Source organism: Cavia porcellus, unplaced genomic scaffold (genome assembly GCF_034190915.1).
Source record: "Cavia porcellus strain 051 isolate PalLab524CR breed Dunkin Hartley unplaced genomic scaffold, mCavPor4.1 scaffold_13, whole genome shotgun sequence".
NCBI lineage: Eukaryota > Metazoa > Chordata > Mammalia > Rodentia > Caviidae > Cavia > Cavia porcellus.
Window position 1 is genome coordinate 42107675 of NW_026947496.1, and position 142569 is coordinate 42250243.

The following is a 142569-nucleotide window of genomic DNA, read 5'->3' on the forward strand; positions in this document are numbered from 1 at the left end:
TGAGACCCTGTCTCAAAAACAAAACAAAACAAAACAGATAATTGTAAGTTAGGGTGGATTCTAGCAATCTCTGCTGATAGAATCTCATGATGGTGGTACAGAAAGAATTCAGAGTAAAAGGCTTTTCCTAAGTGGACTTTGGATTATATCACCTGGGAACTGCTTGTTATTTCCACTCAAACTGCCTTGGTGGAAGAAGTGAAAGATTTAAAAGACTAAAAAAAGTTGAAATATAGTTTAGAAATTGAATGAAACCCCTTGGTGTGAACTAACATGGCAGACAGAGGCCTGTGTTTGATTTATCTTCAGGTCTCAATTCCTCTCTTTTTTGTTTTTAGAGTCTTACAACAATTAATGGCCTAAAATAATTTCAAGGTGAGATGGCATTGAAAGTTCTATTGAGTAGAACTAAATGCACCCCGAGTTATAGAATTAGCTTGTATATTGATTTCTCTGGATGCAAAAATGGAGAGTTATGCTACCCAGTGCTTCTGGGCTTAAAATGGCATCAGGAAAAATCAAGCTAAAATGTGGTAAGGTTCTCAGTAAGTATTGTACAGTGAGCTAGTTCTAACATAAGTAGGAAGTACAAAAACCTGAGATTTAGTTCCCTTTTTTAACTTTTGAAGTTGGAAGGGACTACTTCTTGCTTTTTATGAAAAAAAACCCACTCATTTTGCTCATTTTAAATTGTCATAATTTTCTTTAATGATAGGTCTATCATAGGTAGAAATTCCCTGAAAACTTAGAAAGAATAGCTTCACATTTCACCATATAATTTTGATAATTATAGCAGACAGAAGCTCATTTATTTGGCACCACTAGGCAGAACTGAAACTTATCTTTTTGATAATGTTGTTGATAACTACTGTCATGGTTGTAATATTTAATGTTTTGATAGAACTCTCTTTAGAGTCCATGAAACATCTTTTTCATCCTTCATAAACATTGCACACTAGATACAACTTGAAGGATTTAGTCATCAGGATAATGATAGCATAATTCTTGTACAGAGGTGTAGTTCAGTGATGTCATCAATGAGCTACTATGTTGGTCATTTTGTCCTTGTGGCTAAATGATAACATAGTTTTGGAATCTTGTGTCTGCCTTGTGCCATTGCTTGTTGTTGTTGTTTGTTGTGTCCCAGGTATCGCCCCACTTGCTAGGAGACCAGACATCAAGGTGAATGTATCTACAACTAGATAAAATAGGCTCTGAATTATGGAGGTCAGGAGCTCTTTGGCAAATAAAAATAGAGGAGATATTAGGAATTACAAAACCAAATGCTGACTTTTTAATTTCCATTGTGATGATTTTAGGAGATAGGATCTTTAGGAAGTAGGTCATGAGTGTAGAGCCCTCCTGAATGAGAGTAATGGTTTGTGAAAGAGATTTTGAAAACTTTCTTCCTTTCCTCACTCTCCATCTTACAAGGATGACAGCAGGAAGACAGCTGTGTACAAACCAGGAGAAGAGCCTTGTTAGACACTGAACCTGCCAGCACCCTCCTCTTGGACTTCCAGCTTCTGGATGTGTGAGAAATAAGTGTCCTATGGTATTCTGTTATAGCAGCCTAAACTAAGTAGGCAAACATCTGTGAATGTCTTTCCAGCATTACTGCTGCTCTGTTCTACAGTCTCTGATTTTTAATTTGAGGTTTGTGTGTTTCTGCTTAAGCTCCAAGGATGGAACACTTGAACTCAGCTAATCCAGTACACAGTTTAGTAAGCGTGTGATGGGTCCCAAGATGAGTAGCAGAACCAAGCAGATCACCTCTAGCACTCGGCACCTCTAGCTCATGATGATCTCTAGTTCATGATAAAGACACATGTTCTTTCCCTGGACATGGAAGATGACACAAATAACTGGGATCTATTAGTAATCATCTTTCTATCCTTAGAAAGTCAGTTTTAGGCTAACAGAGCAGGGTAAAGTGTGGAGTAAGCAGTACCTTGATGATATCATCTAACCAATAGATCGATCCTTCTCTAAAGCTCCCCTACCTTTTTTGTTTTGTTTTGTTTGTTTTTCTGAAAAGAGAAAATTTACTGATGATCTCCCATAGTCATCATGGTTAATAGCTCAGAATGCCCTACTCTGGCTTTTAAAAGCTCATAATCACTTACATATTTGGTCTCCTTTTATTCTACATAATGAAATGTTTTTTTCACAATGAGGAGTAGAAATTCATAAGCATTATAGTCTGTTTCATGTTTGCTTGTTTTATTTTGAACAATGGGAAATGCTCACTAAATTATAATCAGCTCTGTAAATGGTCAGGTGTCTTCTTCAGGATATTTAGAAAGCATTTGTTGTACAAAAAAAAACCCTTTCAACTAATAAAACATTAAAAACACAAAATAAGCCATTTGAAAGTGTGTGTCAAATATTCTCATAGAAAATTTTAGTAATTCATGGTTGATACGAGTTTTTATGGAAAATTAAAAAATAAACTACAGAAAGAATATATAAGATAGCAATTTTCTGAGGATATAATCTATATATACTATAATATAGTATCAACTGCATTTTCTTATATAAGCAACAAACATAAAATTCAGTTTTAAGATGATTTAAAAAGCAGTGATTTCTACAAATATATATGTTTAAGACTTCTATAGAGAAACTTATTAAGCTGCACTAAAGATGTTAGTGAAATATTAAATAAATAGAAATAGAGATTATAAAAAGCCAGGTAATATAGAGATTGGGTCTTATCAAACTGAACTACAGATTTAATATAATTTCATCTTAAGCTTTAACATGATATTTTTCTGGAATTGGACAAAGTGAATCTCAAAAAAATTTTTTTGGGGAGGGGACAGGGTCTTGCTGTGTAGTCCAGGGTAGTCTTAAACTCACTATGTAGCCCAGGCTGGCCTCATACTGACAGTGATCCTCCTGCCTCAGTCTCTTGTACGTGGGGACACAGGCATATGTCACCACACTCGGGCAAATCTCAAATTTGAAGTAGAAGAGAAGTGTGCCAAGAATGATGTAGCTCCTTCCTTTCCCAAAAGAGAAGAATCAGGTATGGGAATATGCTTTAAAGAACAAGACTTATTTTAGAGCTGTAATCAATTAAGACTGTGGAATTGCCATACAAGTCAATAAATATACCAATAACAGAATAGAGGATGCAGGAGTAGACCTAAATATATTTATAAAAAAGTTGATATATGAAAATGCTGACCTATGGAAAAGTAGAAAAAGATAAGATACTGTCTTGGGCAATTGGATTTCCATATGAAAAAACATGGGTTCCCACTTCACATTAATTCAACCAAAGAATCAATTCCAGATAGGTCAATAATGTTTTTTAAAGGGAAAAACATTATAAATCATATAAAATAGAGTATTTTTTATATTTTTAGGCTAAGAAAATATTTCTTCACGTGTGATACCCTGAGTTTGGTTTGATTCCCCATCATTATCAAGAGAGGGAGAGAGAGAGAGAGAGAGAGAGAGAGAGAGAGAGAGACAGACAGACAGATAGACAGACAGAGAGAATTTCATAAACCAAGAAGGAAAGGATTGATCAAGTTGATTCAGAGTTACAAAATTGTTTACCAAAAAATACTGTAAAATACTAGCAATGAACTTCAAGAAAGTTTTTGTAATACATATACATGAAGAACTCTTAGAAACCATAAAAATTTACAAGCATTCCAATAGAAAAAAAAAACCACAAAAACTTGAGCAGTCATTTCACAAAAGAAGAAATATGAATGACAATCAAATGGATATGTGATCAGCCTTATCAATACCCAGGGAAATAAATGCAACTTGAAACATAGTGATATACATTTTCATATTGACCCAATTGACAAAAACCAAAGAGTTAGTTGGTTTGGGATTTAGAAGTTCAAATTCTCATACAGTGCTAGAGGGAGATGTATTAGTGTAGTTGGGCTGCGATAACAAAGTAGTTTAAACTAGGAAATAAATAATTTGAAATTTATTGCCCCAGAATTCCAGAAGCTAGAAATCAGGGTGGTTGTAAGTGGCTACCTTCTCCCCCGTCCTCACATGACCTTCCTTCTGTTTTTGTACATTATAAGGACAATAGTCTTATTAAATGAGGGCCCACTCTAGTGACTTTATTTTAACTGTCTTCTTTAAAGACCATCTTTCCAAATATAATCATTCTGAAACTGGATTAGTGTTATGCAGAAAAATAAAGAGAACCACAGAGGAGATACAGGTGTGCGGTTATTTTTGGAGGACTGGCAATGTTTGGAAGAAAATCAGGTATGGAGAGAAGAGAATGTGCAAAGTTTCTGAGGTGGGAGAAAACTGGCATGCTCAAGAAATAATATGGAGGCTGGAGAACAAGGAGTAAGGAAGAGGGTGTCAAGAGGTATCTATGTCCTGGGTCTCAACTAAGGTGTGAAGGACCATGAATGAAATCGATAGTAAGAGAATGTTTGGAAGGAGTTGAATGGGACTGTTAGGACCATACTGTATAGAAAGTAACAGTGAATGGGGAAATTCTTGAGTAAATCCATCATAGAGAAAAAGTGGCCTGGGATAGGATATGGCAATTGAGGAGTAAGACCTGGGCAGATCCTGAATTTGCTGGAGATGATGGATCGGACATGGTGGGTAAGTCATTGAAAAGAATCAAGAATGCTTCCAAGTTTTCCCCTTAAGAACAATTGACAGAAGAACAAGTTTTGGTCAGCAAATCAAGTTCTGGTTTGGACATCTTACATGTGGAATGCCTCATTAGACCTGTGTACAGCTATAGTAGATAATGAGATGTACAAATGTAGAACTTGAGGGAACACAGGATAATGTTTATGGCAGCTATAGTGAGCCTTGCCATGGAGTATCCTATCAGTGACTGTGGAAAAACTAAACCAAACGAGGAGCTAGGGATTTAGCTCAGTGGCTTAAGCGCCTGCCTGGCAAGTGCAAAGTCATGAGTTCAATCCCCGGAACAACAACAACAACAACAAAAACCAAATGAGGAAAAAGTATGAAATCTTTACAAGTATAAGTAGTGTTTTCTATAACATCCAAAATGTGCTTCAGGAGCTGCTTATAAATGACTAAACCCCTGTATTTGATCAGCAATCCATACCATTGGGGGATAGAAAATGAATGCAATGAAAACTTGGAGAAGCTGCTCTTATGTGACTGATTAAGCTGAGTTTCTGCATTGCAGTCTTCTGCACTCTTGTCGGTCACACAAAGCGTAGATCGGAATGAGAACACCGTGTATTTTCTTTTGCTTCTCCGGTGTCCTTCAGCAGAGTAGATTTTGCCTTTTTGCATCTAATGCCAGTCTCTTGCTATGTGACTTGAGAGCTTATAAACATAGCGATTGAATTGGGAGCAGATAATGACCATCTTGCTTGAGACTGTGGAATGAGAGTCCCTGCCCTGGGAAAGTAATCTTGCCCTTTTGTCCTGCCATTCTGGGCATCATAAGCAGCAGTGAGCACAAAAGCAAAGGCCACATTGGTCACTGGGCCCTGGCCTGTCTGTGTGTAGCACTAGTCTCTGTCAGACACATATAACTTGGCCCTTGGGCTGCTTCTCTGTGAGTTGGTTTAATCTAATTTTGAAATGAACACCAAATACAAATGTTCTAAGAACTCAAATAAAAGCAATCACTTATCGTAGTTGAATTCCTCCTTCACTTTCCAAAAGGCAGAGGGCCAAAGGAAAGGGCATGGAGAGAGCCAGCTATCTTCCCAGATGGTCCTTGAGGACTCTTTATAATGAGGGATTCAGGTTCCCTGGAGGCATGCTTTGCAATGTCCTCCTGTATTTTTGCATTCAAATTAACTAATGAGATAAACCTCCTGGTTCAGTTTCCTGTCTTGGGTTATAATTGCTGTTGCAGCCTTGCTAATCATTTCCTGCAGTTTTCCCTTCTTTAACTATGATAAATATTAATGCCTTTAATTTTCCATTCCTCCTTTGGGCTTGGGCTGCTGCTAAGAGTGAAGTTTATTCATTCTTTTGTCTGCCTTTGTTAACCATAAACAATGTTCATTTTCTGTAATGGAGATTTCCAGGTCTGATCTTTATGTAAACCTTCATTTTTCTCTGTGTTGATTGTTCTAAAAAGAGAAGCATACAATCAGAGTTGAATCCTAGAATTTGAAGTTCCACATGGTCTCTTTTTCATTGTTTTTCTCTTGAGAGCCCTTATCTTGAGCTTCACAGGGGTGTATCGGTTCCCTGAGATTATAGGCAACACTTTCTTTGGGTGGGAGTATATGCCTTTGTTTCCCCAGATAAAGTCTCATAACTTTCTTCAGGTTTTCAAAACATTGTGCTAAAATAAACTTTAAGACATTAAGGAATATTGTTGTCTTTGTCACCAAGACACACTCCACAGCTGCAATTTGAAAAGGTTTGTTTATTTATCTTTTGAGACAGGGTCTTGCTATGCGGTTCAGGCTGGCCTTGAGCTCACTTTGTAGTTCAGGCCTGGTCTTGAACTTGCAATGATCCTCATGCCTCAGCCTCCCAAATGCTGGGATTACGGGCCTGAGCCACCATACCCGGCAAAGAGAGTTTTATTTGGGCTCAAGTTTATAGTCCATGGTTGGCTGGCACCGAGGCAGGACTGGCATGGCAGAAGAAAAACTACTCACTTTATGATGGCCAGGAAGCAGATAGCAAAGGGAGTAATTAGAGAAGGAGATGCACCCTTTTAGGTCCTGTCCCAGGACCAGGTCCCACCTCCTAACAGCACATTTAGTTATAGCACATCCATAATTCAATTCCCTTTCAAAAGCATGAGCACATGAGGCTTTAGAAGGACACAGATCTAAACTATGACAAGTGCTCTTTTGCCATTCTGAGGATTAGTTGCTCATACTTTTGGGTCACATGCTTCACTATATATTGTATCATCAAACCCATTTTATCATCTAGAGACTTCATGCAGGGAAGTTTACCTTCTTCTCTCTATGAACCACCAAGCAACTGAGGTGAAAAATATTTTCCACTTTCTTGCCTTTTCACCATTCTACACCTAGAAAAACTAATTTCTCAAAATGGAAGATGGTTTTCCAAAGCCACGTGGCTGTATAGGTACAGAGGTAGGACTGCAATCTGAGTGCTTTGATTCTTTTTTTTTAAACTTTTATTTTAGAGGAAAAAGCCCCCCAAAATTTCAAAACCAGACAATAGGGAGTAACAATGGTTAACACATTGTGTGTTGTTATTTTTAAATAAGTTACTCTGAGTACAATATATAAGCATTTAATTGTCCCAACAATATTAGCACAAACCTTTCTTTTCAATGAACTAAGAGAAATTAGTAGTATAAATATATATATATATATATATATATATATATACTCTTTTGCTTTTCCCTTTATTTGTATCTTCTTTCCCCTGTCCAAGTTTCTCTTTCCTTTTGAATAGTTTCTTACCATTTCAGAATATCTATTGTATACTTGAGATCTTATTTATTCTTTCAACTTCTCATACTAGGGAAACAATACAGTGTTTACACATGTGAGTTTGATTTGTTTTACTTATGAGTATGATCTCAAATTGCATCCATTTACCTGTAAAAGTCTCCAGTTTATCCTTCTTTATTGCTGAGTGGTACTCCATTGTATGAAAAGACCACATCTTTTTTATCCAGTCCTCAGTTGATAGGCACTTGGGTTGTTTCCAAGATTTAGCTGTTACAAATTGTGTTGCTATAAACATGGATGCACATATATTGCTGAGTTATGACATATTTAATTCTTCTGGGAAGATACCCAGAGGGAATAACTGGGTCAAATAGGACCTCTAATTCTAGTTTTTTGAGGAATCTCCACACTGATTTCCACACTGGTTGCACCTGTCTACACTCCCACCAATAGTGGAGAAGGGTTCATTTTTCCCCACAGCTCCTCCAGCATTTGTTGTTGGTTGATTTCTTGCTAATACTCATTATTTCCAGGGTGAGATAAAATTTTTTTTGTTATATTTTTGAGACAAGTTCTCACTATGCAGTTCAGGTTGGCCTTGAGATCACTTTGTAGCCCAGACTGGTCTCAAACTTGCAATAATCCTTCTGCCTCAGCCTCTCAAGTTCTGGGATTACTCAGCATTGTTTTAATTTGCACCTCATGATCAGTGATGCTGAACATTTTATCATATATTTATTTGCTATTTGTATTTCTTCATCTGAGAAATGTGTATTCACTTCAGATGTTCATTTTTGCTTGAGTCTTGCAGTTTGGGAGGTCTGATTTGAGTTCTTTTTTTTTTTTTTTTTTTTTAACTTTTTATCGGTACCGGGGATCGAACTCACGACTGCCTGCTTGCAAGGCAGGTGCTTAATGCTGCTGAGCTAAATCCCCAGCCCTTGATTCGAGTTCTTTATATGATCTTGATGATAACCCTTTGTCTGAGGAGTAGCTGAGATTTTTCCTGCATTGTGAGTTGTCTTTTCTTTTATTTTTTATTTTTTATTATTTTGAAGGTAGTAAAATACAGCAGAACAAGAGAGAACAAAGCCAATTTAGACAGTGTAGTGAAATTGGTACAGAACTTCACAGCAGGTTACCAGGATAACAGTAATAAGTACCACCATATATCTCATTATTTTTACAATACTTGTTCTTTCAATCAGGAATCGCAAAATAAAATGAAATACAGAACATTATAGAACTTATCAAAAACAGAATATTAAATAGAGCAATACCATTAATCAGAATAAAGAAAAACAGTGGTAAAAATATTTTCCTTCAAAGGGATGGTAGAATGAAATCCCCCTTATTTGCTATATCGCATATGGTCAACCTCCCAAGAGATGCTCAGATCTCTGACTCCCATTTGCTAACAGGGGTGGGGTGGAGTAGGGTGGAGTAGGATGTTTGATTCTCAGCCCCTGCACCAGTAGACTCACTACTGCTTAACAGGGAGGCGACCTGGTTGCTTGGTTTCCCAGTGCCCTAAATTCCAACATGGCACAGATCTCAGGAGACACTGATGGTTCTCCCCCTGGGGCAGCTGCAGCCTGCCACTCCACAGCTGCTTACCAGGGAGGTGAGCTCGTGGCTTGGTCGGGTTGTCTTTTCTTTCTGTTGGTGGTTTTTCTTGCTGTGCAAAATAAGGTTAGATTTTTTTTTTTCATACTGGGGCTTGAACTCACAACCTTGTGCTCGCCAGGCAGGCATTTAGGCCACTGAGCTAAATCTTCCACCCAAGGTTAGATTTTTAATAAGATGAGATCCCAGTTGTTGATTCTTTGTGATAGTTCCTATGTGATTGGGGTTTTATTCATAAAGTCTTTGCCTACACCCATGCCTTCCAGAAGATTTAATATTTTTGTTTTTATATTTAGATTGTTAATCCATTTTGAAATTAGTTTAGTGCACGGTGAAAGATATGGGTCCAATTTTAATCTTTGGCATGTGCAAAATCAGTTTGTTCAGCACCATTTATTAAAGAGGCTTCCATTGCATGTGTTTGGCACCTTTGCCAAAGATAAGGTGGCTGATTGTGTTTGTAGTTGTTGCTGCATCTTCTAGTCTGTTCCACTGATCTTTGGGTCTGTTTTTTTTTTTTTTTCCTAATCTGTTTAAACTAATCTGTTTTTATCACAGTAGCTTTATAATATAATTTCAAGTCAGGGATTGTGATGCCCCCTGTCTTGTCTTTGTTGCTGAGTATTGCCTTTGCTATTCTAGGTCTCTTCTGGTTCCAAATTAATTTTAGGATTGTTTTCTCTAATTTTATGAGATGTGCTCTTGGAATTTTGATTGGGACTGCACTGAATCTGTATAACACTTGGAAGTATGGCCATTTTCACTATATTTGTTCTTCCTACCCAAGTGCAAGGGATGTCTTTCCATTTTTTGATATCCTCTTTAATATCTTTTTTCAGAGTATTGTAGTTTTCAATGTAGAGGTCTTTTACATCATTTGTTAAATTGATTCCTAGGTATTTCGTTTTTTTGAATGCTATTGTGAAAGGTGTTGTTTTCCTAGTTTCTCTTTCAGTGAGTTTATTATTTGTGTACAGGAAGGCTATCGATTTTTGAGTGTTGACTTTATATCCAACTATGCTACTGAATTTGCTTATTAAATCTAGCAATCTTTTAGTGGAGTTCTTGAGGTCTTCTATGTAGAGTATCATGCCTTCTTCAAATAATGATAATTTAACTTCTCTCTTTCTTATTGTTATTCCTTTTATTTCTTTCTCTTGTCTAATTTCTCTGACTAAAGTTTCCAGAACTACATTGAATAAGAGTGTAGACAGTGGATATCTCTGTCTTGTTCCTGATTTTAGAGTGGAAGTTTTTGGTTTTTGTCCATTTAGTATGATGTTGGCTGTTGGTTTGTCATAGGTGGCTTTTATCAGATTGAAGTAAAAAGCATTTATTTCAATTTTCTGTAGGTTTTTATCATGACTGCGTGCTGGACTTTGTCAAAAGTTTTCTTCTGAATCTATTGAGATGATCATATGGGTTTTTGTCTTTGGCTGTGTTGATGTGGTGTATTACATTTACTGATTTACATATGTTGAACCATCCCTGCACTCTTGGGGTGAATCTTGCTTGATCATGGTATATAATCTTCTTGATCATTTGCTGCATTCTGTTTACCAGTATCTTACTGAGGATTTTTGCAACTATGTTCATTAGGGAAATTGGCGTGTAGTTCTCTTTCTTTGTTGAGTCTTTCTCTGGTTTCAGTATCAAGGTAACTTTTGCTTCCAGAAATGAATTTGGAGTATCCCTTCCCTTTCCATTTCGTTAAAGAGTTTGAAAATTAATGGTATTAGGTCTTCTTTAAACTTCTTGTGGAATTCAGCAGCAAATACATCAGGGCCTGAGATTTTCTTTGTTAGTAAGTTTTTATTACATCTTCAATTTTATTAATTGATATTGGTTTATTTAGGATTTTTATTCTCTGATTCAGCTTTGGTAATTCATATGTATCTAGGAACCTGTCCATTTCTTCCCCAGTTTCCATCTTATTTGAATACAAATTCTCAAAATTGGTATAGATGATCTTCTGGATTTCTGCAGAGTCTATTGTGATTTAATTCTTTTCATTCCTAATTGTGTGGATTTGAGACTTTTCTTTCCTTTTTTTTATTTGATAAGTTTGGCTAAGGGCTTGTTGATTTGATTTAATCTTTCAAAGAACCAACTCTTTGATTCATTGGTTCTTTATACTGTTTTCTTAGTCTCCAGTACACTAATTTTTGCTCTGATGTTTATAATTTCCTCCCTTGTACAAGCTCTGGGATTGGCCTGCTTTAATCTTTAGTTCTTGATTCTGTATTCTTGTCACTTTTCAACTTTGACCAACAGCAAAAACACGTATATATTACATAACATCTGACACCTCAAATTCCTTTTCCGGGATACACAAATATATTCTAATTAAGGCAATTTTAACTATTTAAGTAAAATTTCCTAATAGTAATTGAAAATAAACATTCTAAACCATTTAAAGGATCTGTATATCATGCACTTTAGAAATGAATTCTTGTCCCTCCCAGTTAACAGAAAGTAGTTTATTCTTCCATATCAGCAATGCATTGTGAGTTAGTCCTTTGTGCCTCTGCTCCTCAATTTTGCCCAGGATTTTAGAGTCCTTGAAGACAAAAGACCTTGTCCTCAATACTCCTCTCATTCAGGTTCTAGCTCAGAGGTCTTTGAATCAGGTAGATGTTTGTGAAAGAATAAGTCCTATTTATAAATTCCACTATACTTTTAAAACAAATTCTAGGCACTATCCTTGCAAACTAGGGTTCATAAGCTCCAAAAAAGTTTCAGGCCACGTAGGTAATATAAATTAGTGAAGCAAGACAGTATAGGACCACAGGGGTTGTGGAAGCTGTGGAAAGTGGGAAAATTCATACTTCATCACATTTAAAAATTCAAGAAATTCTAGAAGTGGACTTCCAGCTATGACGGCATGAAAACAGCAAGTCATAGCTCTTCAAAACTATTATAAAACTGGATGGAAATGATCAAAAACAACCATTCAAGGGACCTGAAAAATCAATCTGCATGTCGTTACATGCAGACAACTTGGGAAGCATTTTGATATGAAAAGTAGCCAGAATGTTCCTGAAAAAACAGTAGGAATCTGAAGCCTTCTTGTCTAGTCTGCTTTCTTTCCACCTTCTTTCCCTGTTTTGACCACAGTTATACTGACAAGGGGCTGGCCAGAAACTAATAAGTTTTTCTGCCAAAGCAGGTAAATCAGTTTTGGTCAGAAGGCAAAACCCCACAGTGTTGACAGTAAACTAAAGAACTCAGAAATAAATGGGGAGCCACAATCTACAAATCTGAATATGTGATCTTTTGGGTGAGCAGAGGGCCAGCTATAAACCTTGTGGAAACTCTTGGAATTGGAGAGCCATACAAAGGCTGCAACAGGCTCTCCACACTTCCCATATGTAGGTAATGTTCTAGAAGTCCTGTTTAAAGAAAAATCACAACCACTCTATTTGGAAATTTTTTTCTTTTCCCCTCTCTCCTCTTCCCTTCTTTTCCCCAGTGCTGGGGATATAACCCAGGGTCTCACACAGGCTAAGGAAGTGCTCTACCACTGTGCCATGCCCCCATGCCTTATCATCTTTTTTTTATACTGTCATGCTTTCCTATTTGTTTTTAAAATTGTATTTTAATAGTAGTGGTTGAGTCTGTTAAAGAATTTAAGTTCTAAATTTTCAAACTAGTTCTGAAGTTTAGCTCTTCTCCTAAGTTCACAGAGATAGAGATGTATGTGACCCTATTAACTGAGTAATAAGCTATTTCCCTGAAATGCAATCAAATACCATTAGCATCTTTAAATCATGGCCTGATTCTACCTACCTATCACTATGGAAATTACTTTGATGTGGTCAGTGCTATAAGCAAGATTGGATATGCACAGTCTTAGTGTGAATGTGGAGGAGGGTGGGTGGGATGAAATTCTCTGCTGAGTTTTATCTGACTAATGGCTAGAGCAGATATCTACCTTGTAAATTCCCTTGTAAGACTGAGATTTTACTATCTTCTTAAACTTTAATGCTATACAAACACTTATATAATATACCTGTAGGGCCAGCTACATAATTTTAAGGGCTCAGTGCAAAACAAAGTGCAGGATCTCTTTTTAAAAAAAGATTAAGAAACTTAAAAGCACAGCAGAGCATTAAACCAATCATGAGGCTCTTCTGACCACATATGCATAGGTCACAACCCATAAAACTAAATCTTGGAATCTGCAAGTATCTCTCTTGAGACAAGATTGCAGAGGATCTAAGTGAATTGTCACCCTTTCCTAGATGACTCCTTTGTCCTCACTTGCAAATTTATCGTTTATCTCTCCTTATCATTAATTCTCTTATTTTTTATACTTTAAAGCTTTATTGTATTCTAGTTACATAAACCACGATGATAAAAACAGGCTATCATAATCACTTTCCATATGCACATATCTTCTCTCAAGCAGCTAATACCCTATCTAATGAGGCTGTCCTGGTGACCCTTAGAGTTCACACGGTAGCTTAATGATATAATAAGTGTATAATCACACCTAGCACTCATAGTACTGATAGTTACTAGGCACTGTGTTAGGAACATTATACAGTAAGATTCCTTTATTTTAAAAAGAATAAAACCAAACAAAATAAAACAGAATAGAGCCAATCAAAACAAAACACTGAAAGTGATACAGGCCTTCAAAACAAGGTATTAAGAAATTAACATGATGTCTCTAGTTATCTTCAAAATAGCTGCCCATACCATCAGACATAATAAAATCAAACAAAATAGAACAGAAATAAACCAGTCAGACAAAACAATGAAAGCAATACAGGGCTTCAAAACAAGGTAATAGGAAATCAACAATGGCTATCATAATATATCTTGTTATCTTTGAAATAGCTGCCCATGCCATTAGATATAATAAAATCAAATAAGACAAAACAGATTCAAACCAAACCAAGCAAAACGATGAAAAAATCACAGGATTTTAAAACAAGATAATAGGAAATTAATAATGGCTACCATCTTTAGAAGGAAATCCCCCATAGTTGCTATACTGCATATTGTTATCATCCATATAGATGCTCAGACCACTGCCTTAGGCCTGCAAATTCAATCAAATACTAAACATTACAAGCATTAAGTTGTTTTTTTCTACCTTGGTAGCTATCATTCCAGCCTGTGTTTCTCTGGATCAGCTGGTTACTTACCGGGGTTGGGGAGGGTTGGATTTGCTCTTCTTATCTCCCAGCCCAGGCTCACAGGAGGGGGTTGGCTTCTTGTTTCTCCCATTAAGCCTTTTCTCAGGTAGCGTTCTCAGGAGACTTTCTCCATGCTCTCAGGAGGATCTGGCTTGTGGCTCTAAGATACTCCTGTTAGTTTGCCTAGAGCTGGGGAGATGTGGGTGAGGTTTGATTAAGTGAAAATAATAAACACCTTTCCTGCTATGGACTCTCCTGCCTGGTGTCACCTCTTCAAGGTTAAGCAACCTTGGGACTCCACTGGTTATAGTAGGACAGTGGTGAAATGATCTCCAGGGAAACAATATAACAATATGGATGCCTTTGATTAGAGACCCGTTTTTTTTTTATCTCTTAACAATCCTTGAGCTCTGAAGGCTATGTGGAAGAAATTCCACATTTACTCTTCATATAACCTCCGGTCCCTCTTCAGGCAGACCTACTGCCACCATCAGCTCAGCTTGTTTCTTTTTTCCTCCTTTTTATCCTGATTCCTTTGCTTGCTTAATTTTTTTTCAGTTTCTTTTCTTTTCTTTCTTTTTTTTTTTTTTTTGTCTTTTTCCTTTTTATCGGTACCAGGAATCGAACTCATGACTGCCTGCTTGCAAGGCAGGTGCTTATGCCGCTGAGCTAAATCCCCAGCCCCTTGCTTGCTTATTTTTGCTCAATATGAGCAATGAACATTTGCACCTGGGGCCTCTTGGATATTAGAGTTTCATTCCACCAGACTCAGGTTCCCAGGGGTTGCACCAAAAGATAAGGGTAAAGAATCTATCCTTAACTGTTTTCAGTGAACCATCAAGATGTATCCTGACCCTATGGGGTAACCCTCTTCCTTTAGAGGAATTAGGTAATATAGGGACTGTGGAGTATCAAGGGTATGTGGGATGAGGACACTGGTAAATGACTGCTTCAAGAGGAAATCTTCCATTGTTGTCTCGGGGCTCAGAGAAGACCTCCCATTCTGAGAGTCCAAGAGGGTTTCTGAGACACTGAAAACCCAAGAACTGTAGGGATACCTGTGTTAGGTAGAATAATAATCCTCTCCATCCCCCAAAATGTCTATGTCCTATTTCTGAAACCTATAAATATTGAATTTAAGTGGCAAAGAGAACTTTGCCTTCCTGATTAAGAATCATGAGATGGGGAGGCATTCCTGGATTATCCAGGTGGGTCTAATGTAATGCAGTGTGGTCACAAAGGTCTTATTAAGAGGTGGGCAGGAAAGTTAAAATCAAGTAATGTGAGGGAGCAAAAACTGGAGCAATACAATTGCTGATTGGAGTTAAGGGTCAAAGAATGTAGGCAGTTTCTAGAAGCTGCAAGAGACAAGGAATCATGATTTTCCCTAGAATTTTTAGAAGGGATGCAGCCCTGCTCACATCCTGATTTTAGCACTGTGAAACCCATTTTGGACTAGATCTGTAGGCTAATAAACTTGATTTGTTAAGCTATTAAATTTGTGGTAATTCTTCATAACAGCATAATTTGCAATGGATGGGCTATTTGACCCTTAGGAATGTCATTCCTTCCTCCTTCTAAGGTACTTTGCTTTAGCACACATTATACCTAATGGCTTTCAAACTTTTAAAATAAATGTAAAGGGACTGGATACTTTTATTTAATGAAGTCTTATGTAGAAGCCCAATGTAAGATAGATGAAATGGAGCTTCTTTGGTGAGGTTGGGGACCCTGGCATAACAGAGAAGTCACAGCTGGCCCTAGCAGAATCACAGTTAGAGCCTTAAACTACTGTTATGATTTTTCTTTCGGGGGTGGGGGAAGCAAGCACTGTGTGTATTTGATCAGTTTGATCAGTATTTGACATGTTGTGTCATGAAAACTCATTGTAACTGAACATTTAAATGTACACTACTGTATAAATGAGGTCATATTATTTGTTTTGGGCTGTGCAACTCATAAGAATCGAACTTTTTTTTTCCTTTTTTTGGTACAAAGGATCAAACCCAGGGGCACTCCACCACTGAGCTATGTCTCCAGTCCTTTCTTAAAGTTTAATACAGGGTCTCTCTAAATTGCCCAGGGTGGCTTTAAATTTGCTATTCTCCTGCCTCATCCTCCCAAATAACCAAGATAACAGGGGCATATGCCATTATGCCTTGCTTCTATTTCTTCCAAGATTTTTATTTCAGATTCTTTCTTTTTCTGGGAAGTTATGCAAGGAGGTACATAGTGTCTTTCCCGCTCTGTAAGTAGCCTTTACCAGTCTAGTTTTAGTAGCACCTAGCCCCAGTTTTTCATTGTTATTGAAAATGACTTTTGCAGCCTCCTAGAGTCTTTGGGGAAAGCTCCCTTCCTATCACTTTTCCTCTGGCTCTTGAAGTCTAGCTCTGCAAATTTCAAACTCAGGGGTATCTAGGCAGCTCTGAGTTGTAGATGTCTGCAATTGAGGACATCCCTAGGCATCAGGATCAAATAAATCAAGGGTATAGCAAGAAGAGAAAGATGCCTAACTTCTCATGTTAGCCTTAACACCATCTGGGAGGAGGCCAAGGGCAAGATAAGCACAGCCTGACTGTGAAATAAAAGCATCATTTAGAAATAAATAAATGCAGTTGGCTCAGATTGCTACTCCCATGTTAAAGCAACATTAGGACTAGATGAAATAAACATAAAAGTAGGGGAAGATTCCTCAATGTGAATTTGTGCTTTAGAGGAAATTTTTTTCTGGTCACTTCATGAAAAAATATGTAAAACAAAATAAAAGTATATTTATATAAATATATTTTTATTTTTATAGATATATCTTCCCTTGATGCTGATATGATAGAAATCCAGTGGTGAATATGTTAAGAATGCAAATTGCTACATTCCTTTAAATCCAGAGTTTCTTCTTTAGCAGGTCGTGTATGAGACATTTCAGGTGATTATAATATGCATAGCTCTGAAGTAGGATAGAGGGAATAAAGATAGGTCAAAGAAAAAAGAGAAAGAGAGAGAAAAGGAAAATCATAATTTAAAAATGATACTTCAAAAAACCTGAAATTTTAGGACACAAAAGTTACTCAAGGTTACAATGCTTTTCTTCATTTCCAGAAAATTCACCCCAAATAAAATATGTAAGGGTCATAAAGACATAATAAATCATGCAAATGGTTTACATTCTAACCTAGCCCAGCAGACAGGTAAATTGACAGACAGTAGAAATGTACATCATAGATGCCCCATTTTAAAGGCACCCTCAAGACCATTTAAGTGTTCCCACTTCCAGGCCAACACGCTCCTCTCTGCAGTATGTACCATTTAAATTATGCAGAATAAACCTCATTATACCTCTCACTGATGAGTCTTGAAAATTCTTTTCTGTGATGAAAGTCAGCACTATTACAGCTAATTCCATGGGTAGTGTGAGTCAAGGTTTCCCATCTCCTCTTTGGGGAGCTTCCTCAGACCCTGTCCCATGACAGCGCTAGAGGGAAATTTTGGCAAGTACTGAACACAGTACCTGACCTACCAAAATGAAGACAGTACCTAGTCCAGGGAGTTAAATTCACTCTTGGAAACTCCTTTAACTGGGATACAGGGAACAAACATAGTTGTTTTTGTTTCCTGTAGTGACTTCCTTCTATGCAATTTTATTGAGTGAATACACTGTAGTTCTTTAGTTAAAACAAATGTTGGTTGTTATAGTGTTAAAGAGTATTATCCCTAAACATATATTAATGCAATTATATGTCTTTTTTCTGAAATTAATGAGTTTTTAGCTTTTTATGCCCATTTAAAATTACTTGAGATATCTCAGGACTACATATCTGTCTGATAGTTTAACTGGTTAGTTCCTTCTAAAAATGGCTCACCAGATAAATGTTACCAGGTTTTATGGTGTTTATGTATTCTTCTGAAGTTGAATTCCAGATTTTTTCTTTCTGTATTGAACAAACAAACAAAATACAGTGACAATATTTATTTGAAAAAGAAAAAAGTGAAGAGTGAGGGAGAAACTGGCTCTGTGGAACAAGCATGCACTGAGTAAAAGAGAGAAAAGCAAGATGAAAGTACATGCTGCAGGACAGGTGGGCCATTGTGAGAAAAGGCATGAGAGCAAGCTCTACTTGGTGTCTGTGTCCTTTTATGCTGTCTACCTCTTGAGGAAAGCTGTGAAAACTTCTACATAGGGGTCCTGAGAGGTGATGCTAGGATCCCATACCTCAGGCTGATGTCAGGTCTAGGCCATCCTATTGAAAACCTGCTCTAGTTCTCACAAGAGGCTCAGTTGACAGGTCATGCCTGCTTCCCCAGCCAGCTTTGCACACTCTAATCTCCTATCTCATTTTCCCCTGAGAGACACATATTCCCACAATTCTTTATGGCACATTGAGGGAGCGGAGGTCTCTGTCTTCTATAGCTTCCTCAAGATGAATTAGTGTAGACCCTACCTATTGGAGATTAGGTGCTTTACAACAACCTTGGGGTGCTGTGACTCATTATCTGGGTTAATGAAAAAAAAACCTATCATAAAACAGTCAGAAAAGTTAATGACAATTGAGCTGCCTGCTTGACAGAAAAAAACACTTCAAAGTTAGCCCACATATGAGGAACAGGTCAGATATCCATGCTTCATGTTGTCACCCTGGAGCCTTGTTTTTTGAAGAGAAATCTCAAGTCTTCCAGACACAGAAGCTTTCTCCTTTTGGGTGATCTTGTTCTTTAGGCAGTTCAGGTGGTACTGACTTTATTCTACAAAGATGAATCCAATTACCTGTTCCTGCCACCTTCACTGCAGTAGGTAGGGGCCTTTCCATTTTGACTCTAATTGGTAGGTGGGTATCCTCTCCAAGTTTTATTAGCACTTTATGATAAAAGCCTTGGGTGTTTTCTTTTTAAATGGACAAGTTTTTTCTCTTCCATCTGGGGAAGAGCCACTGTACAGATTAAAATAATTCCTCTTATTCTCCAAAATCAGAGACTTAGATTGTAAGTTTAGCTAGCAAAAGAAAAAGAAAAAGAAAAAGAAAAAATGGCATCAGTTAGCATAAGCTCATATATAGTTGCTTGGTTCCATGTAGACTCTAAGCCCACTTATCAGTGCCACCCACAGGCAGGAGAGAGGAACCCTTAATCCTACCATCTCACCCTTAACCCCAGCATCATATCACAACACAAACTGAGAAAAAAAGAGAATTACAAAATCGGGTAAGTGGAGATCAGGTTAATTAAAACAAAAACAAAAAACAACAAATATATGGATGGCAAGGCATATCACATGAAAAGAAAAGAAAAAGGAAAAAAATGTCTATTGTGATTGGAAGAAAAATAGAAGCCATCTCATTCCCTTCTCCCATCCCTCATGGCCAGAAAAGAAGCAAAAAGTCCTCTGCATACCATGAGAAGAATCTCTGAATTTCCAGCCTAGGGGAGAGAGTGAGGCAAAGGAGAAAAGAAAAGCCTTAAGCCTTTGTGACATTTTAGGGAAAAACAAGAAGTGTGCCCATCAGGTCTTACCTGGTCACCTCCTGCCTGGCTACACCAAATAATGTTACTGGCTAGCTCCTTCTAAAAATTGCTCACCAAAAAAATGTTGCTGGATTTTTGGTGCTCACATCTCCTTCTGGAGTTGAATTCCAGGTTCTTTTTGTCTCAAACAAAGACTTGAACAAAGTGAATAAAAAAGTGATGACAAAGCTTATTTGAGAAAATAAAAGTGAAGAGTGAGGGAGAAATTGGCTCTACAGAGTGAGCTCAATCTGAGTAAAAGGGGAAAAACCAAGATAAAAGTACACTCTGGAGGACACAGAGCAGGATACATGAGGAAAGCCATGACAGTGAGCTCTTCTTGGCATCTGTGTCCTTTTAGCTACACCCCAAAGAAACCTGCAAGAACTTCTGCATACAGGTTCTAAGAGGTGATGCTAAGAGGGAATCACACACCTCAGGCTGATATCAAGTCTATGCCATCCTGTTGAAAACTTGCTTGAGTTCTCACAAGAAGTCCATGAGCAGAGCTTTGGGAATGGTTCTGGGCATGTATTCTGGGGTTTTGTAATTGACAGGTCATGCCTACTTCCCCAGTCATCTTTGCCATATCCTAATCTCTTATCTCAGCATGCCGGACAGAACAAGGGAAAAAAAGAAGAAAATGTACCCTTCTAGGCCACACCCAGAGACCTACCTCCTCCAACCAGGCTTCATCTCCTAACAGCAAGTCAGCTATAGGTCTCCACAATCCAATCACCCTTCAAAATCCCACCAATAAGTGCATAAACTTTGGAAGAAATTTTACATCCAAACCGTAGCACTGTGCTTCTTCCTTGCTTTTTTGATTCTTCATTTTTTTCTCTGCATTATCAAGAATTTTTTCTCTTCATTCTTGTTCCTTTTTTTACAATCCTCTTACTGACTGTGAAGAGCTCCCCATGCAAAGAATGAAGCCACTAAACCAAAATAAAAAGCCTTCTCCTGCTTTGAAAGACTTACTTCCTTCCTTCTTTTCTTTCTTCATTCCTTCCTTTCTTCCCTCCTTCCTCCCTTGCTCCCTCCCACAAATAATTTTTTTAAAATTTTATTTAAAGAAAAATTAAACAAAACAGAAAATAGGTAGAAATAATACATAAATTCAGAGAAAAAAAATAAACAGTAAGAAATCACCAGTTGAAGTTTACATATTGTTCTCTTACAAATAGTTGTTCAAGATACAAAAATGGAACATGTAAAGTGGGAATTCAAACAGTGAGACTGCAAACAGTTCTGTTCAACTGTCCAACAAAAACATAACAAAAACTAGTAACATAGTTGTCAATCCTCTACTCTTAAACATACATGCAATTATCCATATCTTCATTTATGTTTAGATTAAACAAACTAAAGCAGGTTAAAATCATTGTGAACAAAGAATAATAGTATTGCTGGATTTCACATCATGACACTCCATGATCAACACTGGGTACTGTAGTGTCTTTTTTAAAAATTTAATTTAAAGAAAGACTAAACAAAACAGAAAACGGGTAGAAGTAATACATAATTTCAAAGAAAAAAATAAACAGTAAGAAATCACTAGTTGATGATTACAGATTGTCTTTTTACAAATAGTTATTTAAGATATTAAAGTGGAGCATATAAAGTGGGAATTCAGACAGTGAGATTGCAACCAGTTCTGTTCAACTATCCAAAAAAAAAAAAACTTAGAAAAATTGTTATCAATCCTATACACTTAAATATACATGCTGTTATCCATATCTTCAATTATGTTGAGATTGAATAAACCCAAGCAGGCTAATATCACTCTGAACAAAGAATAATACTATTGCTGGGTTTCACATTATGACACTCGAGGATCAGGACTGGGTACTTCAGTGTCTCTTTTCCTTCAAAGTGTTCATTTCATCATGTGTCATAAGATCAGTTCTCATAAACTGTTTATAGATTCTACACATGCATAAGTCTTAACATGTATTTCTATCCTTTCTATATTAGAGGCAAAAACAAAACATATTCCTATAAACACATGAAACAAAACAAACATATAAGACTATTGGACAAAGTTCTACCATGGTTCCTGTGTTGTCTCTTGTTATCTCCAATAGAATTGGCTATATCATCAGACATAGTATAATTGAATATATTAGTTCATAACAGTATTAATCAAAACATAACTTTATATATAGTATAGAACTTCAAAAACCGGCAGTTATCAAACCAGAATGTGTATCATAGAGTCTTGTCATCTTCAGTGTAGTTGCCTAAACTCTCAGACTTGATACTATCGATCATATCAGTTTTGAATAAAATCTTCTCTGCCTCATTTCTGTTATGCTCTTTTTTTTTTGCCATCAGTTGTCTGCTTATCTTCTTCATTCTATTTTCTGCTCCATTCATTGAGGCCTTTCTGCCACTGTTCCTGGAATCCTAGTACTTTTCTCTCTCTCTAGAATGCCCTGCAGTGTTCTCTGTAGAGTTGGATTGGTGTTTGTGAATTTCCCAAGTTCTTCTTTGTCTTGAAAGCATCTTGTTTCTCCATGAATTTCTAGAGATAGTTTATCAGGGTATATCAATCTGGGATGGAGGTTATTTTCTTTTAGGGCTTGGAATATTTCACTCCAGATTCTTCCTGACTTGATGGTTTGTGTCAAGAAGTCTGCCAGTATTCTGATGGGCCTTCCTCTATAGGTTATCTGTTTCTTGTCTCTAACAGCTTTTAATATTCTGTTCTCATATTGAATTTCTGGGATCTTGATTATTACATGCCTGGGTATAGCTCTGTTTTGGTTGTAGGTGGCTGGAGTTCTGTATGCCTCATACATCAGAATATTATTTCCTTTTCCTATGTTTGGGAAATTTTCCTTAATTATTTCTGTGAATAACCTTTGTAGTTCCTTTGTTTGTACCCCAGCTTCTTCATTCACATTCTTTATTCTCAAGTTATAGACCCTCTTGTCGTCTTCTAGCCTTTGTATTGTTACTGCTTGTTTCCTTGTTATTTTTAAAAAGTTTTCCCTTTCATAATCCCACATTGCAAAACTGTTCCCCAGTTTGGATAATCTATCCTTAGTGTCTTTCAAGATGATTTACCATCTTTTTAAAAAAATTTTTATTTATTTATTTGTTTATTTTTGTCTTTTTCCTTTTTATTGGTACCGGGGATCAAACTCATGACTGCCTGCTTGCAAGGCAGGCGCTTATGCCGCTGAGCTAACCCTCCAGCCCCTGATTTGCCATCTTTCCATAGGGTTTTTAATTTCCTGGTGATCTCTTTGAATCTGCTTCATTTATTCTATATACTTTTTATATTCTTCACCAAGTGGTTCTCTCTTTTGTTTGAGTTCCTCCCTTCTTCCATCTGTGTCTGCTTGAGGGGTGCTTAGTATCTCTTTTATTAATCTTCTTATGTCTTGCTTTATTGGCTAAATATTTCACTTTTGAACTCGTCTATGAGGTCCTGAATATACCTCTTTATGTCCACTGGTGCCTTGTCTGATATTGCATGTTTGCTGTTCTCATTCTCCTTTGTATTTACCTGTCCTGGGTCAATGTTCTTAGGGTTGGGACCTGGGGACTTTTTGTTGTTGCTTCCTCTTCCCATATTTTTTGCTTCTTCCAGGAGGCCCCAGTTTCTTTCTTTGTTGGATACAATTCTTCTGAAGCATGCTGGCTAGATGACCCTTCCCACTGCCGTGTGCTAGTGAGTTGCAGACAGGGACAGCATATGCTGGCCCTTCCCCTCTGGATCAGTTAAGCTGCTGTGGCCTGCACTGCACCACCTTGCAGCCACCTCCCCTCCAGATCAGTCAAACTTCTGAGGCTTCACTGGGTTAGTGTGGTTAGTGTGTACCACCACTGTAGGGACTTGATTTCGAATAACCTATTGGGTCTCAGCCAGGTCTTGTGAGCCCAGCCTAGCTCACTCCACCAATCTCGTTCAGGAAGGGAACAATTGATTGAAGTCACTGCTGCCCCTTGTACTTGCCAGTTCTTCCCAGTTCCAGAATGTTGTCTGCTGGAGCCCCCTATTTATGGAATGGCTCCACTCTTGTCACTCACCACAGGTTGATGTAGGAACCCTACCAACTAGTCTCTGTTCGGCTCGCTGACCCCCAAACCCAATGTCCAATGAGTCTAAATGGCGGGATCTCAGTTGGCTGGGCAAGTCACGGCGGGACCTTGGCAAGTTGTGGCAGGACCTCGGATGGTTGGCAAGTCACCTTAATTTCTTCTTGGGATGAGAGAATTCATCTCCTTCTGTTTGAGGCTCCCCACTCTGTATTATGTTGAATTCTAAGTTGACTATCTCAGGGAGCCTCTGTAGCCAGTTGTTATCTATCCGCTATTTTTGTTCCCCCCTCTCACAAATAATTGTTGAGCACTTTTTTTTTATGCCAGACATGTCCTTGTACACAGGTGAAAAAGACAGATAGGCACAAAGGGTATAAAAGTGAAAATTCTTGCTTTGAGAAGAGAGCTCCAATGTATTAGAAAATAGACCAGGCAGACAGAAGAAGGGAAAAGGAAAGGATAAAAGAACAAAAAGAAAACAAAAAAAGGAGGAAATCCAGAGTTGTATGTTCTATGAAGAGAATTCAAATGGAACGATAGGATAGAGTGGCTAGATGACTGGATTTGGTGATTAGGGGAGGCCTGTGTCCAATTAAGAATTTGGGATCTGAAATAAAAAATATTCATTCTACTGTCAGAAGAGAGAAGCATTCAGGCAAGAGGGAGTATGTATTAGGGGAATATAAATTCAAAATAAGACCAGTCTCTGGTCGAGGTCACAGGGATGCTAAGACCACTTCCTGGACCTTTGCTGATCATGCTGTCCTGGGTGGTACTTTATGCCTCCACCACAGTGGTACCATGTCTGAAGAATGCATGCTTCCTAGGACCAGCGTTGTGCAGGCAACAAGGAAGTTTCACACAAGGCAGACAAGATTTGCTCCTCTCCCACTTGTTCCTGAATATAACAGAAAAGTGCCTCTTGGCCTGATTCCTGAGGAATTCTTCCAGTTCCTTTATCCTAATAGGACCCTACATGCTTGGAACTGGGCTTATCTTATATTTTCTATCCAAAGAAATATATGTGATTACCCCAGAGACCTCTACCATATCCGTAGCAGGGCTACTTATCTATGGAATTAAAAAAACATAGTGCTTCTTTTGGAGAATTTATTGAAAAATTCAATGAGGAAAAAATTGCCCAGCTAGAAGAGGCAAAGCAAGCTTCCATGAGACAAATCCAGCATGCCACTGAGTTGAAGTGCCAGTAGGCACTTGTGTAGAGGTGCTACTACCTTTTTGATGTCCAGAGGCATAATATTGCTATGGCCTTGGAGGTTAGTTACTAGGAATGGCTGCATAGAGTTTATAAGGAAGTAAAGAATCATCTGGACTCATATCTCTGTGCAGAGTATGATGCATTGAAAGGAACAAGAACACATGATAGGCTGCGTGGAGAAGCAAGTGAGAGCATCTCTGCACAACAGGAAAAGGAGACAGTTGCCAAGCATACTGCAGATCTAAAGCTGCTTGCAAAGAAGGCTCAAGCACAGCCCATTATACAAATGTATCTATCCCAGTTGAGACAGCCAGAAACAGTTGACTAAGTGGAAACCAGTCTATGTGACGAAAACTTCTCATATTGTTGTCTACTGAAATTAAGGTTTACTTTTCCTAATAACAAAAAGCTTGGGATTTTATTTAGTGAAAACTGAATCTATTGGCCAGTCAGATTTTTGAGTTATTCTGTGATCACTTTTAAATAAACACTTTGTTTTTATTAAAATTTATTACATGACTAAAGTTTATCAAGTTATAGGTTAAATTTAGAATTAGTTCTATGTTCTTGCAATAAAGGACAATTGAAACAAAAAATAAATAAAACCTAACAAAATATAATGACAACGTAACTTTGTGCCCAAGTCTAATGTTTTTAAAAAGCTTATTTCTATTCAAATTCCATTAAAATGGACTATTTAAAGTTTGAGTTAGTGGTAGAAAAATACAGCTTAGTGGCAGAGACCATTAAGAAATATTAAACTGCTTAAAGGAATAGTCACTTCTGATTGAATTTCCTTCCTAAACAATTGGTTTGCTGCCCTTGATACACAGGAATCCTACCTTTTCCTATTCTCAGAGTGGGAAAGAAGAAGGAAAAACCCTAGATCAAATTCCAACCAAGAAAAGAAACCACATTTAAGATATCCACCACACCTCCTACAAAAATAACCTCTATTACTCACCAATTCCAGTAATGAGAGAAAAGATTGTGAACAGAGCATGATGTCATTATATTCTGGATTGATTGGAGCTAAAAAGCAGAGAAGAGGTAATGTTATAGATAGCAAACTCAAAGAAGTCCACCCTTCCTCCTTGATTAGCTTTTCAATTAAATGCTAAAAATATGCCAGGTATAAATTATTTAACCAATTCACTTGCTATGGGTTGAATTCCATGTCCACATTCCATACTTGAGTACATATGTTGAATTTCCAATATGACTGTATTTGGAAGTGAGATCTTTATGGTGGTGATTAAGTTAATGTAATAATCCTAAGAGTAGAGCCCTGGTGTCCTTACAGTTAAAAGAAGACACATCAGAGATATAAGGACACAAGGAGAAGTGGCCATCTGCAAGCCAGGAACATAGTTTTCACATAATTCAACCATGCTGGCAATTTAAATATCTGTTCAAGCCACCCAGTCTACAGTATTTTGTTAGTCCTGGTTGACCAAGACATTGCCTTACCTCTAGCAGGTAAGGGTAGAGAGGGTACAGCAAATTAAGTGAAAGTGATTGGCTTCTCCACTATCGCCACCACCATGTTGAAAAGTAGATAATAAATGGATCATGGTGACCCATGGATTTAGGATGGAATTAAAAAAAAAAAGAAACTTCTGTTTCAAGGGACTAGGAGTCTAGCTCAATGTTAGGAACTTGCCTAGCATGTCGAAGGACCTGATTTCAACCCCAGACCATCAAAAAAACTTTTCCATTTTTCATGATTGGGAATTGGTGTCTTTTTAAACCAAAGGTCTAGAAATATCTGAAGTTTAAAAAAAGTTAAATCAGGTCAGGGATTTAGCTCAGAGGCTCAAGCACTTGCTTGGTAAGTGTGAGGTCTAGTTCAACCGCTGGTACCAAAAAAAATTATATCAAGGCATTTGTAATGTTAAATGAATATATGAAAATGATACCACTGACCCCATAATATGTAACATGTACTTTAATATTTTTCTTTCTTGTATTGATGTAGCTAACCTGAGACTGGACCTATGTCAAATGAGTTGATATCAGCTATACTCCTACCAAAAAAACCCAGCACAGCACAATCAGACCTGAGGATGACTATATGACTAATATAGGCAAGCTGTGGCTGCTCTAGGAGGAGAACCACCCAGCGTCTCCCGAGATCTGTGCCATGTTGGAACTTAGGGCACTGGGAAACCAAGCAACCAGCTCAACTCCCTGGTAAGCAGCCTTGAGAATGGCGCAGGGGCTGAGAATCAAATGTCCCATCCCGCCTCCTGTTAGTAGAGGGGAGCCAGAGGTCTGAGAATCCTTTGGTAAGTTAACTATATGCAAATAGGGGGGATTTCCTTCTACCATCTCTTTGAAGGGAAATATTGTTATCATTGTTTTGCTTTGTTCCAATTAATGGTATAGCTCCATTCAATATTGTTTTGATAAGTTCTATAATGTTCTGTATTTCATTTGATTTTGCTATACCTGATTGAAAGAACAACTATTGTGAAGATAATGAGATATACTATGGTACCTATTACTGTTAGCCCGATAACCTGCTGTGATATCCCGATATCCTGCACTGTCTCAATTGGCTTTGTTCTGTTGTATTTTACTACCTTCAAAATAATAAAATTTTAAAAGACCCCCAAGGTTAGAGGTCCCATTTGATCTAGTTATTCCCCTTTTGGGTATTTTCCCAGAAGAATTGAAAACATCATGCCACAGTGATATATGTGCACCCATGTTTATAGTAGCACAATTTATAATAGCTAAATTTTGGAAACAACCTTTCAACTGTGGAAAAGATAAAAAAAGATGTGGTATTTTTATATAATGGAGTATTACTCAACTATAAAGATGAGCTTGAGGCTTTTATACGTAGTTGGATGTATACTCATAAGTGAATACTTGAGAACATACTCATAAGTGGAATAAATCAAGCTTGCATGTGTAAGTATCATATTGTCTCCCTAGTGTAAAAAAAACTGAAAAAGTAATAAGATCCAATATATGCAATAGATATTGTGAAAATGAAAGAGAAAGTGCTGGAAAAGAAAGAACAACTGGGATAGGGGAAAGGAAAAAGGAAGAAGGGAAAAGATTGTATGAATATGTATATACAAGATAGAAACTATACTACTAATCTCTGTAAATTCATCAAAAAGAGCAGTTTGTGCTTTTATTGTTTGTTTTTTTCATGCCTAAACCTTGTAATCTGAACAACTACTTCTAATATGTAATATATTAACTACTGTTAATTCTCTATTGTTTTTGAGAATTCTGTGTTATTTCTATCCTTTTTGTTTTGTTTTTAAAATTAAAACAAAAAAGCAAAAATGATTTTGTCAAAGTAACCAGAGGCAAACTTCACAACCTAGATTTCTATCTAGAAATAAATAACTATCACCCTCTGCTGGAGAATTTTATAACACTTTCCTTAAGTGTTTCGAGGAGGATAGAACTGACACAAGTCACACTAATTTAACAGATGTCTGGGCTGCTGTTTCCTTTGCACTGTTAAGACAGAATGGCCAGACCAGCATCCCTACTGTCCACTGGCCATGAGCGTGGGTTGTGTACCTGTCTGGTTGGCCCTGAGCCTGGGTCAAGTTCTTTCCTGGAAAAGACCTCTGTGGGCTCCTCACTATAACCAAAATTGTGCATAATAAAGTAGAGAGATGCTTAGGATATGGTTAGGGGAAAAGAAAAAGCAAGAGCCATCTTAATCAATTGTATGATAACGGCTGGGCAAAACAATTAAAAATGTTTTTGTATGTGTGCTAAGGATTGAACTCAATTGGTCCTAGGCATGCCCTGTTCCACTAAGCTACACCCCAGCCCCAAAACAACTTTGAAAACAGCTTTTTAATCTTCATTTTTTCACCAAAAAAAGTATTCCAAGACATTCACATTTTTCCCCCTGAAAGTAGGATGGAACATAATTTTTCTTCTCTTACTTTTTAATTCTCCAAATATCCTGTAATTATTAAATAATAAAAAACAACTTCGGATCTGCTTCTATTGCTTTTGCTATTAACCGTTAAAATCATTTCATGAGTAAATTCTGAGAAAAGTGCAGAAACATTTATCAAATAACATCTAAACTTTTAGGGTACTATATAAGAAATAAATTGGTTTATTTCTCCACCTTATTATCTTTTGGTTACACCGAGGGGCTCATAGAGCCCTTTTCCAGAGAAAGACAGGTGTTTTCTTTAGCTTTTGCCCCTCAGTGAGTGCCTTGAGCACAGGGCTACCTGGACCAAGTATACCCTGTCCCAGTGTACTCCATGTCCATGACTGGTAAAGGCGAGGGATGCTGGCCTGATCACTTCTGCCCAATATCAAAGAGCTCTGATTGGTCATTTTGGTCCCGCAGCTGGACTTCCCCTTATCTCCCATAGATGTTCACTCAGCCTGCTTCCTGTATGCATCCTGTACCCTTCTAGCAGTCTGCCTCCCAGAGAATGTGTTCTGTTGCTCTGACCATGACTTTGAATTATCTGAAGGTAGTGGTAAGTGACAGAATTGGAAAAAAGTATGAAATATAAATGATAAGAATGCAGGGAGAGACCCCCGATCCACCGGGGTCCGGCATAGTCCCCGGGGTCTGGCATTCTTTCCAGGATCTGGTAATCTCTCCCCGGGGTCTGGCAGTCTCTCCCCAGGGTTGGGGATCTCTCTGTAGGACACGTGGAGTGGGGGCATACATGTAGCTTAGGTTTGGGGTAGAGCCTAAGGGGCATTAGTGATGTACAGGTAGCCCATTGGTATTCATTTTGCACCACAGGTAAATTCCTAGGCGTGGGGAAAATAGAGCTCCTTGGTTCCGCCTCCAAGGCTTTACCAGCTACAGTGTCCGGCCTAGGGCAAGATTCTTTCAGTATGTGCACATGTCACAAGACACGTGAAAAGTAAGTTTCCTCTCACCCTGACCCAGATGCAAGTGCAGTATGCATCTTGTGTCAGTCCAGGGCTAGGCTACACATAGATAAACATAGACTGTGATAGTTAACTTCATGTGTCAACTTGACTGGACCACAAGATGCCCAAATAACTGGTTAAACATTACTTCTGGGTGTCTGTAAGAGATTAGCATTTAATCACTGCACTGAATACAATGAATTTCCCTTTGTAATGTGGTTGGATATGGTCTAATCCCTGGAGGGTCCAAACAGAGCAAAAAGATGGAAGAATGGCATCCTTCTTCCTCTCCTCTTCCTCTTCCTCCTTCTTCTTGTTCTTCTTTTTTTTTTTGTTTATTGTTGTTCTTGTTCTTCTCTTTCTCCTTCTTCCTCCTCCTCCTCTTCTTGTTGTTGTTGTTGTTCTTCTTCTTCTTCTTCTTTCTCCCTTCTTTTCTCTCCTCTTTCCTTACTCTTACCCTCCCCTTCGCTGTTTGAGTTGTAATATCCATCTTCTCTTGCCTGAAGTGCTCCTGGTTCTTAGAATTTCAGACCTGAACTGTAATCTACACCATCATCTCTAGTCCTCAGGCTTTAAAACTGTACCACTGATGTTCCTTCAGTTTGTAGATGGTCTTCAGTTTGTAGGTGGTAGATCATGGAACTTTCAGCTTCCAAAATCCCATGAGCCAGTACCTTAAGATAAATATCCTTACATACACATTTGTCTCAGTGTCTATGGAAGATTTGTTCCAAGACCCCTTGTGGATATCTAAATGTATGGGTGCTCAACTCCTTTATATAAATGGTGGTGTATTTGCATCTAACCTGTGTGTGATCTCTTGTATACTTTAAATTGTTTCTAAATTGCATATAATAACCAATATATTATAAATGTCATATAAACATTTGTTACACTATCTTATTTATGGATTGAAGGAAACTTCTGGACCAGAGATATAGCTCAGTGGCACAGTGCCTGCCTGGCAAGTACAAGGTCCTGAATTTGATTCCCAGTACAAAAATATTCTATTTGTATTCAGTACAGACAGTTTCTTTTCCTGACTACCTTTGCTCAAGGACTCAATAGCTGGTCACATAACCCATAAATAGTCCTATGACTGACTGTATAAATATCGTATTTGTTTTGTTACTCTAGAGAACTTTGAATTATACAGATACACATCACTTTTTAAAAAATTATTACTTTGAAATCATTGAGGATTAACAAGAGAGCTGGAGAGATACTAGAGAGTTCCTCTTTCTCCTTCACCTGATCTCTCCTAATGTCAGCATCTTGTATCTCCATTTATGGAAACTAAGCAAATAGCAGTGGTACAGTACGATGAACTAAAATGCTGCAGGTTTAATGCAGATCTCACCAGTTTTCTTCTGGTGGCCTTTTTTAGGTCAGTGCAGGATTGCATTTTATGTTAAGCACATACCTTTCCTTGACTTTGTGACATTCCTTCCAGTAGATGTGCTGAAATCATCATACTTGTGTTGGAATCAAAGCATTTCTGGGTCTTTTTAAATGCAAATATAAATATCACACTGATTCACAGCATTTATAAAATTTGTTTTTGATTCCTGTCCTTTACATACAGGATAGGGTTGTTTGTAAGAGTGCATATTTGTGACATTAATCTCTCTCCTCCAGAGCTGTGCCTTCACACCAGGAACAATTACTGTTTCCTTTTGTTGGCAGAAGTGACCTTTGACACAACCTAAATAGGTATGTGCTGTTCTAGTTCCCTTACTCCAGATTTTCAGAACACTTGCCACAGGATCAGTTATGGCGGAGATCAAATACATGTTTTAGTTTATTTATTTCTACCTCCTTGAAGCCTCAATCTGCCTGCTATTGGAGCTGGAGTTATACTAATTTCTTGCTCTATTTCCATCTTACAATTCCCTTTGTCATCATTCATGGAATTAGCTCCTTCTGTGAGCTAATTACTTGGGTTCTAGCCTGGGTTCTATCTAGAAAACAGAACCTGTAAGCCAAGTTTGCATGCAGGTAGTTTATTCTACAATGGGACCCCACAGCACTGGAGCAGGAGGTGATTTAGGAAGAAAGGTAACCTACGGGTACAATATTGAGTTGGTCATTGGAGACAGCCGGGACTCCAGCACATGGGACTGCCTTGGAGCTTCATAAAATGATAAGGCAAGCTCTTATCCACCCATCCCATTCTTTGATGAAGCGTGCCTCAGGGGGCTGTTAGCCCCTTGCACTTCTGTGATGAGCTTGTTGGGTGGGGTTTCATGGACATTGCTCTCCAGAGTCAGCACTGGTAGGGGCTTGATGCTGTGATGTTACACCTGTGTAGAGTTAGGGGGGTGAGTCAAACACAGCCTGACAAGAGAGGTGAGATGGCAGAGGGAAGTTATGTAGGTTATGTGGTTTCTAGCTTTTGTGCCTCTTTCTTGGTTTATGCTGTAAGTAGGTGGAGCAGTTGGTGGTACAATAGCAAAGGACACAGTGGTGGCAGCCTTTTAAGCTGTCTCCACTGCCAGTGAACAGGGTTGCCCTCTGTGCCTATTGCACAATTATCTTCTTGCTTTTTCCTTCATACCATCCTGGATTCCCTTTGTCTCCAGGCTGAGTTGGATACTGTGTTTTCTGTCATGCTTTCCCTTTTGGGATTTACTCTAGGGAGACATCTTCTACTAGATGTCCTGAAAAAGACACCTGGGAGGTCATTGTCTTTAGACTATGCATGCCTGGAAATGTTATTTTATTTTCACATTTAATGAGCTGGTTAGAAATCACATCCTTTGCAGTTGAAAGGCATTACTCCATGATGTTCTTAATTCTAGTGTTGCTGTGAAACCCAGTCAAAATTGTGATTCCCCAGATTTTGAAACAAACTAGGTTTATTTTTGTTCCTCTCCCCACTGTCTCTCTTCCTCCATCTGTCCCTCCCTCCACCCTCCACTCTCTCCAGAAGATTGGAGTATCTTCTCTTTTCCTTAATATTTTGAAATTTTACAATGATGTGAGTTGGTGTGGGTCAGTTATTACCCATGAATATTCATGAAATTTTTAAATCTGGAAATTATCTTTCAGTTCTGGGAAATTGCTTGAAATATTTCATTAAAGGCTTCTTCCTCTCTCTTTTTTCCCCTATTCTTTCTTTTGGGAATTCCTGTTACTTAGTTGTGGGTTCTTTTGCTCTCTTTCTTTAAGATGTATTTTGTTGTTGGTGTGTGTGTTCTATTTTCTAGGAAATTTTCCTCAATTTTAAAGCAGTTTCTTTAGAGAGTTCATGCTATAAATACTCTATCTTGTTCTTTTATATTTGTTTCATATACATATGAAAATTTTATAATACATAATATATTAAACACAAATGTTTCTCAACATAGGATGTGGTTACATGCCAATAAATCCATCATCGTAAGTTAAAAATCTCATGACTGAAATGTAGCTCAGTGGTACAGTTGTTGCCAACTCAGTTCAAGGACTTAGATTTTTTTTTTTTTAGTTTTACTTTTTGGCTCCAAGAATTGAACTCATGACCTCATGCTTGCCAGGCAGGGACTGTGCTGCTGAGCTATAACCCAGGCCCAAAGACTTAGGTTTGATCCCTGCCCTGAAAAAAACTTTTTAAAACACAACTTACTGTTATGGTTTTGATTAAAAAAGATCCTACAAAAGGTTCATGTGTTCAGAATGGGACTTCTGGAAAGTGATTAGATCAGAGGGACCTTACCCTCATCAACACCATTGATATATACATGTACGTATGATATATACATGTACGTATGATATATACATGTACATGTATATATATAATACTGTATGTATTTTTAACCTATTTTGTTTCATAGTTCCAATTGCTTATCTTATAGCTCTGAGTATTACAGTGACAGTTATTTTTAAAATGTCTTCTTTGTGTAGTTTCTAATTCTTACAAATTAGATTGTTTTGATACCTACCTTCTGTATCATATTTCCCCAAATGTCTGACCATCTGTGCTTGATTGCTTATCGTTAAGGCCATGCTTTAAATCCTTGGATTGAACTTACTGACTTTGCAGGGCACCATGGTGATCTGGTTGAGCTATTTGTAGGGAATCCAGATGACAGTTCTTTTTGTTTTTCTTCAGGTACTGTTGAGAGTCTTCAAGACAATACTTTCCTACAACTGGGGATGGTGGTGCATACCTGTAATGCTAGCACTTGGGAGTTTGAGACTAAAGGATCTCAGAGTTTGACCCTAGCCTGAGCTACCTAATGAGTTTAAGGCCAGCCTTAACTACATAAACCAGGTCTCAAACAAAACAAAGCAAAGTAAAGCAAAACAAAACACAAGAAAATACTCTCCCAAACTGCCTACCATAATTGTAATTTTTAAATTGTGATTTTAGTAGTTTTGGGAAAACAAAAGGAGATGGGTATTTCTAACTCACCACTTAACTAGACGCCCCCCCCCCTTTTTAAAAAAAGGTTGACTCTACTCAACTCTGGAGATTCCTGTTCCTCTCCATGTTAATCTCCTAATCCCTCCCACCCTCTAAGAAATACTAGAGGTTGAACTGAGTGCCTTGCACATGTTGGGCAAGTACTGCACCACTGACCTATGTCCCTGGAACTTTTAATTTTGAGATAAGCCTTATTAAGTTTCCCAGCATGGCTTTGAACTTGCAATCCTCTTGCCTCAGTGTCCTGAGTAGCTGGGATTACAGGTATGATCCACCTACTTGGCTTCTGCGTATCCAGTGTTGACAAAAGTGATTCTTAGGGGTTTTGGTTAAAATGGTAAATGGTGTGAAAAATAACAAGCATGGATAAGTAACCAAGCTAAATAACTTAGTGTTTAAGCCCATAAAGTAATCTTTTTTTCTTCTCTTTCTTGCTCTGACACTAGTATTATACCTTGATCCTCCCCACCCTAAGCCTTTCACTCTTCCATATTTTGCCTGGCTTATTATCTTCCCTGTCAGCAGGTTCTGCCAACTACATAGTCTTCCTCAATACAAAGTAAATCCCCTTTCTCCCATTTCTCACTCTAGTTCCCTGCAAAATATCCTCTGAAAACTCAACTAATCCTTCAACCCAACTAAAGATACTCTAATAAAATCAGACTCCACCATCTACCTTTTCTTTTCATCTACCACTATTCTCCCCTTAAATCTCCTCCTTAGTGTCTAACACTCTTCATCCAGCTGCCTCCCATTCTCCCCACCTCATTTCACCTACCTCACTGCAGGACAATCACAAATAATAAAGTGTCATAGTATGCATTGTGAATAGACAAAGCATGGAAGAGTATGTAACTGCAAGGACTATCATAGAGAAGTGTCGTAAGATTGCATCTGTGGATGCTATTATAATTGGAAGTAATTATTTAAAAAACATAGGGCAGAGTTGAAATCACTGTAAGCACATAACAGGAATAAACACTAGCACTGGACATACAAAGCTGAAAATTATTCATGAGGAGATTACATCTTACTAAAATCTCCATATAAGCAACAAACACATCATTTCTCTAGTTCCCAACCTTTAGTAATCCCTCCTCAAAAGGAGGGGGAAAAAGAGTAGCCTATATACAATTGAGAGAGAGAGAGACAGACAGACAGAGAGAGACAGAGACAGAGACAGACAGAGAGAGAATTTACCAAAAAAAGTATACATCAGGAAAAGAAAAATTTGTATAAATATTTTAATACTAAATTTATTGAAGTTGTATTAATCATGAGATTAATACAAGTTACCCTTGGCCTCTACAATTACAAGAGGTGCTCAAAATGGTGGCCATTAACTTCCAGATATTTATTAGTTGGTGAACTGTTGAAGTCTGTATACATTTTTTTGGTGGACTTTGTATATGAAAAAATAAACAGATACACATACAAGAATAGAAAGCAAGAAAAGAAAATAGAAGAGCTCCATACTCCTGAACTCTCCCAAAGCAGAGCAAGGAATCACAAAGGAAGAAGAAAAATACGGTAGCAAAAACCTATGGGAAGTTCATAGAAAGGATGAAGAAAATAGATAACCTCAAAGAGGAAATGAACCAAAAATTCACAGCAATTTTACTCAATATGCCTATGGTAAATTTGGGGGAAATAGTTTTAAAAAATAACCTGGATGAGCTAATCAAAGAAGTTTGAAGTTTGAACAAGGGTATAGAATCCTCACAAATATGTCAGACAGACAAATATAGACAAAGATTATAGAATTCATACATTGCAGAAATGACCAATATGATGGCAGAGTGTCTAATATTTAGGACAAAATAGTGAGTTATATCCTATTACACAGAACTCAAAGAAGCCAAAAAAGAAAATAAGAGAATAAGAGCTTATCCAGCAGCTACTAGGTGACAAGAGAACCAACCTAAGGCAAATCAGAATTAGAGAAAACTAGAAAATAACACAGATGGATTCACTAACATGCTCACAGAAATCATGGAAAAGAATTTTCTAGAGCTGGGGATTTAGCTCAGCATCCTAAGCGCCTACCTGGCAAGCATGAGGTTGTGAGTTTGATCCCTGGTACCAAAAAAAAAAAAAAAAAAAGAATTTCCCAAATATAAGAAAAAGTTTAAAATACAACTAACTGATGCTTATAGAACACTAAACAATTATGATGAAAAAAGAAGCTCACCAAGGGATCTACTTATTAAATTATCATATATCATCAAAGCCCCCCAGAAATTGAAAATCAAGCCAGAAAAAATCAAGAAGTCTCATATAAAGACAAACTAAACTAATTAGAATCACAGCAGACTTCTCAACACAAACCCTAAAGATCAGGAAAACTTGGAGTGAAGTATTTCAAACCCTAAGATCAAATAACTTCTAATCCAGGTTAATTTATCAAGCAAAGCTATCCTTACAAATAGAAAGGAGAAATATGGTATTTCTACAGTAAAGAAAATCTCAGAAGGTGTGTGAGTGTTAAGCCATCTCTAGAGAAAATACTTAATCATGACAGAAATAATGAGTCAGACACAGCTGAAAACACAAAGGAAACTAGTGAGGTTAAGGGAAAAAACAGCAACAAGAAACATTAGGAAAAGAGAAACAAAGGGTTCACTGTCAGATAAAGAAGGCAGTAACAGTAAATAACCAAAGTATCTCAGTAATATCTATCTATCTATTTATTTATTTATTTATTAAATTTTATTTAAGGAGAAAAAAGAAAAAAAAACAGAAAAAGGGTACAAGAAATTTTGGAAAAGGCAAAATCTCCTGGGAAATTAACAATATACTCCTAAACAACAATGGGTCTCAGAAAAAAATCAAAGAAGAAATTTTTAAATTTCTGGAAGTTAATGACAATAATAGTACAACTCATTGAAACCTCTGGGACACTATGAAAGCAGTCCTATGAGGAAAATTCATTGCAACACATTAGGAAAACAGAGCAAGCGCAAACAACTTTATGAGAAATTTTAAGATACTTGAGAAATAACACAAACTAGCCCCAAACCAAAATTAAGAAGGGAAATTATAAACAAAAGGGTGGAAGTCAGTGAAATGAAGTCTAAGAAAATAGTAAGAAGAAATCAACAAATCTGTGGTGGATTAACTAATAAGCAACTTGTAACATCCAGCTGAACTGAATCAACATGATGATGAGTGTGGATGGTGACTGAGTATTTTTGGCATCAGTTTAAAGTGCAGGAGAGATAGGAAGGAGACAAATTAGGAAGAGGCCTTTAATGAGGGCATGGGAGAGCTTTATAGGACTGTGGGTCTCCAGTGAGAACAAAGAAGTGAAACTACTTTTATCAGTTTTGACTGGGGGAGGAGTTTGAGAGGTGGGCAAGATGACATATTAACAGCTGATTTGAAGGGGCATCTACCTGTGTAAAACAGGAGACAGAAGTACTGGGAGCTGTGGGTGGAGGCTTGAATGGTTGTGGAGTCTTGGGATTGGAGAGAGTTTGGTGCAGGCACAAAAAGGGAGTGGGAGGTTTATCTCTGGAATGAGGAGAACATAGAAGTTACTCTTGGAGAGGGAAGTTGTTTCTCTGGGTCTGGTACCAAGTTGGGCAGATGTCATGTTACAGAGAGCTAAGATCTATGCTAGCAGAACCTATCAGATGGCCCACTTGAAGATTGTTGCAAACAATATAAAAAGAGAACAGGAGGGGAAGACGATGTGCTGTTGATTCTCCTGGAGGAGTTTGTTATATTAGTTTTCCTAATATGAAGTCAGCTGTTGTCATTGTTGGAGAAAACTGTCATGGAGCATGGCTGTGGTTTTTTCAGGGAAGCTCTGGTCCTTACCTTGAGCATAGCTTCCTGGCTCCAATGCAGATCCTTCAGCCTGCTGGCATAGACCCTTTATCCTGCTGGTGCAGACTTTCTAGCTTCCACCACTGATCTTTGGGCTTTCTCAGTGCAGATCCTTGATACAGACTTGCATGAGACATTGTCTTGGGCTGTAGGCCACCAGTTGGAGTCATGCAGGATGTTGCTGTGGGATCCAGGCCCTCAGCCAGATTCTTTGGGTCTCTAGTGCATGGACAGATCTCGTGTACACTTCTGCATTTGCTTTTTTGGGAGATGTATACTACAAAATAATCCTATATATTATGCATACTGTATTAATTCTATTCTCTTGTAAGCCTTGGCTACAACAGAATCAAAGAGCTGGTTCTTCAAAAGAAGAAATAAAGTACATTAGCCCCTAGCCAGACTTACTACGCAAAAGTGAGAAAAGAATCACATCAATGCAATTAGAAATGAAAAAGATAAAATCACAACAGACACTGTGGAAATTAAGAAGATAGTAATTACTTTGAAAAATCAAATTCCAACAAATTAGCAAATTTTGAAAAAACAGGCAGATTTCTAGTCAAATACAAACTACCAAAACTAACTCAAGAAGACATAAATATGTTTAGCAACCCAATAAAAAGAAATAAAAGTCTACAAACTAAAAAAATATGTAATAAAAAGTCTACAAACTAAAAAAGCCTAGAATTTGATGGATTCACTGCTGAATTCTTCAAAAACTTTAAGGATGTTATATCACCAGTACTCCCCAAGCTCTTCAGATAAATTTGAAAGGATGGAACACTCCCAAATTAATTTATGGAAGCCATTATCACCCAAAACCCAAAGCAGGATAAAGGCCTAATTAATAAAGAAAACTACAGGTTAATCTCCTTCATTAACATAGATGCAAAAATCCTCAACAAAAATTGGCAAATAGAATGCAACATATTATCCAAAAGATCACACATCATGATCAAGTGGATTTCATCCCAGAGATGCAAAGATGTTCCAATGTATGTTCAGTCAATAAGTGTAGTACAATATATAAGTAAGGTCAAAAACCATTTAATTATATCAATAGATACAGAAAAGGCTTTTTGACAAAATCCAACATCCTTCATGATAAAAATTCTGAAGAAAACAGATACAAAGACCATGTCTGAATATAGTATAGGCTTTTTATAACAAACCAATAGCTAACATCATTCTAAATAGGGAAAACTTAAAAACATTCTGTCTAAAATCAAGGACAAAACAAAGATGTCCACAATCACCTATGCAACATAGTACTTGAAACATTAACCAGAGAAATTACACAAGAGAAAGAAATAGGATACATATAGGATAGGTTGAATTCAAATTAGTGTTATTTATAGATGGCATGATGCTGTACAGAGAAGAGCTAAATAACTCCACCAAAAAACTCTTAGAATTAAAAACAAACTAGCAGGATACAAGTTCAACATGCAAAAGTCATTAGCATTTATGTGCACCAGTAATGAATGGGAGGAGGAGAAAATTTTAAAAATAATGCCATTCTTGGTAGTTTCAGGAAAAATGAAATACCTAGGGATTAATCAAACCAAGGACATGAAAGACCACTATCAACAAAGCTATAGTACTCTTGAAAAAGAAGGGCCAGGCATATAGCTTAGTGGCATAAGTGTTTGTCGGGCAAGTGCAAGCTTCTGAGAGTGATTCCAGGTACAAAAAAAAAAAAAAAAGGTTTGAGGAAGACATCAGAAAATGGAAAGATATCCCTTGCTCCTAGATAGGCAGGATTAATATTGTCAAAATGGTTGTACTCCCTAAACTGTTACAGAAGTTCAATGCAGTCCCAATCAAAATACCAACAACATGCCTTAGTGATCTAGAAAAAATAATTCTAAAATTCATATGGAAACAGAAGAGACCCAGAATAGCAATTTTGGGTAACAAGAACAAAGGAGGAGGCATAGCAATGCCTGATTTCAAGCTATACTACAAAGCAGTAGTGATGAAAGTTGCATGGTACTGGAACAAAAACAGATATATGGATCATTGGAACAGAATTAAGCATATAGAAACTTTCAGCTATTTGATCTTTGACAAAGGGACCAAAAGCATGTTGGGGAAAAGATAGTCTATTCAACAAGTGGTGCTGGGAAAGACAAGTATTTGTGTGCAGAAGATTGAAACTGAACTCTTATCTCTCACCACATATTAAATTAAAGTAAAAATGGATCAAAAATCTAAACATTAAAACAGAAACACTAAACTTCCTGGAAGATAGGTAAAACATTTGAAGACAGATGTGGGAAAGGACTTTCTAAACAGAACCTCAATTACACATGATATAATAGCAAGAATTAACAAACAGGACTATGTCAGAGTAAAAAAGATTTTGTACAGCATAAGAATCAATCAGTAAAACGCAGCAATAACCTATGGAATGTGAAAAAATTTTGACAGGTATTCTGAGATAGAGGACTAATATGTAGAATATATAAAGAACTCAAAAAAATTAAATCACCTCAGATTAAAGACAGTCAGAAAATGGGGAAGACAAATGAATAGACATGTCACTGAGGTAGAAATATAAATGGTAAATACATGAAGAAAATGTTCAACATCTCTAGCTATTAGGTAAATGTAAATTGAAGCAATGATAAGATTCAATTTTATTTCAGAAAGAATGGCAATTATTAAGAAAAAATCTAACAACAAATGCTATAAGGCTTTTGAAAAAAGAACCCTTCTTCATTGTTGGTGAGAATATAAATTAGCACAACTATTGTGGATATCAGTATGGAGATTTCTCAAAGAACTGAAATCAGAAATTCATATGACCCAGCAAACCCCCTGCTAGTTATCTTCCTTGAAGAGTTTAAGACATCATATTGCAGTGATACATATATACCATTTTTTTATAATAGCACAACTCCTAACAGTTAAATCCTGGAAACAGCCTTGTATAGCCATCACAGATAATTGAATAAAGAAAATATGATATCTAGGGGGCTGGGGGTTTAGCTCAGTGGCATAAGCGCCTGCCTTGCAAGCAGGCAGTCGTGAGTTCGATCCCTGGTACCGATAAAAACAAAAAAGGCAAAAAAAAAAAAAAAAAAAAAAAAAAAAAGAAAAAGAAAAAGAAAATATGATATCTAGATATAATGGAATATATTATTCTGTTATAAAGAATGACAGGTTTGAGACATTTTTAGGAGAATGAATACCTGGGAAATATAATATTGAGTGAAATAAGTGAGACAGACAAGCTTAAATACCATGAAGTGTCTCTCATTTGAGCGAAGCAAGTACAAAGAGAACAATAAAGGATGCATAGAAGAGGACTAGAAGGTAGAGCTCTTGCAATGGGAAAGTGGTTCAAGGGGCCAAAGGTGAGGTTGAGGAGGTGGGGAAGGGGAAACAAATAGGATAAAGATATGCTATGGACAAGACCGTAATAACCTTGGGGCTGGGGATTTAGCTCAGTGGCATAAGCACCTGGCTAGCAAGTACGAGGTCATCAGTTTGATCCCTGGCACTCCCCACCAAAAAGAACCCTAATAACCACTATTAATGGAATGTTATATACCATAACATGAAATAAGATTAATAATATCAAATGAGAATGAAAAATGGGATTTGGGAATTGGAGGAAAAGAGAAGGAGGAAAAGGGAAGAGAAAAGGGTAAAAAAAAAGCTGTGGCATATAACCACTCCCCAGATGAGTATAAGAAGATATGCACAATAAAATTAAAAATTAAATTACAAGTATTTTATAATGACCCTTTATGATACTGAAATGAAATTCCAATGTAATTATAATTTGTCCTCACATATACTTCCAAAAACTCAATATTAATGAAAAGCACCAGACATCATGGTGTTATAGCATCCTGTAGTAACAAGATACCCTTTTCCCTAACTTTCATCTCTGACTTATAAAACCAGATTTATTTAGTTCCCTCTAGTAGGAACTCCCCCAATTCTTTGTCCAAAATTTCTCTCAGAATAATATTAGCCAGGCATGGTGGTTCACACCTATAATTCCAGCACTTGTAAGACTGAGGCTGGAAGATTGCTGTGAGTTCAAGGCTAGTATAAACTACATAATTAGACCTGTCTCAAAAAAAAAAAAAAAACCCAAACACAGGTACAAACTTAATTTGTCCTATGATATTGGGGAAGATGGCCAAGGACATGTTCATCACCTGATGCAGAGTTTGTGAATGGAAACAAAATATTGCTTGACACTTCTGGTGAAACAATTTTTTTGCAAATAGAAGCCTTTGTGAAGTGAGGTATTACTGTAATGATATAACTGGCCATCTCAATGGTCAACAAATGTAGCCTTTTGGGGGACTCTGTTCTGGAATAGACTAAGATTTTTTCTTTAGACTTATTCTTGAGAGTTACTTGAGGAATGGTCATGTATGAGTACCATCTTACAAAACTAAAATGAAGTAGAAATGTGGTCTGGAGTTCTCTTCAAAATAGCCTAGGGTGTGGGATGGAATGGGTGGATGAAGTTAATGAAGCAAGATTGGTTGTTAATTGTTGTTTGGTCACTTTCTCTTAGCTTTTCTATACATTTAAAATTGTTCAAAATAAACACTTTTTAAGAAATGTGCTATTCTGAGTTAGATTCATGTGTTTGTGAGTAGAAAAGATGAAAGAGGAGGGTAAAGATGGATAAATAACAGCAGGCTATAGAGGCTCCCAGAGATAGTCAACTTAGATTTCAAAATAACACAGCACGGGGAGTCCTGAACAGAGGGAGATGAATATTCTTAATCCAGAAAGAAACTAAGATATGAAGAACCAGTCAAACATACAGTCCTGGTGCTACTATTGGGAACAGCTAAAGGCTCAGTGACCCTGCTGCAGTGCCTGTACTCACGTGGCCGTGACTTACGGAGCTGCCTGAAATCCAGCTGCTTTGAACCACTGGAAATGCAGTCACACTGAGATTAGGGGTCTGCGAACCAAACGGAGAGCTGAGCTGGCGAGGAACCTGCATCAACCTGTGGTGAGTGCCAGAAATAAAACCATTACACAGAAAAAGGGGCTCCAACAGATGACATTCTGGGACCAGGCAGACTGGCAAGAACAAGGAGTAGCAGTGACTTTAGTCAGTTGCTCCCTTCTCAGGCAGGATTGGTGAGGTGTGCTTGGCCTGTCATGCCCCTGGCTGAGATCCAATAGGTTACCCCAAATCAATTCCCTATGCCTGGTGTACACTAATGCAGTGACCCTCAGCAGATTGATTGGCCTGGAGAGGAGGGGCCAGCATATGTTGCCCCTGTTTGCACCTCAATAGCACACTGCAGTGGGTAGGACCATCTAGCCAGCATGTTTCAGAAGAAGAATCGTAACTAACAAAGAAAGAAACTGGGGTCTTCTATATACACCTGTATGGAAGAAAAAAAAATATGAGAAGAGAAAGCAACAAGAAAAAGTTCCCGGCCCCTAACCCTGAGAATATTGATCCAGGAAAGGTAAATACAAAGGAGACTGAGGACAGCAAACATACAATATCAGGCATGGCAACACTGGACATAAAGAGATATATTCAAGACCTCATAGATGAGTTGAAAAGTGAAATATTTAGCCAAGTAAAGCAAGATATAAATAGATTAATAAGAGAAATGCTAAGCATCTCTCAAGAAGACACAGATGAAAGAATAGAGGAACACAATAAAAGGGGAGAACTGTTTGATGAAGAATATAAAGAAAACATAGAGTACATGAAGCAGGTTCAAAGAGATTATCAGGACATTAAAAACTCCATTGGAAGCTGGCAAAATGGCTTGAAAGAAACTAAGGATAGATTATCCCAACTGGAGGACAAGTTTGCAATGTGGGATCATGAAAGGAAACATTTCTTAAAAATAACAAGGAAACAAGCAGTAACAATACAAAGGCTAAAAGATGACAAGAGGATCTACAACTTAAGAATAAAGAATGTGAATCAAGAAGCAGGGGTACAAACAAAGGAACTACAAAGGCTATTCACAGAAATAATTAAGGAAAACTTCCCAAACATAGGAAAAGGAAATGATATTCAGAAGTATGAGGCATACAGAACTCCAGCCACCTACAACCAAAACAGAGCTACACCCAGGCATATAATAATCAAAATCCCAGAAATTCAATATAAAAACAGAATATTAAAAGCTGCCAGAGACAAGAAACAGATTACTTACAAGGGAAAGCCCATCAGAATTACGGCAGACTTCCCAACACAAACCATCAAATCAAGATGAGCCTGGAATGAAGTATTCCAAGCCCTGAAAGAAAATAACCTCCAGCCCAGATTGATGTACTCTACAAAACTATCTCTAGAAATTCATGGAGAAACAAGATGCTTCCAAGTCAAACAGGAACTGGGGGAATTTGTGACCATCAATACAACTCTACAAAGAATACTGCAGGACATTCTAGAGAGAGAGAAAAGTACCAGGATTCCAGGAACAGTGGCAAAGAAGCCTCTGAACGGAGCAGAAAGCGAAATGAAGAAGACAAGTAAACAACTAGTGGCAAATGAAGAGCATAACAGAAATGAGGCAAAGAGAGGAGAGAAAATGGTGACTTGATAGGGAGCTGGATGGAGAGCCTCTGTGGGGAAGGCAGCTCAGATGCCAAAATCTGACATCATGGAGAGGGCCAGATGATTGGAGGATGATTTTTATTAAGCCAAGAGGAAACCGAAGGGAAACATAAAAGTAGGAAGAGGAAGGAAAAGCGTGGGTGGAGGGCCGATGCGCTCACTGAGATCAGTTCCGTGCTGTGCTGGGCATGCCCTCGAGTCATATGATCCAAAGTCACGCTGAAGCCTCAGCTGCCAATAACAGGAGTCCATGAGTCCCGGGCCCTTGATGGGAAGACGTGGCACAGTCTAAAGTGGAGCCAAGGGTGAGAACTTTATTGGTTCTCAGTGAGTACTGGAAATTGGGTCTTGGGGCTCCACGCCAGAGGAGGCCATGGAGAGGATCATGCACCTTGGCGCCAAAGCCGGGCACTGCGCCACGCAGTTTTCTGAAGAGGCAGGATGCTGATCTAGATGTGGAAAAACCACATCAAGCTAGAATCTACCTCTGCGAAGGAAGGAAAAACGCAAGTGTAGGGCTGCAGCCTGACGCACTCACTGAGTCTCATTTTGCGCGGTGCTGGGTACGTCCTGGAGTTGGACAATCCAAAGTCATGCTGAAGCCACAGCTGCCGATAATGGGAATTGTTGAATCCCAAGCCCTTGTCAGGAGGACGCGGTGCAGTGTGGAGTGCAGAGAGGAGAAGCTGTGTTGATTCCCAGTGGGTGTTGGGGATTGGGTCCTGTGGTTGCTGTCGCTGGCTGGAGGACATCTTGGAGTTGGGCAGAGCCCGGTGCCATGGCGGCGTCAGTTGGCCGCCCCTGGCACAGAGAGGATAGGTGGGCTCCTCTGGGGCTGAGCTACGCCTCTGGTAGGGACCCAATAGCCAAGGACAAAGAAGTCATGACTCAGTGATGTCCACAAGGTACAACATAAGTCCCTGAAGGAAATTGCAGGTCGACTGGCTCAGAGGCTAGAGGCTAGCCTGCACTGTCCCTGCATCCTTGCTTGTACCTCAGATAACAGCAAGTTAGGGAGGGCAGCAAAACCCCAGTCAGCAAACTTTGGAAAGACCCTAAGCAATATGGAGAGGGCCAGAGACCCCAGGACATACATATCTAAAAGAAACCAGAAACATGACAAGAGATAGAAATTAAAAAAAACCCTTTATCTACTGAACCTGGGAAAATAAGCCCAGAAGAGGTAAATACAACAGAGAACCAGTGGGGCTGGGGATTTAGCTCAGCGGCATAAGCACCTGCCTTGCAAGCAGGCGGTCGTGAGTTCGATCCCCAGTACCGATAAAAATGAAAAAGACAACAAACAAACAAACAAACAAACAAACAAAAAAAGAGAACCAGTGTAGTAATCATGCAATGTTAGACACAGCATCAACAGACATAAAGAAATACCTTCATTGACCTCATAGACGAATTTAAAACTGTACTTCTGATCTGAGTGAGGCAAGATATAAAAAGATTAATTAAAGAAATGATAAGCCCTTCTCAAGAGAACACAGATGGAAGAATGGAGGAACTCAGAAAAGGAAGAGAAACCTTTCATGAAGAATATAAACAAAATCTAGAATACATGAAACGGATCCAAAGAGATTACCAGGAAACTAAAAACTCCATTGAAAGCAGGCAAAGTGCCTTGACAGAAATAAAAGTTAGCCTTTTGAAATCTGAAGAGAGATTTATGATGTGTGATCATGAAAGAAAAGATCTCTTAAAAATAACAAGGAATCAGGAAGAAACAATTCAAATGCTAGAAGATGACAAGAGGATTTATAAATTAAGAATAAAAAACGTAAACGAAGAAGCAGGAGTAACCACAAATGAACTACAAAGAATATTCACATATATAATTAAGGAAAACTTCCCAAGCGTAGGAAAAAGAAATGATATCCAGATAAATGAGGCATACAGAACTCCAGCCACCTACAACCAAAATAGATCTACACCCAGACATATAATAATCAAGATACCAGAAATCCACCACAAGAACAGAATATTAAAAGTGGCCAGAGAAAAGAAGCAGATCACCTATAAAGGACAAATCATCAAAATAATGACAGACTTATTAACACAAATTCTCAAATCAAGAAGAGCCTGGAGGGAAATAATCCAAGCCCTGAAAGAAAATAACTTCCAACCAAGGCTGGTGTACCCGGAAAATTAATGGAGAAACAAAATATTTCCAAGACAAGGAGGAACTGTGGGAGTTCATGGCCACCAACCAAACCCTACAAAAAATACTGAAGGAAATTCCAGAGAGAGAGGAAAAAATACCAAGATTCCAGAAACAGTGGCAGAAAGGCCTCAATTAATGGGGCAGACAGTGGAATGAAGGAGTAAAGTGGACAAATAATAGCAGAAGAATAGAATAGCAGAGATGAGGCAGAGACGGTAAGCTATAATTTTTAATATAGATAGCCTTGATACCATAACAAAAAAGAAACACAGCAGAGTAGATTAGGAGGCAGGATCCATCGAGAGGCCCTGAAGAGGAAATACACTCAACCTGAAAGAGGGTTAATAAACTGGAAGTCAAAGATGAGAAAACAATGCTATATGTGACAGGAAATCAGAGAAAAATAGAGATCTACCTCTGTGAAGGTATTATATACCTCATCCAGCAGCCGCAGATAGGTTGGAAAGTCATGACACTTATGTGCAGTGTAGAAGTACACAGCTGGAAGGAAGGAAAACCTGTGTGGCTTTAGTAAGTAAAGGAGTACAGCTCAAGATTAAGCTCAGGGGTAAAAAGGTTCAGCAACACTCAGATAGATAACAGGTTGACCCTCTAGGCTAAAAACTATAGGACCTAGTGAGACCCAAAATATACAAAGCATCCTGAGAAGGGGAAAGGTGAGGAACTGCCTAAAAAAGGAAGGCAGAGGACATTGTTATAAGTGTATCAGAATTTAAAAGCCACAGGAGTCTTATCACTCTGTTTAGTTTGATTATATTTTGTTCCAGTCTGTCTACTTATATGAGATTTGAGGGCACAGACAGCTAACCCAAAAATAACAGGTTATACCATGATAACTATCCTTAATTTCCTATTAACTTAAACTGAAACCCTGTATTACTTACATTGTCTTACTATGACTGATCTTATTTGAAGCTGGTTTGTTAGACAGCGATTTTGCTTTGACTGATTTTATTTGAATTTGGTAGGCTTGATAGTGTCAAGTCTAAGAGTAGAGACAACTACTCTGAAGATGACAAGATATAAAAGATATCCATTCTAGTTTTGATTATTAACTGCTTTCAGGTCCTACAATGTCTCCAAAGATGTGGTTTTATAAAAATAGCTATGTAATGCTATGCTTAACTATATAATGCCTGATGATGTGGACAATTCTATTGAAAATAACAAGAGAAAGCATAGTAACTACTGTGTATTACCTAATATTGTGGTCTTATATGTCTTTGTCATTTAATGTTTTTCTAGGAATTTTTTTTTTGTCTTTTTCCTTTTTATCGGTACCAGGGATCGAACTCACAATTGCCTGCTTGCAAGGCAGGTGCTTATGCCGCTGAGCTAAATCCCCAACCCCTTAGGAATTTTTTTTGTTGTCTTGTTTTGATCCGTTTTTACCTAAAATACAGAAATGATAGATATACATGTAGAGATTCACACATGGGAAGAATTTCTAAATTATTTACGGGAACAGATTATATAATACATGATGTAATGAACAGATACTCTGAAGAAGAAGAGACACTAAGAAAGTCAATGCTAATTCTGTAGCATTATGAGTAAAATCTAGGAATACTATTATTCACTGTTCAGAGTGATATTAGTCTAGTCTCTTATGTTCAATTTTAGTATACGTAAAGATAAAGACAGCTACTTTGAAGAGAATGAGAGTCATTATGGTAGTCATTATTGACTTCCCCAAAATCAGGTCTTGAAGACCTAAAAAGCCTTCATCATCATGTAATGATTTGATTAGTTCTATAATGTTCAGTGTATATTCAATGTGTGTGAAGATGGGGACAACTATTTGAAAGGAAACTAGGCACAATAAGATAGTGAAGATCTCCAGGGGACTTGCTTAGAAGTCTGTGTTTTTAAAAAATTGTTTCCTTATGAACTGTTTTGTTTTGTTTTAACATGTTTAATCTTACCCTCTTTAAGATAAAAAACAAGTGTACAGGACTGATAACCATATTACTAAGTTTTTGTTTGATCATTGAGCAGAGCTGTTTGCAGGGTCATTATCTGAACATCACTTTGTATGCTTTAATTTTGTAACTTGAACAACTATTTCTAAGATGACAATATATAACTTATCAACTCGTGATTTCTTACTGTTTATTTTTCTGAAATTCTGTATTATTTCTACCATTTTTTCTGTTTTTTTTCTCTTTAAATAAAAAAAAGAAATGAGGCAGAGAAGGTTGGTTATAATCTTTAATATAGATGGCCTTGATATACTAAATTTAAAAAAAAGAATCACAGGCAGAGTAGATCAGGAGGTAGGGTCTACAGAGATGCTCTTTATAGGAAATATAATTAACCTAAAAAAGGGTATATGGACCGAAAATCAAATATGAGAAAACAAGCTTTATGTGACAGGGAACCAGGGAGTAATAGGGGCAACTAGACTAGTAATTGAGGATAGGTGGGAAACACAGGCTTTAGTAGGTAAAGGAATACGACTAGAGATCAAGTCCACGAGGGAGAAGGTTCGGAACCACTTAGGTAAATGTCAAGTTGCCCCCCGCAATTTAAAACCGAGGGTGTTGGGGAGATCCAAAAATGCACAGTATTCCCTGGGGGAGTGAAAAGGGAGGAATAGTCTTTAAAAAGACAGCAGAAGGTTTTGTTAATAGTGTATCAGGAATCAAAACCCATATTACTTGCACCGCTTTCTTAGATAGAGCTTATTCTGTCCCAGTTTGTCTACAAGCACTAGATCTGAGGGCACAGACAGCTATCCCAAAAACATCAGGATAGCACAATAATCATCTTTAATTTCCTATTAACTTAATCTGGATCCCTGTATAACTTATACTGTTTTATCATGACTGATCTTAGTAAAATCTGGTTTGCTTGATTGCTATTTGTTATCAACAGATTTTATTCAAAACTGTTATAACTGATAGTATCAAGTCAGAGAGTATAGACAACTATACTGAAAATGACAAGATTCACTACGATACCCATTCTGGTTTCATTACTAACTGTTCTTGCAGTTTAACACTATCTACAAAGTTGTGTTTCTATCAATACTGTTATATACTGATATATTCAAATATACTAAATCTCACGATACAGCCAATTCTATTGAAGATAACAAGAGACAACACCATAACCATGGTAGAACTCCTTGTACAGCAGTTTTATATGTCTTTTTCATTTTATGTATCTATAGGAATATGTTCTGTTCTGTCCTACTTTGTTTTGTTTCCCCCTCTAATATAGAAAGGATAGAAATACCTGTTAAGTCTCATGCATGTGTAGAACCTATGAACAGTTTATGAGAACTGATCTTATGACACATGATGAAATGAACAAATGCTTTGAAGGAAGAAAGACACTACAGTACCCAGTGCTGATCCTGGAGTATCATGATGTGAAATCCAACAATATTATTATTCTTTGTCCAGAGTGATTTTAGTCTGCTTTGGTTTGTTTAATCTCAATATAAATGAAGATATTGATAACTGCATATATGTTTAAGTGTATAGGATAGATAACTATATTACTAAATTTTTGTTGGATAGTTGAATAGAACTATTTTTTTGGAATCTCGCTTTTTGAATTCCCACTTTGTATGTTTCACTTTTGTATCTTGAACAGTTATTTGTAAGAGGACAATATGTAAACATCAACTAGTGATTTATTACTGTTTATTTTTTTTTGAAAGTATGTATTATATCTATCCATTTACTGTTTTGTTTAGTCTTTCTTTAAATAAAAAAAATAGTGTATCAGGATTTAAAACCCACATTACCTGCACTGCTCTGCTTAGATAGAGCTTATTCTGTCCCAGTTTGTCTACTTGCATGAGATCTGAGGGCACAGACAGCTATCCCCAAAATAACAGAATATAGTACTGTAATCATCTTTAATTTCCTATTAACTTAATCTGGAGCCCTGTATAACTTATACTACTTTATCCTGACTGATCTAAGTTAAATCTGGTTTGTTTGATTGCTGTTTGGTATCAACAGATTCTATTCAAAACTGTTATGATTGATAGTATCAAGTCTGAGAGAATAGGCAACAACACTGAAGATGACAAGACTCACTATGATACCCATTCTGGTTTGATTATTACCTGTTTTTGAAGTTTTACACTATCTACAAAGTTTTGTTTTTATTAATATTGTTATGTACTGTTATATTCAATTATACTGTGTCTGACAATATAGACAATTCTATTGAATATAACAAGAGACAACACAGTAACCATTGTAAAAACTCCTTGTACAGTGGTTTTATATATCTTTTTTCATTTTATGTGTTTATAGAAAAACGTTTATTTTGTCTTGCTTTGTTCTGTCTCTTCCTCTAATATAGAAAGGATAGAAATACATGTTAAGACTCATGCATGCCTAGAATCTATAAACAGTTTACGAGAACTGATCTTATAACGCATGATGAAATGAACAAATACTTTGAAGAAAAAGAGACACTATAGTACCCAGTGCTGACTCCATGATGTGAAATCCAGCAATACTATTATTCTTTGTTCAGAGTGATTTTAGCCTGCTATGGTTTATTTAATCTCAATATAAATGAAGATATGGATAAGTGCATATATGTTTAAGTGTATAGGATTGATAACCATATTACTAAGTTTTTGTTGGATAGTTGAACAGAACTGCTTGAAGTCTTGCTGTTTGAATCCACTTTGTATGTTTCACTTTTGTATCTTGAACAACTATTATTTGTAAGAGGACAATATGTAATCATCAACTAGTAATTTCTTACTGTTTATTTATTCTTTGAAAGTATGTATTATTTCTACTCATTTTCTGTTTTGTTTAGGCTTCCTTTAAATAAAATTTTAAAAAAAGAAAAGGTGAAAGAGGGCATATTAAAGATGATATTGATGCTCAAGAATGACAGAAACTTCAGGAATAGCTTCCAAATTCTTTCCCATGTCATAAATGCTGCCTTAAAGGCAATGTATTTGAGAACTGAAATAAACATCCCATTAAGGAAACTGGACACCTTCTTCCAATACCTGCTAGTTACAGGCTTTTCCAATGCAGGTTCCTGTTTGCTTTAAAAATCTGTCATCTCTAAGAGTAAGTCCTAGAAATTATTTCACCAAAAAGTTCCCCATAATATATTTTAAGAAGAAACAATCAAACCTGAAATAGTTCTTTGAAGAAATGAAGAGGTATGATGCTGGCAGATGCACGACTCATTACAGCCAGCTGTTTGTCTGAATTCTCTGTACCAGCCTCTGGCAGCTGTCAGCACAAGAGGAGTGGTGAAGTGCATTAGCTGTGCTTTTGCTCCTGCAAAGATGAATGACTTCTCAGGGGAGCCTCTTCTTGTTATGACCAGGCAAGATATTGAGCAAAATAATGGTCAGACAAACATCACCAGGCCCCTAATGTGAAACTGTTGACAGAAAAATTGTTCTAGCATTCATCAAATAGCCAATAAATGCCAAGGAAGGGACTGGAAATGAAGCAGCTCATAAATTTCTTCTCAAGGGGACTCTCGAGAGCAACCTGGGGATAACACACCTACTTTGGCTTTTTCTTGAGCATTGCTGAATAAACTTCTGGAAAGCCTACAACCTGCAAGCGTGACTTACCTTGATAGTTTAGGGAAGACTGTCAACATGGAGCCCACTCCAGATTTTGCTTAGAGGATCCTCTTCTGGGGGCCAGTCCTGGCTAGGTCACTATCTTTTTTAGCCATTCATACTTCCTCTGTGTGACATACAGTTTGTAAGTTAACTGAGAGCTGAGTTCCTGTCCTGCTCGAAAAACTAAAGCTTTCATGTGTAATGTTGTTTTCTCACTAATGAGTCAAAACGTATTTGTCTTCTTGATATTTGTAACAATCATCTCTTGTGTTTTTCATTTATCAGCCATCCTTTTGCTTCATAATCACTTTCTATTGCCAAAGCTCGTTTCCTTGTTTTTTGCTGAGGGAGGGAGTTATCTACTGGATGCCTGGTGCAAATAAGCCTCTTGTTTTACTTTGGCTTTGTCCAGTGCTCATATAGTGTTGAGGACCTGTATGAAAAGGAGACTGCTTTGGAAGTGATCCCTACAGCACAAGTTGAAAGCCTGAGATGAGGGATGGCAGAGAAGAAAGAGCAAGTCAAGTTCATACTGAGAAAGGGGTCTCATGACTGAGCTCAGCTTTGGGTGACTTGAGTGGAAGTGGGAAGTAAGTCCTAGTGACTGCAAGGTTCTTTTAGGGATGATGAAAAAATTTTAATATCTGGTAAGTTGTGAAAAACTAAGAGCTATTCAATTATATAGCTTCAGTGGGTACCTTGTGTGGTAGATGAATTGTATCTCACTATGGCTGTTAGTGTTTTTAAACATCAGTAATTCCATCACTCTGAGTAATCCTATTACCTAAAGTATATATGATAAAAAGTGAAAATCTTTTCTCTTACCCACACCCATCCTCCAGAAATAATGTCAACACAATGAAATGAATTACATGACCTTTACCATATGCTGCTTAGAAATCAATATCATAAAAAAAGTGAATTGGATTGTTCTGGAGTATAAGAACCTAAAAGATTTTCTAAAGATCTATCAATGTAATGTGTATGTTTATGTGAATCTTGATGAGTCTTAGCTTACAAAACAACACTCAAGGTCTCAGTGGCACAAACATCTGCCTGACAAGCATGAGGTTGTGAGTTTGATCCTTGGTACCAAAACAAAACAAAACAAAACAACTCCCAAAGCAAAGATACTAATTATGGATTGGGTAATTAATAAAGGAAATTATTTTAATTTTTCTTAGTTGTGACAATAACATAACAACTATATGAGGACATTTTAAAGAGAATAAAATCCAACAAAACAATACAGAATAAAACCAAAGCAAAGCAGTGAAGGTGGTACAGAACTTCAAAACGGGATAATAGGAAATCAACAATGACTACCATAATATATCTTGCTATTGTCACAGTAGTTGTCCATACCATCAGACATAACAAAATCAAACAAAACACAACAGATAAAACCAATCAAAGCATAACATTGAATAAAACAAAACAATAAATTAGAACAAAGCAAAACAGAACAGTACTGTATCTTGTTATCTTCATAATAGTTGCTCAGGTTACCAGATACAGGGATAAAATGGAGAGAAACACTGGATTCAAACACAAGACAAGAGGAAATCCCCCACAGTTGACACAATGCACATTGCCATCCTCCACCAGCCCCAGGCCTGCAGAGTCAACCAAACAATACTGCTATCATCTCTCCCTGGGTCCTCCAAATCATCAGTGGCATGGGGAATGCTCTTCTAGTGTTTCAGTCTGTGAACCAGCTGATTAATGGGAAGGGATGGTTTCTCTTCTGGCTGAGGCTGTTACCCATCAGCATGGTAGAGCCTGCTTCATGGGAAGGCATGGTTTCTTTTCTGGCTGAAGAGCTGTGTGGCGGAGCTTGCTTCAAGGGAAGGTAGTTTCTCTTCTTGAAGCTTAAAATTTAATGGAATGCAGATTGAAGCACGTAGGCCTAAACTTATTTGTGAATTTGTGATGCCTGAAACTTATTTGTGAATAGTTTGGCCAATCAGTCACACAAATAAATGCAGATATATTAATTGACACTAAATGTTGGTTGTGGTACACTGTTGCACTATTTTAACTTTCTTAGTATCTTAATTACTTCCTTGGACTTGAAGTACTGGTGATTAAATTCAGGGTCTTTGCACTTAGCTACCCCCAGTCCCTTTTTATTTTATATTTTATTTTCATCCCGGGCTTGAACTTTTAATTCTCCTGCCTTAGCCTCCCTGAGCACTAGGATTACAAGTATAGTCTAATGTCTATATTTTTCATAATAACAATCTAGGAAGAAATAGATTTGCTCCCTTGGACTAAATTAGGGTCAGCCTCCACTGGATTATATGATCACCCTGCCTTAGAACAAACTTGAGGTTTATTAGTGAAAAAGAAGTCTGTGCGAAGTCAGTGTGCATGTGCATGTGTGAAGAGGCAATGGTCATTGGGTAGACAAACTAATACTGTCTGCCAAAAGGAACAGTCCTGCTAGTCCTGAGCTAAAAACCCAGCAATATAAGCTGTATGATATGAGGTAAATTACAGTACTTCTTCAGTTTCCTCTTCTGTAAAAGGAGAACGGTACTGATGAAATAAAAGCAATGTGTGAATGCTGTAGCTAAGTCCTAGTTGTGATGGCAGAGTTTGAATCTTATGAAACATGATGGACAGGGTTTGCACATAGTAGGTATGAGCAGTGTTTCACAAATGAATGAAGACAAAAGTCCAAGGAATTTTAAGAGACAGACTGCAAGCATAGAAAAGAGTTCAAGGAACGGGAGGTGGCTGCTGATGTGAGTGCTAAATGGCCTTGGGAAAAACATCACAGGTGAAAACAAGATGGATTGACTGATCTTTTGAAGAAGTAATTATCAAATGATGAGAGAAATAACTCTAAACAGTAACAGCTGGAATAATTTTGATTTAAAGTTCATGTGAATGATTTCAATAGAGCCTGTCAAGGGCAAATCTGTTTGATGTCTTGAGCACTTTCCAACTAATCATACATTTTGTATATTTCTCTGTGCTTGCCTAGAATACAAAAGCCTTGAGTTAAAAAATTTGGCTATGTTATGTGACTTTCAGGGGCTGAAGGGAAAACTGTGTTATGGTTTGTATCTAGATGTCCTCTCAAAGCCTCATGCAGTTGCAAGTGGAGCTTTCTGGAGGTGGCTGAACCTAGTGTGTATAATGCTGGGATTGAGGATGTGATGCTGCAATTGATTCATAGTTTGATAGTAGAATTAAGTATGGTCTACCCTGGGTGTGAATGCTGCCCTACCTAAGGACAGAGAGCTTGGATAGAACATAAGGCTGCTCTTGTCACTGCTCATCACTTGTTGCTTTGCTGTCTTTTGCCTGCCATGAACTGTTTCTCCTCTGTAAGGCTCCTCCTCCATACCACCCTGATGTAAAGCCAGCTGACTACAAAATAAACCTGTATAAACAGGGGGCAGAAATAAAGCTTTCCTCATTTAACTTTGAGTGTTGAATATTTTGTCTCAGCAAAGTAACTAAGGCAAACTGCATGCTGAAAATAAAAGTTAGACACAGCAAGTGTTACTGAAAGTCTACCCTGTGCTGAGCATTGTCTACATTCTCACAAGGGAATAATGTTCAAGGGAATGTATGTAGGAACATACATTCTTGTTGGAGAACACACAGGATAATACACTAAATGTGACTTCAAGTTAAAAGTAATAATTTAGTGTGCTTCTTGCATAATAGAAATACCTATAAAGTGATATAATGTAGTGGTCACCCAAAACCCAGTAAAAGTGGAAGTAATTATAAGCCCGTGCTTATAGAACTGATTGCCTGGTTTCATAACCTAGTCTTACTCCTTCCTAGCTGTTTGATGATGGGCATGTCATTTAACATCTCTGGCATTAGTTTCTTGCCTGAAAAATGGGGTTAAAAAAGCCCATATCATAAAGCATTCATGAGGATTAATGTATGAATATCGATAAAATGCTTAAAACAGTGTCAGGAACAATGCAGTTCCTAGAAACACTTAAGAGCTGTTAAGATCAAAATCATATCCCACCTTGAAAAATACATTTGTTGTATTTTTCCTAAATTTCTAGAACTGGGAATTACCACATCAGTACATATTTCAGTAAGACAAATATTGAAAGCATGCAACATAAAATGTTTTCTTAAATATGTAAAAATAATTACAAATTGTGTTTTACAACCTATGCTTAAATATTCTTGGGTAGGACAAATAGGTTTGAAAGAAATAAAAATTGACGAGGATATCTGAAGACTGCCATGCTAGGAATAACTTTGTAACAGTGGACTTTCAGAGTCATTACAACAAACAGCTTGATGAATATGTGGCCTAATTTTCTTGTCATGTACATCAGCTCTTTCGTGGTATGTATCTCCACTTCAAGGAGATAATTGGAATGAGCTATAAGACTACATTGATGAGACACACGAAAAAGTTCAATGGTTCATAGTTTAGTCCACTGTGACAAGGTAACTGAGTGACCTATAAACTATACCCTTGCCTGGGTGCTTTTACTGTCTTCCACTACCACATGTTACCCTCTGCCATGTGTCACCCTTTCTTGGAACCAGCCAATTATGGACTGAAACCTCTGCAAACTGTGAGCTAAATAAATGGTTTCCCCTTAAAAAAATAAACTACACCCTTAGTGATTCTGGATAGTCAAATTTTTTCCTCTCTATAGATTCTAGTAGAACCTCTATTACGTAAGAGTAAGGGTCATATCATGAGAGCTAATTATATTTAGATATGGGATGATTATATATAGTTAATTCCAACTATAAGACAACTTAGTAAAAAGGCCCTCTTAGGAACAAAAGTGTCACTCTTATTCTTATTTGTCTAACTCTACTAAATACTTAAGATGGGCACTCCTTGAGCAGTGTATACACACCATAACTTTAAAGGTTTAAACTGGTTTGCAAAAAACTGGTTCAACCACCCTGGAGTTAGATGGGAAGCCCCAAATGGTACTCACTGATCCTGTGGAATGAATTTGTGGCCCTGGCTACCCTTTGGATGGAAATTTGCAAAGTTATCCTGTCTGTAACATTGATAGTTTAGAAGTGTGATTCACTGGTATGATCATTTGGCTTCTATATTTGTCCCTTCCCTAGGATTATAGGATGTCATGCAACATATTGAGGCCTTAGCTAGCTATAATCAATGGGCTTTAAATGACACCTTGACTGGTCTCTCTCTCCTAAACAAAGTAAGATTAATGAAGCAAGCTGTCCTTCAAAATAAAATGGCATTAGACATTCTAAGAATTGTACAAGAGGCTACTTGTGCGATTATAAAATCTGAATACTGTGTGTATATTCCTGATCCTTCTGCTAATATCTTGATGGCTGTCAAGATAAAACTATGTGTTAATGTCATGAGGGATTCTAAAATCTCCTGGGCCTTCTCCTTTCCCTCTTTGTGGGAGGCTATTACTGACTCTTCCTGGTGGAAACAACTGTTGGTTATATTCATAGTAGTCCAGTTCATATTATTTGGCCCTTGAATATGTACCTGTTTTTTTTGGCCTTGTCTCTTCTAGACTTAAAGCTATACGCCTGCCCAAAATGAGAATGCTTGGTGTCTATCAAGGGCCTTTAGATAGACCCTCTGTAGACTGTCACGATTCAACCCAGTTCAGTCATAAGTAGACAGAATGGTCATTACCCATTGCCTTCTCGTGGCAGTTGGGTTAACTCTTTAGAGGGTGGAATATTATAGACAGTTAGGTAGAAATATTATAGGCAGTCAGACAGGACTGAGCCCTCCAGGGAGTCAGTGCAAAAGATGAGAACACATTATAACTGTGGCCAGAGGTGCATCCTGAAGGCCTCAAGATAAAGGCAAAATGACCAGGCTTACATGCCTTCCCAAGAGATAAACAGTAAATCAACATTAACATCAGTTGCCCCAGCAGGTGGCTGGAAACCCCTGGTTTGTCTCTTTTTAAAAATGTCCTTGTTCTTTCCATATATACTTGCTGCATGGCCTGCTTCCCCTTTAGATCTATATTACCTAAATGGCTAACCTTTTAATCTTACTGGTTGATCATAGTTTTATCCCATATTGTACCTACCTTGTGATTTTGTATCCACCTCATGAATCTGCTCTATAAAACTTGTAAGATGGAGTCCATGGCAACACACTTGGGACCCTTTCTCTCTCTCAGGAGCTATTCCTATTACCCAGTAAATTTTTCTACTCTTAACTTCTGTTTTTTCTCAGAATTCATTCTTTGATTTTGAGGAATGTGAACCAGCATATCGGACATCGAATAGGTTGGGAATTACATTTATTTTCCCCTATATCAGATCCACTCAACTCAGTTTCCCTGTTTCCTCCTACCCTATTTTCTGGGGAATGGCCACCTCCCCTGCACCACCCAGTATCTAGAGACTTTCCATGAAAAAGACACTACAGACACTACAGAAATGGCCTGCCAGATGTGACATAGCTTACCATGAGCTCTGTTTGGGACCTGAAAAAATATATTTTGAATGCTCAAAGATGAAAGAAAAATCCTTGCAAGATTGAAATTTACTATTTTCTTAAATATCTACAGAATTTCTTTAATACTTGCATACTTTATTGCCAAAAACTCACAAATATTTAAAAGATCATTTAAAAATCAAACTACTAAAATTTTGGCCTAAATATTAAAGTTAAGTGTGGGATATGGATGTATTGCGATGGTTAATGTAATAGGAGTAGTGCTTCCAAAGACATGAATACCCCATGAAGGTAACTACTCATGAGGGTGGCTCAATATGCTTAAGTGGCAAGATTTTAAAAGGATCCTGGTTATTCTGAAGTCTCTTCACATTTTTCTCCAAGCCTGCTGCAACTGCACCTGCATGTTATTTCATCATAAAAAGCTGTACTTCTTCTGTCTTTGGATGTGATGACGATGTTCTTTAAAAGAGAAGACAGAAACCTCAGTTTGCCCCACCCCTGGAGTAGGCACCAGGTTCATTTACTTCCACCAGAGAAAAAGATTTTCAGGATGTGTCAGTGTGAGGCATAAAGAGTACACATTCAGGAGTAGGGGTGCTCAGAGTTGAGAACCATTATGGTCTGGGACTGGCAGTATTTATGTGCTGTTGAGGATGGTGATCTAGGATGTGTATTCCTACTGTCAGTCAGATTACCTATCAGTGGGCGAGGTTAGAATGCAAATCATCTCTATGTATTAAAGTTTACATTTTCTTTGGCAGTAGAAGTCTGTGGAGTCTGTGAATTTATTGGATAGGAGGCTCAATTTACAAGTGAAAAGCACAGGCCTAATTTAGAAGCTTACTATATTTTTAAGATTCTTTATGATTATTTAGTGTGATTTTCCTGGAATGGTAAAAATAAGCTTGTGTAACTTTATATTCTAAAGCAGAATTTTAAAATTACAATTTCCTTGTCTTCTCCCTGTCTTGTATCTTGTATCCTATCTCACAGAAACTTATATAGGAAGAGAAACCAAGTGCTCACAGAAGCTACCTCATTTGCATGAATCTACACAGCTGGGACCAGAACTTAGAATGGGTAGTCAAATCAGTGCTTTTCTCCAACTCTCATATTTAACATGGTAGATAAGACAACCCACTGTCTAGGTATGGTTTTAGCCTACCTCAAAATTTCTAGTGAAAAATCAATCAGGGTGCTGATGTTCTGTCATTAGCATCATATGTTTATATTATCCAGGGGCCAAAGCAGTCTTGAATGACCTCAGTGAGGCAGGTAAAAGTGAGTACCCATTGCACTTATTTTATAGCCCCTGAACTTGCTGGGGTATGGTTGGGGTATGGCTCAGATCAGTTCCCCACAAGTAAATAGTAGAGGGAAAAATGAATACATTAAGTTTTCCAAAAGCAATCATCATGTGTAGTTATAAAAAAATTCACTCAACATCCTGATGAAAACAATCAAAGAAACAAATAAACGCAGAATTTATTTTTGTCATAGGAAAAATTATATGAAAACCAGGAGATGAGTGGAAGATTTTGTTTCTGGATTTTTTTCTGCTCAGGTGTCTACTAAAATTTATTGTTAGTCTCTGAGTGCACACCAGCTGGAAGGCTGCAAAACCAGCTAGGAAGCTTAAAGATTTTATAATTTGTAGCAGTGATGCATGCTCATAAACAAACAGGGACATTAACTTTGATTTTCATTTGTCAAATGTGTGAGGCAGCTTTACTTCTTTCTCCAATAATCAGATCTAGCAAATCCACGAAGCTAGGAGGACTTGGTCCAGACCCTTGCTTGGGAACACTGCTGTGAAGCAAGATAGCCATTTCTCTGTGCTTGCTGACCCTGACTAGCCTCCCAGCAACCCAGAAAGTGATAGAAGGGAGACAGAACACACATCTACCCATTAGGAGTCACCTCTTTAGACACACTTTCTAAATTCTGCTTAGCATCAAGCATATGAGTTTTCCAATAGAGGAAGTGTTTGGATTAAGACAGATTACTAATTCTGGATGGGACAGTATGGTGAAGGAAACACATCTGTAGGCTTTATTATATTAGACAGACATGGCTACTCCTGCCACTCCAGTCCTAGCTATTTGACATTGGACAAAGTGTGTAATGTGGGTCTCAACTACTTACCTGTGAGATGGAGATCATCACAGTACTTACTCTACAATGCTCTTGTGAGGATTAAATGAAAGTAGTGCAGAGGAGCCAGGCCATTATGGAAGTCCACAAATGGCACATGACTTTCTACCTTTGTAAAATCTGAAAAGAAAACTCCTGCCAATCTCAACAGAACCTGTGACAGTACCTGGAAACAGCTATACCATGGGGTGCTTACCCCAGTAATCAGAGTGGAAACCACAGGTTAGATCTATCTGATCGTTTATCTTCAGAAGTGGCGTTAGTCAAAGTTATGGCTTCACTATACTCTTAGGAAAATAAGTTAACCTTTTTTTTTTTTTTTTTTCAAAAAGCAGTGTGGTGGAAGCAGGATGATCATGAATTTGAGCCCAGTCTGGGACAGTTAGTTCCTTATAGAGACCCTGATTCAGAATAAACAATTAAAAAACATCTGGTAGTGTAGCTCAGTGTGAAGGCCCTGGGTTCAGTGTGCAGCACTGAAAAACAAAAAAGGTTAGGTCTGGGAGGATAGCTCAGTGGTAGAGAATTTCCTGGCATGCATGAGGTTCTTGCTTTGATCTCCAACATCAGTGAAAAAGAAAAAAAATAAGCTTTATAGGCAAGTGTGAAGATAAGAGATTTGGAAATTTGGGGAGGGGGGGCTGTACTAGACTAAAAGTCCAAAAGTAGTATGTTTCTTACCTAGCCAAACTCTTGTTCAGCTGGGGAATTCAAATGCCTGATGTTTAGTCAAGAGTTTACTAGATGCTGAGCAGAGTTCAGAAATATATCTAGAGGTGGGGACCCTTGATGAGAAGAATGTGTGTTCTGTCCCGCATCCCTGCCTTTTGCTATTTTACCCTCAGGTTAAGCCTGCAGTCCTGGTTTCACTGAAACTTGGAGGACAAAGACAGAGAATATGAGGCACCTACTAAATGCCCATCAAAGTGGACATAGAGTTCACTGACTTTTTTTCTTAGTTTGCAGTCCGGTTGGGAAGATAAAATGACCAGTCTCTATACATGTTTAATTTATTTAAATCATGTAAGATTATTCCAAAGACACAGGCATCATTATTTCCAGGTAAAATCAAGATTTTCAGTGAACATCCCACGGAGATTTGAAATATTTCATCTGTCATGAGCTATGAGAATTGACTCTGCCTTTGAGGACATTGCTGATAAGAGGCTGCCAACCTTCCCTTGTGCCTCACTTGATTGTCACCTTATACAAGAGGTCCATCACTTAGGGTGCTATGAAGGAGTAAGTCAGATGCCAGGGTTTCTGCCACAGCTGGCCCATCATGGGTGCTTCCTGACCTGTCACTGAATTAGCTCTTCATTTTCAGTCCTCTTATCCTTTCCCATGGAATCACAGCTGTTAATGCAGACCGCATGCTGTGAAACTACTAGCAGCACTTTAAAAGCACAGCTGTCTTCTGCTACAACTGGGAGATAGCAGTGGTGGGGGCGGGGTCAGAGTGAGGCCAGAGGGTGCTTCTTGAGTGCTCAGGCATCCTTTGCTCCTCTGTTACTGCTGGCTCAGTGTGACCAGATGGGTTTTCTCTTCTGTATGAAAGCCTCGATTCCCTCCTGCCCATCCTGCAATGCCAGGTTGTCCACCATGACATGGGAGGTTAGGCTGTAGGCTGTTCTAAGGTCCTGGGACAGCTGCTTATAGAAGGCGGCCTTGCCCAAGGACACCACAGGGCGGCTTAAAGAGGCGATCTTCTTTGCTATTTTCATAGTCTCCTCTTCCAGCTGCTCCTCCGGCACCACTTTGCTGAGCAGCCCATGGAGCATGGCCTCCTGGGCAGAAATGGGCTCCCCAGTGAAAAGCATCTTCAGGGCAACCTGAGGGAGGAAGCATGCAAGGTCATTAAGACACTCGAATCCACCCACCCCTCCCTGTTCACTCTGCTGAGATGCTTACTCTCTTGATTGACTACACTCTGGCCCGGTTATCTGCGTCTCAAATGACATGTCATCCGTCACCCCTGATGGCATCAACACCCCACCTCCTGCAGAGTGAGATGAGATCTTTCCAAGAGTGAAGAAAATACAAGTAGCCCAGGAGGGAAGCGACTCTCTCCCTGTTCTCTTGCTCCTCCATGGATCTGATCACTCATCTCTGCCAACAAAGGAGATTCTATCTGTTTCTTTCCAAGGCCAAGCCTAGGACAGCAGCCCAGCTGATAGAAGGCCATTGAAAATGCTGCCATGGTGAGGCCTTTTACTTCCCACAAACCAATGCAGGGGCCACTTTTCATAAGGATACATATCCATAGGCAACTTCACCTCAGCCTGCTCTGAAAGAGCAGCTTGCAGTCTTACAGAGAAAGAAGAAATTGTCTTCCAGGGATCAAATGAGTCCAGAATGACTTCAGCTTACAAGTAGGTAAGATGTGTCAGGGAGATTATTAACCCTCTACCCTCCCACAAGACCTCCCCAAAGATGTCACGGCTGCAAAAAGGGAAGGCCACTTGAAGGCCACTTCCTCACCCTCCCTGAGGTTCTGTGTTCTGCTGCCTGCCACACATTGTGTCTCTCATTCTGTAATTCTACAAATCTGGATTTTCAGATTTAAATTTATAGCTGGCAGAGACAGGTCCCCTGTTGTATGTGGGCAAGGCGCAGGTGAACCTTCTTCTCCCTCCACTCCTTGCTTACTCCTGCAGCCCTGGTGGCATCCTGTTCCTCAGACACACCGAGTGTGCTGTCCTTCAAGGGCCTCATACTACTTGCTATTTCCTCTGCCTGGAAACCTCTTTCCCTAGCATCCTCATGGCTTGTGTCTTCATCTCATTCATGTCTCTGCTCTTGTCACCTTATCAATGAAATCCTTTATGGCTGAACTATGGAAATTGTCAAGCAAACTCCAACACTCTCCTCCTTTTGTGGATACATTTTTATCCTTTGTAATTTTCACCATTTAGCATACCATATATTTCACATGTTTATTTATTGGTTGCATACCTCTTTTGCTGGTGTGTAAATTCCAACAGTGTGGGAATTTTACTTTTTGGTGTTCTATTCATTTCCACTTCCCCAGCACTAGAAGACAACTTTTACAAAGTAAGCAATCTACCAAATATTTGTGAATAACTGAGTGAATGAATGATGGCAAATAGAGCATAGCACAGGGATGCCATGGTTGCTTTGAGTTTAAGTCATAAGGGGCTACAATTTCTACCTAGCTCTCTTTCTCTCTTTGGGATGCTCAGTGTTGGGAACTGGGCACATGTAGTGAGGAAGCCCAGGCCACACTGAGAGGCCAGGCCAAGTGACCCATGATGAAGGCCTAGCTGAAGAATGGCTCTGACAGTTAGACATGTGCATAGGCTCCTCCAGATGAGCCCCCTAGTTGGCACTCCCCAGTCTTCAAGTCCTTCCAGTGAGGCCACAGACCCTGGATCAGCAATAAGCCTTCCTTGTTGAGCCTATTCAAAATGAGAATTTCTGAGTTCACCAAATTCTTATTGCTTTAAGACACTAAATTTTCAGTGACTTGTTATTTGCAATAGATAATTGGTTTGGATTGATATATAAGTATGGGAGTTATTAGCCTTTAGGGTAACTTGATGATACATTTTGTTGGTCTGCTTGTTTGGTTTTTATTTTGTTTTGTTTTTTTGAGACAAAGCATCACTGTGTAGTCCAGGCTGGCCTTGAATTCACAGTGATCATCCTGTATCAGCTTCTCAAGTGCTGGGATTATAGTTGTGTGCCACCAAGCCTGGAAATATGGACATTTAAGTCAGGTAGTATTTTTGTTGAAATGATCACTGTGAATTCAAGGCCTGATTGAATGTGGAGCTGAAAAACCAATCCTACTGATAACAACTACTGAATGAGATTCTGTTGAAGATACCCAGAGAGTCATAGAAAAGGGAGCAGAACAATATTCCTCCATCTTTGCTCTATAGCCACCTGTCACTGTTGTCAAAGTGGAAACAGTGTCACTGTATCTCCACATGGCTCTTTTTCCCCCAGTAACACAGGTGGCTTAGAGAAGTCATATGGTTCACATCTTAGGAAGCAGCCACCCCTAGAAAATGCAACACTCAATTCAAGCCTATGAGTTCCTTTATCACTTAGAATGACCAAAAATGACTTCAAAGCGTAGTTAGAATGGGATCAGAGTCTAATGGGATGGGCACCTATTTTGAAGATAACAAGAGGTGGTAGCCATTGTTGATTTCCTATTATCTTATTTTGAAGTCCTTTATCACTTTTCACTGCTTTATATTTTGATTGGCTTTGTTCTGTTGTGTTTTATTTTGTTTGATTTTATTCTTTTTAAAGTTAAAAAAAGTGGGGTCAGAGTTGAAAAAAGGAAATAACAAAATCCAAAGTGTAGTAATTTTATGGCTGGCTTAGTAGATGGGCATTTATTCATACACATGCAGTGGGACTGGCAGTTGGGGTGATGGTTTGTTTGTGGGCATATCCCCCTTATCAGGTGATGTCTTGATAGTTTCTCCTCAGATCCTACTTTTTTCTCATGTCCCACTGTTTGCCTGAGACCTCCCTCTCTGTTTACCTTTTATCAGGCCCCACTACACATTGTAAAGCACTGTTTGACTTAGATAGGATAGCTGCATGGGATTGCAAATGTCCCAAGACATTTTCTCTCAAAGTCCTTTGGAGTCCAAGTTGCCACAGGCTGGAGTATAGGGCAAAGCTTAGGGACCTAGACCCAGCTCTGCTGAGTGTTGATGCTATGAAGGAACCCTGAGCAAGATTCTTCCCACTTCCTCATCAGCAACACATGGGTAGAGATGACTGTCATCCAAGGCTGCAGTGAAGAACAGGTAACTACTGTCTGTGAGGCACATTGTCACAACTTGCACAACAGAAACCTTCTTTGCTAAGGGCAAAGAAAGGTTTGCCAAGCAAGATATAAACCAGAGAAAACAATTGGAATGGTTAGTTTTCAGGAGTCTAGCTCAAAGGACTTGGTATGAGTTTGTGTTTACAAAGGCAGGTTGGTGTCCATGAAGAGGAATTCAAATGGTAGCCTCACATTATCTGGTTGATTCATTCAACAATGTTTATACAAAGAACCTGCTACACATCGAGTGCAGTGCTATAGACAGAGTGATTCCAAGTTCACCTATTGAAGTCCTAATCCCCAATGTGATAGTATTTCAAAATCAACCCTAGGAGTTAATAAAAGCTCAAGGAGGTTATGAGAGTGAGGCCCCATCATGACCAGACTGGCATCTTTATTAGAGACACTTATAATAAGAGCTCATTCTCTCCAACATGTGAGGGCAGTGAGAAAGTTGCTGTCTGTAAATGAGAAAGAGTCCTCATCAGGAGCCTCACCAGAGGTCAGTGGGCACCTTGATCTTGGAAGGTAGCTATGCTTACCTCTATAACACAGGCATCTTAATCTTTTTTTTTTTTTTTTTTTTTTTTGTCTTTTTCCTTTTTATCGGTACCGGGGATCGAACTCACGACTGCCTGCTTGCAAGGCAGGCGCTTATGCTGCTGAGCTAAATCCTCAGCCCAAGCACCTTAATCTTGAGCTTTGAATCTCCAGAGCTCTGAGGAATAAATGTCACCCACCTGAAGTGTGGTAAGTGTTATGGTGGCCTGAGTGAAGACACAGGAATCCTATGGATTTATGTATATACTTAATTCTGGAATAACTCCGAAAACTCATTAAAAAGAAAAAGGCTTATAAATCTCTGAACTAAAGTGGAATTCTAAGCCCCTGAGACACATGAATAGGTAAGACCCTTAGAGCAAGGGTAGGAGCAAAAGTTCAACAATCCCTTCAGTACCAAAGATTCTAATGTGAAACTTGTAAAAGTAAACAAAAAGAAAATGAACTTAAGCTAGAACATGAAAGATTTAATTGGACAGGAAAGACACTTCAGTCCATCATTTGGCAACCAGAGAAAGACTGCTTGATATCCAGACAAAAAACTTAGTGGTATTCAAAATGAGAGAATGTGGACCTTGCAGGATCGGGTATCTCCATCCAGGGGTGCACACAGGGCCAGACTAGACCTGGGCCTCTCCTGTGACTCCTGCTGTCTAAGCAGAACACCTCGTGGGACCCAAGAATTGCAGCCAGTGGTGCACATGGGGCCGGACCAGACCCAGGCCCCTCCTGCAACCCCCAACATCTGGGCAAACCATCTTGCAGGACACAGGAACTCCTGCCAGTGGCAGCTTGGGCAGGCCAGGCCAGAACCAGGCTGCACCCACATCCCTGCAGTCCTGGACACTCACCTCAGAACCTAGTAACTCGTGTTGTATGCCCCTGAAGTCCCACTGCTGCCATTGGGAACTCCCCCTCCTGGACCTAGTATTGCTGTGGATCTTCAGATCCCACACCTCCCCACAGAACCTTGGATTGCAGTGGATTAACCATGCAGTATCAAGGGAAGACTCAGTAAGAAGAACTCAGCAGGCTTTCATCAGTGAGGTGAGTTTACCCCTAAAGTAGGAATAGAGTTTGCCACTTTCAGTGGGTAAACAAGAGCAACAGCAAAGCCCCCTCCAGAAGTAGGCCATAGGTGAGCTTGGCAAGTAGGTGGGTGAGTCCTTCCTCTACACAGAGAATATCAGGTAGGTTGAGGAGAATGTCAATAAGTCCTCCCCAACCTGGAGAAAATTAAGGGGGCCTGTGGGACACCCAGAGACACAGTAGGGTCCCAGCCAAGACAAACACTATAAACAGGGAGATCTGATGACTATGAACAACCTGAAGACATAATAACAGCAGGAACTATGGGTTTATTTCCATCAGTACTCCTAGGCTTGTCAGCCTAGAAAAAACAGGACTTGCCCAACAGGTCCTGTGGGACAATTCAAGTGACTGACCCACCTCTTCATTGTGGGACCCAGCAATAAGACAAACATCAACCTTACAGTAGGACCCCAAGATACATACTACCAACAGTTGACACTAGTGATATTGAAGGACCAAATATTAACCTGAAAGGAGAAAGTAGCAAAGCAAAAAAGCAAAATGCAATCTCAAACATCTAGTCCACCAGGAGCAAGTACAGGAGACACTGAATAGAGCACTTCAAAAGTAACACACCAGAGATTTCTGAAAAGATAACAAGTGAAATAAAAAAAACCCAGCTCCATGAGTCTATAGAGGAAATCAAATTAGAAGTAATCTCTCATGTAAAAATAGAAATAACAAACCTTAGTAAAGGAGTTGCTCAGCGCAGCTAGAGAAGAAATAGATAAAAAAAAAATGCAGGAGCATGGGAAACTGATTGAAACCTTGAATGAACAATATAGAAAACAAACAATTCATGAAACAAACTCAAAGAGACATCCAAGAAACAAAAAATTCCATTGAAAGCTGGCAAAACCATTTAAATGAAGCTGAGGATAGAACTTCGAAACTTGAAGACAGGATCACAATTAGCAATCATGAAAGGATAGAATTTTTTTAAAAACAACAAAGCAGCATGAAATGACAATCCAGTGGTTTCAAGATGATGCCAAGAGAAACAATGTAAGACTAATAGGCATCAGTGAAGATGCAGGAGTCAATGCAAATGACATAACTAAAAATATTCACAGAAGTAATAGTTGAAAGTTTACCAAACATGGGGAAAAAATCTGATATGTAGATAAGTGAGGCATATAGAACACCAAACAATCACAACCAACATATATCTACACCAAGACATATAATAATTAAGGTCCCAGATATGCATCATAAAAGCAGAATACTAAAAGCTGTTAGAGAAAAGACACAACTCGCCTATCAAGCAAAGCCCATTAGAATCATGGCAGACTTTTTAGCACAAAGCCTCAAGTCAAGATGAGCTTGGAGTGAGGTATTTCATACCCTAAAAGAAAACAACTTTCAACCCAGAATGATGTACCCAGAAAACTTTCATTCAAATTTAATGGAGAAATAAGATACAAACCAACCCTAAGAAGAGTATTGAAAGACATTCTAGACAGAGATAAAAATGACCACGATCCCCAGAACAATGCAAAGAAACCTCCAGGTGGACAAGCAAATAAATAAGGGGGAAAAGCAGAAAGCAAACAACTGGAACATAACATGGCAAAGTTGAGCCAGTACATATCAGTTATATGCATAAATGTAAATGGCCTCGAATCACCTATCAAAAGACTTAGGTTGACAGAATGGATCAAGAAATATGACCCCAACAGTTGACACTAGTGATATTGAAGGACCAATATGCTGTATACAAGAAACACATCTGACCCAAAAGGAAACTCATAGATTAAAAGTCAAAGGATGGAAAACAGTATTCCATGCAATAGGAACTCAGCAAGGCTAACTGTTCTATTTGCAGACAATGTGAAATTCAAACCTATGATTAAAAGAGATAAAGAAGGTCACTACATATTTGATGGTGGAAAATTAAAGAGGAAGAACTAACAATTATAAATATATATGCACCAAATACAGAAACACCCAACTATATAAGACAATACTAATGAACATGAAAAACCAAATATACAAGAACACAATTATAACAGGGGACCTTAATACTCCACTGTCACAAAGAGACAGATCAACTAGACAAAAAGTCAGCAAAGAAATAATAGAAATGAATCATACCTGTGAGCAATTTTTTAAATTTTTAAAGAAAGACTAAACAAAACAGAAAATGGGTAGAAATAATACATACATTCAGAGAAAAAATAAACAGTAAGAAATCACTAGTTAATGTTTACATTCAGTCCTCTCACAAATAGTTGTTCAACATATAAAAGTGGAACATATAAAGTGGGAATTCAAACAGTGAGACTGCAAACAGTTCTGTTCAACTATCCAACAAAAATTTAGTAATATAGTTGTCAATCCTATACACTTAAACATATGTGCAGTTATTCATATCTTCAATTATGTTGAGATTGAACAAACCCAAGCAGGCTAATATCACTCTGAACAAAGAATGATACTATTGCTGAGTGTCACATTATGACACTCCAGAATCATCACTGGGTACTTTAGTGTCTCTTTTTCTTCAAAGTATCTGTTCATTTCATCATGTGTCATATGATCAGTTCTCATAAACTGTTTATAGGTTCTACACATGCATGAGTCTTAACATGTATTTCTATCCTTTCTATATTAGAGGCAGAAACAAAACAAAGCAAGACAAAACAAAACATATTCCTATAAACACATGAAATGAAAAAGACATATAAGACCATTTTACAAGGAGTTCTACCATAGTTCCTGTGTTGTCTCTTGTTATCTTTAATAGAATTGGCTATATCATCAGACATAGTATAACTGAATATATCAGCACATAACAGTATTAATAAAAACATAACTTTGTATATAGTATAAAACTTCAAAAACAGGCAGTTATCAAACCAGAATGTGTATCGTGGAGTCTTGTCATCTTTAGTGTAGTTGCCTATCTCAGACTTGATACTATCAATCATATCAGTTTTGAATAAAATCTGTCGATGTCAAACAGCAATCAAACAGACCAGATTTAACTAAGATCAGTCATGATAAAACAGTATAAGTTATACAGGGCTCCAGATTAAGGTAATAGGAAATTAAAGACGATTACCATGCTATATCCTGATGTTTTGGGGATAGCTATTTGTGTCCTCAAATCTAATGCAAGTAGACAAACTGGGACAAAATAAACCTTATCAAAAAAAGAATAAAGTCTATCTAGCAGAGTAGTTTTTTTTTTTTTGTGTGTGTGTGTGTGTGTGTGTGTCTTTTTCCTTTTTATCAGTACCAAGGATTGAACTCATGACTGCCTGCTTGCAATGCAGGCGCTTATGCCACTGAGCTAAATCCTCAGCCCCAAGTAATGTGGTTTTAAATCCTGATACACTATTAACAATATCTTCTGCCATGTTTTTTAAGACTCTCCCTCCCCTTTTATTTCCCCAGGGTACACTGTGCATTTTTGGTTCTGACCAAGACCCTTGGTTTTAAATTGGGAGGTGGCAATCTGCTATTTACCTAAATGGTTCCAAACCTTCTCTCTCCTGGACTTGATCTCTAATTGTATTCCTTTGCCTATTAAAGCCTGTCTTTCCAACCTATGCACAAATACTGGTCTAGTTGCCCCTATTACTCTTGGTTCTCTGTCACATACACCACTGTTTTCTCATATTTGATTTTCAGTCCATGTACTCTTTTTCATGTTAATTATATTTCCTATAAATAGCATCTCGGTGGACCCTGCCTCTTGATCTACTCCACGTGAGGTTCTTTTTATTTTAATTTAGTGTATCAAGGCCATCTATATTAGAGATTATAACCAACCTCATCTGCCTCATTTCTGTTATGCTCTTTTCATTTGCCATCAATTGTCTGCTTATCTTCTTCATTCTGTTTTCTGCTCCAATTCATTGAGGCTTCTCTGCCACTTTACCTGGAATCCTAGTACTTTTCTTTCTCTCTCTCTAGAATGGTGTTTGTGAATTTGCCAAGTTCATCTTTGTCTTGGAAGCATCTTGTTTCTCCATTAATTTCTAGAGACCATTTTGCAGGGTATATCAATCTGGGTTGGAGGTTATTTTCTTTCATGGCTTGGAATATTTCACTCCAGGTTCTTCTTGACTTGATAGTTTGTGTTGAGAAGTCTGCCGTTATTCTAATGGGCCTTCCTCTGTAGGTTATCTGTTTCTTGTCTCTAACAGCTTTTAATATTCTGTTCTTATATTGAATTTCTGCGATCTTGATTGTTATATGTCTGGGTGTAGCTCTGTTTTAGTTGTAGGTGGCTGGAGTTCTGTATGTCTCATACATCAGAATATCATTTCCTTTTCCTGTGTTTGGGAAGTTTTCCTTAATTATTTCTGTGAATGGCCTTTGTAGTTCCTTTGTTTGTACCCCTGCTTCTTCATTCACATTCTTTATTCTCAAGTTGTAGATCCTCTTGTCGTCTCTTAGCCATTGTATTGTTATTGCTTGTTTCCTTGTTATTTTTAAAAAGTTTTCCCTTGCATAATCCCACATTGCAAAACTGTCCTCCAGTTTGGATAATCTATCCTTAGTTTTTTTCAAACTGATTTGCCGTCTTTCCATAGAGTTTTTACTTTCCTGGTAATCTCTTTGAATCTGCTTCCTGTATTCTATATTTTCTTTATATTCTTCATCAAATGGTTCTCTCCTTTGTTTGAGTTCCTCCCTTCTTCCATCTGTGTCTGCTTGAGGGGTGCTTAGCATCTCTTTTATTAATCTTTTTATATCTTGCTTTACTTGGTTAAATATCTCACTTTTGAACTCATCTATGAGGTCTTGAAGATATCTCTTTATGTCCACTGATGCCATATCTGATATTGCTTGTTTGCTGTTCTCATTCTCCTTTGTATTTACCTGTCCTGGGTCAGTGTTCTCAGGGTTGGGACCTGGGGACTTTTTCTTATTGCTTCCTCTTCTCATTGTTTTTGTTTCTTCCAGGAGGCCCTAATTTCTTTCTTTGTTGGTTGCAATTCTTCTGAAGCACACTGGCTAGGTGACTCTTCCCACTGCAGTTTGCTAGTGAATTTCAAACAGGGGTAGTGTATACTGGCCCCTCCCCTCTGGATCAGTGAAGCTACTGAGGCCTGCACTGTATTACTATGTACCACCTCCCCTCCGGATCAGTCAAACTTCTGAGGCTTCACTGTGTTAGTGTGATTAGTGTACGCCGCCACTGTAGGGAATTGATTTTTGGATAACCTATTAGGTCTCAGCCAGATCACATGACTCAGGCTTAGCTCACTCCACCAATCCCATTCAGGAAGGGAACAACTGACTGAAGTCACTGCTACCTCTTGTACTTGCCAGTCCTGCCTGGTCCCAGAATGTGGTCCGCCAGAGCCCCCTTTTCTGTGGAATGTCTCCACTCTCCTCACTCACCACAGGTCAATGTAAGCTCCCCGCCAACTCAGCTCCTCCATTCGGCTGGTTGATCCCTGACCTCAGTGTGTCTGTGCCTGCCTCCAGTGAGTCAAAGCAGCAGGACCTCAGATTTCTCAGCAAGTCATCTGCTGTGGCAGCGAGAGCACTGATCCTTTAGCTGTTCCCATAATAGCACTGGGACTATAGGTTTGATCGGTTCTTCTCACCTGAGTTTCTTCTTGGGATGAGAGAATTCATCTCCCTCTGTTCAGGGCTCCCCATGCTGTATTATGTTGAATTCTAAGTTGACTATCTCAGGGAACTTCTGTAGCCAGCTGTTATCTATCTGCCATCTTTGCTCCCTACCCCACCTGTGAGCAATTGGACTTAGTAGATGTTTATAGTGTTCCACCCAATCACATCAGAATACACATTCTTCTCAGCTGTACATGGAACATTCTCTGAAATATACCATATATTATCCCATAAAACATTCTTAAGCAAATGCAAAGGTATTGAAATTACCCCATGCATAATATCTGACCATAGCACACTGAAATTGGAAATTAACGGCAAAAGAAATTGAAGAACCTGTATAAATACATGGAACTTAAATAACAACCTTCTGAACAACCAGTGGGCTACAGATGAAATTAAAGAAGAGATAAAGCAATATCTAGAATTCAGTGAAAATGCAGAAACAACATGCTGTAATATGTGGAATGCAATGAAAGTGATCTTAAGAGGGAAACATATAGCAATAAATTGTCATATCAAGAAAACAGAATGAGCACAAATAAACATGCTAATGCTTCATCTCAAGCTTCTAGAAAAAGAAAAGCAAGTTAAACCCAAAGCTCATAGAAGAGAGGAAATTGTAAAGATTAGAGCAGAAATCAATACCATTGAAGCTAAAGAAACAATACAAAGAATTAATGAGTCAAAACACTGGTTTTTTTGTGAGAATAAACAAAATCGACAAACCTCTAGCTAACCTTATAAAGAAAAAGAAAGAAAAAACCCAAATTCATAAGGATTGAAAAGGGGGAAATTACTACAGATCCCATGGAAATTCAAAAGATCATGAATGCCTACTTTGAAAATCTCTACTCATATAGAGTGGGAAACACAGAGGAAATGGACATATTTCTAGAAACATATGAACTAACAAAGCTCAACCAAGAAGATATAGCAATTTTGAATAACCCAATATTAGCTATTGAAATTGAAAATGTAATTAAAACCTTACCAACAAAGAAAAGCCGAGGTCCTGATGGATTCACAGCTGAATTCTACAAGAAATTTAGAGAGCTTTGATGCCAATACTCCTTAAACTCTTCAGTGAATTGAAAAGGAAGCAATTCTCCCTAAATCATTCCTGGAGCAAGTATTACTCTGATACCAAGCCCAGAGAAAGAGCCAACCAAAAAGGAGAACTATTGGCCAGTCTCACTAATGAACATTGATGCAAAGAGTCTCAATATAATACTGGCAAATAGAATACAGAAAATCATCAAGAAGATTACACATCATGACCAAGTGGGATTCATTTCAGGAAAGCAGGGATGGTTTAACATACACAAATCAATAAATGTAATACACCACATCAACACAGCCAAAAACAAAAACCACATGGTCATGGTCAATAGATACCAAAAAAGCTTTTGATAAAGTCCAACACATGTTCATGATAAAAAAAACCCTTCAGAAACTTGAAATACATAGTGTCTACCTCAATCTCATAAAGGCCATCTACAACAAACCAACAGCCAACATTATACTAAATGGACAAAAACTGAAAGCTTTCACTCTAAAATCAGGAACAAGACAAGGATGTCCACTATCACCACTCCTATTCAATATAGTTCTGGAAATAATAGCCATGGCAATCAGATAAGAGAGAGAAATAAAAGGAATAAAGATAGGAAAGGAAGAAGTTAAACTATCACTATTTGCATATGATACTATATGATACGCTATATAGAAGACCCAAAAAACTCCATTAAAAGACTACTAGAGGTAATAAACAAATTCAGCAGTGTAGCTGGATACAAAGTCAACACTCAAAAATCAATAGTATTCCTCTATACAAACAAAAAACTCAACGAGAGAGAGAAATTATGGAAATATTGCCTTTCACAATACCATTTAAAAAAATGAAATACTTAGGAATCAACCTAACTAAGAATGTAAAAGACCTATATGCTGAAAATTATGCTATGCTAAAAAAGGAGATTGAAAGTGACATTAGAAAATGGAAGGATATTCCTTGCTCTTGGCTAGGAAGAACCAACATTATGAAAATGGCCATACTCCCAAAACTGTTATACAGATTTAATGCGATCCCAATCAAAATACCATTAACATGTCTCACATATCTAGAGAAAACCCTCCTAAAATTCATTTGGAAACAGAAGAAACCTAGAATAGCAATGGAATTCTGGGCAACAAAGGTAAGGCAGGAAGCATCTCAATTCCTGACTTGAAACTATACTGCAAAGCCACAGTGATAAAATCAGCATGGTACTGGCAAAGATTTGGATCTGAGGATCAGTGGAACAGATTAGAAGATGGAAGCATGACTACAAAGACACTCAGCCACCTGATATTTGACAAAGGTGCTAAACATGTACACTGGAAGAAGGATAGCCTCTTTCACAAATGACTTTGGAAAAATAGGCTCTCCACATGTGAAAGACTGAAACTAGACCCATGCTGATCACCATGCACAAAAAATAAAGTCTAAATGGATCAAAGATCTAAATATTAAAACAGAAACACTAAATCTACTGGAAGACAAGTTAGGTAGAAATCTTAGAGTCATAGAGATAGGCAGAGAATTCATGAACAAAATGCAAACTGCACTGGAAACATTTCAAAGAATCAACAACTGGGATCTCATATTATTGAAAAGTTTCTACAATTCAAAAGAAATCACCAACAGAGTGAAAAGAAAACCCACAGAATGGGAAAGAATTTTAGCCAGCAACCCCTCAGACAAAGGACTTATATCCAGAACATACAAAGAATTAAAAAACATCAAGTCCCCCAAATTCAAAGACTCTCTCCAAAAATGAGCTGAACACACATCTGAGATGAACACACAATTTTCAGATGAAGATGTACAAATGGCAAATAAATACATGCAGAAATGTTCTCCATCACTGGTCATTTAAGAAATGCAAATTAAAACAGCACTGAGATTTCATCTCACTCTAGAAAGAATAGCTGCCATCAAGAAATCAACTGAATACAAATGTTATGGCTGCGGGGGAAAAAAGAAACACTGCTTTACTGTTGGTGGAAGTGTAGAATGGGGCAGCCACTATGGAAATCACAATGGAGATTTCTCAAAAGACTAGGATTGGAAGTTCCATTCAATCCAGCTACTCCCCTCCCACATATTTTCCTAGAAAAACTGAAAAGGTCATGTCCCAGTGATATATGTGCACCCATGTTCATAGCAGCACAATTTTTAGTAACTAAGTCTTGGAAACAACCAAAATGCCCAGCAGAATGGATAAAAAAGATGTGGTACTTTTATACAATGGAGTATTACTCAGCTATAAAAAGGATGATCTTGAGGCCTTCATAATAAATGGAGGCAACCTGAGACTATCCTTGTAAGTGAAATAAATAAGAATCATATTTATAAATATCACATTGTGTCTCTAGTGTAAAAAGTAATAAGAACTATAGCAGTAATAAAACCCAAAATGTGTAATTGCTATTGTAAAAAAGAGAGGAGAGGGAGCCAGTGTACAGGATAAGGGAGGAAAGGAGATGGAAATGCTTTTCCTTTTCTTTCTTTTTTTGCCTTTCTTTTCGCTGTTATTACTTACAGCTGCCATGAATGGCCACTCCTCAGCATGCCACCGTGCCTTGAAACCAGCTGAATGTCAACTGAAGCCTCCCAAAACTACATATTGGACTTTTGGGAGAACATGGTGGATAGACAACAGCAGCTACCAAGGCTCTCTGAGTTAGTCAGCTTAGATTCCAGGAATGGTGCAGTGTGGGGAGTCCTAAGCAGAGGGAGATATACCCTGCTGACCCAGGAACGAATTAAGCTGAGAGAAACTAACTGGAAATGCAATCCTGGTGTTACAACTGGAACAGCTAAAGTCTCAGTGCTGAAGCTGGAACCCGCGCCTCTGGAAACCATAGTTCAAATTTCCTGCTGCCACTGCTGCATCTGAATCAACACAGCAGGGATAGAGATGCGAAAGCTCTGAGAGTGGGAACTGGTGAACCAAATTGAGAGCAGAGCTGGTGGGGAGCCCTGCATCGACCTGAGGTGAGTGAAAGGAACAGGGACCCTTCCATAGACTAGGAGGCTCCAACAGAGGACATTCTGGGACCAGGCAGACTAGCCAGAACAGGCCACTGCAGTGACTTCAGTCATATATTCCTCTCTCAAGTGGGATTGGTGGGGAGCACTTGACCTGGGTGACACTGTGGACTAAGGCCCAGTAGACTAGCCTAAACCAGGTCCCTGTGCCTGGCAGTGCATCCTAATGCAGTGAAGCCTTCAGCAGGTTGACTGACCTCGAGGGGTGAGCCCAGCATAGGCTGCCCAGGTCTGTGTCTCCCTAGTACATGGCAGTGGGCGGGAATACCTAGCTGGTGCAATTCAAACAAACTGTTACCAGCAGGAAAGAAACTGGGCCTCCTATATACGCTTGTATGGAAGGAACAAAAAGTATGGGAAGAGGGAGCAACAAGGAAGGGTCCTCAGTCCCCAATCCTGAGAACACTGATCCAGGAAAGGTAAATGCAAAGGAGAATGAGGACAGAAAACATGCAATATCAGGCACGGCACCAACAGACATAAAGCGATATCTCCAGGACCTCATAGAAGAGTTCAAAAGTGAAGTATTTAACCAAGTAAAGCCAGATATAAGTAGAATAGTTAAAGAAATGCTAAGCACCTCCCAAGAAAAAACAGATGGTGGAATGGGAGAACAGAAAAAAAAGGGAGAATTGTTTGATGGAGAAAATAGAGAAAACGTAGAATACATGAAGCAGGTTCAAAGAGATTACCAGGAAACTAAAAACTCTATTGAAAGCTGGCATAACAGCTTGAAAGAAACTAAGGATAGATTATCTGAACTGGAGGACAGATTTGTAATGTGGGAGCATGAAAGGAAAAACTTCTTAAAAATAACAAGGAAACAAGCAGCAATAATACAAAGGCTAGAAGATGATAAGAAGATCTATAACTTAAGAATTAAGAATGTAAAGGAAGAACCAGGGATACAAACAAATGAACTGCAAAGGCTATTCACAGAAATAATCAAGAGAACTTCCCTAATATGGGAAAAGGTAAAGATACTCAGATCTATGAGGCATACAGGACTCCAGCCACCTGCAACCCAAACAGAACTACACCCAGGCATATAATAATCAAAATTCCAGAAATCCAATATAAGAACAGAATATTAAAAGCTGTCAGAGACAAGAAACAGATCACTTACAAGGGAACACCCATCAGAATTACAGAAGACTTCTTGGCACAAACCATCAAATCACAAAGAACGTGGGGTGAAATAATTCAAGCTTTGAAAGACAATAACCTCCAGCCAAGATTGATATATCTTTCACAACTGTCCCTAGAAATTAATGGAGAAACAAGGTGCTTCCAGGATAAAGAGGAACTAGGGGAATTTGCAACCACCAATTCAACTCTACAGAGAATACTGCAGGACATTCTAAAAGAGAAAAATACCAAGATTCCAGAAACAGTGGCAGAGAGGCCACAATGAATGGAGCAGAAAGTGAAATGAAGAAGATAAACTGACAACTAGTGACAGAAAAAGAGCTCAACAGAAATGAAGCAGAGAAGGTTGGGTGGTATGAACAGCTATTTTGGAGAAAACAAGACATTATAATAGCTAGTGCTGATTTAATATCATCTTGTTTTGAAGTCCCATCAAGCCTTTGTTCTTCTGTCTCCATCAGTCTTAACATGTTGTATCTTATTGGATTTTATTATATGTGATAGTAAAAACAAAAACTTTTATATACAAGGAGATAATACAGAAACCATTGTTCATTTTCTGTTAGTTGGTTCTAAATACCCTGTAATACTGTCATTCTCTTGAATGGTTTTACATTATCTTGATATGTTTTATGCTACAGTATATGAAGTTATTACTCAAAGATTTCAAGGAAAGAGACATACTTTTATGTCGGGATATCTTGTGGTGAAACACTATTTTGTTTAAAATGTTATGTTCTGACCTGTGCTGTTTTGTGGTTATGTCCTCTTTTATCTCAATCTCCTTTTTATTTATTTATTTGAGGAAAAAATAGATAAAAATAGCAGGATATATTATAATAACCATTTTGATTTCCTATTAACTTGATTTGAAGCCCTGTATTGCTCTCACCATCTTGTTTTGAGTGATTTTACTCTGTTCTGTTTTGTTTGATAGTATCAAGTTTGAGGGTATAGGCAACTACTTTGAAGACAATAATGAAAGAGTTGCTGGCCCAGACCGGACACTTTAACCAGGAAAAGCCTCAGCCAAGTTAGGGGGCTCCTGCCTCCCCCGCCCCTATAGATTTACCTGTAACCCTATACCCCCATCCCTGTAACCCTGGCGCCAAATGTGTGCCAATGAAATACCTGTGCATCCCTAATGCCCCTTGGGGTCCGCCCCAGACAGAGGCTACTTATGGGCCTCACTCCACGTGGAGAAGAAGAAGAAGAAGAAGAAGGAGAAAGGGAGAGTGTGTTCCAGAGAGAGACCATCGGCCCCAGGATGGAGATGCTGCGCCCCGGGGCCGGGGGGGGGGGTCTCTCCTTGCATTCCTGAAATAAAGGTTACTTATATATATATATATATATTTTTTTTTTTTTTGTCTTTTTCCTTTTTATCAGTACCAGGGATCGAACTCACGACTGCCTGCTTGCAAGGCAGGTGCTTATGCCGCTGAGCTAAATCCCCAGCCCCAGGTTACTTATATTTTATATTTCTTATCTTTACAGCCACCGCCGCCCACTCCTTTCATGGCCGTCCACTCCACTCCTTCCACGGACCTCTTTCCCTTCCTTCCCCTCTTCTTCCCCCTCTTCTCAGACCTAACAGATGGTGCCGTGACTCGGATTTGCCTGTAACCCTATACCCCCATCCCTGAGAACCTGTTTCTGGCGCCAAACGTGCCAATGAAATACCTGTGCATCCCTAATGCCCCTTGGGGTCCGTCCCAGACAGAGGCTACTTATGGGCCTCACTCCACGTGGAGAAGAAGAAGAAGGAGAAGGAGAAGGAGGAGGAGGAGGAGGAGGAGGAGGAGGAGGAGGAGGAGGAGGAGGAGGAGGAGAAGGAGAAGGAGGAGGTTCCAGAGAGAGACCACCGGCCCCGGGGTGGAGATGTGATGCTGCGCCCCGGGGCCGGGGGGGGGGTCTCTCCCCACATTCTCAAAATAAAGGTTACTTATATTTTATATTTCTTATCTTTGCAGCCACCGCTGCCCACTACTTTCACGGCCGTCCACTCCACTCCTTCCACGGACCTCTTTCCCTCCCTTCTTCCTCTCCCCTCTTCTCAGACCTAACAAATAAGATACACGATGATGCCCATTCTGGTTTGACTATTATCTTCTTTTGAAGTACTGTAATGTCTCCAATGTTTTGGTTTTATTAGTTTTGTTCTTTACTGTTTTGTTTAATTTTATTATAACTGATGATATAGACAATTCTTTTTAAGATAGCAAGAAGCATTATGGTAACCACTGTTGTTTTCCTTGTATTCTGTTTTTACACCATGTGCTATGTCCATCCTTTGTTTTGACTGACTCTGCTTTGTTTTGTCACATTTGGTTTTATTCTCTTCAAAAAAAGTAATAATAACTGTGTGAGTAATAAAACCCAAAATGTGTAATTGTCATTGTACAAAAGAGAGGAAAAGAAAGTGCTCTAAAGGATATAACTGCATGTATATTTAAGATAGATAATCATATTACTATGATATAAGATATAAGATTACTATGATATAGATATAAGATAGATAATCATATTACTGAGTTTTTGTTGGATCATTGAACAGAACTGTTTGCAGTCTCACTGTTTGAATGTCCACTTTATATGCTTTAATTTTGTAACTTGAACAACTATTTCTAAGATGACAATATGTAATCTATTAACTAGTGATTTCCTACTGTTTATTTTTTTTGAAATTCTGTATAACTTGAACCCTTTTTCTGTTTTTTTTCTTTTTCTCCTTAAATAAAATTTTTTAAAAGTGTAAAAAAAAAGAGAGGAAAAGAAAGTGCTTTAAAGGATATAACTGCATGTATGTTTAAGTGTGTAAGATAGATGACCATATGACTAAGTTTTTGTTGGATTGTTGAACAGAACTGTTTGCAGACTCACTGTTTGAATGTCTACTTTGTATGCTTTAATTTTGTAACTTGAATAACTATTTCTAAGATGACAATATATAATTTATCAACTAGTGATTTTTTAGTGTTTTTTTTTTTAAATTCTGTATTATTGGGTTGAGGATTTAGCTCAGTGGCATAAGCGCCTGCCTTGCTAAGCACGTGGTTGTGATTTTGAGCCCTGGTACTAAAAAAAAAAAAAAAAAAAAGAGAGAGAGAGAGAGAGAGAAATAGTATAAGTTCTGTACTATTTCTACCTTTTTTCTATTTTGCCTTTCTTCTCTTTAAATAAAATTTAAAAAACAAAAACGAAAACAAAATGAGTGAATAAGAGAGACTGTGAAAATGTCAGACCATAATTACCAGAAAAGCCCTCTAGAATCTGGGAACTGTACTCAGCACAGTAAGAACTAAAATGTGGACAGAAACCATCCCTGCCTCTCCTATTGCCTGTGCCTCCTATGGCTATAAGGACTGCTGAATTCAGAAGTCACCTCACATGGGATTACTTTAAAAGATGAAAGGCACCTTTCTTGAACATTCTGTATGAGTTTTGCTGGAAGTGAGTTGAAAGCCACATACTCTGGCTGGATACTTTCTGTTCTTGAATTCATTCTCACTTATGTTTGGTGTAAAGCTCTTTTATTATTACTATTATCACAAAGATTTACTTACAATAAAACATAACTAATGATAATTGTCATGGTTTATGTTGGTGGCCCCCAGGCCTCATGCATTTGCACTGTGCATTTGTGATTGGTTCATTGTCTAGAGCTTGGATTGGGGGCGTGAGTGCTACCCTGGCCTATGGGTGGATCCAGGATGTAAATGTAATGGCAGGAAGAAGATGTTTCTCGCTCTCTTTTGCCTGTTTCCTCCTTGCTGTTTGCAGCTGCCATGAACTGCGGACCTACCATGCCAGCCTGTCTTGGAGCCAACTGAGTATGGAATGGAACCTCCAAAAACTATATGAAATAAACCTTTCCTTTCTCAACTTTGGGCTTCCGGTATTTTGTCTCAGCAACAAAATGTAACTAAGACAATTGAAAGAGTTTTGGCCCAGACAGGACACTGTAGCTAGTAAAGCCTCAGGCATAACCAAGGAGCTCCATCTTCCCCACCCCAGGAATTTAACTGTGACTGATTCTTCCCCACCCCTAGGAATTTACCTCTGGGGCCAAACGAATGCCAATGGGCTACTTGTGCATCACTAATGCCCCTCAGGCTCTACCCCAAACCTAAGCTACATGTATGCCTCCACTCCACGTGTCCCACAGAGAGATTGCCCACCCCGGGGAGATGCCACGCCCCAGGGTGTCGGGGGTCTCTCCCTGCATTCTCAAAATAAAAGTCATTTTTATATTTCATACTTCTTATCTTTTCAGCCACTGCCTGCCCCCACAGTTCTATCACAATAATTAAATAGTAAGCTTTATTTGTGTCTCCCTCCCAGTCTCTTTTCCCACTTCACATAATGTAATAGACTCTACTGTGAAGGGAGATAATGGGGAACCGAGAGGGCTTGGTCTCTGTTGTGCACCAGGCACTGGTAAGGGAAGAGCTTCTTCCACTGCAGCCTCTGCAGTCTGATTCTGGGCATCTGCTGCTCCTCTGCCCTGAGTCAGGCTCTGACTTTTTTTTTTCTTTCGCCATACAAGGGATTCAACTCGTGACCTTGCACTTGCCAGGCGGGTGCTTATGCCACTGAGCTAAATCCCTGGCCCTAGGGCTCTGACTTCTTCAGTCTCTCCTCAAACCTAAGACCTGAGTCCCAGGAATTTCAGCTGTTAAGAACAGAGTCAAGGGAAAGGGGAGGAACTCAGACAGATGGTCAGGTGGCCAGCTGATGGATGCTCTGGATGGATGCAAATGGGACAGAAAATGGCTAGAGAGTCTTAGTAGTTAAGGTATAGTGCTGAACTAAGTCACCCCACAGGACCATACCACCCTTCTTTGACAAAACTCATCAACTTCCAGTTCCACACCTGCCAGTTATTAACAAAAAGATCTTTAATACACATTTCAGAGTCTGTTTCCTCATATGGAAACAGAAGTACCTCATCGCACTTTTGTGTCATTAGAGAGAATAGGTATAAAGTGTACGATACAATGCTGAGTACTCAGTAGGTACTCAATAAATATTAACATACCTACTCCAAATGAAAATTTCTGACTAACATTGGATTCTAGGTATCACAGCACTTGAAAAAGGGCGATCATTTAAAATGAGGGTTCAAAAACTGTTTGCAGTCTCACTTGTTTGAAAGTCCACTTTACACTCTTTAATTTTATAACTTGAACAACTATTTCTAAGATAATATGTAATCTATTAACTAGGGATTTCCTACTGTTTATTTTTTCTGGAATTATGTATAACTTGTACCCTTGTCTTTTTTTTTTCTTTTTCTCCTTAAATAAAATTTCAAATAAAATAAAATAAAATGAGGGTTCAGCAATCTTTGTTTAAGTCACACATATGACAAGGATCATGTGCTGGGGCACTCCAGGGATTCTTCTGGTTGGGCACATCTTTTGGATGTGCCCTGCCTTGGTCCATTCAGGATGTTGTAACAATATATCATCAAATGTGGAGATTATAGGCAACAAAAATTTCTGTTTTGGAGGCTGGAAAGCCCAAAATGAGGCAAATAGTAGATTTGGTGCCTGGTAAGAACATAATTTGGGGTTTACAGACATGTTTTCTCACTGTGACCTCACCTGGGGAGAAATGGGCAGGACAGCTGTCTGTGGCCCATTTATAAGGACACCAATCCTTTCATGAAGGTTCCAGCCACAGGCAGGCTTCAGGGAGATGGTACGCAGGGAGGACACAGGTAGGATGGTACACATAGGCCTAATTTTCTGGGTACACGAGAAAAGTCCCTTGCAGTGTTTTTTGCTCTGCATGCTCTCTATGACTGCCCTTCCTAAACCCAAATGCCACACATGGCACCACTGCTCACCAAGCCCTCTGTTACCAGTCTGAGCAGCGAGGATCTGCCACTCTTCCCAGCTTGGAAATTCTACTGTGTTCGAGTTAGACTTAACAAATCAGACTCTCCAGACACAAAGTCAGAATGGTACACAGGTGAAAGCAAGAATTCTTGCCATGAGAAAGGTCTGATGTGGGAAGAAGTGACTGTTTTTTCAGTGCTCGGTAGGGATACCAAGCTCTAGCTCCCATTTCTGCATGAGGCTTTCTTTGCCTGGCAGAAGGAGCAGCTGGATCAGGCTGAGTATGTGCACAGAATAATGAAGGTGTATTATTTAACTCACACTTTACAAACGGGAAAAATCATTCATGCCCAGGCTAAGTTTGCTTGAACATAGAAGCTTCTTGCCCCCAGGGGACAAACTGCAGTTGTCGGTCTCAGACTGTTAAATAGGCTCCTGGAGTGACCAGCAGAGGGCGCCGGTGACCGATATATTTGTTAGGTGATGAAAAAGGGTGCAACTTTCTGCACAGGCCAGTTTGCAAAAGCCCCTCTGCTTGCCTCTTTAGGCAAAAGGGACATGAGCCCGTCGTGCTCATGCTCAGTGGAGCTATAGATGACTGTTCCTGTGTGTGCAGTCAAGCAGAGATGACTTGCTGGTGCTTTTGGCTAGATTTAGATGTTTGACTTCCTGGCAGGTGTTGTTGGTCAGACTTCAGATTTTATGAATCCCAATTTTTCTTCCAAAGCAAGCCACATAAGTTGGCTCTGCAGACCCAGAAACCTGATAAAAGTCTCAAGTTCTGACACATATTCTTCCTACAAAATTTCTTTTATGGATAATGCAATGACTAATGAGTCATGTGAGCTCATTACTTCAGACCCCAAGCCATGTTCCTGATCTACATACACTATGCCCTCCCACCACACGAGTAGCCCAGCACTAATGAACCCCATGCATAAACACATCTGTTGACAGAACTCTGAACCATTTTCAGCTGGCTGACTGGAAAATTCTGAAGTCTTGGTGAGTTCCTCAGCAGCCTTCTGGGGGTCAGAAATGAAGAAGAGAGAGGAAGTCAATCCAGGAAATGCTTCAAAGAAGGCCTGGTTCTTTATAAAGTTGTCACTGGCCTAGGTCCGTCCAATGTCTCTACCCTTTAATCTGTCACATTGGGAAGTTACTTAATGTGGTTCTGAGAACTAGGCTTCCTAGGAGTTTAAGGCTTGTTTTTGTCATCCCCTTTTTTTCTCCTTAAAACAAATTTAAATGGTGTTCAATTTCTAGAAATCAATTCTGATAAGGCTTGATTTCAAGTTTGTTTATTTTTAATCAAGAATGGATTCTACAGGTCAGCTTGAATTATATAGTGCGACTCTACCTAAAAAAATAGATTCTAATCTTAACAGTTAGGCTGATATACAGGTGTCAAAAGGTATTCTGTGGAACCTTCCAGCAAATCAGGGGTTGAAGAGGATAAACAACTTCTAGGCAGGCTAACAAGTACAAATGCCTTTTGCTGTGCAAAGGTCTCATGATCTGATTTGCAGTTACAGTTTATAGTAGGTTTACAAGTAAGCTCTTAAAAGAGATTTGTAATATATTTACATTTAATGTACTGGCACAAAGTGGCAACTGAAAAAATATTTATTTAATGAATATCTATACATTTAAAGTAAGTATCTATTTTGATAGAAACAAAAACATCCCTGTTGGAAGACATTTTAGTTTTTTGTTTGTCTTTTTTTCCTTTTTATCGAACTCATGACTGCCTCCTTCCAAGGCAGGCACTTATGTGGCTGAGTTAAATCCCCAGCCCCCTGGAAGACATTTTAGTAAGCAGTCACTTTTTGCAATATGGAGTCACCTCCCGCTCACTTTCAGAAGCAAGTGTACTTACACATAACTGTCTTCAAAATCTCCTTAAAAACACATATTTCTGCAAAAACTTAATAGGGAAGAATTATAGAAGAAAGGAATCCTTTCCTAACTTTCTGACCCTACTGCTTGATTCCCCTTAGGTGTGATTTCCTTTTTGCCTTAGGCATGTAAGCAAATGCTAATTTCTGTAGTTATTACTAAAATAAATAATATAATCTAAAAAGCACTTTTGTGCTAAATATATGTTTTTGCCCCTTTTCACAGATCTCCAACTGAGAATGAGGATGGCCTTTTACTAGAACAAAGACACTGTTAGATTCCACTTCAGGAATAGTTAGTAAATATTATTATGATGTTATAGGAAGGGAGAAAGCTGTATGATGAAAATAGACACCATTGTGGTTAGCAACAAAGAGACAGTTTTGTAATGTGATTCCTTCTTGGACAAACAGGATATTCATGTACCTGAAAGGCAACTGTTATAAACCCAACATAATCAGCCAGTTACTGTATCCTTTCTTGAACAGGAGAGACTGTCAATGAATGGTGGTCCAGTGATGCAATCTGAACTTCTTGATACTAGCATTATTTTAGCACACTATTATATCTCACAGACAACCATTCAGTTGTCAAACTGAGTCTCAATTGCATTTCAGATAAGATTTACACAAATATTTTGACTTCATAAAAACAAGCTAATCAAATAAACCTAACTAGCTATTAGCAGAAAATACTTCCCCCCACCCCAGCAGGTATATTTCAACTTCCTGTTTTAGTTCTGGTTGCTTCTGTCTCTTAGAAACAGCTGGTCACTGATGCATAGCTGGTCACTATGATTCACACCGTATAAGCCTATTTCCAATTGACAAACCATTCTGCCTCTGTACTTCCTGCTTGCTCATCTCATGTAAACACTAGATCACCAGAGATCAGGGCCTGATATTTTGTGAATGATCCCAGTCAATGTTCATTGATATAAAATACATCTGCCTCCAAATCCTGGATATAGTTTTAGTGTTTCTAATTGCTGTTGCATCTGGTATGTTGGCTGGGAAAACTGACCATGCTGACCTCTTTGGTCACTAGTCATAGCCCTTGCAGATGGAGCAAGGATCTTTCCAGGTTCCATGGGAAGGCACACCTTCAAGATCTCTCAAGTTCCCTTGGAGGTCCGGAGGAGGTTTCCTGGTTTCCCACTTGAGCAACTCACATTGGACCCCAAAGTGAGGAGGATGCAATCTGTCTGTCTATCTACCTGCCTGACTCTGGTAAGAGCCCTGGGGGCACCCCAGTTAGTCATTCCTGCTCAGTTCAAGAAGAAGAAGCACTTGATCAAATCTTGTTAATTAAAGCCATCCTCAAGGGAAGGGGGTTTAAAATGTTTTAACCTCTGAGTGTCTGTTGAATGAACATGTGAGTGAGTGGAATGGATAGTATAAGCAATAAGCTGCTCCATCTGTGCACCAAGACTGTGAAGCACTGGTTGTAATGGCTGACTGGGACCTCACCTGTGGTTCTGTGATGATCACCATATGGCATAATGGAGGCCTGGCATCTGCCTTAGCTAAGTTGTGCCTAAGTCCCTAAGAGAAATGCAGCCACATGGGCATCTGAATGGTCTCTCTCTCTGAGGGGCATCCACCCTTTGTCTGATGCAACATTGTCCAAAGATACAAAACATATGTAGAAAGTCAGAGACGGGAGTTACTTAGTCAAAGCCCCCAGTCCTTGAATGCAGGAAAAGGGGCTTTTAAAGAAATAAAAATAAAACCAAACTGCTCTCTGCATCTCAAAGAAGTGGGGGAAAAAAGAGAAAAAAGAGGTCCATTTTTCCTGAAAATTCCACCTTGGCACTCTTGTTGACTTCTACAGTTGCTAACAACACCTATAACTTCATCCCCCACTCTTGACTTGTCTACTTCCAGCCAACTGGACTGGTTCCAGCTAGTCACTGCCTGCATTCAGCCACAGAGACCCTCCTCTCGTAGCCTTCTGTTTACATGGCATCATCTAACACCTACCTGGGATGACTGTCAGCAATTCCTTCTGAGTTTCACATTTTGACTGAGGAAAATTGGACTGTCAGTCCTGATGAATGAGTTTCCATGGGCTTTATAAAAGATTGCCTCACCTAGAAACAACCCAGGCTAGCCCTTCTCAAAGATATCAAAAGGAAGACTGGAAGCCCTCTGACTACTGTTACCCAGAAACTTCATTAAAAAAGGTGCCTGATGTCTGTAAGAAAATCCAGTCTGATAGATGACCATACCTTCTGGCTATGAGTTATAAGGATTGTGTACACACACACATACACACACACACACACAAACTTTCAAAAACTTCAGTTTGGATCAGATGACAACTCTTTCATCAGTTTGACAACTCACACTAGCACTGGGTTCCCTTTTTCAGCTGGGCCATGAGGAGCCCATATCTCATCACTGGCACTCTCTGCCTGTCACCCCTTCTGCCAGGATATCTTGCCAAACAATTCCATAAAAGCCAGTCCATGTACTGCTTCTGGGAAGAGACCTCCTCTTAAAATTATAAGTGACCATTTCCATTGTACCAATCCACTCGGCCTCCCTCTCATTTCACCCTGCACTTTCAAGTCTGAATGTTCTGAGCAGAAGATGATGCCTGCATTAGCCTGAGACAGATAACTATAATTCTGAAGTTCTGAAAACTTTCCTCTCAGAGGAGTGGACTAGAGACTCACCTCTGGCCCTGGCCATCAACCATTCCAATTCAATGTCATCCTTGCTGCTGTCAAATGTTATGGGAAAACCAAATAGGTATCCAGTCACATATCAGCCTGAGAGATTATTAATCACGTTGGACAAGATCTCCATGCCATCAACATCACAGCCATCACTGTACATTTGTGGTTCCCAACCCATGCACTTTTTATGGGCTGTTACTCAATTGCCACAAAAGTTTGGGGATGCATCCACTACTTTTAGGAAGGCTCTAACAACAGATTTGGCTGCTCTGAGACAGTCTGTTTCTCTGTTCCTTCCAAGGCCACAATTCTGTCACTGTCTCCCTGGGTCCTGACATTAGGCCTCTGATTGTGATGGGGCAACCCCCACCTGCATCAAACAGTATCCCATGCCACAAGAAACTTGGCTAGAAATTCAACATACACTGACAAACTGCTGAAAGGTACCTCTTCTGCCTGTAAAGCCGGTTCAAGATCTCTGAGCTGCCAATGCTGCCATGACTGCCCTCTGTATACATTGTCTCAGACTTCTGCCACCCACATCCACCTGCCTGGACCTAAAGAATACCTTATTCTGCCTTCAGTTGGCTCCCATCAAACAAGCCCTTCTTCCCAAAGGCCCCAGTTCTGGACTCAAAAGTTAACTGACCTAAATTCAACCTCCCAAAGGTTCAAAACCTTATTTCTTCTTCACTGTACTTCTGATTGATGACACCCAAGCTGCCTGCTGGAAAGACACAAAAGCTCTGTTACAATATCTGATATAAACTGGTTATAAAAGAAACTGCAAATTTCTTGGAGCTATCAGTTTCTACAGAAAACAATTATGCTTACTCAGACTGTCAGCCCCTGGGAGTGCCCAGTGGCCTACCTGTATAAATACTTGGATTCATTCACCAAAGGCTATTTCCTCCCTTTGCCTCTGCTCTCATAGCCATGTCCCTTTTGATCAAGAAAGGTGACAAGCTCACCTTTGACCAAGATCTAACTGCCCAGGTGCCATGGGCTGTACTGGGATGAACTGTTCTAAAAATGGACCCCCTGACAGGCTGAGCACACCGTGTTTACAGGTGGAAGTAGCCCTATTAGGAAGGAAGTCTGACAGGGTAGAGATGCTGTGGTCATCTTGGACAAAACTGTTTTGGCCAAAACTCTTCCCACAGGAATGATACTTCTTGCTGTTGTTTGGAAACCTGCCACCAATGACACAAAATAATCTGGTCCAGAGGCCTAAGCTCTCCCTGAGGACCCAACTGACTTAAACATCAATCACAGCCAGGATAACTTCACCCAGTATTCTTGGAAGATAAGACCAGGCCTGCTTCCATTGTTTGTTCTGAAAGCTCAAGCCACAGTGTTAGCACCCATAGCCCTGCAGCCAGCTCAGGCTTCAGCATGTTTCACTGATCCTGACCTCATGCATTATAGTGGACTCTCCCCATTTAAAGATATATAGATAGATTATAGAAAAATAAAACTTCATACAGAGTACAGGACACAAAGCTTTAGTAAAGTTAAAAAACAGCTTGTAACTCACACATATATAACCCAGATCACTGTTAACTACCTCTACAAGTTTCAGAAATTCAGCATTAGATCCACTGAAAAATTTACCTGGACCAGACAGCTCACCCTGAAGAGATGATGCATTCAAAGGCCTGCTCTCATCATTCTGGACGCTGACCAGTCCATGTATGGCTGAAGCCTGAGGACATCATTCACAGGACTGTTCCATACCTATTCCCCTTGAATTTTGTGTCTTTTCAAGCTGTTTACAACAGTCCTTGCTTCCCTATCTCCTGCTAGTTGTGGTTTTTGCCTTAAAGGCTCCCAAGGAGACTAAAATAATCAACTGAATACCTTGCCAAGATTTGATGAGCATCCAAGGTACACAGAATACTCTCCTCGATCAGATGAACTCTGTCACTACCTTGCAAGAGTAATGTTACAGGACAGGCCTAAATTCTAGTTGGGCCTTGTCTCAGAAGATCACAAATAATATGACCAACAAAGATTTGCCAGGGAAACTAAAAGTGGGGGAAATATAGCAGAAAACCCCCTTCCCTAGTCAGTATACTTCAGTTTGTTAGTTGCCCAGGTGATAATTCCTGTTCCAGATCTGATTGCTCCTGTCTCTTAGAAACAGCAGGTCACTATGATGCACATTGTATAAACCAATTCCCAACTGACAAACCATTCTGCCTCTGTACTTTCTGCTTATTTATCTCATATAAGCCCTAAACCAACAGAGATTTTGGGGTCTGATATTCTAGGAATGATCGGAATCAGTGCTCATTAACATAAATAAATCTGCCTCCAGATCCTGAGTGTCATCTTAGTGTTTCTGCTTGCTGTTGCAGTTGAACTGAGGGGCCTGCAAGATTGAAATGTAGTGACTTCACAAATTGACACCCAGTGTAAGAGCTATAGAGGAACAGGCACATCTAGCCAGAAAGTCTTTGGGCAGAATGTCCTGGTATATATGGTGTTTTTAATAAGCTAATTCTAGCTGGCCACAGTGGTTCACACCCATGATCCCAGCTATACAAAAAGCCCCAGCTGAGCATGGCAGTGCACAATTGTCATCTCAGCACTCAGGAGGCTGAGGCAGAAGAATCATGAGTTCAAAACCAGCCTGAGCTACATAGGTTGACCCTGTTTTTAAAACAAACAAACCAAAAACAAGGTAATTCTAAAATTTCATGAGCACCAGAGGATGAAATCTGGAGGAGGGCTGGAAAGAAATTAAATTACCTTTCTGGGCACTGCTCTCCCCAGGGCTACCCCAGGGGTGGAGCAGAAGAGTCCAACGTCTACTCCGGGAGTGGCAAAAGAGGACTTGTCACTTGCCACTGCGATGTCACAGCTTGCAACCAGCTGACAACCAGCAGCTGTGGCCAAGCCATTGACCATAGCAATGATGGGGACAGGGTGGTTCCGGATCAGCATCATGACCTGCGGGAATATACACACCTGCTTCATTTCCATATAGACGCTGAAGCTGACTTCTTACCTGTTATTTTATCTTTCCTATTTCCAGAGCTTTTTATACACAGTAGTTCATCAGATGCTGTGAAAAAAAAATGCAAGAAAATACAAAAAGCACTAACTTGTATTAAATATCTACTGTGGACCAGACTATCATTTGGGCTTTCAGAGAACCCTATCAGAAAGGAATCTCATTTGGTACAAGGACAGGAAGCTCAGAGAGGGGTTGCCTGCCTCAGGCCACTTGCCGGGCTGACTGTCAGGGAGGCAGAGGTGACATCCCCCCCACTGAGGAAAAGTGAGGAGTTTTGTCTCCAGAGATCAAACAAAACCCTTCACAATAGTCCTGTCCCCCAGATGCCTGTGTGAAGTCCTTGTGTTAAAACTCTGAAATTAGTACTTGGTGCTCCCTTGAAAAATTAAGATGGAAAAGGGACTTGAAGGCAATTTCCTCAGTAATTACTTCTCAAATTACCTCCACGAATACTCTCTCAATTCTATTAAGTTAAAATGGGGAGGGGGGAATCCCTGCTGTCATCAAAATAAGCAAAAATTTTAAAACAGAGCCATTGGCACTCAGGAAATGGAAATGTGTTCATGTGACCTCTACTGCCAGAAATTGCAAGAACTTTCACTTATCTTTGCAGTTTAGTTTTTTCTGATACTCTAAAACAGATTGTGTTGCTATGGCAACTTCAATTTCTAAATTATTGCTCTTTGAACTCTGGCAGGGAGAGAAGTGAGATAGAAACTACATCTGGGTTTTTTTCCCAAGGCAGCAATTCAAAGAAAAATGACCTTCATTGATTTGAAGATTTTGCCTTAGGAAAGTTATCTTTTATATTCATAAACATTTGATATTTATCCGCTTCTTTTCTAAAATAAGCAGTTATACAGTTAGGGACTGCATAATGACACTTTAGTCAGTACAAACTGTATATATGATGGTAGCTCCATAAGACTATCATGGAGCTGAAAAATTCCTATCATTTAGGGGCCCTGTAGCTGCCACACCATCACACTGTAAGACACTGCTCATGCAGTTGTGATTCAGGTGTAAACACACCTACTGCACTGCCAGTCCTATAAAAGTGTACAATTATGTACCATACACAACACTTGACAATGAAAATAAATGACTGTGTTACTGACTGTTGTATTCATTATACTATACTTTTTTTGGTGCTGTTGATTGAATTATGGACCTTGTGCATGCTAAGCATACACACTCACTGAGATACATCTGGCTTCTATAATATATATATATATATAATTTTTTTTTTTTGAGACAAGGTCTCACTTATGTAGCCTAGGCTGACTTTGAACTCACAGTGATCCATTTCTTCCCAGCAGAAACCTCCCAAGCCTGGTCTTTACCATGAAGCTTTCTATCAGCATTCTGGTCCCCAGAGCTCTGACCAGAATCTCCTCTACAGAGCATCCCAAGCTGCTCCAGCTCTATGCCTCCAGGCGACATGTTTGAACCTTTCCAAACTCTGCCCACAAGCCATTTCCAAGGCCTCTCGAAAAACATGGTCAGGTATAATCACAGCAAATGACCCCACTCTCTACCAAATTTTGTCTTAGTTACTTTTTACTCATCACTGAGACAAAATACCTGATGACCAAAGTTGGAAAGGAGAGGTTCATTTCTTACAGTTTTTTGAAGTTTATTTCTTACAGTTTTTATAGCACTGACACCATCAATCCAAGCTCTAGACAATGAACCAATCACAAATGCACAATGCAAATGCATGAGGCCTGGGGGCCACCGACATAAACCATGACAGGTGCTCACCAAATCATTATTTCACAGTAGTAAAAAGAACGATAAATAACACAAGTATGCAGAAATAAGTAGATGGCTGCTATAGTGTAGGCGAAAGACTTCTGGCATGTTAAAGGCTTGGTTTTCAGGTGGTGCTACTGGAAGACTCAGAAACCCACGGGTGGTGGGGCCTGGTGGGAGGTCCTTCAGTCACCAGTGGTGTGTTCTCAGCAGGGACTTTGGGACCCTGGTCTCTTCCCATCTCTCTGCTTCTTGGCTCATGATGTAGCAGTTTGCTTGGATCTGCATGCTCTGCTGTTGCCATCCAGCACCCTCATCTAGGGCCCAAAGCAATGGGGTGGCCCGATCTTGGACTTGACTCTCTAGAACCATAAGCTGAACCTTTTTCTTCATAAGTTAATTGCCTCAGGTATTTTGTTGAAGTCACACAAAGCTAATACAGTAGTTACGCAAACTAAAGCATATCAACTTAATCAGATGCTACATTCTAAATAAGTGAAAGTGTCCTATGCTTATACCAGCATGGTGTTACAGGGCTTATTTAATGTTACACAGTCAGGTTGCTGGAATCTGATGCCCAGTCTATGCTGCCTTATCTCCTAACTCTAGCCAAGTCATCCAACTGTTCAGTTTTAACATCTGTAAAGTGGGCATAATATTAACACTAACTTTATAGAACATAAAAGTTATATAAATTAGTATGTTCAGAGTATTAGAAATATTACTAGGCACATAATAATAATTCAGTGCTATAGTCATATTGCTATACAAAGTCATACACTATAATCATACTTATATATTATTATTCAAATAGGCACATACAAAAATTATTAAAAACAAACAGCAAAGAATTAATTATAGTTTTCTCTGGATGGTATGATTATGGCATGCATGAGTAATTTTATTTTTTTCCTTTTGTTCTAGATTTTTTAAATCTTCTGTAATAAGTTCTTATTTTCATAATATTTCAAATAAAGCTAGTGAGAAGTCTGGAAAAGATGAAGGGAATATAGATAATAAACATGCTAGGATAATCAAACCCTTAATAGTTAAGGATTAGTTATACCTTCTTTTGACTGTCCTGAAATAAGTACTGTTTCTCGGTTTCACCTACTCCAGAATGTGACAAAAATTGAACTCTTCTCTAGCTTCTCTGAAAGGAATTACTGAGGATTCGAAGTTATTTCTAAAGATGAAGCAACCCTGTCCCATTGTTATTTAACTGGCGAGGCATAAGAACAAAAAAGTCTCCTGAAGGACTAGTTTCTACCTTCGAGCTTCAACAGGGTATAGGAAGAGACATAAGAGATACACAAGTTTCTAGTGTAAGCACCATATCACTGCCCTGAAGTTACTTTAGCCCTTCCTTAACCAAGTACTTGTCATTCTTTGCCCTAGTCCTGATTTGTAAGTTATTACCTATCAGGCAATACTTGTGATCTGTAAAAATTTGTATACATTTCTAGATGGTGAGCTAATTTTGATACCTCTTTCTTTCTAAAATAAAAATTTTCTTGTGTATGAAATAAATAAGGAAATATCTAGTTCATTCTGTTCCATACCTTCTTGTCGGTTACACTTGGAAATTGAAATCCTGCACAAGCTCATGGTACTCATATTTATCCAAGACAATTTGAATGTCTTAGGAATAGTGTTAAAGAAATCAACACTTTTGCACTCCTATTTTACTTCTAGGGCTGGGTCTGCTTATGCATTGAGTGACTTTCCAGTGAGTTAGAGGCATCCATAGTTTGGCAGCTTTCACGAAACTTGGCCTTTATCCTCTGAAGATGACCTGGCCCCCATGAGACCGTTGGCCAACCTATTCAGATCTCAGTTCAACAAGTTACCAAAGAAGAGTCACAAAAGCAGATGCTTTGGGGAGGGCAGAAGGACTTTACTGGTACTCTTAGAGTTTTAACCAACAATGCTGTGGATTAGTAAAAACCTAACTTTTAAAGCACCTAGCCATGGCAAACCTAAGAACAGAGTATGACATAAAAACACAATTAATGTAGAAAACAGAAATCTTAGCTCCAGCTTGCCTTACCCCCAAAGCTTCAAATTAATACTTTCCTCTTTGTCCTTCTATGAAATAAGAAAAATACAATCATATCTGTTTCTAAGTTTCTGGAAGGTCAAGGGAAACAAATAGTGATCAAGAATGTTCCTCTACCACCTTCCCACTCACTGTGCTGCTGCTCACCTGTCTTGTCCACACAGCAAGTATCATTATAGATTTGTTGGGCCATTAACAACCAAATGAATGAATGAATGAATGAATGAATGACTAGGTTAAGGAAGCTTAGGGTCAGGTTAGGAAACTGTTTCTCAGGTAGATTTCTAGTTTAAGTTTGGCAAGAAACATTTTTCTCCTTGTATTTCTCTCAATCTCTTGTAGGTATTATGTTTAAAAGATTTGCTCAATAAATACTCATTAAATGAACAATGTGTTACTTAAAGTTAGATTCTATTTTCAATTTTTGTTATCCAGTGGTTGATTTATAAATCATTCAAAACTTTTTGTACTTCTTCCTGTGGCTATTGGCAGTTTTTCTTCTTATTACAGTACAAGGGGCAGAAAAATGAAATTTAAAGACATTAGTTTGCCTACTTGGAGATGGTTTTTATAAAAGTTTGTTAAAAAATAATTTTAGAGCAAGCTGTGGTAGTGCACACTTGTAATCCCAGCCCTCAAGAAGTTGAGGTAGAAGAATCATGAATTTGAGGCCAGCTTAAGCTACACAGCAAGTTCAAGGCCAGCCTGGACAATATAGTAGGATCCTCTCTCAGAAAACAAAAAAATTAAAAAATAAAACAAAACAAAAACACTTTTAAAAACCACCATTTTTATTTATAAATTTTATTTCTTTTCTATTACCAGAGTCATTTTAGTTTTTAAATTTTAAAGATTATCATAATCATAGGTTCTTTCTCTCTAAAGATATATATTCCTACCTTTTACTTCTTACCCACAATGGAGATGGCAACTATGAATGTCACAGTATATTTTACTTTCTTTGGCATATAAAATCAGTAGCAAATTGTGATCACTTCTCACAGGTCAAACCAAATCATAGTTTGGATGAAGGATCTACCAGTGATCACAGAGTTTTCAGCAGCTCCACGGTGGTTAGACCTCGTTGATGAAAGCTTATCTGTAAACCAGAAGGCTAATTCAATAATAATGATTATTTTTATTTTGCAATGTTGACTATCATCCTAGCTTACCTCAGAACAGGTTTGAAATACTTCAGTGTGATAATCCCGACCTTGCTCTTCTGTTAGTTCTTTTAAATCATGTCCAGAAGAAAACACGGGACCCTCAGCTACAAATGTTTCCAAGTGAGAAAAGAAAAGAAAAAGACGTGAAACTTTAGAGGTGGGCCATTCATTTACTCATCTACTGAACAAGTTTAGTAACCAATCACATAGCCATCTAGGCTGTGGATACATGGAGAGAAAGTTAATTGCTCAATTTTGCTAAGAACAATTCTGGTTTACCTGGAAAGGTATAGACAGAATATAGTGATGAAATGCTCAAGTCCTTGTCTCCCAAAAGCCTATGGTAGAAACCAACCAATGAAAATAAGTAATTACATAAGGAAAACCTCTGTGACCTAGGTGAAGTGTTTTTTTTTTTCTTCCTATTTTGAACTCCATGGCTTGAATGTATGGACCCATGCAGGTCTCTTTCGAATTGTCTCTGTCACTTAGCACACAGGTAAGAAACACCCATAGGGGCTGAATCTGGAAAATCACAGTATTTTATAATATAAAATCGGAGAATATAGGAGCCATCTGGCTCAAGTTCTATATTTTACAAAGGAAGGAGCTGAGGATATGGCTCCTGCCTCTGTCATCAACAACAAATGACATTTTTCCAATAAGCTGATAACAGCTTCTCATATTTCTCCTTAGTGGCTATTTTGACAGGTAATAGTGTCTTCTTTTTTGCAAGTAAGAAATGGTGCAGCTAAGAAGATAGAGACCTTTGCTATATCCAGATTGTATCTCACATGGCTGCAGAATTCTACTCTTTTTAATTTCTTTTCCTTATGCCAATAAAAACTTTGTTTGCTAAGAAGGTAACATTCTGTGGATCTGGCTCTAGCTCTTTAATTTGCAAAATGAAGTATCACAGAACATTATTTGTTACACTTTTCTGAGGATATTTGAAAATGCTGACATTACTATTATTTATGCCTACACCAGCATCACATGAAAAGATAGTACTTGAATTACCCATATTGGAAAAGGAGCAAAGAAAGAGATGGGCAAAATATGGCACACTTTTTTGGCACCAGTAAAGACAATGCTGTGAAAATCAAATGTAAGGCCTGGTAAGAACAGAAAAGACAAACCAATCCAATGCCCAAACATTTCCTAATTGACTATATGACTTATCAGAAAGATTATTTATAAAGTCCATGAAGAAATGCTCTATATATTTTTTTCAGTTCTACAGAACAAACCCAGGATCTCATGCCTGCTAGGCAAGTCCTCTAGCAAATTTAGCTACACTCTAAGTCCTGATATTCCGATTTTAAGCATAGCAAAATGTGGCAAATTCTAGTATCTAACAAAAAAGAAAAGACACATATTAAGCATGTGGTATTTTGTGCTTCAATTTCCACAGTTAATAATGTTAGTACTAAGTTTTCAACTATATGAGTTCTCTGTAACAAATGTCCTTCAAAGGAGCCTTAAAACAACTCTCCAGTTAAAGGAAGGAATTCCCCAGTTAACCAAAGAAACTACTTCTGTGTGATGCAAAGCTCCAGGGATAAATATCAGATAAATACCTGAAATGATAATAACTTTCAGATCTTTGCTTTCGGCTTCATGAAGAATATCATTTTGGAGACACTTGAGCATTTCAAGTGACAATGCATTCCTCTTCTTTGGATTGCTCAAGACAATGGTTCTGTGAAAAACATTTTACAATCCTAGGGTCATGTACTCATCAAAACAAGCAAGGACCCTTGCAATTCCTTTCTAATTTGGGAGCTATTTTAAAATGCTGGAGAAGAAAATTGCTGGTGCTTAGTGCCAATTTAGAGGGTCTATCAGCTCTCTGGAGTTACAGCTAAGTCAAAACAAGAAAAAGACAACCTGAAATGCAGGCTGGTTTTTTTTCTCTTGTTTCTTGATTGGTTTCTCCTTTTTTTCTACATTTGCTGTCAGAAACATGACTGCCACCTCCACAGAAAGGGCAAGTCACAGCAGTCCAAAATCATCTCTGCCCATAGAGAATGTGAGTTTTCTATGACAGCAGCAGGAGCCGGAGGAATCTGACAAAACAGTACCTACCTTTAACTTATTTCCTGGTGTTATTTTTCAGAATAAGGCTAGGAAAGCAGCCAAGAATGAAAATACTCCCCTAAATCTCCTTCCACCCACCCAAAGAAAAGGCAGCCAAGGTACAGCTGCCAATATGCATATATGATAGCATTTTTTAAAAAATCTGTCTTAGAGCAGCATCCTGTTATTCTGCAAGATAATTCTCACTGTCTGAGAACTGGATGATGCACGAAGAACAAAAAACAAAACCATACAACAAGAGCAGTCTTCTGGACATATCATCCTGCAAAAAGCTGGCACTGAAAGAGCTGTTTGGTATTTTAAAGCATCCCACATACTGAATAAAACACCCCATATTGTTATTTTACTGCCTTACACAGAAATGTCTTATTTTTGCAGTTATAAGAAAGGGGCAATGAACCAAACCAGATTATTGTTATGGATTTTACATATTTCCTATCAGTTTCCACCTACATATGCTTTTTGCCTTTCTCATTCTTTTTTGAATTGGCTACTCCTATTGCTATGTAGTCAACCTGGCTCCTCTACAAATAGCATTCTGTGCCACAGGTTTTTTGGAAAACAACTTTGATGGTTGAATTTATTTCAGTGCAGTAAGAATAACCATTTTCTTCAGAATGCCATTTCAATTTTGCTGTAGTTTTCAGGTGGCTGTAATACTGTTTTGCTTCTCATAAACATGTTCTCTCATAAAGACAAAAAGTACTTGTGGCTAATGTGCTGACAGACTTTGAATCTCTGTTTGGCAGAGCAATGGTGGTGGTGAGTGACCTGCTCATAACTTTTCAATAGAATAATGAGTGTGCTTGCTATATCAAGTGTAAAACACTGCCATCCCATCAGCGACATATGTCTCAATGAAATTCTGCAAAAGTTCCAGCTGGACCCAAGCGAAGTGGCACATGCCTGTAATCTCAGAATTTAGGAGGTTGAGGCAGGAGAATTGCAAGTTTGAATCCTATCTGGGCAATTTAGTGAGACCCTTTGTCAAAATAAACAATTAGGGGATTAGGGATGCAGCTCAGTGGTAGAGTACCCCTTGGTTCAGTACCAGGAACTAACATATACATGTATACATAACAAAGGCTGGAATGTCCTTTCTATATGACAGTTAACTGTCCCTTTGTGTGTTTCATTAATCCTTTGGTGCACACATTACACGTTATTGGGCTGTTCTTCTATGAATGCACATTTTGGCCCTGTGTACAGGCTTCTGTTCCCACCTCTCCACTGAAACGCTTCTCACTGGTCACCTGATTGCCAGAACCAAATCCATGGCCATCTGGAAATGTATTCCTCTGACCCCAATTTATCTGTCCTTCTCTGGCCACCTCTTAACTTCTTACATGGACTTCTAGCCTTCTGCAATCTCAAAACTCTTAACAACCCTTAGAGTCCTCTCCCTTGCCTTTTTCTTTCTCTGTATAAAAATGCTTTGCATTGACTGCTCCCTGTGTGCCGCCAGCTCTCAGACACTAGCCCTGAGCTCTGAAACTGTGTTCACGCTGCTGTTTCTCTCCTAGACTGCTCCACACAGCCAACACTTGGGTGTCTTACTCCTGAACTTGCCCCTCTCCTTCTCTTATCGCAGCACTTGGGTCAGCTGCCCGAACAGAACCTGAAGAGCATTTCAGAGTTCTATCCTTCCTTATTCCACTGGTCATCAAATTCTGTTAATGATACTTCCTAAAAATCTCACAATACCTGTCTTGGTTCAAAGGATGTGATGCATTGAACCAAGAGTTTCACCAACACCACCTAACCAATGAGGTCACCAGCAGGGTCTATTACATAAATGTAGAAGCAAAACCTGGTCCCTATAAACGTCCCTGATGAGCTATGTGCAGACTATCACTGTAAACCATGAAAAAGTTCATGAAGTGAAGGATAATCATTCCACACATCGGACACACTCAACAAATATCTGGGACTAAGGGCTAGGGATTTAGCTCAGCGACTCAAGTGTTTGCCCGATAAGTGTGAGTTCAACCCACAGTACAAAAAAACAATGACAAAAACAAAAACCAACAACAGCAAAAAATCTGTGACTAAAGACAAAAATAGTATTTGTATTTTTCACAGCTGATTCCACCACCGCAGGGCCTTGATATCACATCTCCTTTGTGATATCTCTTTTACCAGTGGCTGTGCATTGAGATGGGACCACAGAGTAGAAATCTCTTCATGGGCAGAAACTTTCTAACTTCTGGTGATCCTATCTACTGGCTCTGTGGCCTTGGCCTAGTTATCACCTCTCTGTGCTTGACTCCTCCTTATAAAGTGGGGTAATGTTATCTATCCTCTAAAAGCTAAAGAATTAGGGATAATGAATGCAGAGTGCCTGACCTAGCACTTAATTCACAGCTGGTTCTCACTACACAATAGCAGTACTGCTGCAAGGAACACCTTGGTACAGGGACTCTTAAAGTGACTGAGTTGTTTAAGCCCAGGTGCTTGGTACCTAACACAGTGTTATGCCCAATGTCATGCTTCCAATCACATGTGAACAGCTTCACAGAAGTAGGACTACTCTGTAAAAACAGCAAATAGGCCCCTTCTGTGGATCTTGGGCTGCGGAGTCCTGCTCTTTCTTCCTGTACTGTCCTTAAGAATGGGAAAGGAGTCCACAAGGAACAGAACTAGGCTGTAGGGTATATGGGGTCAGAAATAACTATGAGCTTACTGGGTCTCTTGCAGACCTGTGCTAAGACTCTTGTAAGACAAAAGAGTAGGCGGAGAGGTGGAGGCAAGGAGAGGAGCCTTGAAGACACAGGATAAGCTGCAGGCCAGGGCTGGGGAACACCCAGGAGTCTGAGGATTGTAAATTCAAACTTGGCCTTCCAGATCAGAGTGGGAGAACAAAACACTGTATCATATAGCCTGGATCAACTCTTAATACTGAAGCAGACTTCCTTTTGTATTTTTCTACTTTCGCCGTGACCTTTACCCAGGCCAGCAAAAGATGAGCCTCAGATCTTAACACACAGGCACCTTCCAAACTTTATTGCTCCACCATGCGGCTTCCAGTTTGCTTGCTGCTGTGTCTTTAAGGTTTTTAGACTTGTGCAAAAGGGCAGAGCTCAGGGGGGCCTGCCTTAATCCTATTTGTTGATCTGCTGTCACTCCCACACTCCTTGGCTCGGGCCCAAGCAGGTCAGCTAAGCCTGCTAGCTTCCGCAAACTGACGACTGTGAAGGGCTCAGAATCTCCTCTTGGGTAGGGCTTTCCTGAAGGCCCTCTTGGCCTGGTGGTCACCTGACAGCCGCCCACGCCAGCCTTAAGGTAGAATAGCGACAAGACCTGGTTACCCCAGGAATCAAGGAGTGCTGGGCTCTTCTGGGGCAGTTCACTAGGTCCACGCAGGTGTCACGTGCTGCCATGCCAGGCTAGGGGGCGGCTGCAAACTCAGAATGGAGAAATTCCTCCTCCAAGAGATAAGTCAGCCAGATTGGGTCAAAGGCGGCGAGGACGTGACCCTCCCACCCGTCGGGCGCGCGGCAGGGCCCATCCGGCCCTGGACCCCCGGGAGCCCTCGCTGGCCGCGGGCTGACCTGATGCCGTCCAGCTGCCGCGTGCTGGTGGGGCGCGACTCGGACCCGGGTCCCCCGGAGACCTCCGGACCCCGGCTGCAAAAGCCGACGGGGAGCGGAGACCAGCGGCTGCGCACAATCCGGCCGGACCCCTTCGCCGCCAAGGCCCGCAGGCCCGCGAAAGTGGCCATGGCCGCAGAAGCCCGCGGGTCAGGCCGGACGCTGCCTGGCTCCGCCCGGCCGCGGGCTCCGGGAGCTCGGAAGGCGCCGGTGCGGGGCGAGCCGGATGGTGACCGCGAGACCCAAATGCAGAAGTCACAGTGCGCCCAGGCCCCGCGGAGTCCGCTCCAGGCCAGATTCCTTGCAGCGCGGGCCCCACAGCACCGGCTCCACCCCAGCTGCCCTCCCAGTTCTCCAACTGGCCCCACCGCTTCGCAGCCCCGGGCCTCCCCGCCCCAAGGGGCGGTGCGCTGGCGGGTTCCTAAGCAAGCTTTCCTAAGCCAAGTTTTCCTGCGGCTGCAGCTGTATCCGACCCCCTGCACCCTTGGAGAGAAAGACCCAAAACCTGCGGTCCAGCTCTGCGGTTGTTTGGTTTAGCAAGGCTGTGAGAAAGTTTAAGAAGGGGAGGACGGGATTATTTTGGGTTTTGTTTGTTTGTTTTTGGTTTTTTTTTTGCACTAGCACCTGAAACATGCTGAATGCCCTTGTTAGAATGAGTCATCAGTGCTGAGTGGTATGAGCTGTTACAAACGCGTGGTGCACACCACCCGCAGGAAACACTCTCAGGCCCTGAAGGGTAGCCTAGGCGGACTTGGAATTGTGAATGCTTTGTATCTTCTGCTGGAGGCCCAGAGGCCCGGAAGCCCGTGCGATGCAGATCCACTTCTACAGCGTGGCTTTTTGTCATGCACGGAGAATGGGCTGGAGCCTTTTGTGGGCTTTGAGCGGAGAGGAGACTGCACATTCTAAAGTGCTTAGTGGGGTGAGAGCATCCTCATTGCCAGTCACTTCCTGCAAGTGTCTAACTCCCAAAGTGTGCAGATTTGTACAGGGCATGGACTAAACGGTCCCAGGGGTCAGGATCTTACTGTCTCCAGGGGAGTTGCCATCCCTAGGTCCCTGCACCCTTTCCCGCAGTGAAGTTTTGCGAAGATAAATTATACAAAGGACATACTCAAATGAGGCCACTGAAGTTCCATTAGGGCTCCGGATCCTTCAGCTTCAAAACTGGACAAAATACTCTGTAAGGGACAATATTTGAAATATTAGTTGAGATCACCTCTACCACTCCATCATCCCTCCCCTCCGTTTCTTTAGACCTATTCTGAGAGGAGATAGAGCAAGGGCAAGTAAACAACAAAAAGCATGAGCGAAGATAACATGTCAAAATACCAGAAAACCAATAGACAAAAGTCACTGTCCCCTCTAGAACCCAAGGTATTCACAGGTGCATGAGTACATAACCCTGGCCTTTGTCCAACATCATTTGCATTGTGATCTTGACCCTCAGCCTGCCCCTTCTTTTCTGTGGCTTTCGGATACTGTAACACATCCTCTTGAAATAATGTGTTACACAAAAAATTCACCCAGTGAGTGAGCTGAGTAGGGTACCACACCAGGCCATGACTCCCATGAGTCCCCAGCTACAGCCTCTCCCATAATCCCAGACACTCAGTACCTTCCAGTACTGGGCCGAGAGCTCTCATCAGGGGCCTACACCAGCCCTGAGGAGTGACTTACTTTTTGGTTTACTTTTTTTACTCCTTTTTAAATCCCCAGGGCTTAAGACTAATTTTGTCATCAAGGTGCAAAAACATGGGTCTGTCAAACCCACATTTATTGTTTAGAAGAATTTCTGTTGATGAATTATTCCTTCAATTTTATGAGTTTTACATTAAATAATGAGTACTTAACAGGACAAAAATATTTAATTTTTAATATTTATTGTTTGTGAAAATGCAACAAAAATTTCAACATTAATTTTTTTGGTGTGCAAAGTCTCAAAAAGAACAACACAAATACATTCTCATATGAACTAAAATGAAAATACCAATAGCACTTTACAAAAAAAATCTTTACTTCCATTGTTCCACCTAAGGCAGGGTACACACAACAACAGCACGTTCCACACATATGTAGCATTGACACAACAGCACATGTATTTTGTTTTCTTGATCTTTTTGTAGGACATATTTGACATCTCAGTGGTTTTGCTGTTTTTTTTTGTCTTTTTCGTTTTTATTGGTACCGGGGATCAAACTCACGACTGCCTGCTTGCAAGGCAGGCGCTTATGCCGCTGAGCTAAATCCCCAGCCCCTGGTTTTGCTGTTTTGTTACTAGGTTCTTACTATATTATACAGCATATAGCTAACAGAAACATAAAAGATCAGTAAACTATTAAATTCTTACTATGTATTGTGCATTTAGAATAGACACCAACATTTTCACATCAGGGGTATACTAAACCTAGAAGATAACATCAGATGTAAGTTTCTATATGAACTTCAATGAAAATACTAATAAAAATCTACCACAACAAAAATAAGCTTTGCTCCACTGTCATACCCGTCAGTCTTCACCCATGAAAACTACATGTTCCATGTACATGCCTTACTTACACTAACAGCACAGTTAACTTTTTAATTTTTTTTTTGGTACCAGGTATTAAACTCACAACCATGCGTTTGCAAGGCAGGCACTTATGCCACTGTGATAAATCCACAGTTGACATTTTTTTTTTTTGCTTTATTTTGTTTTCCTGTTGTTGTAGAAGGTCTTTGCAATGCTGTTCCTGCCTCCCTGTTCATCTGTCAGCTTACCACTGTGCTCCACAATTTTTTGTGTAGTTCCCTGAGCAGAAACATTTTGTTTTTCCTGTGTTGCAAATGATCTCTTCTGAGCCCTGTCTCAATCATCTAAGAAAATTTCTCCGTGATATTTTGCACTCAGTTATTTTCTTTGCAAACTATCAAACTATTTAAGCCACACATGTCTAGGATTGAGTAAAACATACCCATTAACAATGCTTTGTGTTTGAAGTGACATCATAGTTGCTGCATAACTCATCAACATCTACTCCACCTTTGGTGTTGTTGTTGAAAGGCTTCCATGTTGTTGAGATTTCTCTAACAATATTTCCATCATGGTGAAACACTGACCTCAGCAGTATCAGTTTCTTTTTCTTTGCCCTATATGAGGCTAATTTTATATCTTTGAAATTTAAAGATTGTGCTGTATAATTCTCTGTTTTGAAATTATAACATTTCATTTGGAATTTGTGCTTTGTTTCTGTGTACAGTTCCTGTGTTGGTCAACCTGTATTCTTAGCAAATGTAACATCAGCTGGAAACTGGTTAACCAATTGTCCAGTGTCACATTCTGGTTAGTTTGGAAGGTGAGAGCAATAAATCAGAACAAGGGATTCATCCTGAGGTATTATTAAGATCTCCCTGACTTAGGAATAGAATCAAGCAAGATTTGTAGAAAAAAAAAGGTAACTATCTAGATATTGAGAAAAGATGGAGTAGAGAATGGAAATGTTGGGAAACCCTAGGTAGGACAGAAGTAATCTTGCTCTTTTTCTTTGATAGAACCTCAGGAAGGTCGTGAGACTGCAAGTGGTATGTAATGTCTGAGCAGATGGATACATGATGTCTAAATGCCACGTAGTTTCACGTAATCTGCTGAGAGGCTGTGACAATAGAATGGTCCTAAACCTCTGAGAAGGGCTTAGAACTAGCATGTGGATTGACATATTGAAGAAAAAACAGGAGCAATATTACACATGGATGACATCATGAGTGCTATAGTTTGGATGTGACATGTCCCCCCAAATTCTATTGTGAAGTCTTGGTAACCAATCGCTTGTACTATTGGTCCTAGTTGAAGGAAGTTAGTGCTAGAATGTGCTGAGGTAACAAAACAATAGCAAAAACAAGTCTTGATGGTTCAAACAACAAAGTCTCATTTCTCATTCTTGCAGCATGGCTGTTGTCATGCTTTGTATCTACTGAGGATCAGCTAAAGACTCGTGTTACATCAGCACTGTCCTTGCCTGGGTGCCGATGTATATCTCCCTGAATCTGTGATAGAGGGAAGGAGGGAAAAAAAGAAAAGAATGAAGAGAGGCATGAATTGGCACTTAAAATATCTGAAAATACTACTTGCTCTGATGTTTCACTTGCCAAAGCAAATCCTGTGGTCACATTGCACTTCAGAGTGCGGAAATACACCACTCTGTGTTTCAAACAAGGGAGACAAGATCTTTGCAAACAATCCTAATGACATGGCCACCCAAGTACAGTGCCTTAGAGTTAAGAAGTGACTACTGCTTATTATTCAGGGATTAGAAATACAATACTAAATGGGCCTAGTTGTCTGCCACTTAATAGAATGGAGGTTTAAAATAGAAATTAAGTTCATACAAAAAGTTAAATTTTAATAATTTATTTGTGTGTGTTTGCATCTTTTATTTTTGCTGTATTGAGGATCAAATGTAGGGCCTTGAGCATGCAGGAAAGCACTGTGTCTTTGGGCTACAACCCCAGCCCAAGTTAAATATTTAGAATACTTGAGCTTTTGCTGGGGTTTGTATCTATCTTCTTAGACATGCCAAGTGCCACAAATGATGCAGAGCATGCAAAATCCAAAAGCCTGATAAAAATTATCACCATTATGGGCCCAAGGCCACTGTTGGAGGATCTTTCTCCTTGCTAAAATTAGTTTCATTAGGAGAGCGGAAGATTTGAATGGGAAAAAATAAAGAGATCACTTCACTTCAACACAGGAGTTGGAATAAAAGAGAAAACTGGTAAGTAGTTGTCTGTTGGTATCTGCATAGGGTTGGTTCTAGGACTCCCACATATGCCCAAATCTATGCCTGTTCATGAAATGGTGTAGTATTTTCTTACACATATCCCACATATTGAACCCAAGAGTGCTGTACCACTGAGCCACTTCTCTATATCCCCAGGGTCTCACTGAATCACCCACACTGGTCTCCAAATTGTGATTTTTCTGGCTCACCATCCTGAGTGGCTTTAACAATATGTGCCCCCACACTGAATCATCTCCGGGCTACTTATAAAACCCAATACCTACAAGTCACTTTATTCATGTCGATTTACCATAATACACAATGTAGCAAATTTTCTGTGTTTTGGAACTTCCTGCAATTCCGCCTCTTCCCCTCTCCCCTGGCCTTTTTATACCGTGGTTGGATGAATTCATGGTGTGTAATTTATGGATACAGAGGGCAGACTGTGCAGGATTTTGAGAAAAGGAAGAAATTGGCAGGATACTCAGAGCCAGAAAGTCATGGATTAAGTGAAGTTTTGGAAACATTACTTGCTTCTAAATTTTACTTAATAATTGCTTTTAATGGAGCCCCTCACTCTATGCCAGGCCTATATTTGGTACTTTAACTTATGCCATTTTTCTTCACATTATATTGGTAAGCATTATTAGTTAGTTCTGAGAGGTTTGGCCAGCGTGTTTACACTCAGTTGAATCCTTGGAGTTGATGGTCAGATGAAAGATGGCACTGTGGATGAAGACTTGTATCCTCATCTAAATTCGTATGCCTGCTCTCCCATTTCCCTAGTTTCTTCAGAGCCCGCCATCATGTTTAGAGAGTGACAAACGCATGAAGAAGGAAGTGGAGGTGGATGACCATCACATTATCCAGGCATGAGTCCATAAAACTTGCTGAAACAGTAGTCCATCCTTAAGCAGTATGAGGCTTTTTCAAATTCAAATTGCTTCTCCAGGCCTCCTTTGCCTCTCATTAATTTTTGTAGGAGTTGCTTGTCTTTCTTTCTCTCTTTTTCAGTGCCCTTCTAATCTGTTTTCCACACGATCCTTCTCCCTGACACAATTTGATTTTCAGGTTGCTTGCAGGCTTCTTTCTGGCTTTGATTTATGTGCACCTTCCCTGTGCCACATGTCTTTACTGTACAGATGTGTCTTTTCTACCTTTTCACATTTCCTTTAAGGACTCACAGAGGCTTGGCCAAATGTTGCAGAAATAAAGCAGAATAAAAAGACAGTTCTAGGGAGTCTGGCATCTTGGATTTGATGCAAGAATGAAAGAAGATTTAGACTTGCTCAAGGTGCAGAGACAGAAAAGTAAATGGCAGATTTTTAGCTTCTTGTAGAGTGGTTTTTGAACTTTTAAAAAAATGTTATTCTAGGCCTTAGAGAAAGGATCTCAAATGTTCCCATAACACCCACAGATGTTGTAGATGGCATAGTTCAGAGATGTGATGGGGAAGACTTGGGAACTTGGCTTCAGCGGGGATTCCCTCTGGCATCTGGCTGATTCTCTAGCTCTGGCTTTCCAGTCTCATTTTACTCCCCATGTCTGCTTCCCAAACCTCAGAAGCTTCAGGAGACTCAAGGTCCTATTAACCGAAAGGTTTTAGAATTTTGTGGTTGCATATAGCTGTGCATGCTTGTCAGTGCTCCGGTTTCTTTCTTCTGTATTTTATGTATAACAACAGTCTTTACCCAAATGCTTTTGACAAACTTAAATTTTTTTTTTTTTACAAAGACCCATACCTCAAGTTGAGTGAAAATTAGTTTAGAGACTAAATGGGGAGAAATGTGTATGGATGAAATTAACTTCATTTTATTACCTCTTAACTTAGTATAGATTCTAGAGTTTGCTCATACACCTGAAATGAAACGTGCTTGTACCTTTAAGTGAAGGATATGGAAGAGTGATATACACACTGATAAAATGTGTATGCTTCACAGCATTGTGGTTATAAGTAACAGGCTCCCATACCTCTCTGCACCGTCCCTAGATGATGTTTCTAAATTGTGGATCAATTTGTCAGCAGCTCCTCCACGCACTTAAAACCTAGTCTCCCTGCCATGGCTTGGAAGACCAGCAGGGACCAGAATCAGTTTCCCTGTTTAGAACACTGCCATTCTTGCCCTTTGCTCCGTTCTCCATTCACAACCAGCCCTCTTTTTTCCAGTTTTACTGAGACATAGCTCACAAATCAAAATTGTATGCATTCAAGATGTATGATGTGATATTGTAAGTATATGCATACATTATGAATTGATCACCACAATCAAACTCACATATCTATCACTTCATATAACTACAATTTGTGTGGGTGTTATGGGAACGTTTGAGATCTATTCTCTCAGCAAATTTCAAGTAATGATACAGTATTATTAACTATCCTCATCTTGCCTTACATTAGATCTCCAGAATTTATTCTTCTAGTATAAATGGAACTTTTTCCCTGTGACTAAATTTTCTAATTGTTCATCCCAAGTCCATGGCAGCCATCCTCTATGCTGTGCCTGTGTGAGCTGATTTCCAGTCTGGAGTTGTACCAATGCCTTCTGGCTTCAGAGCCTTTCCATAACTGTGGAAGACTCATCCTTCAAATCTTCACTTGGCCATCACCTACTTCCAAAAGTTCAGGTCCCACTTCCAAAAATATCACTTCCTTAGAGAAGGCTTCCTGACTCCCGAAGATTTCCTGACATAGTCCCAACCTCTATATGCTCTAATAGGATCTTGTTCCTTGTCCTCATCAGTCTAATAGTCATTTAAAATTAGGTGTGTGTCTGTATCAATTTCTTGATCATTTCTCTTCTGACTCTACTTAAGTTCTGGCAGCAGGGCTAATGCATGCTTTTCTCACCACTGTGCACCCAACACTTTGCACCTGGCACACTCTCATTGTTTGGCAAGACTGTTTAATAAATGAACATCATATTTCTGCTCAAGTATCTTCTCTTGATGCTGTTATGGCACACATTCTTTATTTTGAGATATAAAACCCCTTACTTTTCAAATCTCAGATTACCTTAATATCCTGGGTAGATCATGATTCAAACACACAAAACTTCTTGCTACTTCTATAGGTCCTTTGCCTATCTTGATAACTTGAGTTTCTACTGCTTAAAATAGCTGATGAATGAATGACTTTGAATCATTATCCATCTTCAGCCTATGTCAAATGTCACGTCCCTGAAACCTTTCAGATGCCCCCAAGCTTTGTCGTCAGAGCACTTCTTCTGTAACAACTAAAGGGATTTGCTGCTTTCCTTTTTAAGAGTTTGTTTCTACATATCTGCTTTCCCTCTGAAACTTTTCCCCTATGAAAGTGTCCAGGGGACAAAGTCCTTTGTTTTAGTCACTCTTGTATCTGTTACCCTGATGCTTTAGGTGTAGTAAGCTTTCAGTGTCAGCAGACAAAAGACTAGTATGGATTATTGATTCAAAGTGATGATATTTCAAAAATCTTGAATGGTAGTTCCCTCTAGAGACACATGGGGGTGGCCTAACCCAGCTGAGCTGCACGGTCTATGCTAAGCGCAGTCTCTTTTGAATTCTGTCTTACTGGTTGTTGAGCAACTGTGGATGACAGGAAAGAAATGTAAAGGACAATTTAATGGGCAAAATAAGAGAGTTAAAAAATCAAATCCAAGAACAGCATTTCTACAGAGAGGCAAGACAAAACAGAACACCTGCTCTCTCTGATCAAGGGTTGCTGAGATCCCAGGCACAGACACGACTTTGGGATTCAGAGCCTCTGGATAAAATGGGGCTGGAGGCTGGATGTTGGGCGGGGGGCATTGCTGAAACAGGGAGCAATGGGATTTCAGCTCTCTCTTCAGATGCTCTGATTTTTGTTTTTAAAATGTACATTTGATGTTTTGAAAGCCTATCTTATATGAAATAAAATCACCACTGTTTTCTTCTTTCAATAACAGGTATGTTGGCAAATTTTTTTTCGTTTGTTTGGACAAGAGTTTTCTTTTCCTTTTTTTGAGTGTGTTACTTTCCTTTTTAATGATGAGATTTTATGTGAGAAATGGGTTGTGGTAGCTCTATCACTTGGGCTGAGCTGATTATTTTTTTCTACCGCTGTTCTAGTATGCAAAGCACTAAATGTAATTATTACAGGATGGCGGTTCTGGAAGACGATAGCCACGTATACTGGATGTGGGTGTTTTGTCATGCCCAAATTTGTCACACTGTTATTTTTCTGACATTTTCCCATGATACTGTAAAGCCTTTACCTTTTAAAATTTCCATGTTTACTTTTAAATTTACATTTTATAATTTACATGGACCACATATTGGTTCCATAAATACACTGAACTTTAATGAACTGAAGACATTGGTAGAGGTCAAAGGCATTTAGAGAGTGAAAGTCTAAGGTACAATTAAAAGAGATTTACAAGATTAACATGTAAGCTCCTCTGTCTCTTTCTGTATCCTTCCAACTACCCAAACACTTAATGCTACATCTATGTACATCTATGTGAGTAATAATGTACATTTATGTGAATAATTGTGTATTTATATAAATTAAAAGTGAGCTTGAATTTCATATCTGGGTCAACTCGGCACAGCCATAGTAACGAAAGCGTCTCCTCTCTCATCCTCATCTGTAAGAGTCAGAAGAGTCTTGGCACTGCCTTTACCCTTCTATAGTCCCATAGAATTGGTGATCATATTAATTGCTAGTGATAAAAATCAAATTGGTAACCAAATCAATTATAATAGGTATTGAGAAATAGAGAGGTCCCAATTTATGCTCATTACCCTTGTTGCCTAATTATTATTTTTAAGTATGTAATGTCAATTTAGGATAATATACTATATTATGCTATTTTATAATTTGCCTTTTACCCTGCTAGTTATAAATACTTCCATGACTCTAAATATTTTCTTACAAATGAACTTAATAGCATCATGCTGTTTTATCATATATCTTAGCTATAATTTATACAACCGATTGGTTATATAAATACACTGAACTTTAATGAACTGAAGACGTTGATAGCCATTAAGATTACTCCCAAATTTTAATATTATAAACACCACATTGAACGTAAGTCTATTTGTACATCTTCAACATTTCTGTTGGATAAATTATTAGAAGTCATGGTCAAAAGCTAGGATTAGTTTGTTGTTGTACTGGGGATTGAACCCAGTGCCTTTGCCCTGAGCTATATTTCTAACGGTTTTTTATTTTGGGACAGGGTCTTGCTAAGTTGCTCTTGGTAGGCTGAAATGTTCAACCTTCCTGTTCCAAATGCTGAGATTCTAGGATTGTACCACCATGCCTGGCTCCCAGATATGTTTTGATAGGCAATGTTACTCATTGTGGTAATGTCTCCAGGAACGTCGCCCCTCCAGCTCTAGGGAATTTTTAACACAAAAGGTGAGACTGTGGGTCAGACTTGGAAATAATTTCTTGGTGTAGTTGACTTGGTTTCATAAAGATTAAGGTACCAACTGGATACCTTACACTGTACATATACACTTTCTAGGTAATGTATTTGGAAAACTTCCTCTGTATTCACAGTAACTAGAGAAAATGTCATTATATTAAGGTTCTACAGAGAAACAGAAACTATAGGAAATGTATGCATAAAAATACACTGAAATATATAAAAAGATAAATTTTTTTTGTACTGGGGCTCAAACTCAGGACCTCGCGCTTACCTGGCAGGTGCTTATGCTGCTGAGCTACCACCCCCTCCCCCCCCGCCCAATAAAATGGAATTATGAGCACAGGCTCATGCGCTTACAGAGAACAAAAAGTCCCACTCTCTTTTTTTGGTAAGCCAGAGACGCAGGAAAGCTGGTTGTGATTTGGTTCCAGTCTGAAGGCCTGAGAATCACAGTTGTAAATCTCAGGCTGAGGACAGAAGATGAAATGAGAGCCCTGCCCCTCCCCCAAGCACAGAGTGGGGAAGAAAAAGGGACAAATACCTCCTTCCTCAGCTTTTTGATCTATCCAAGCCCTGATTAGATAGGATGATGCCACCCATTTGAGAAGGGCATCTACTTTGCTGATCCACTGATTCAAATGCTAATTTCTTTGGAGCACCTTAACAGACATATCCAGAAATAGTGTTTCATCTGGGCACCCTGTGGCCCGATCAAGTCCTGTAAGATTAACTATCATAGTTACAGAGATGGAGATAGGCATAGGGGTACAGAGACATGCAGAACACATCAACTTTACTATACTGATTCACTATTCTAGATATTGCATAGATTGATCACAAAGCCTTCAGGGGAAGACCAAGATGTGATAACATTGAGGTTAGGTTAGCACTGAGGTAAGAAAGAGCATTTTGTAAAGTGCTTATTTCAGCATTAGGTGATCTCAGTAATTTAAGCCCCTTTCTAACATAGGAGATGTGGTCTTCTTACTCAAGGGACCAAAAAAAGAATAGAGCATTATCTTCCCTCTTTTCTCAAGTCAAAGGACAGAGGTCTCTCTCTTTTTGTTTGCAGTGTCTTTTATATTTGAGAAAACTTAGGACCTTCTTCAGTCAGACATGTTTCTTTGTTTTTTCCCCTCCTCTCCATCTTTGGCCTTCTCTCCATGAGGGTCATGCTTGCTCTCTAGGACTTCTTCCATCACCAAGGCCGTCATACCATCATGGCATATTCTTGCTGTGATGTGGAGAGAAAACACCAGAGCCCGATTCCAGACATCTGGGCTGGGACTATGACCTCTCTAGACATCGATCCGCATTTATCAAATGTGAGAATCATGCTAATGGGGGTGTTTTCATTGGAAAGAGGAGGGTTTTGGAGAAGGCTTGGGCCTATGAATTGTAAGGGAATTGCACTGAACCCCATTCAGGTAGACAAATCCTAAACTCAGCTCACCAAACAGTTGCACTTTTATCTGTCTTAGGTATTGGGTTCTGTCCAAAATTTAATTGGATTCTACTGATTTAATCAAGCCAACCTTGAAGACCACTACACCAGAGGATGATTGAGGGGTCTTTAAGATGGAACATTTTAGGGTTTTGAGTTAGCCTAAAGAAAAGTACTTTATTTATTTATTTTTTTCCCTTACTTACACTCTGGGGAATGTTGCATGAGGAGTAGAGAGGCTTTCTATGAATGACAGGAACTTACTATTCTGTCTGCTTCATCTTTTCTCAGAGTGCATCCATGTAGGATGCACTTAAAAGCATTTCCAAATCCAGTGTGAAAATGCAGTCCTCAAATGGATCTGTCCCACTTCCCAGTGATAAGTGCTCAGCCCCACTCCTGACTCTGTGTTTTAGGGCATCCGCCCTCTGTGAGATGCACTGATTATTCATCCATTTCCACCACACATGCAGTAATATGATTAGTGTCTGCTCTGCAGAAGAGGAAACTGGGACAGAAAGGATGAGCCACTGACCTCAAAGCTCACATGTTGTCTGTCACAGGGAGTGAATCAGGTGGAGAGCTTCCCAGCCAGTTCCCTGCCTGCCAAATGCTTCCCTGCCATAAAAATACATCATTCTTTTGTCTTATTTCTTTATAGCACCCAGATTGTTTCTCTCTCTTTCTGTTTTCTTCTTCTGGGAAACCAGCACATCACCATTTGGCTGCTGTGCTAGAGGAGCATCCTCCTCGGTGTTGGAAAGGAAGTGCCTTGAGGCCAGAAGACACCTGCTCAGTGCAGGAGGGTGAGGACGTCCTTCCTGTGTGCTGGGGAATCGAGGAGGCTGGCACTGGGACTGCCCTTGTTGCCCCCCCTCCTGCCTCAACGACCTGCTGGGTTTGGTCACCTTGGGGATACTCACGTGCCACAGACAGAACAAAGCAGCTGGTGAGTTTCAAAATAACATCTCAACTCACAGCAAAGCTCATGATTTAAGAATCCAGGCCCATTTCCTTTGGAATAGTAGAGCTTTTCTTTTCTTTTTTTTTTTTTTAAGGAAAGGATTGTAGAATTCTTAAATTTTAACTTGGAATGCTAAGAGCCAAGGCCAAAATACTCAGCAAACAACATTTATGCTATAAGCCAGTCTTCCCCACTGTCTCCATTTTGCAGCACACATAAAATGTGATGGCACGGTATTTGCAGAGCCATCGGCCCTGGAGCAGGGACTGTCTGCCGCAGCAGGCCCTGCATGGCCTCCTGCTCGCTCTTTGCTTCCCAGCATGGAAGCTCTGTCAAATGAACAATAGACGTGGAAGAATCAATGATGGAGAGCTGTTTCCCATGAAAAAGACATAAAAATAAGTGTGGGGAATACAGTGCAGTGACACAGCACCTGCCTGGCAAGCACAAGGTCCTGAGTTTGATTCTTGGTACAAACAAACAAACAAACATAAAAATGACATCCAAATGGCAGACTGACCCTGATGTGAGTACATTGCCTTTCTCTAGTAGGATCCTTCAGGGGCCAGAAGTCTTTTTTTTTTTTTTTAACTCAAGATAGAATCCCAGTAAGAAACCACCTCACACCCACTAGGACAGCTATCATCAAAAGCAAAAGCCAAACAACAGGCAGGGTGGTGGTGTACATCTGTAATACCAGAACTCAGGAAGCCAAGGCAGGAGGATTGTGTGTTCTGGACCATACAGGTAGACTATGTTGTACCCCTTCAAAAAAATGGGTGGTTGGAGCAAAAATAAAAAATAAGTGTTTGTGAGAAAACAGAGAACTTGTAATATTTGTGCGTTATTCATAGGAATGTAAAATAGTACAATATTGTGAAAAACAGTATAGTTCTTCCCCCCCAAATTAAACTAAATGGTCTAGCAATTCTGCTTCCTTATATATATCCAAAATAATTGAAAACAAAAACTTGATCCAGCTGTGGTAGTACATGCTTATAATCCCAGCACCCTGAAGCAGGAGTATCATTTAAGTCTAGTTGGGCATCTTAGCAACTTAATGAAACCCTGTGTTTGTGTTATTTATAAAAAAGTAAAGAAAACAAAAAACTTGCTTGATGCGGTTCCTAGTAGCATTATTTGCAATTGTCCTCCAAAGCAAATACAAAAGCAAATGTCCATCAACAGGTAAATGGAAAAGAAAATATGATATAAATCCACAATGGAATAGTATTCAGCCTTAATGAAGAAATTGTGTCTGGTGCTACAACATAGATGGACCTTGAGGACATTACACTATGTGAAATAAGCCACACACAAAAGCACAATAATGTGTTATTTCACTTACTGACAACCGTTCTTGTTGCTGTATCTAATAGTTGCTAAATTCACAAGAAAGATGGAATGGTGGTTGCTGGGGGGATTAGGAGAGGGGGCATTGTAATGAGTACAGGACTTCAGTTTTGTAAAATAAAAACACCCTAGAGATGGACAGTGGTGATGGTTATACATAGTGTGATTGCACATAAGGCCACTGAACTGGTAGATTTTATGTCATGTGCATTTCACCACAATTAAAAACAAGCCTCAACACCCCATAAAGATTCAAGATAAGTTTGGGAGGATCTGAGACAGAAAGAGCTTCTGTCTTGATTTCCGGGAAAAGCCCAGGAGGGAACAAGCCTGGGCGAAGTCACGCCTGCCAGAGCAACTGGTGTCTTTGTAGAGGCCAGGAGGACAGAACATGGCCCTGTGTCCACCCAGGGCTGTCCACCCGTGGAGAAAAGCAGGGGAAGGCAACCCTTATCTGTCTGACTCAGAATACTTGAGATATCACTAATGTGACTTGGGTTGCCTGGAAGTGATGAGATTGATTTCTGCTTTCCAGAAAGAAAGGAAGTTATCGTGGTGTGCACTTGAGATTTGTGGGGGCCTGTGAGCAGAGAGCACAGCAAGAATTTCTGGGCTTTCGTCCCAGTGTAGGCACAGCCTCCTGCCTTGCTCCTCTTCCCCAAAGTGACAGTTCAGGTCAGGTGGTAACTCTCTGAAAGATTTTATTTTTAAGAGAGTGTGACACAGTAAATGACTTCAGCACAGGGAGTGACAGAGTGGTGTTGCATAAACATTTGCTGAATAAATAAATGAGCTATGCTCTCAGCCCACAGGCCATGACTGAATAGCTCGTGGCCTATCAGGGTTCTGTGAGGCAAGAACTAGCTAACCCTTGAACTGTCCTGACCTCCCAGTCTAGGCCGAGCTTTCTCACCTGGTAGGACTCAGAGAGAGGAAGCCAGCCCTGGCCCAGCGGATCCCTCCCACTCCTGCCACTCTGCCAACTTTATTGTGTGGGGCTGGCTGCTTCCTACCCCGAGCCCGGGGAGCTCAGCTCAGGGCTGAGGATTAGTTTTGACCGTGACCATCCTCCAGCCTTTCTCACTGGCTTCCTCGACTGTCTCTGCACTCTCACAGGACCTGCAGAAGGTTTCCTCCACCCCTGACACCAACTCTTGCTTTCCCCAGGTCCTTTCCTGGCTCAGGGTCAGCACTTTTCCTTTTCTTGGCTACATCCAGTACTATCAGTTTTTCTCCAGCCACCATTTTTTTGGTTCTATCTAGTCCCCACTAAACCAGTTACAGAGGAAGAAATAACTTATTCTTAGAATCTTTTCCTTTTTTTAAAATCTATTTCTTCCTGTCAGTGTCTCTGTCTGTCTCTCTCTTAGATGGGGCACTCTGTTTCAGGCAGACTTGATTGGTCTTTGGGATAGAAAGGAGGACAGTGTCTTTCTGCTGTGGGTTTGGACGGGTCAAGGACCTCCACAGACCTTCCCTTCTGGCTCCCGCTGGTCTCTGGCTCTAGGCTGGTTCATCCTGACAGGGGAGGCGATATTACGAGCCCAGGCGGAGGCCTGACATGAAGACAGCCCCTCTGTTTCGGCTTGACACTCGCGGCCTGCTTGCTGGCTGGTCCTGGAGCACAGACAGCCCTCCTTGTTTCCCAGGCCAGCTGGACCTTCCTTTCCCTCCCGCGTGCCAGCTCTGGGTATGAAAGGACAGTTCTTCATGCAGGGCCAGTTCCACCCCACCCATCCCCAGAGGTGCTTCCATGTCTATGGTGAAAGTCATCACCTCTGTGGTTAGGGTGAACTTTAAAGCAAATTTACATGAAGGACCAAAAACAGAGTCCTGATTTCTGTTTAGTTTTTGTCTTTTGATTGACGCTTTCTGCGTGAAGATCAGAGTGCAGTGTTGGGCGAGGTCCAGCCTCACCAGCCCCTCTGCTCAGGGTTCCTGGGGAGGCTTCTCATTCAAAGGGGATCTGCAAACCCCGTTCGGGTGCTGGGCCACAGGTCGCTGGTTGTATTGCCATTTTTGTTTTTCCCCAATTCTGCCTACTAAACCGCTACCTATCAAGATTCAGAAAGGCGTTTTATTTTCCAACCAAGATCTCAAAATCTTTCAAGGCTCTCCACACCTTCTTCCTCTACCACATCCGGTAGTAGATGTGACTTTTTTTCCTTTAGTACTAGGAGTTGAACCCAGAGCCTCAGGAATGCCAGGCACATGCTCAGTCACTGAGACACATCCTCAGCCCTTTTAATTTAAAATTTTGTGACAGATTCTTGTTAAGTTGCCCTAACTGACCTTGAATTTATAATCCTCACAGCTCAGCTTCCTGAGTAGCTGAAATTACAGGTGTGTGGCACCATGCCTGGCTTATTCTGTAACCTTTACAAAAGTTCCTAAAAAGGCTCAGGGAAGTCCCAAAGGTTAAGGACAGGATTGGGCTACCCAAACCTTATTCCAAGATGACATGCAGGTGGTCTCTGGGTCATATTTTCTAAAGTCCAGATATTTCCCATAATGCTCTGCAGGAGCTCTACAGAACATACAAAGGGTCTTCTCTGCAATTCTTTCTTGGGGACTGAAGACCTCTTCCTCTTGCTACCCCTCACTGCTGTAGACAAGGTAGTGGAGCGAGATGGGGACCTTCTTTAAAGCAGAGGACTTTAAAGGCCTCTGCTTGGGCACTGCAGGGCTCGGGTGTGCTCCCAACAAATCATCACACTGGGAACAACTTTTCTTCTATCTGGAACAACTTTGGGTGATCTGGTCTTACAGAGAGGGAGTGTCACAGTGGCCCTTTACTGGTCCTCTGTCTCCAGAGAAGGCTCTGCTGCTACTTACCCCTCTCTCATGCCCCCTCGTCTCCCACTGTGAATAATAGGAATGATAGGAAAGATGATTCACGGAATCAGTGAACACTTGCTAAGCATCTACTTTGTACCAGGCGGGGTTCTGTGCCTGGGGTATAGCAGGCAGAAAGCCTAGTGTGTGCTGAGTGCTTTGAATATTCACAAGTGGCTTCCAGTGCAATCATCTAGTCCTTTTTTCTTTTCACATTTTCTATTGTTTAAAAAAATACTCACATAAGGTAAAAATTCCTGCTTTCCTATTTTTAAGTGTAATTCAGTAGTGTCGAAAACATTCACAGTGTTGAATAACTAGTCTCTATAACTTTTTTTATCTTGAAGCTTAATACCCATTAATTGAAGCTTCACACCCATTAAAATAACTGTGCTTTCCACTCCCTGCTTTCCAAGTCCTATTTCTATGAATCTGACTACTTCAGATATCTCCTACATGTGGAGTCCTGATATATTTGCTGTTTTGTGACTGAATTCTTTGACTCGCCGTAAGAGAACCTAATCTGTGTGTGTGTGTGTGTGTGTGTGTGTGTGTGTGTGTGTGTGTGTTACTGGCGATTGAACTCAGTCCTTTCTATTTTTTATTTGAGATAGATTTTCCAGACTAGACTCCAGCTTGGATCTTTCTGCCTCAGTTTCCCAACATTGGTATTACAAGTATGTGTTGCTAGCCCAGCTGAGCCTAATTTTCTTTGTGTCTCCATAAAATTAGGCTTCACATTTTAGAGGTGAGAAAATTGAGGATCCAAAGGAAGAAGTAATTGCCTAAGTTTAGTGTAGTGGGTTGAATTGTGTCCCCTAAGATATATTTAAGTCCTAACTCCCATTGCCTATGAATGTGGTGTTGTTTGGAAAATAGTCTTTGTAGATAAAATTAAATTACAGATCTCAAGACAGAATCATTCTGTGTTTGGGGTGGACTCTAAATGCAGTGACTGCCCTACCTTCTGCATTTGGGTGGCATTTCCCTTTAATATTAAAACAATCTGAATTTGAACTGTTACAAGTCTAGTTTCTACATTCTTCTTCCTTCCCTGCCAAACTCATAAATGGAGTGGTTGACATCCACTTCCTTTGTCTTCTTTCTGCCCTTCCCTCATCGTGCCTGCCAGAGTCCCTCCTGTCCTCACAGTCTGCAACAGCATGGCCTCTCTTTCCAGAGGTCAGGGATGGCATTTTTATTTACAGAGCCAAAGGTCTCTTTTCATCCCCTTGCACTGAGCTGGGTGTGCCTTGGATCTACTTTCCACTCCTGCTCAGAGTGCTGTCTTTGTATGAGCTTCTTTCTATCTGTGCTATGACTCTCTTGGCTTCCTGCTGTGTTTGCTCTTTCTCTAGCTGCCACTGCCAGAGCCACCACTGGTCACTCCCCGCTAGGCCAGGATGCATCTGGCTCTTCTCTGGCATGCCTGTGGTCCTTTTGCTGGATTTGATCTTCACAGAGACACATGGAGATGTCTATTCCTTTTGGTTCTTCTCCCACCCCATGGCTCCTGCCTTGCTTCCCCTGATTTCCTGGAGCTGTGGTCTGGCTGCCACTCTGTGGTCTGGCCTGATGAACCCTGCTTGCTCTGTTCTGTTCAGCTTCTGTGACTGAGTGAGAATCTTCCTGGGCACTGGTATCCCTGATATTGGCAAAAATTTTTCCTTCTTTGGAAGAGTAGTAGATCAAGAGACTCTTAAAACCCCTCTTTTGTTGCTCTTAGGGCTCAGTGACAGCACTTCTGATTGCAAGTGTCCCGCATTCTGTTCTATATGATTGGAGGGTGGAGATTAGGAGATGACTGCCATGTGCTTTATATTCTTGGGTGGCCATGGGACTGTGATCTGAACTTGTTTTTATCTCTAATACAGAAGTCACATGCAACTCTCTCTGGGACATAAGGACACGGAGCACCAGTGTTATTTTGTTTTGTGTCTTTGCTTTTTTGCTTTTGTTTTCTTTGGCAGTCTATGGACAGCCCTGCACAGCATTTCCCCAGTGTGTCCTTATATGGATAGGTCTAGTTCTTCAGATTGTCATTGTTTCTCAAAAAAAGTGTTCCATAGTCCAGTAGGTCTAGGAAATGCTATTTAAAACAATACTACATAGGATTCTTTATTGTACAACATTTTGAAGTTCTCAATACACTAATTGAGCCATGAAGTCAGCACATATTCAATGACAGCCAACTGTGGATACGGCCCTGCAAGGTGCTGGGAACAGAAGCCTGAGAAAGACATGGTCCTGTCTCCAGGTGGGTTATGAGCTGGCAGCAGACAGACATCAAACAACAAACTACCCACTAATTATGCAATTATACAAGCTACAAAGGAGACAAATGAGGTGCTGAGAAAGCATTTGTCATTAGGTCTTAATCAAGTGTCTGGGAAATCAAAAATTCTAGGAAAGTGATATTCACATTAAGAACTAAAAAAGAAAAAGCCTGTCCTAGGTGAAAGGGAAGTACGTGGGCATGGCAGGGGTTAATGTCTACAAAGACTTTCAGTGAGTAGGAAATGGCTTAGAGTCTCTTCTGTGTTTTGAAAATAAATCCAACCAGGGAGCCCCTTCTTTGCTCCTCTTCACAGTGTACATGTGGGGTCTGACTATAGCTGGACTTTGATGTCAGAGAAGCATCCTGCTGTAGGGACTCTGGAGACTGAGGCTGTGGTTACCAAACTATCACTAATTGTTTAAGAGACAATGGAGCTAACTTTCTTTAGTCTTGCGGTGAAATTAGAGGTAGACAACTTGGTTATTAGGATTCCTTCCAGCTGTGGCATTGTTACGATTTAGGTTTAAATCCCCCCCACCCCCATGTTTGGAGGTAGAGCCTGGTTTGAAGGGGTAGAAGAGGAAAGTCCTGAAGAGATGCCATGCTTGTTCCCTGTTTCTTGCCACGTGAGTCTTACACCAGCTGCCTTGGTGCTCTCCAGCAAAAAGACCCTCACTAAAATCAGCCCTTGACCTTGGAGCAGAACTGTGATCCAAAATGAAGCTTTCTCTAACTTTCCCAGCCTCAAGTATTCCATTATAGGAATGGAAAACTGACAAATACAGAGACCCGCACAAAAAGCAACGTACTCACAGAGCTTCAGATGAACATACCTGTGTTGATCATATACTGTGTGCTAAATGTGAAGGAGGAGCTAGGCCTGAGTCAGGGGGGAAACCTGAAGACAGCACCACACACTCCCATGACTCTCTGCTTTCAAAGGAGAATTCCAGGGCATGAAGACTCAAGCACTCTGCAGTGACGGCAAAGGCTCTCACAGTCACGGGGAGGCCAGACTGCTCGTCATGAATTGGCTGGCAGCACTTCCTGTCCCCAGTGTCATCCTGCGGGGACCCTCGAATAGGGACAGCAGCCACAAGGAGTAGCCTTAAATCTCAGGAAACTCAGCAAATGCTTGCTCAAATACTTCTGAGATTTTAGAGGAGCATTTATTTTATAAAGTAACGTGTTGATTCAGAATATCAGTATCTCTATTTTTCAAACTCCTGTAGGTACAGAAAAGAAGACCCTTTACGGCATCAGCCAGTAGGCTAGGAACAAAGGAGGATCTTGATTTCTCCTTTCTTCTTTTTTCTTTTCTGATGTTTAATCTCTCTTCCCAACTTTTTTCAACTCCTAGGGCCAGATCCGTTCGTTATATCTCCCTCACTGCACCAGAAAGCAGACAGTGCCATCCTTGCTGGCTTTTCTGCTGTGCTCAGATTATTTCTCTCAAGAACTTGATGTGAGCCACTACCTTTTCTTTTTGTTGGAAAGTGGGACATTATTCGTATCTTTGAGTGATGGCTCAGAAAATTGAGTACCCATCCACCCCACTCCCGTGGGACGTATATTCTGGGAAGAGACTTTTTCTCCCTGTAGGAGCCGTGTATCAGTCAGCATGGGTGACTGTAGCAAAGCACCACAAATGGAGCCACTTAAGCAACAGAAATTTATTGTTGTAGTTCTGGAGGCCAGAAGTTTAAGATCAAGGTGGGCAGGGCAGGAGGAAGGATTTGTTTTAGGCCTCGCTCTTTGGCATGTAAACAGTTATCTCTTTATATCTCTCTATGTGGTCTTCTCTCCACGTGTGTCTCTGTGTTCTGATTTGCCCTTTTTGTAAGAATGCCAGTTCTTTTGGATTGAAGTCCACTCTAATCACCTCATCTCAACTCAATTTCCTCTTTTCAAATAAAAGCACATTCTGAGGTACTAGGGGGATACAACTTCAGAATGTGAATTTTAGAGGGGACATAACAGCCAGTAGATCTTTAACTTCAGCACTACCACAGTTTATCTGAAGGCTTATTAAAAATGGAGGCACTGGTGACACTCTCTCAGGCTAACTGAATATGCTGAGGTGAAGTCCAGAACTTTGCCTTTGAAGCATCTGATAAACTCCCTCTAGGATTTGACACTCTCAGCCCAACTCTTGGATTTCCAAAGGTCTGTAACTTAACCCTTTTGTTCTGCAAAGAAGTGGAATCCTTTTTGTCTCACTTTTTCCTAGTCCGTGCTGTGGAGCCTGGCCTGATCTGCACATCACCACATGCCTGCTCTGCTTCTGTGAAGACCTTGACTGCATCTGGAGACCTTCAAATGACCTTCCAGGCCAGTCCTGCTTCTCTGTCATCCCAGCTCCAGATGGCACGTGGATGGTGTCACACATCAGATTTTTGAGTTTGAAGCTCAGAACTATGGCTTCATGGTATTTAGTATTGGATAGATCACTGTGCCTCTCTGAAGCTGGGTTTTCTTACCACTGCAAGAAGAGCTTTTTGTCTACGTTAGAGGGCTATTGCAAGGATCAAATGAAGCAATATTTGTAAATGTCACAAGGCACAAAGCTCACAGGCAGAAAGGGCCCATAGCTATTAGTTACTCTTACTATCCTCCTCTTCTATCCAACGGTAAAACCAGGTTTAATTCATTTCTGCTACCTAAACATGCAAAGGGAAATAAGGAGAAACTATATCATAAAGGTCCCAGAGGCAGACTGACTGTCCTGAACATGAAAGAGAAACCTCATCTTTGAACTTGGTACTCACAGTGTTGGCAAGTGAGATCTGTGAGGCATGCTGTGAAAGCCTGGGTTAGATTTCCACTAATGACTCCTTGCTTCAAAGAAATCTGCCCACTCCGTCTGCACACTTGGAAAATAGGTGTGTTGCTAAATCAACAGCCCCCTCCCCAGCTAGGAGAGTGTCATGGTTACAAGCAGAGAGTCTGGAGTCAGACTGCTGGGCCATCACTCTGCTTTGCTGCTCTTGCTTTTGCAAGTTATTTTATTTCTCTGTGCCTTAGTTATCTTCTTCAGAGAAGAGGGATATGAGTATCTTCTCAGAGGAAAATTAAGTGACTTACTATATGATGGTACCCAGAAGCTGTCTCTAAGTGATAGCCTTTATTATTGGCTTATAACATACTTCATTTTAATCCTCCTTTATTTTTCCCCTTCAACTTCATTTCTTTCTTTCTCCATACTTCAAATGTTTGTGCCTTCAATCCATGTTCATAATTTTAAAAATCATGTAAATATACATAGGCCCCAGCTTGTTCTGCTTCAGTTTGTGATTTTTTTTTTTTTTTTTTTTTTTGTTTTTTGAGACAGGGTCTCATGATGTAGTTTGGGTTGGTTTTGAACTTGCTATATTGCCTAGGTTGGCCTTGAATGCTCAGTGATCCCTCTACCTCAGCTTGCCGAGTGTTAGGGTTACAGGTATGCACTGCCATGCTGGGCTTGATTTTTCAACTTTATAATTCCAGTTTTCATTTTTAGTAATCAATAAGTTATATGAGACATTCAACAATTTATTACAAAATAGGCTGCATTAAGTAACTTTGCCCACCTGTAGGCTAATGTGTGGATTCTGAGTATATTATGGCAGGCTAAGCTGTGATATTTGGTAGGCTAGGTGTAGTAAATGCACTTTTGATGTACAATATTTTCAATTTACAATAAGCTTATTGGGATTTAACTCCATCATAAACAAATTAGCATCTATATATTATGTTTGCAGAAGTTTACAAAAATACATTGTTATATTCAGGCCTTACAAGGGAATAGATTTAATATATTACACATAATTTATAAGATTATTTTATAATATTCACCCAAAGAGTCAAATGCAAAAGACTGTGGGAGATCTGTCCATACATAGAGACCCAAAGAATCCTGCTGGGGGCCTGGATTCCATGGCAGTGTCCTGCATAAGTCCAGCTGAAGACCAAGAGCCCATGGTAATGTCCTCCATGAGTCCAGCTGGAGGTCTAGAACCCATGACAATGTCTCATTCAAATCTGTATCAAGGATCTGCCCTGGGAAAGCCCAGAGGTCAGTGGCAGAAGTTAGAAGGTCTGCACCAGCGGGACAAAGGATCTGTGCCAGCAGACTGAGAGATCTGCACTGGATCCAGGAAGCAATGCTGGATCAGAGCTGCCCTGAAAAGAACCACAGCCATCCTCCATGACAGTGAGGACCCAAGTTTCTCCAACAACGGAACAACTGAGTTCATGTCAGGAAAACCAGCAGGCGAGGCTTCTGCAGGAGAATCCACAGCTCCCCTCCAGTTCTCCTTTTATGCTACTCGGAACAACCCTCAAGGAGTTGGTTCAGGGGGTCTTACAAGTTCTCCATTAGTTAATCTATCACATATATTGTGTTATAAATCTTGCTTTGTTTCTACTTTTGATGCCATTATGTTTTTCTATTAAGCATTCTGCTACATGTTAATTGGTTCATTTCTTTTGTTGCTGGCATAAGATTCTATTATGTTTCTAACTATATTTTACTTATCCTTTTCCCTACTCACACACACTTAGGTTGCTTCTAACTCTATGCTACCACAAACAGCTCTGAAGTAAACAGCCTTACACACTCCCCGAGGCACCTGTGCAAGGCTTCACTGGAGACAGATACTTTTTTTTCTCTTGGTGTTCAGTCACTAGCCATTTCTTTCCACTTATCCTTCTAAAATATTTAGTAATCCAAGTCAATGTTGTCCCAGAAAACAGGTATGGAGATCAGATCTAAAGCCAGCACTCACTGTAGTCTTTATTGGCTTCATCTTGTTGTCTGTGACTTCAACTGTAAAAAGCTGATGAAATAAGAATAGCTCTGTAAAATATGGGGCCTATCCCTGCATTTGAAGACATGCAAATTAGAAAAAGCCTTGTAAATGGCCTCTTACCTTGGCAGCATTCACTACTCCAGCAAGTCACCCTTCTCAAAAAAGCAGAGAACATAGCAATCTACAACTGTAAATTGTTGCTAAAACTCAGCAGGAGAATAGCAACCTCTTTTCCCCTTTGCAGATACTGTTAATGAAAAGTGTCTCCTTAAATCCACAGCAGTTTAGAACTGGATACAGTTTTCCTAGAGAGACTGAAATGCAATGGAGGTGCACTGTTGTTCACCCCAAATATTAACACAGTGACACAGAGAAGATGGTCTGGATATACAGACAGAGGGGTGTGTGGCAGGGGGAGATTGGGAGTTTGGACCACTCTGCTAACTTGTGTCTAGAGGGTAAAGAGTAAGAAATTCCTGTGTTCCAGGAGGATAGGTATCTCTAGGGAGCCAAAGAATGTCAAAACAAGGCTGGAAACCTGGCTAAGTATGTGGATCAGGGTATTGTGTGCTAATAACAATATAGGAACCACGGAGGGGAACAATCTGATGCTTAAGAAGAAAGTGGTTTAAATGTGAATCCTCGGAAATGACAGTCATTGCTGAGACCAAATAAGGCTTTGTTCTTCTAGTAAATAATGGATGAATGAAAGGAAACAAGACTATCTCACATTAGATGATAGAATCTTTGAACTAAGATGGAGAGTTTTCCCAGGCCCACGTTTACAAGGGTGGGACCAACAAATAAAAGGAAATACAAATGGGAGTGGGGGAGAATCCATGTAAGGGTTTGTTTCTGAGCTAGAACACTGTCCAGCTCACAGGGGCCAGGATGAGACCAGCATCTGCTCAGAATGCAGTCTTGTCTCTGAACGTGTCTTCACTGTGAACTGGGACTGTGAGCCCTCTCAGCTGTGTACGTTAGCCCTGTGGTGTAGGCAATTTGACATTACTGGGCTATGTCTACCCTTGGTGGGAGAGAAGCCAGAAACTCCAGACCCAGGGCTGCAGTCTTACGAAGAGAACACTTACCTCTTATCTCCTGTTGTGATGACAGCAGAAAAGGTTCCCAGAAAGCAGCACAAGGCCCAGTCTGGGGCTTTCCATTTCTTCCAGACTTTTCCACCCAACTTGGGCTTTTCAAATTGGTGGGCCTATTTGTCTATCAGGTAGCTGTGTTGGAAGAAGTAGGCTCAAGTACCATCAGCTGGTTCTCAGCCATGATCTTGGCTTCTGCATCAGTCAGCTCAGCTTTCATGACAAGATGGATAGCTTAGACAACAAATATTTGTTTTCTCATGTCCTGGAGACTGGGATATCAAGATGATGGCAAGGTTGGTTTTTTGGTTTCTGAGGTCTCCTTCCTTGGCTTGCAGATGGCTGCCTTTTCACTGTGTCCTCATGTGGTCTTTCCTCGGCCTACACACCCCCTCCTGTTCTTATAAAAGCACCAATCATATTGAGTTAGGTCACATCCTAATGCACCTCATTTTAACTTTGTTTCCTCTTGAAAGGGCTTATCTCCAAAGATGGTCCTATTCTGAGAATTTCAATGTATTAATTTTGGGAAGACACAATTCAGCTCACACTTTGATCTTCTCCTCTCAATTCCAATTTGTGTCCACATGGCTTCTGGCCATTTGGAATTGTTTTTAATTGTTACAACTTAGAATGGAAGGTGAAATTCTGCATCTGCTGCTTTGGCTGTGTGTCCTCTCTGGAAAACAGCTTGTTCTTGTCTGTAACCAGACACTTCTAGGAGGTGACGATCAAGCTATGTGGTTCATCCTGCTCCCAGTCCCTAGGAACATTTATTCCACTCAGGTTTGGCTCCTGGGTCCACAGTTCCACATCTAAAGATTTAAATATGATGAGCTCTGGAGTTCAACCGACTGATTTAAAATGCTCAGTCTCAGAACTTTTCAGTTGTATGAATATGATGAATTTAGCTTTGTGTTAATCAGCTTTCTAACACTGTAACAAAAAAAAAAAAAAAAAAACCGACAGGCACAACTTCAAAGAGGAAGGATTTAGTTTTGCTCATGATTTCATAAGTTTCAATCCATGACCTGTTGGCTCAAAAGAAGAAAATCATGGCATAGGAAATTTGCTTGCCTCCTGGCATCTGGGAAGCAGAGAATGGGGAAGAGCCAGAGAGGAAAGTCCAGGGCCCAGATAGAGTTCTGAAGCTAATGTATCCTCAACTTCAAATGTGTCCCACCTCTGCAGAGCCTATGAAACTCTGAGCTTACTAGTTGGTTAGCCCATTGATGAGGTTAATGCTCTCACAGTCCAATCAGTTCTCCACCTAATCCAATCAAGTGGGTGATCAAGATTATCCCAACATCTCTGAGCCTTTTTTTGCCCATCCAAAAAGTGGAATGCTATCACTATTTTGTAGAGCTGTCCTAATGGTTAAATTAAATAACTAAAGAATAAAACTATCTCCCCAGTCAACTCTCCTTCTGGACAGATGCTGTATGGAAGATGGCCATTGACTTTTGTGTTAATCTGACACTTACGAAGAAATGTTTAAGATTTTAACAGAATATCCCAACTTTGCTACATTTAATCCAATAGCCATTAGGCTGCCCTTTGTTTTTAGCAAGATACAAGGATCCTGACTGAAATGATTATGGGTGAAGAGGAAAGTATTGGCTAAAAAATTAGTAACATGAAACCCTACTCTGTTGTGAGTGGAAATGTTTACAAACTATGGTGCAAATAGGGAAATGTCACTTTTCCTCACTGTAGGTTTAGAATGCATTACATTTGAGAATTAATGTTTATCCTTGAAAGTTGTGTTTGGATAAAATACTGTTTTTTTTTTAAACTTTCCTTGTACAGTAGGGGTAACCTAAGAAATTCCAAGAAGAAGAAGAAGAAGAAGAAGAAAACAAACAAACAGAAAACAACTAGTGTTCCACTGGATGTTCTTCATGTCATTGTTCTACAGAGTGAAATCATGTTTAAAAAAAATTCTCAGGTGATTACACTGTGTACGTAGGTCTGAGAGTCATTAAAACCTACAAGGTATACCAGATGACTTCATATAGAGCAAGTAGGGGAAGCTTCAATGAGGTGACATCTGAGCAGACTTTGGGAGGTAAGGATTGAGTCATACAGTATCTAGAACAGTGTTCCAGGCAAAGGGTGTAGCTGGTGCAAAGGCTCTGAGACAAGCATGTGTCTATTTGTTTGGCCATTGTAAGTGGAGCAGAGACAGCCAAGGAAGCAGAGTAGAAAACAGGTTATAAGAAGGATGCTGACTGTGTATGACCTTACAGGTAAAGACCTACTCTGAATGTGTTGAGAGGCCATTGGAGGATATGAGGAGGAACGCGAAAAGATCTGCCCTACATTCCACTGTCTCAGACAGATGGTTCTCTGGTACTAGCAGGCTGCCAAATGGTGGATCCTCTTCTTGCCAGCCTCCTGGCCTGGCTCCAAGAGTACAACAGCACTTGGCTCCATTTGAAAAATTCTTCCTAGGCTTTACATGCCCTAGTCCCCAGCTGGGAATACGTGGTAATGCTCCAAGAGGGGGAACCTGGGGCCTTGGAGGCTGGAACTATGCCAGCGGCATCTGGTGAATTGGGAATGTTCCTTGGAAAGCATGAAGCAAGCATTAGAACAGGAGAGGACTATGCTTTGCCACAAGATGCCTCAGTTTTGGAGTGACTTGCAAAGACTGGGCAAAGCTGCAAGCTGGGAACTCTTGGGGAAATACTTTGAAAACATATTCCTCCCCTCTTTCACCCACACCCCAACTAGAGTTTCTGGTTGGGGTAACAAGGGGACCCTTGATGCCACATCAGTTACTGTGGAGGGCAAAGCGCACAAAGGGCGCCTTGCTTATGGAGGGGCTCATACTCCCTTACCATGCTGGACATTTCTTCCACAGACTTGGCAGCATTTTCACATTCTTAGCCCAAACGCCTACAGTGGTAGTTACCACTAGGCAAAAGAGTTCCCTCAGGGTGGAGACAGAATCCTGAGTGCGTGCAGAAGGGAATAGCAGAAGTGTCTTAGGATCTGGGCCCTTTACACAGCTGTGCTGAAGGGCAGCCAGGAGAATCATTGCTGTGGGCTGAGTGTGCATGGAGATTTGTGTTGATGGTGGAGGTTACTACAAGCTCTGGAGGGACTGATTTTTCTCAGATATCAGTGGAGTTCACAGCATGTTCCTATTTCTTCTGGCTCTGGTTGATGGCTAAGATGAAGTCCATCTCAGGCTGGGGAAGGCAAAGTTGGCCAAGGGGCCCTGTTGATGACATTAGGCCACAATGAAACACCACAGCCACATAGTATAAATGGAAAAATGTGACCTCCGAGAGAGAGAGAGAGAGAGAGAGAGAGAGAGAGAGAGAGAGAGAGAGAGAAGGATCCTGAGAGAAACCAGAAAATCTCCTAACTCTATCTTCATCCCCTCCTGAAAATCAGTCTATACAAAGGACTGAAATTTCAACCCATCAAATCTTGAAAACTGTCAGGTATGCTTGGGTCTGGAAAGAATGGGGCAACCTAGGGAGTATTGATGGGAACATCGTGTGGCTCAAACTCCTGCACACCTTGCCCCTGCTCCCAGGGTCTTAGAACTTTCCCAGAGCTCCAGTCATTTAGAAGAATGACTAGAAGACTTGAGATATCCATAAAATGATAATAACATCCATAATGAAATAAATACTTGGAAGAAAGTGACTCTAAAACATCAGTGAAGAAGGCAGGATGTAGATCTCCCAGCAAAGATCACATGCAATCACTGACATAAACTCTCTTGGCCCCCTTACTGCCAAGTCATAGAGATAGAAAGAGTTTAACCGTAACACCCCTGATCCAAAACTATCACTCAAGATGGAAGACATTGGCTGGGTGTGGTGGCACAGGCCTGTAATCTTAGCACTGAAGAGGCTGACATGGGAGGATCTCTGTGAGTTTGAAGTCAGCCTGGGCTACACAATGAGTCTAGGATGAAATGCATAGTGAGACCCTTCTCAAAATGAAAATAACAGAAAACATGAAAGATGGGAGAAATGAAAGTGATTATTAAGGAGTGAATGCTGTCAGAAAGGATTCAACATCCTCTAAGAAAAAGAAGTTTAGATAGCAAAGCAAACAAGAAAAAATAATAAAGGGGGAAACAGGGAGAAAAAATGTGTGTGGAATGATTGATGAAGAGATCTGTCTAGAAAAAATATAGTAATAAAGGGCAGAAGTAAATTCTAATTCTTCCTCATGTTCCAAGCTATAATAGTCGCAGGTGGTCTCCTCAGATCTCCTTATGGTGCAGGGACCACCATGTGAGAGAGAAGGCTAGGAAGACAAAACAAACCTCTGGACACAGTATATTATCACCCTTTGTTGCATGGGAAGTTTCAACAGACCTGTTACGGGACCATAAGCCACAGAAATAAAATGTTTGCATGAAGTTAGAAATTGTTATGGAAGAAATGTCTAAATAAGCCTCTCCTTTCATTTACTCTCAGTCAACTTACAGTTACAGAATTTGAAGGTCACACAGCTGGGCAATCCTTTTGTAGTTTCCCACTGGCAAAGCTGAAGATATGTGGGTTAGGATGACTGTTTTCCTGGGTTATTTCCCTGGAATCTGAAGGCCACTTTTGCTGAAAGCACTGATACAGTCTTCACTTGAATGTGCAGATGTGATGAATGACAAAAAAATGAAACAAAATGTTTGGCATCTTTGTCTTCATATTTACCTGTCCCTTTTGCTGTCTTAACTGTTGACTCAAATTCTACTCAGCTTTGCATTAAGACATGTTGATCATTTAAGACTGTTTTATGTAAGACTATAATACAAGGTTCACATGGCTTGTTTCCCACTGGAGCTGATATATATGAATTTCTTTCTCTCTCCCTTCTTTTTTTGTCCCTAACTTCACACTTCTTCAGAAGCCATGAAAGCTGAAGCATCTGAAGTTCTTTGGTCCTAACACAGGGCCCAGAACCACAAGACTAAGGATGCCAGTCACACAAAAGTTCAACAGCTTCTACAGTGAGTTGATCATGACCACCTGCTGGTCCAAGTCCATCACACACAAAAACATCTTTTAGAACTGTGGTGTTGGCCAATGAGAATTACTTTACTTTAGCCTAAATTAATAAATATCTATTGTTTTTGTCCTAAGAGCAGTAGCTTGGTCACTCCACAAGTTGCTAATTCACCCAAGTCTCAATTAGACTTAAGCCCCTTTCGCCCCTGATAAAGGTTGGCCTACGCAGGAGTGTGTGTGCTTGTGATATTTGGCTTAGTCTTGTTTGTACCATTTCTGGATCAAAATGTCCCATTGTTTGTTACTGGTGTTCCATGAAAAGGCTGTGCTAGCTTGTGGCATCCTTTAGCTACCCTGTTGCCCAGGAGTCTATGTAGCCTCCCCGCTGCCACAGCTCTTGGTACTGAAGGATTGTCTGGCCCCTTGCTTGAAGAGGGGACCAGTCCTGTGGTATGGCTCAGGCTCCAGCACATGGACTGGTGGGTCCACACTTTAGGAATGATTTGTGAGCAATGGTGCAAGAACACTGAAGCGTTTCTTCATACAATCATGACTCATCTATTTTGGGAAGAATACTGATCTTGTTCTTATCCTTTATTTCTTCACCCAAGAAGAAATATTTCTAGGGCCTTGGTGTGGCAAGGAAGAGAGGCTTTTGTGCCCAGCAATTAGGTCTCCCTAATTCGTAAGGGTTTGTAAGCCTGCCATCCAGGCCATGCTCTAGTTGGCTATGGGAGGTAGGCAGGTAGAACTGGTTTTCTGGGCAAGGATGGAGGTGAGGTCACTCTCGAGCCATCCCGCCTATGTGTCTAAATGGCATGAGCCCAGAAGATCTGCATTTCTCATGGGGCAATAAGGAAGAGGAACAACTGACTCCTGCCAGTATCGTTTTGTGCTTTTCTCAAGCCTGTGTGTGGATCTCCGTTAGAAAGGAGGCCTTCTCTTTGGGAGTCAGAGCTTCCTTGTCTTGAATGTAGACCATGACTGAGGCTATACCAGAATAACCCCTAGTGGCCAAAGTCACTTTTGTTCCCTAGTTAAAGAACTGATCAAAATAAGTTTCAGATTCATGGTGTTGAGTAATGGTTTCTCCTGAACAACTGGTCTGTCCCAAAGTGCCTGACCTGTCTTGTGTGTAGCTCACATTGGTGGCACCTCCTCCCTGGGACTTCAGGGTTTCTTTGCAACATTCTTCCCCACCCCCTCGCTTTCCTGATACCTCTCCTCCCTTGTGATGTCTGAAGTTCCAGTTGGAGCACATTCCTTTTCCTGAAAGCCTTGTCAACCTGTAAGCACACAGGGGCCCACTCAGAGAGGCACCAGCCCAGGCCACTGCCCTTCACTTACATCTCGGTGAATGACAACCACATTCTTCCTCAAGGCTCAGCTTTAGGAGAGCACAGCCTGGAATGGGGCCTGTGGAGGGAGGCAAAGGAGAGCGAGAGCCCAGGGAGGGCAGGCTGGGGAAGCTGAAGTCACTCTGCCTACAGTGTGGCTTTGGTCAGTGATAGAAAAGAGGTGGCCAGTAACAGGGTCTGTGAGGACTCTACACATCTCTTCCTGGTTTCATTCCAAACCATGCTTTAAATGTGAGACCAAAATAAGACCCCACCTATATTTGAGATTTAAAATAATCACACTAAAGGGGAGTGTGGACGGTGGTTAGCAGGGCCAAAATAGGAAGACAATTGTTAAATGATACAAAGTTTTGGTTCTGCAAAAGAAACAAGATCTAGAGATTGACTACACAAAACAGTGCCTCAATTTAATGATACAACAGTTCTCCCTGATCTGTGAGGGATTCATTCTAAGACCCTTATGGATGCCTGAACTCTATGTACACACCAGGTATGTATGCAGTACATATAAACCTCAGATAAAGTTTAATTTATAAATTAGTCACAATAAAAGAGGAACAACAATAATAAAATAAAACAATGATAATGAGACACTGTAAAAACAGTTATTTAAAACTCGTAAGGATTATTTTTCCTGAAATTTCCCATTTTACATTTTCACTGTAATTGACCATGAGAAACTGAGATAGAGGAAAGGACAACTGCAGGTGAGGGTGGGACTATGCTCTGTATTGTAAACCTCAGATTTGTAAGAGGCTAGATTTGTATTAAGGGGTTTTTGTTAGTTTTTTCTTGGCGGTACTGGGGATTAAACTCAGGGCTCCTCACATGCTAGAAAAGCAACTAAGCTCTGAGCAACACCCTAGACCCCTAAGTATCCTTAACACATGCACACATACATGAGTGCAACATGCAAATAACGAAAGGGCAGGAGGACACTGTGGGAGGTGACAGACATGCTTATGGTCTTGTGGGTGAGGATGGCTTTACGGATATAAACTTCTCAAATTCACTGAGATGTACACATTAAGTATGCACAGACACACCAATCATACCCAAGACACACCAATCATACCCAAGCCAAAGTTACTTTTTAAAAAAGGAAATAAGACAGTTTGGTGATGCACCACAGTGACGCCTGCCACCACTCCTGAAACTCGTTCCATTACCAAGGTGGAAGAAGCCAGTAGCACAACCCCATAGGCTTTGTGTCCTACAGAGGGCTCCTGGGCTACATTTTTTTTTTTTTCTTTTAAGACATTTGAAGTTCTTTGATGAGCTGGTGTTTATATTTCATGTCCTTTCATGCTAAAAGAGCCCTTATTATTAATCTTGAATTACAAAAGCACTTGGTGTTTTCTGCACTTAGGTAGCTAGTTTTAGAATCCAAGAATAGAGTGCTTTATAACATATGGAAATCTGAAAAAGTTGTGTGTAAATCTGGCTTCTGACAATTTAGTTATATTTAAAAATCACTAGAGGGAGACCAAGAGGAGACTTCTGATGAATTCACATTCTGCAATGAGTAAATTGCCTCGATCCCAGATGATACATGTATTATAAGAAGAGATTTTGTGTTGGCATTTTGTAGAGTAAGATGGCCCTGAAACATAAACGCTTGCACGCCCTGTGTCCTTTACAAAGTTTTTCTGCCTCTTCTTTCAATTCTTTTTGCTACCCAATTTTATTTTAATTGAACTGTGACTCACATAACAAGTCAAGCGCATTAAAAGCCACATGAAGATTTCAGGGAGAGTCCCAAGAACCCTGGGCCTGGCACTCCTCCCAGCTGTAGGGGAAGCCATCCATTTCCCCAGCCAGTCCAGCTGGCAAGGTAATGAAGTTTGAGGAGCTGTTTAATGCCATGGGCGCAAGGAGAACAGGTTGAGCCACCCTTTTATTTTGAGCCCAGAACAAATGAAACAACTTCTGTTCACAGCCCATCCTATCAGGGTACTCAGAAACCACTTCCCCAGAGAAGTTTAAAAATAAACCTGGTAAACAGATCCCCACTGCCTTAAGGCTTTGGGTTGGGTACTGCCCAGAAATAAAGAGAGAGCTCTGGGCTTCTACCCATTTGGCCTAAACCCTGGAGTTTTCCTGAAGATTCTATCAAGACCTGAGGGCACAGGAGCTTCGGAAATCCTGAACTACTCAGCAGGGAAGAAGCAGTGACTCACAGGTTTGGTTAGGATTTTAAAGAGTGAGGCAGCTGGCTCACGTAGATGAGATGTAACTTCCTCTCTCCCTTTTAAGAGGGAGCAGTCAGAGCCCAGCTTTAACTCAGGCCTCAGATGCCCCTAAACAATGCAATGTGGGTCTGCAGATCCCACTTGGAAGCTTCTTGTGCCAGTGGCAGGGCTAGGCACCCTGGGGTCTCTGGGTCCAACACCCATCCTGCAGCCTGAGTTGGCTGCTCAAAGAGTATTTGTCTTGGTGATCAAACACCTGGAATCTACAATGCAGAATCTTTACCTTCCTCCAAACATGCCACGGCACAAGGCCAGCTGCACTAATTCCCCATAGTGAGGTGACTCTGGGAGGCACAGGGTGCAGGTCTTTCAGCAGACAGTTCCAGAAGCTGAGGTACCTTCTGGATTTCTACACGGGGCATGAATGTGGAGGAGGACTCACAAGGAAACCTGTACTCTGGAACACAGGGATGTTTGGTGCCCTGGGATCTCAAGTTGTCTACCTCTTTGGGCCACTAAGCTCAGCCCTGAAGTTTCCTGACTTTCAAGTTTTTGTCCTGATGTTTGCTGTGAAGCACTGAGAAAGGTAGGGACATTTCAGGCAGCAGAAAATTCAAAAAGGAAAGGGGAGAACTGAAGCTCACATTTCCGGTTCTGGAGGTGGATGTCATTTCTGCTTTTCTGTACATTGACATCTGCTTATTCATTTACCAAACAAACACCTACTGAAACGCCCACTGTGTACAACACAGACTGTGCCTGGGAGGCGTGACATCCACATTCCTGCTAGTGAGAAACAGGAGAGAGAGAGAGAGAGAGAGAGAGAGAGAGAGAGAGAGAGAGAGAGAACAAATGTACCATTTTAATGTATTTTAGAGGCACAGTTCTGCCTACAAATGGTGGACTCAGGTGAGTCCCACTAGGCCTCACTCCCTCAACTGAACAGATAAAAGTTGTGTAAAGCTGAAGGTCAGTGTAAATACTAAGGCCTCTTTGAGGGGGTGAAGCCTCTAAAGGACTCTGTGTGATTAGTAGTAGTATGTGGAACCTGGTGGGATCATTGTGATTCTTTACAGATTCATTGTAGAAGTACCTCACTCTACAGTGTAGAAGTACCTCTCTTTGTAGGTATATATACATTTTTCCCCCTTTTTGTTCTTGGGGATTGAACTCACAACCTCGTGCTTACCAGGCAAGTGCTTGAGCCACTGAGCTAAATTCCCATCACTGAAGGAGTCTTTGATCTTCCTTAGTAGCAAAGATTATTACCCCCGCCCCAGTTAGTCCCTTATCCCCCACCCAGGGTCCCCTAGGATGGGGGTCAGAGAAGAACTATAGCTTCCTCTGTCCTGGGAACTGTGCTTGTTCCATCTGGGTTGTGACTTACATATTAATAACTCAGTTTCTTGCTGTCCTCAATCCCAGCAGGCTAGACTTCCCCCACGGGCTTCCTGTCCTACATGTAAGTGCATTCTTCCTTGGTCTATGCAGTATTTCAGGCTTAAATATTATTTTCTGCAAAGAATATAAATGCAGTGTGAGATAGCACAGAGTTAGACAGATTGTGGATTATAGGTAGTGATTATACTACTTTCTCAGAAATGCCTGCATAACGATTAGTTCCACATATACATTATATGGGAGTTGCTTAAGTCTCCTTGAAGACAGACACTTCAAATGTAGCTGTAATGGTTTTAGCACAAAACTGAATGTAGTATCTGAAGGCCTGTTCTGTCACCAGGGGTCAAAATTGCTGTGACATAGATTGACCCATTTAACCCTGAAGCCATGGGCAGTCTGTCTGACAGATGCTTTTTTCTGTTTTTAGAACATTTGAAAAAAGAAAAGACCAAGAAGAGAAAAGCCCTGTGACTTTACTGTGAGGAGGACAGGCTTTCCCTTGTTTCTTCTTTTTCTGCTATAGTCAAGATAAAACCCAGTGCCTGTCTACCACTGAGCTTTACCCCCCGTCATTTTTATTTTGATACATAGTCTTGCTAAATTTTTTTGGCTGGCCTATAATTTACTTGCAATCATCCTGCCTCAGCCTCCCAGGTACATGGGATTATAAGTGTATGCCACTGCACTGGCTCAACCCTCATTGACACTGGGGAGAGACAGCACTTTCTGGAACTCGGACTTCCATCTTCTAGGGAACTCTGTGCTAGCTGATATATTTTTGAAAGTCCCACTGTCACTGGGATTCTAATGCCAATATGTGTCATCCTTTCATCCATGGAATGTGGTAATAAAAATACCTCAAAGCCATACACGACAACTGTTCACACATTTCTTCCCTCTACCCTTAATTTTGTCTGGGGTTTGCTCTTAAATACACAAACTAGCAAGGAAGACAAGCATGTAAATAATTATAGCATCCAGTGAACGCAGAGAAGTTGAAGATATACAGCACACCCTGTGACTCAGAAGGGAAATCTTTTTGAATCTCGAGTTACTATTACAAAGGCATTTGTTTGCAGGTAACATATGTCACGTTCTCCTGGATCAATTTTGTCAGTAATAAAAGTGATGTTTTGGTTTTCATCTGCTTAGTTTCTTTGCCTTATTTTTCAGTGGGCTTAGAACTCGGACAAAGGAGAAAAGTGTTGATTTGGGGCCATGCTGGACTCCAATATGAACAGTTAGCCAGCCTCAACCCCTGATAATGAAAATAAAAAGGATGTTTGGATTCTCATGTATCCAAAATGCCAGGCTGTGAAGTCAGGGAGTGGTGGGTGAACTTTTCTGGCACTGGGAACTGAAAACACAGACACACAGAGAGCAAAGGAACAAGAGAAAACATGGCTGCTGCTGGAACAGAGTGAGGAAAGGGGGAACTGGGAAGGAACTAGAACAGTGAAGGTGAAACTTTTAGAATTCTCAGTGATAACAAATAGCTCACTGTGTACGTGTGCCACAGGCTAACCCCCTACTGAGCTGGAATAATACCCCGATCAGCTCACACAGGGCTTACAGGCTTCAAAAAGACCCTGGATTTCATTCTAAGTGTCATGGGATGGGACTGAAGGTTAAGTAACCATGTGACTTAACTTACCCTTCTAGGAGTCATTATTTTTAACTCCTGGAAAGCGGTCTGAGGGGTAGCATGAGAACAGAAGAAGGGAAATCACATAAGAGACGTTTGCTTGAGTCAAGATCAGAAATGACTGACATCTAGACTATGATGGAAGCAATGCTTACTGAGGGAAACTGTCAAATGGAAGACACATTGGGTAATTCAATCCCCGGGATTTACTAGCTAATCAGACATAGGTGGTAGGGAAAAGGGAAGAATTGGGGATAGACCCTAAATTCTGGTTTGGTGAAAAGAGGGATATTGGTAGCTTTTATAGAGATGGTGAAAACAGGGAGTAGGGTGAGGGAAAATAATGAAATTTCAGGGGTTATGCGGCTTCTTGTGGCAATATCAGGTGGTCAGATAAATACAGCATCTGATACTCAGAGGATCTTGGGGGACCCCAACATTGAGATGCGTGTGAGAAGACACCTATCATAGGTGACAGCTGGACAAGCCCTGCACTTGTCTATTTATCCTGCCTGGACATCCATTTGGCTAGAGACCTCTAGTGAAACTTTTTTTTTCACTACTCAGCGTGGTTGAATGATATTGACATTATCATTACTCAGTGGGCCAGATGACATAGACAACCTCCTTTGGAAAATTCTCCATGGAAAACCTAGCATTACAAAGAATCACTGCATGATTTTATTTTAAGAAGATTTTCATCATTTCTAGGATATTTTTTCTCTTCTATACAATAACTAGTTGTCAATCATTTTCTCATTGAAGGCAAAGAATGCAAGAGACTTTTTTATTCATTACAACTAATGTCCTTTGAGAAAGGACTCCTTAATTAATGTTTTTATGGGGCACATAGCTTTTGAAGACACGCGGCCCTTCCCAACACACCCAACTGTGCTTCAAAGCCCTGATCCTTCACACAGCCAAAGGGCCCCAGGTGTCCACTCTTCATGCCAACCTCTGCCTCTCAAGCTTTCCGTAATGGAGCCACTTCCGTGCAGTGCTCTCCTGCCTGCTGAGACTCATTCATCCCCATGACAGGGGCTGCGATATTTAAAGTTCATTTCAGGAAGGTTTCATAATAAGAACTGGGGAAAATAATATAATCTCATTTTAAAATATTTCCTTCCTCTGTTCTGCTGATAGAATCAAACAATCCAGTCCCATCTGTCCTGTAACAGGTCCAGATTGTATTATGTGGAATTGAAGTTATTTATTTCCTTTGTTTCAAGGCACCTTTGGTGGGATTCCCTTCCTTCCTTGGTATATTCAGATTGTGGCATTTAGTCCTTGAATTTGAGTTTCAGGAACAAAATAATGTAGGGAAATTTCCCTCTGCTTCAATGATCAAAACCTAGGACTGGGGAGGGACGCTGAGCTCTGAATGGCAGAGTGGATTTATTTTATAGTAAACAGGAAAGCACACAGACACAAAACAACAATGATGAAAGTAAAAACATCCATCTATCTGCAACATGCGGACACATTCTATAGCTTGTCTGTCTCCTCTGGGGCTCAGAGTAGCACGCACCATGTATCTTGTGCCTTCTGCTTATATGCTGGTTCCCAGGTGTAACCTCAGTCCCAGGTGAAGTCACAAAGGTTTGGAATTCTACAGATCACCCTACTTGTGCCCTTCTTGGGTTTCTAACATATCCACCATGATTCCTTCCACCATACAGGGTCAGCAAACATCTTCTAAAAAGGACCAGAAAGTAAATATTTTAGATTGTAGCCTGGGAGTGTAGCTGGTTTCTAGAGCACTTGCTTAGAGGCTGGAACCGGAAAAAAAAAAAGATTTATATACTGTGAACTATGCAATATCTTTTGCAACTACTCAACTCTATCTGGTAGCACAAAAGCCACTGCAGATATTTAAATGACAACAGTGATTATAATCCATCCAAACTACTATTTATGGACATAGAAATTTGAATTTCAAATATTTTTCACATATCATAAAGTAATAGTATTCTTTTCAAAAAGTTGAAAAAAAATTTAAATATATAAAAACTGCTGTTAGCTCATGTGTTATACAGAGTTAGGCAGTGGGCAGGGCGGGTGTGGCTCACTGACTACACATTTACTGGCCCTTTTCCTGGTTTGTAGTTCTTGTGTGAATCTTTTCCCTGGTGATCACATGGCTTCCTCTTTGCTACCCTGATCAAAACCTCGTCTCTACTGCAGCAAGGACACAAGCAAGAGTTTCTACCAGTTTGCAGTTGAAGAGTGGAAGGATTCTTCTTCTTCCTCGTTCTGATTTGTCTCTTTCTGCTTTTACTGATTTTTCCCTTGTTGTTTCTGCCGTCCCTTCTGCTAAATGCCAGTTTCCTGAGGCTTCATTTCCTTCACTTTTCCCGTAGGACCTCTAGATACTTCTCCAAGACTCTCACCAGAAGTGAGAGTCTTGCATCCCCCACCCGCAAGTCTCCAACCCATGTTGGCAAAGTGCAAACAAACCATGTAAGTTATATAGGTTTGCAGCAAAATGAGGAAAATGGGGATGACAGAGGAAGTGTTCCATAAGTCTGTTTATTCAATCTCAAAGAGTTCCTTTTATTCTGAGATGGTGGCCTTTATGCTTTTTTGGAATTATACTATCTGGTCCCTTGTGTAATGAAGGTAACAGTCGATGAGATTATTTCATAAACAGAAAAATTAATCCATGCTAACCTTAAAATTTTCCCCCTAAATTTTAAGATCAATAAGACTGAAACATTATAATTGTTATTGTGACCCTCAAAAGTCTGTATTTCCAACTCTATCTTTAGTCCTAGAGTCTAGGCCTACAAATGATAACTATCTGCTGGATGGATGTCTTACCTGAATGTGCTACAAGTACCTCCCACTCAACATGTCTAACTTGACAGTTTTCATCTTCCCTTCCTTCCTCACCCTTGAAACAAACCCAGACCTTCCTCTTCTCATATCCCCTGTCTAATGAAGGTTGTTGTTCTGCACTTAACTACTTGCATTAAAAATGCAGAGTCATATTTCACTCCTTTCCGTTCCTCATTCTCCAGGTCTAATCAGTTGCTAAGCTTGGTTGATTTGATCACAAGTCCCCTGAAATATGTCTTCTCCTTTGTATCTCTACTGCTTCTTCCTTTCTCTCTCCTTAATTGTTTCTTCCCAGGTGCTGTTTGCTCTGTCAGCATTCTTTTCAGCTGCCAATCCTCTGCCATCAATAGCCATCCTTCCAAAATAGACCTAATGTGTCAAAGAAACCATCAACTTCTCCTCATTAGCTAGAAAGCCAGGAATTTCTTACTGTGTTACTCAAGGAACTCTGTGACTTGTCTCTCAAGCTATCTTGCTATGTGTCTTTTTTTTCCCCTGTTTGATTTTTCACTTTCGAGATGGTTGAGTCACTGAACACCGTCAAGTTCCATCTTTATTTCTTTGCTGTGGCACTCAGTGCATTTGCGCTACCCTTTATTTCTCTCCAAATAACTGAATTCTGCTCAATCTTAAGGCATTACTCAGAAGTCACTTCTATGAAGCTTTCCTTGAAATTGTCCCTTTTCTATACACCAATCAAAGCAATCTTTCCTCAATACTCATTAGAATTGGTCTTTCTTCTACTTGAAGTTTTCAATGGCAACCCATTGCTTAGAAAAAAGGTTAAATTTTTCAGCATTGATTAAAGACTTCTGTGCATAAGCCCCA

General features: G+C 39.9%; 1 protein-coding gene and 1 pseudogene across 1 annotated transcript; one reads left to right on the top strand and one right to left on the bottom strand.

Annotated features, from left to right (window-relative positions):
* Positions 1-24467: 24467 nt before the first annotated feature.
* LOC100735206 (ATP synthase F(0) complex subunit B1, mitochondrial-like) lies at positions 24468-25257 on the top strand (annotated as a pseudogene).
* Positions 25258-61983: 36726 nt separating this feature from the next.
* Echdc3 (enoyl-CoA hydratase domain containing 3) lies at positions 61984-102769 on the bottom strand. Its single transcript, XM_003473407.5, has 5 exons — positions 102376-102769; positions 98305-98426; positions 96731-96828; positions 91477-91677; positions 61984-62823 (listed from the first exon to the last, which is right to left on the bottom strand). The coding sequence occupies exons 1-5, from the start codon at positions 102543-102545 to the stop codon at positions 62512-62514; spliced, it is 903 nt and encodes a 300-aa protein (XP_003473455.2). The 5' UTR covers positions 102546-102769; the 3' UTR covers positions 61984-62511.
* Between the last annotated feature and the right edge of the window lie 39800 nt (positions 102770-142569).

Coding starts and splice junctions, on each gene's coding strand:
- Echdc3 (XM_003473407.5), bottom strand. CDS start 102,545: ATGGCCACTTTCGCGGGCCTGCGGGCCTTGGCGGCGAAGGGGTCCGGC. Junction 91,678..96,730: donor TATTTCAAACCTGTTCTGAG/GTAAGCTAGGAT, acceptor ATATTCCCGCAG/GTCATGATGCTGATCCGGAA. Junction 62,824..91,476: donor GGAGAGCAGTGCCCAGAAAG/GTAATTTAATTT, acceptor TTCCTCCCTCAG/GTTGCCCTGAAGATGCTTTT.